Source organism: Bubalus kerabau, chromosome 19 (assembly GCF_029407905.1).
Source record: "Bubalus kerabau isolate K-KA32 ecotype Philippines breed swamp buffalo chromosome 19, PCC_UOA_SB_1v2, whole genome shotgun sequence".
Lineage (NCBI taxonomy): Eukaryota > Metazoa > Chordata > Mammalia > Artiodactyla > Bovidae > Bubalus > Bubalus kerabau.
In genome coordinates, this window is record NC_073642.1 from 17623985 (window position 1) to 17758836 (window position 134852).

The 134852-nt window shown below is 43.2% G+C and overlaps 1 protein-coding gene and 1 long non-coding RNA gene across 2 annotated transcripts; both read left to right on the forward strand.

Moving 5' to 3' along the window:
* The first annotated feature begins 30129 nt into the window (after positions 1-30129).
* On the forward strand, positions 30130-118662 carry LOC129634366 (cytosolic carboxypeptidase 4-like). The gene is made up of 6 exons (XM_055556537.1): positions 30130-30483; positions 102652-102715; positions 105105-105251; positions 110099-110230; positions 115551-115644; positions 118584-118662. The coding sequence occupies exons 1-6, from the start codon at positions 30433-30435 to the stop codon at positions 118648-118650; spliced, it is 555 nt and encodes a 184-aa protein (XP_055412512.1). The 5' UTR covers positions 30130-30432; the 3' UTR covers positions 118651-118662.
* LOC129634367 (uncharacterized) lies at positions 53432-60590 on the forward strand. The gene is made up of 3 exons (XR_008705590.1): positions 53432-53527; positions 57796-57931; positions 60520-60590. It is a non-coding gene; the product is annotated as an uncharacterized LOC129634367 (long non-coding RNA).
* Positions 118663-134852: the final 16190 nt, after the last annotated feature.

The following is a 134852-nucleotide window of genomic DNA, read 5'->3' on the forward strand; positions in this document are numbered from 1 at the left end:
ATACACCCATTATATCAATCAATACACTGCCAAGGACACAGTAGGTAAGGAGTATGGAGACTTAGCAGCAAACATTGGCCCAACAAGTGAAAAACCCTTCACCAATACAATTTCTAATCAATCTTTTAACTACTCAAAGGAATCTGTGTTTAGGCAGTTTAGAACATCTCCTGCCTCTCACAATTGGGAGGCTCTGAACAATCACATGTGGCCGGAAAAACCCATTCAGGCAGGCCAGAGGATTTTCAAAGGAGTTTGTAGGTTGAAACACTGTCACATCCAAGAATTATTAACTGGAGCTGTAAGCTAACTCTCTTTCCAGAGAGAGGTAGTGGGAGACAGCCCCCCATAAAGTCAGAGGTGTAGGTGAAAGCACAAAGCAGAAAGTAGGCAGACTCTGGTTTTGGGGGTAGATGCTCGAGAATTTCCAGGGGGACTCCTGAGGCTCGATCCCGCCTTTGCGTATGCCGAGCCTCCTTCCTCATGACCTTTGTCATGGGCGGAGTGCCTCACGCTGGCTCCCGGAAGTGATAGAATTCCAGTTGAGCTATTACAGATCCTCACTCAATATGCAATATGCCGGCTCCCAGCACTATGGAGTGTGGGGGCTGGAGAAAGTAATTATGTTGGCCACAGCTTGACCTCCATCCGCTCATGGTGAGGAGTGAGCAGAGGCACGTGGACCAACTGAGGCTGGGACAGGTGGCAGATGTGGCAGCGTCTCAGAGAGATGGAGGGAGGCATCAAGAACTGAGGAGAGGCTGAGAGGGGCAGGGAGCCCTGTGCACACTAGTTCCTTACATATGAACCTTCAAGTTGCAAACTTTCAGAGATGCGACTGTGCATTCGCGTGTCCAGTCAGGTAAGTTAGTTCACGTGTCTGGCGTACATTGTCATGTGTTTGCGTCCTCTTTAAGTGGCTGTGTTTTTGTGTAATTACTATACAGTACTGTATAGACTACAGTAGTGCGTGCTCAGTCTTGTCAGACTCTTTGAGGCCCTGTGGACTGTAGTCTGCCAGGCTCCTCTGTCCATGGGATTTCCCAGGCAAAAATACTGGAGTGGGTAGCCATTTCCTCCTCCAGGGGATATTTCTGACCCAGGGATTGCACCCCCTCCAGTACAATAGTAGTACAGTATCTTTATTTCAAGCCCAGGATGTCTGGAAGCAAGTGTAAAAGCAGTGGTATGTAGCTGGTTGTGTCGGTTGGGTACCTAGGCTAAATGTGTTGGACTTAGGAATAAATTGGACTTATGAAGCACTCTTGAAATGGAACTCGTTTGTATGTAGGGGACTTACTGTATAGAGTTCCTGCCCAGTGCAGGGGGCTGATGAGAATAAATCAGATCAATTGTGTGTGAAATAAACTTTCTTTGCTCATCTGGTTTTTGTGTGTACCATGCTAACATGTAGAAGCAGAGTCCATGCATGCAAAACTGGTTGTCACCTTTCAAGGGAACAATGCCTCCTGCCTGTGTTGGGGAGCCAGTGCTTTTGGCCTCACTGATGGAGGGAATGGTTTTTCCATTAACATCAACCTACATATTCTTCAAGGCTTATCCCGTGGAACCCCAGTCTCTGTGTTGAAATTTTGCCAGGTCCCATTTAGACTGCCCTGAGGGGGACACTCCCCACTTTCAATGGTCAAACATTCTTGAAAGAAGCCCTCTGAAGCTGAGATAGCTTAGAAGGAGTTGCTGATAGGCAGGAATGCAGCCTGAGACTACATTTCCCAGAACTGCTTGCAGCCAGGTCTAGCCACATCAGAACCAATGGTGAGGGGCTGGCATGATATGTTTGGAAGCTCTCCGCTCTCTTTTTTCACCTGAAGACTGGCTGCAGAGGACTCTGATGCCTTACTGGTTGGTAGAACTTGTGTTTCTAAATTACCCATCAAGGCATGGGTCCATCAGGAATTATTGCCCAGGTGGCTCAGTGGTAAGGAATCCACCTGTTAATGCAGGAGACTCGAGTTCAATCCCTGTTCCAGGAAGATCCCCTGGAGAAGGAAATGGCAACCTACTCTAGTATTCTTGCCGGGGAAATTCCATGGACAGAGAAACCTGGTGGGCTACTGTCCATAGGGTTGCAAAAAAATTGGACATGACTAAGTAACTGAGCAGCAATAATTTAAGGTAAATGACTCAGTGAGTTTGAGGATAACTATGAACCCTTGAAACCACTGCGATGTCAAACCTATAAACATATCCATCACCTCACAAAGATTCTCCCACCCCTATTAACATTTTTTTGGTGTGTGTGGTAAGAACACTTAAAATTAGATCTACCTTTTTAGTTAATTTTGAGTATACAACATAGTATTGCCGGCTACAGGTACTACACTATGTAGTAGATCTACAGAACTGAATTATCTTGTATTAATGAGATTTTGTACCCTTTAGCCATCACCTCCCCATTTCCCCCTCTCCCTAGTCCCTGGAAACCACCATTCCACTCTCTGCTTCTATGAATTTGACTATTTTAGACTCCGCGCATTCCGTGTGAGATTATACAGTAACTTTCTGTGTCTGGCCACTTAGCATAATATCCTTAAGTTTCATCCATGTTGTTGTAAATGGTAGGATTTCCTTCTTTTTAAAGACTGAATAATGTTCTACTATATATTCATCTATCTCCATCCATCCTATCTATCCATCCATTCTTCTATCTTATCTATCTATCTTTATACCTATCTGTTTATCAATCCTATCTATCTTTCTCTCCATTCATCTATCTAAGTATCTGCCTCACGTTTCTTAGATTATCTATGGAGGGACACTCAGGTTGCTTCCTTGTTTTGGCTGTTGTAAACAGTGCCGCTGTGAACATAGGATTTAGGAGTGCAGGTATCTCTTCGAGATCCTGATTTTTAATTCTTTTGGATCAATACCCAGAAGAAGGATTGCTGGATCATATGATATTTCTACTTTTAATTTTTCTAGAAACCTCCATATTGTTTTCTATAATGATTATACCAATTCACATTCTGGAGAAAATTTTTAAGATTATTACTTTTGTTATTATTTTCGGAGGCATTCAACTTAGTTTCCATAGAAATAAAATCTTTTTGCACTCACATTTCATTGGTTAAATCCTATTTAATAAAATGACACAGTTACAATCACTGGCAAAGCAGTCTTGTGAACAAATGTGCCTGACATTTGGTGACCACAGCAGTGAGTAGGCATGCCATCTGCGTGATTCAGTGGGACAGTAGGCTCAGGATGGGCATTTAGCAGAGGAAATGGAGAACATCACTTAATCCAAAAAATGATTTTAAGACCTTCCACCCTCCATGGTGGCTAGCCCGTGGACACCTGTTTCTGTACAGTGAAGTATCCTGCCATGTGCAAGGCATGATGAATGGATCTCAGGCAGAATTCCAGCCCCTGCTCCTTCCCTCAGTCAAAAATCTTTATGTAGAATACAACCTGAACATCCTTATGTGATGACGCAGTCTATTTTATCTGTGAAATTTAGATACGGCACTGAGATCCAGACAAGTTTCTGAGTATCTGAAATTACCAAGAGGAGAAGCTGGGATTTCTACCTAAGCCATCAAAACCTAATCCAGTGTAGACTGAATCACCTGGGCCAGATGTTTGGACAGCACATCACATCTTGTTTTGGCCATAAGATAAGAGCTCCTTCAATCTTGTCCCAGCATGTAATATACATGGTCAAGCCATGTGCATGGCTCCTCTGCCCACATGGTTTTATCACCTCGTAGGACCTCAACCCCTGTATTGTTGTGCTCACCCCCACCTGTCCATAAAAACCCTTTCCTTCTCACATCTTCTATTACTACAGTAGTTCTCAACTCTAGATACATGTTTGGGTTGACATTTTTAAAATTCCCATGTCTGCATCCCATGCCCAACCAACTCAACCAGAATTTCCATGGATGGGGCCCAGGCATTATGCAGGTGACTGAAGTGTGCAACCCAGTTTGAAGACTACTGAATTAGAAGGGTCTGAATTGCACAATCCATTTCCTGATTATGTTCTTTGTGAGTAGGTCATTCCATCTGTGTATTCCTTACCATGTCAACAAGACAACTTAGATATGGGAGCCAGGAGTTTACTTTTCTTGCACACGAGGGCTTCCTAATTTCTATTTGTGTGTGGTCCTTAATTGGAATTGTGGAGAGGACCTGTTTCCTGGAGGAGCTCCATTGTATACTTTCAATGGATAGACATATTGGTGCAGGCAAGAGATGGCACAGGTGAATCAGGCAAGGGAAGCAGAGCTCTCTGTCACCAAAGTATATGAATGTGCAGTTTTGTAATATGGTGGTAGAAGTCTGTGAATAGACAGCTCATTTAGAGATCAATGGCCAGACATTTTGCATCATTCCTAGTGGCTCAGTGGGTAAAGAACCTGCTTGCCAATGCAGAAGATGCAAGAGACACCAGTTCGATCCCTGGGTCGGGAAGGAAATGGCAACCCACTCCAGTATTCTTGCCTGGGAAATCCCATGGACAGAGGAGCCTAGAGGGCTACAGTCTGTGGAGTGGCAGTGAGTTAGATACTGCTGAGTGGGCATGCACACACACACACACACCCCTTTTTGACTACAATGGCAACTTGAGATCTACAGAGTAAGGTTCAGATTTCTTAATCTGGTCATTATGATCTGGCTCCAACCTACCTACTGTTCCAGCCTTGCTTCTCCAAAGTATCACCCTACGCCTTGTGCTGTGCTTAGTTGCTCAGTCATGTCCAACTCTTTGCGACTCCACGGACTGTAGCCTGCCAGGCTCCTCTGTCCATGGGAACTCTCCAAGAAAGAATACTGGAGTGGGTTGCCTTGCTCTCCTCCAGGGGACCTTCCCAACCCAGGGATTGAACCCAGGTCTCCCACATGACAGGCAGATTCTTTACCATCTGAGCCACTATGGAGGTTCTTGTTATAATTGCATGATGCTTCTCTTTCTGCAACTCTTTCCCTCTACACTTTCTTGAACTCCCTCATTTATTTCAGGATTCTCTGTTAATCTCCTCTGCTGGATTCCTTGCCAAGCTCTTTATGCCTTGCTCCTATGCTAGGCAGTCTTCCCATTTCCTCCCTGCCCACTCTCTACCCAAAGATTTGGCACCAGTATGAGTTTGTTCCCATCACTGGATTGAGATACCTTCTCTTGGGAGGATCCTGGGGAAGAGAGAGAGAGCTTGAGATCCCCTTGTAGTTAGAAGGAGTTCCATAGGTGAGGAGAAGTTTGTAGAAGAGTACCTAGTAAAGGAAAGAGTACAAGTCCCCTACATATGAATCTTCAAGTTGCAAACTTTCAGAGGTGTGAACGTGCGTTTGCCTGTCCAATCAGAGGTTAGTTCATGTGTCTAGTGTACATTACCATGTGCATGGCTCCTCTACAAGTGAGTGTGCTTCTGTGTACTTTATAATACTGTGTAGAGTACAGTAGTACAGCAGCTTTATTTCAAGCCCAGGATGTCTGGAAGCAAAGCGTAAAAGCAGCAGTGACGTAGCTGGTGCTGCTAAGAGGCACCAAGTGATAATGGTGGGAACAAAAGGAAAATAATTGAGAGAGTGGAGCAAGATGAAAAGATGGTAGAGGTCACTCATTCTTATAATGTGAATCGTTCAACCATTGGCACAAAAGAACAGTGACAAGATCATGGGACATGTGAAGTCCATTGTACCAATGATGTTGACAATAATATCAAAGAAGCGTGGACAGATGATGGAGGAGATGGAGAAATTCTCAGTGTGTGGATGCAGCATCAGCATCAGGGTCAAGTCCCTCTCAGCTTAATTCTGATGCAAGAGAAAGCTAAAAGCCTTTACAAAGACTTGAAGAAGAAACACGGTAAAGAATCAGAGGGTTCATCTTTTAATGCCAGCCCTTTGGTATTCCCTGGTGGTTCAGATGGTAAAGAATCTGCCTGCAATGCAGGAGACCTGGGTTCAATCCCTGAGTTGGGAAGATCCCCTGGAGAAGGGATAGGGTACCCACTCCAGTATTCTGGCCTGGAGAATTTCATGGACAGAGGAGCTTGGTGGGCTACACAGTCCATGGGGTTGCAAAGAGTCAGACATGACCGAGCAGCTTTCACTTTCACTTATGGCTGGTTTCATTGGTTCAAGCCTAGAGACAACATGCACAACATAAAAGTAAGTGGAGCCACTGTGGGTGCAGATATGGTAACTGCCTGGGAGTTTCCTGAAATGCTTCTAGAAATTACTGATGAAGGAATGTATTTACCCAAGCAGGTTTTTAATGTGGATGAGATAGAACTATACTAAAAGAGAATTCCAGACCAAAGTTCCACCAGTAAGGAGGAAAAATTGATGCTAGGCTATATAGCTGACTCTGTTGTTTGATGGCAATGATTCTGATGAGAGGAAGCTGGAGCTTCTCTTAGTTTGTCATTCACAGAGCCCAAGACCCCTTAAAAACATAGCCAAGGGCTCTCTTCCTGTTGTGTGGAAGAGTAACCCCAAGCCTGGGTTACATGGGTGATCTTCTAGGACTGGTTTTTCCACCACTTTATCCTAGAGGTAGAGAAATATTGCTTGGAGAAGGATGTCCCATTCAACATTCTTCTATTGCTCGACAATGCTCCGGGATACCCCCCATTCATGGACGACTTTCACCTCAACATCAAAGTACTACCATAGCTAGAGTCTAGCCCCTGCTCTCCACAGGGGAAAGGAAACCCCTAACAGCAACGAAGGAAACCCCTAACAGCAGCGAAGACCCAGCACAGCCAAAAATACATACATAAATAAATAAAGTACTGGATCTGCCACTGAATACTACATCATGCATCCAGGCTATGGACCAGGGAGTTAGATCAGCTTTCAAGAAGTGTTGATGTCACACTTTTTGTCAGGCAGTAAAGGTGCCTGTACAAATCAGGAAATCAGGAACAACCCTGTGACAGTTTTGGAAGGACTATAACATCTTCAAGGCCATAAAAAGCTTTGACTTTGCTTGATATGAGGGGACCACCATCCCCATGAAAGGGGTTTGGAAGAAACTTTGCTGGCGATTTGAGAAGATGGATGAGTCCAAAGAGGTCTTTAGCAACTTAGTGACCCTCCTTGAGAAGCTGGAGTTAGATCTGCAAGAGGATGGTTTCACTGAACCCCTTGCTATGCAACGTGGAAGAGCTGACTAATGAAAACCTGATGGAATTGGAGGCCCAGAGAAAGGATGAAGAGACGAGAGGAAGAAGTAACTGAAGAACTGAAGAGATTCACAACACAGGAAACAGCAACGGGATTTTCTGTATTTGAGGAGGCACTTAGTTTTTGAGGCTCAGGACCTGAACATTGAATGCTACATGAAGATTGCAGCAGCCATCCAGAATGCAATCCGACTGTACTACATCATCTCTGATGAGAAAGAGAGAGCTACTACCCAGACATCTCTGGATCATTTTCTTCAAGAGGGTAGATAGAACTAAATCCAGCAAGGAACCAGAACCTGTGCCATCAACGTCAGGTGTGAGTGAGATTGCAGATTGTCCTCCTCCTATCACTGACGACCCTTCAGCTCTACCCTCTCCCACCTCCTTGCTCTCCTCCATCAGTAACTCTTGCCTGTTCTCTCGATGCCAACCCCTGTATGCCAGCTGTTGTACTGACTTCTGTACTTTTCAAGGTACCATACTGTAAGATTACAAGTGTTTTCTTTATTTTTCATTTATTTTTTATGTATTATTTATGTGAAAAGTATTATAAACCTATTACAGTACAGTCCTATATAGCTGATTGTGTTAGTTGGGTACCTAGGCTAACTTTGTTGGACTTACGAACATGCTCTTGGAACAGAACTCGTTCATATGTAAGAGACTTGCTATAACCAGGACAAAGATGAAGAGGAGAAAAAGGCAAATCCATTCAAGAGAAGGACATGAGCCAGGCTACCCACTCTTGGTCAAGCCCAGGGGCTTGGGGGCTGGGATGGCAAACCCTGTCTGGCTGTTAAAGTACTGTTGTTAACTCAGCAAATATCTTAGCTTCTCAGAGTGTCCATTTTCCTATCCTGAAGATGCTGACAGCCAAATAGCCCACTTCATGGGATGATGGAGGGATGCTTATGGGCAATAAAGCTGCTGGGGTGTGGAAACATCACCTCAGAGTCAGCGGATGGGTAATTTCACAGGGAAGACAGTGAAAGTCCTGTTACTGGCACCCTTTAATCCTCCCATCTGGAGGGCAGGTTTTGACGGGCTTTCTAGACTCTCTCCCAAGGGTTCCTGCTCCTCTTGAAACGGGCTTCCTTTGAGGGATGTCACGAGCAGCTGGGAGTCCGTGGAGTTGGCTGCCTCCTTTGTGTGGTTTTAGAGTGTATTTTTTTAATGTTATATGATTGCCTGTTTATTTCCATTTTTAAAAAATTATCTATTTTTTAATTGAAGGATAATTGCTTTACAGAACTTGCCTGCCAATGCAGAGGACATAAGAGACATGGGTTCCATCACTGGGAGATCCCTTGGAGGAGGGCAATGGCAACCCACTCCAGTATTTTTGTCTGGAGAATGCCATGGACAGAGGAGTCTTGTGGGCTATAGTCCACGGGGTTGCAAAGAGTCAGACACCACTGAAACAATACACGTGCATGCAACCTCAGCTGTCCTGGGAAGACAAAGTGTGCTACCCTTGTTTGCCAAATATTTTATTCTGATTCTTAATGACTTGATTTAATAAGATAATATCTCACATAGTTATGGCTCTTCCAGATGTCAGAAGCGCTGGAATAGGAGTTAGAAGAGACGGATTCTTAGTCTACAGTGGACCAGCTGAGTGACTTGTGGCAAATGACTTACTCTTTCTGGGCTTCAGACAGTTCAGACTAAATTATCTCTAAGGTCCATTTTGATCCTAATATTTTATGAATCTAAGAAGACAATATTGTTAAGAGAAAAAGAGTACACATTTCGCAGTCAGATGGGCTGGATACAGAGTTACAGCTTGAGCCTTATTAGATGTGTGCCCTTTGGAAAGTTATTTAACCATTCTGAGCCTCAGTGTTTTTGTATGTAAAACATGAGAGAAATCCAAGAAAGTGCTTAGAATAATGCCATTTTTTTTGTTGTTTAGTCACTAAGTCATGTCCAACACTTTTGTGACCCCATAGACCTCACCCCACCAGGCTCCTCTGTCCATGGGATTTCCCAGGCAAGAATACTGGAGTGGGTTGCCATTTCCTTCTCCAGGGCACCTTCCCAAACCAGGGATCAAACCCAGGTCTCCTGCTTGGCAGGTGGATTCTTTACCACTGAGCCTGGGAAGCCCAATGCCAGGTAGATATGTATATTTAATAAATGTTGGTTCCTTTCTTTCCTTTCTCCTTTATCTCTTGCAACCTAAAGAAGCCAGTGCATCTTCAGATAAGTCTTCCTGTCTCTCTTCCCACTTCCATCCTTTCTCCTTTTCTTCTACATCCACTTCCTGAGCATCTCTGTTGTTCCAGGTCCTGAGTTAGGCACTGGAGATAGACCGATGAGTGTGATCTGTTCTGGGATGCTAAGCATGGTACGGAACAGTGTTGGAGATTGTGATAAATTATACAATGCAGAGAAGCCACACTTCTGAAGCTGCAGAGGGGAAGCAAAGATCTCTTTTGCCTCTGGGAATGCTTTGCGTAGGAGTTGAATCTTTGGCTGGTTTCTGATGGAAATGTGTGAAGGCAGAAGAAACAGAGTGTGGACATGTGTGCATGTGCAAGTGGAGGTGGGGGCATTTGTTTTTTATTTTGTTTAGTTATTTATCGGCTGTGCTGGGCCTTAGTTGCTGCACACTCTTTGCTGTGGCATGAAGGATCCTTCAGTTGCAGCATGTGGGTTCTAGTTCCCTGAATAGGGATTGAACCCAGGCCCCCTGCATTGGGAGCTCAGAGTCTTAGCCACTGGACCACTGGGGGAAGTCTTGGAGATGGGGGGCATTTGTGATGGGGCTTTGGGCAAGGGATTAGAGGAATGAGAACAGGCAGGTCTGTTCTGCCAAAGGCTTTGGTGAGACCAGGCTGAGGTTAAGACATGACCTCCTCCTTTTTGATTTTGTTTTTTTAAACAAATATCTTTATATAAGGAAAATATACAGTAAAATGGGCTTCCTAGGTGGTGCTAGTGGTAAAAAACCCACGTTAAGAACCTGCCTGCTGATGCAGGAGATAGTTAAGAGACACGGGTTCAATTCCTGGGTTGGGAAACTCCCCTGGAGAAGGAAATGGCTGCCCACTCCAGTATTCTTGCCTAGAGAATCCCATGGACAGAGGAGCTTGGCAGGCTACAGTCCATAGGGTCACAAAGAGTCGGACAGGACTGAAGTGACTTAGCATGCACTCATGCAGTAAAACAGGGCTGGAAGGTGGTGGGAGTGGATGATAAGGAAAAACTTAATCAACCACAAAAGCTGCCCAAATGTGACTTCCTGCTGTGGAGGAGAGTGACTTGTCCCTTACCTCACCTGTCTTTCCTGATTCAAAGAAACCTGTTCCTAGCAGGGCTGGGCCCAGGGAACCCCATTTTCCAATGAAAACTTGGGAAAGTTTGGGTTTCCAGTGGGAATTTGGGAAAGGTTGTATAGACCTCAGGCTTTTAAGATATAGAAGTATAGAGAAAGGAGGGATGTTACAGCCCTTTATTCCAGCGTCCCAGCCCCATCCCTCAGTGTTTGTTGGTGCCAAAGAGATTAATGAACCCCATGGAACTTGGGTAGCAGTACGGTAAGCAGTGAGGCTGTGCTGATGAGGAAGTGTGAGCAGCATCATAACTTCCTGAAGAAACTGACCAGGAGGTATAGTACAATGGGAGAGATACTGAGGAATTTTGGGGGAGAGGTAAATTGGAGCCCGTCGTCCATCTCTTCCTCATCGCTGAGCCTTTCTTTGGCCAGGGGTCTCTTTCACCGTATGCAAGAAGGCATACAGAGCCTGCCAGCTTCTGAAGCCTGTCCAGCTCGGGGCGTGTCACTTGCTTGTTCTTGATGCTCAGTTCATGTCATGTTCATGTTTCCCAGGGAGGGCAATGAAGCTGCATGCTCATAGATTAATGTCTCAGCATAGCTGGTCATAATACTATAAAACAAGGCACAATATCTAATCTATATATAATACATAATACTAGACAGTGTATTAAAAAGCAGAGATGTCACTTTGTCAACACGGGTCAAAGCTGTGGTTTTTCCAGTAGTCATGTACAGACATGAGAGTTGGATCATAAAGAAGGCTGAGCACTGAAGAATTGATGCTTTTGAACTGTGGTGTTGGAGAAGACTCTTGAGAGTCCCTTGGACTTCAAGAAGATCCAACCAGTCCATCCTAAAGGAAATAAACCCTGAATATTCATTGAAAGGACTGATGTTGAAGTTGAAGCTCCAATACTTTGGTTACCTGATGCGAAAAGCTGACTCATTGGAAAAGACCCTGATGCTGGGAAAGATTGAAGTAAAAGGAGAAGGGGGTGACAGAGGATGAGATGGTTGGATGGCATCACTGACTCAATGGACATGAGTTTGAGCAGACTCCGGGAGACAGCGAAGGACAGGGAAGCCTGGCGTGCTGCAGTCCATGGGAGTTAGACACGACTTAGCAACTGAACTATACAACAATAGCTAGTCCAGGTGGGGCTATGTGGGACCCCGGGAATCCCAAATCGCAGCATGTTGTCAGTAGCAGCATATCTGGTTTGGAAAATGCTGGTCATTCCTAGCAGGGTAATTTAGGGGAATCTATTGTCTTGGCATCTCAACTTTGCCTCTGCCTAGCCCTGGCCATCCTGCCTAGCCTTGAGCACTTGGAGAGGTGAACTGATGGTGTGTGTCCCCAGTGGAGGTCAAGAGGCATCACAGCAGACTTGTAACCCTACCCAGGACTGGGGTGACAGAACCTGAGCCCCCAGCTGAGCCAGCCCTTTCCCTTTTGTGTGACATCCGAGCTCCTGGCTCGCTGCTAAATAGTAGTAACCTAAGGACCTGGGAGGATGCACCTGGTCCAAGAGTTTACTTTCTTCTGACAATCTCCCCTGTCTTGGGGCTGGGTGCTGGGAGCTATTCTTTTCTCCTGATTTAATTAACTATTTTCCTCAATGATTTACACTGGGGCAATCCCTGCTTTGGGGGGGGGGGATGTAGCATTAAGTGGGAGGGTTAATGGATTTTGTTTTTTGTTGCTACGAATATGCTTTGTTATCTATTTGCATATCAGAGTTGATGAAAGCAAGCAAGAATCATTGCCTTGAAGCAACCCCCCATTCTGCTCATCTAAGTGTTTGTCATTTTAAACCTGGACAGTAGTTTTATTTCATATGTAGGAAACATTTCTCCTCTTCCTCCTCTTTCTTCTTTATGATAAGAGGAGATTCTCCTCCAGGATGGAAAGTATTTGCTTCATCTGCACTGAGAGGTCGTGGCTTTTATGTTCCTAAGCAGAAGGTCCCTGGGAGGGGAAGGGAGGGGAGGGTAAGACCCAGGAACCCATTGCCTGGAGCTGGAAGCCACACAGACTCAAAGGTCTCCATCTCTCAGTGGGGATTTACACTCTGAAAGGGACAGCCCATCTCTCCCAGGGCGGCGGTTCTTATTTTCCTCTGAAAACTCAAGCTGCAGAAATTGATAGTTTCTCACAGCTTTCCTGACAGGTACAATTGTCGCCAGAAATGGAATAAAGAGACAATGCAAAATAGCTCCTCTAAGCTGCATTTAATTGGCTCTTACAGTCATTTCCCTGAGATGGATTAATCACACCAAGACACCATGTGCCTGCACAACTCATAAACCCTGTTTTTCTCTATCATTTTCCAGGGTGAGGAGGTGTTCTGTGACACTCTTGGTCCTTATGTCAAGACCTGTTATTAGATTTTATAGGGGCCAGTCAATGGAAACGCCCATTCAGGTTCTGGCACTCCAAGTCCAGGGGACAGGTGTGGCTTAATCCCAGAGGAGGCTTTCTTGCCATCTTGAAGATCACATCAGATTCCTTCTGCTTGTGGAAAATGACAGACTCCAAAACCACCATTCTGCCAGTCCTGGCAGGGGGTTATGGGTCTTTTGCAAGCTCTAGCCCTGGGATCTGCAGAGCTTACCATTAAAATACGCTCTTATCCTTTTTTGTTTTTTAAATAATTTATTTATTTTTGGCTGTGTTGAGTCTTTGTTGCTGCGGGGCTTTTCTCTAGTTGCAGTGCATAGGATTCTCATTGTGGTGGCTTCTCTTGCTGCGGAGCACAGGCTCTAGGCACCTGGGTTCAGTAGTTCTGGCCTGTGGGTTCAGTAGGTGCAGCTTCCAGACTCTCGAGTACAGGCTCAGTAGTTGTGGCACAGAGGCTTAGTTGCTCTATGATAGGTGGGATTTTCCTGGACCAGGGATAGAATCCATGTCTCTAGCGTTGGCAGGCGGATTCTTTACCATTGCGCCAATCAGGGAAGCCTGTGATTTCTTATTCATCTGGGCATCTATGTGTATTCATATAGGCATCTATAGAGTATTGATGCTGCCATTTTTGTGTCTAGAGAGCATCCCAAGTGTCACTGGGCAGTCCCCTTCCCCAGAGTTAGTGAACTTAGTGAAATACACTGGACGAGGCAGGTCTTTGCAGTTTTGTTTTAAAGCTCTGTTACTTGGGGACAGAAAACAGTGGAAGCTCAGCTTAAATCAGTGAAGAATTTAAGGCTGAAATCAAATAAAAACTTGCACAAGTTAATCTCAAACACTTAATGGTATGCAAATTTGAGCTCCTATTCATGTAAATCACTGGTAATGAGAATTGGTTTCAAGCAGCCAGATCAATTTTTCTCTTCTTGCTTCCTCGCGTGTCTCATTGTAAGTGATGTGCAGGCGTGCAATTTCCCTGGAATTCCTGTGTGGTGGGAGAAGACTGCTGGAGGGGTGGGGCTGAAGGACAGATGGGAGACCAGCTGGGCTGGAGGGTCTGTTCAGGACTGTGGCTTCCTCTCCGAGGCTTCAGTTTAATCCTCAGGCTGCCAGCATAATGGTGACGACTGCGGGGGCTGCAGTCAGGCTTGTGGTCGCGTGTCAGAGCTTTGGCTTCTTGCTGGAGCCTGCTGGAGACCGCCCACGGTTCCTTGTCATACAGGCTTCTCCGGCTTGGCCATTTATGTCATCAAGGCCAGCAAGGAGAGACTCTACAGCTAGTCTGCCAGCAAGGTGGAGTCATACAATGTAACATGATTGTGGGAGCACACTCTTACCACCTCTGTCATGTTCAGGGTCCCTCCCACACTCAAGGGAAAGGGATTTGTTACACAGAGGTGTGACGTTCAGGAGGTGGGGATCATGGAGTGGGATGTGGCACCCTAGAGTCTGTCCATTCATTTCCTTATGAATTCTACTTCAAGTATCCTAAAATGGTGTTGCTCATGTCCGACTCTTTGCAATCCCATGGACTACAGCACACCAGGCTTCCCTATGCATCACCAACTCCTGGAGCTTGCTCAGACTCATGTCCATTGAGTTGGTGATGCCATCTAACCATCTCACCCTCTGCCATCTCCTGCCATCCCCTCTCCCACCTTCAATCTTTCCCAGCATCAGGGTCTTTTCCAATGAGTCACTCTTCACATCAGGTGGCCAAAGTATTGGAGTTTCAGCTTCAGCATCAGTCCTTCCAATGAATATTCAGACTGATCTCCTTTAGGATGGACTGGTTTGATCTCCTTGCAGTCCAAGGGACTCTCAAGAGTCTTATTCAACACCACAGTTCAAAAGCATCAGTTCTTTGGCTCTCAGCTTTCTTTATGATCCCAACTTTGACATCCATACATGACTACTGGAAAAACCATAGCTTTGACTATACAGACTTTGTTGGCAAAGTAACGTCTTTGCTTTTTAATACACTGTCTAGGTTTTAGATATTTAATGATTCTCTAAATTGAGCTTGAAACAGAAAGGAAGGACACAACCTTTAAAAGAATGACATGGCCATAGGACATGATGAAAACTGGTTAGAACCAATTAGGTCCAAGGTGGCAGAAGATTTGACTTCTAGTAAATCTTGAGCCTCATTATATACTCATTTTAATACATTAGCGTAAGCTAAATGTCACACCCACCAGCGTCATGGCAGTTCCAAGGTCAACCATAAAAGGGTAAGAAGTGGGTGGTGGCCCAGTTTCTGGAAATCTTCACTCTTTCCCCCAAATAATTGGAGTAATCCTCCCACTTATTAGCCTATGAAATTACCCAGTCCATAAAAGCTATATTTTGAAACACTTTGCTCTTTCATGGCTGACATTATGTCTGGAATATGTTTCTCTCTAAATAAATCTACTTCTTACATATCACTTTTTCTCCAAATTCTTTTGTGATAAAGCAAGAACCTCAAATTCACTGGCAGCAAGCCTATGTCTTCTGTGGCTATAAGCTGATAGAAGATAGAAGACTTAATTTCAGATGCTCCTCTGAGGTTACTCATGACTAGTTACCATAGTCATTATGGCTAACATCAGATCATTACTTATTAGTATGAGAAAAGAAATATAGTCAAGAAAAGTTTCTGCTGAAAGAGGGATGGGATAAAAATAATAAGGGGGATAAGGGACTTTGTCATTTCCATGGCTTTTGCTCCCTTCTTACAGATAGTCAGTCTGTGATAATGGTGTTTCGGCTCTGAACTTCTGCAAGTACAGATGGCTCAGTGAAAGCCTTGGATAATGACTCAAAAGGAAAATCTAGAATCTCTGCTATGTTCACAAAGTGATGGATATCCCAAGATAATTATATCAGAAGTTGTTAATCAATTGTTAACTGATAAAGAGAGCTTTTCATTGTAATGAGCTTCAGTTCAGTTCAGTTCAGTCACTCAGTCGTGTCCAACTTTTTGTGACCCCGTGGAATGCAGCGCTCTAGGCCTCCCTGTTCATCACTAACTCCCGGAGTTTACTCAAACTCATGTCCATTGAGTTGGTGATGCCATCCAACCATCTCTTCCTCTGTCATCCCCTCCTCCTCCCAACTTTAATCTTTCCCAGCATCAGGGTCTTTTCAAATGAGTCAGCTCTTCACATCAGGTGGTCAAAGTATTGGAGTTTCAGCTTCAGCATCAGTCCTTCCAATGAACACTCAGGACTGATCTCCTTTAGGATGGACTGGTTGGATCTCCTTGCAGTCCAAGGGACTCTCAAAAGTCTTCTCCAACAGTTCAAAAGCATCAATTCTTCAGCACTCAGCTTTCTTTGTAGTCCAACTCTCACATCCATACATGACTGCTGGAAAAACCATAGCCTTGTCTAGACGGGCCTTTGTTGGCAAAGTAATGTCTCTGCTTTTTAAGATACTGTCTGGGTTGGTCATAACTTTCCTTCCAAGGAGTAAGCGTCTTTTAATTTCATGAGCTTATAGGATACTATCCTGTAAAGATGAGGGAGGGAATTTGGGAAGGCGTCCTGAATCACAAAAGACTTATTTCATCTTCTAGTTAGTTACCTGGCTTATAACTGTGCCTTAGTAAACTGCAAGTACGCCTGATGAAGCATTGCATCATGCCTTATCGGTCATTCACAGTCTAATGCGAACAAGGAAAAAGAAAAATGAATCTGCCATATCCTTCACTTCACATGGAGCAGGAGAAAGCTCACATTTCCATGGAAGGAGAAGAAATGTAAACATGAAAATGAACTTCACTCCTATCTTGCTTACAAATTTTCACTGGGATCCCACCCCACACTATGAAAAGCAAAGCTATTTTATCTGGTCTGAGTTACTCATAGCTTCACTATGAGGGCTCTATCAGTTGTACGACTCTCTTACACAGGTATTCCTTTCACATGTTCTTCTACCTAGAATTCCCCTTTGCTTTCTTTCACTTGGAAGCCCTCAGAGGTCCAGTGATAGGGCTGTATTCCTTGGGAAATTTTCCCAACTTCTTCAAGCAGGAGACTTGGAGCTTTCATTAAGCAGCGGCTTGGTCAAATCACACTGGAAAAGGTTATATGAAGGTTAATCTCTGCTGCTACCCAAAGAGCTCTTTGAAGGCAGGAATTGAAACATCTATAAGATACTTTTTCACCTTAATCTCTTTGATGCCATCCCAGGACCTGATGATAACAATCAATACCTATGAAGCTTTATTATATGCCAGACACTGACCAGCAAATTTTAAATGCATTACTCTTTTAGTGCTCACAACCCTTTGTGTTACTATTACTGTTTTAATGATGGGAAACTGAGGTAGAGAAAATGTATATAACTCATTAAAAGTCATGTAACTAGATTTGGCAGAACCTATATGTAAATCAAAACTGATTCCAGAGATTTTGGTTTTAGCTTTTATGTGATGGTACACTCCTCACTGTAGAAATCTGATGAATACATGTTTGTGGAGTAAATGACTGAATGAATGTGTCACAAGCTGGAATGTGGCCTCCTCTGCAAGGCCCCTCCCAGCGAAGCCATGCCCCTGCCCAGTTTGGCATTTGATTCTTCTAGTCCTGGCTTGCAGTCTCTTTAGCCTTCACTGAAGCAAAAGGAAGCATCTGGACTGGTGGCATCGATGGCTGATATCTCTATTTTTTCCCCCACCCCACTCTGGGCAGCCTGACCTTAGGAGCCCTTGGTTCCAGCTTGCTTGTGACCTGATACTTCAGCCTGAGACCCAGAGGCCATAAGCCTCTGGACTGGCCCCGATGCAAGAGGCTGATGAACATTCCACACCTGTCAGCACTCCAGGTCTGGCCACTGATGGGACTAGACTGGGCACAAGGGTAGAGATTATATTGGCCCTCCCTGAAGAACTTTGTCAGGTGTACATGGCAACAACACCTCAGGTGGATGCTGGACCTCAGCTTCATAGAACCAAGGATATGGTGTCCTTTGAGCTGCCACTTACTGACAGGGCTGGAATACTGGCATGTAGCTAGTCCAAAGGTGGATTCTGTCCTTCACAGGAGGCCACTGGAACCAAACAGTTTCTTGCCAGCTACTATGTGCCTGGCATTGTGTTGGGTGTTATGAACATAGAAAGCTTCCTTGGCCACTGAAAGACTTCAAGCCTAACAGCACAGCTGACCATAGAAACTTATTACTATAACATCTGCCTGCAATGCGGGAGACCTGGGTTCGATCCCTGGGAAGATCCCCTGGAGAAGGGAAAGGCTACCCACTCCAGTATTCTGGCCTGGAGAATTCCATGAACTGTATAGTCCATGGGGTCGCAAAGAGTTGGACACAACTGAGCGACTTTCACTTTCACTTCATTATCATCAATGCTATGTTATGTATGCATGTACTTTGGAGATACAGAACCTGGAGCATTTACTTAACAGGAAGAGTGATATTAGGGTAAGCTGCCAAAGGAAGGGATAGTATAGGGTGAAATTAAGTAAAACTCTTGCACGGCAGCTAGTACACAGTAGTGTAAGCACTGTACTTAACAAATCTATCCTTGAGATGCTCAAGGATATCAAATATCATTATCAGCAGCAATAGCAGTAGCATCCTTAGATATAGAAAATAGATGAGTAATCTTTAGGCACAGAAATCAGGAAAGGGCTAGCAAAACTTTAAGAGGAGAAAATGTTATTCCCAAGGATAAATTTTTAAAATGTATTGAAAAGGCAGCATATTTTCAGGTTGAAAACTGGGAAGACACCGAGTCTCAGCTTGGGCGATGTAGTTTCAATTGGCCATGACTATCTGTGTGCATTGGGCAAATCATTTTCCCTGTAGGTTCCTTTTTATAATTTGTAAATGCATAAAAATGGATTGTGTTATCCAAGAGTCCTTCTAATAGCAGAGTCTACAATCTCTACAATATCTCAAGGACAATGTCTTGCAATCAATAAAGTATTACTAGACACTTACAGAAACTGAAAGATGTATTGCATAGCCAAGAGAAAGAGCGGTTAATAGAAAGTAACTCTGAGTTATTGGAATGAGTGGACTAGGACTTTAGAACATCTATTTTAACATGTTCAAGAAATTAAAGAAAAACGTGGTCACAATGAACAAACAGATGGGTAGTAACAGAGAAATGAAAAGTGTAAAAAAGAACTTGATGAATCCTTTACAGTGTAAAACTAAACTACTTGAAATTTTAAAATGATGACAAGTAAGTGAACTTGGAAAATTAATAGAAAATTAATAGAAACCATTTAATCCAAAGGACAGAGGCTTGACAAAATGAAAACAGCCCCAGGAACCACTTGTACCAAGTCAGGTTATCTAGCATATATTTAACTGGAGTTGAAGAAAGGGAATAGAAAGGAGAAGGAAACAATATTTTTGAAAAAGGAATGCTTAAAGTGTCCAAGTTTGGCAGAAAGCAAAAACTACAAATTCAAGGAAGTCAAAGAAATCAAACAGAATATGTATAAAAGAAGCCACATTTAGGTATTACATATTAAATCTGCCAAAAGTCAAAGAGAAAGAATTGTTGAAAACAGACAAAGAGATATGGCACAGCACATACTGGGAACACTGATACGCGTATGATGACTAACGTCTTTCAAAAGAGTGAGGACAAGAAGGTAACCAAATGACACCTTGAAGGTGCTGAAAAGAAAAAGTCAGTCCAGTATTGCAGACTTCTATATTCTTCAAAAACGATAGCAAATAAACGCATTTTCTAGAAAATAAAAGTGGAGAGTATTTGTTGCCAGTAGATGATAACTTCAGAAATGCTGAAGAAAAATTGCCAAGCTGAAGGAAAATGATTCCTGAAAGAAAATCGTATCTACAAGAAGGAATAACAAGCACAGGGAATAGTAAGTCTGTGAATAACTATGAAAGACTGTATTTTTTCTTTTCATAATTTCTTTAATAGACATATGACTGTCTTAAGCAAAACAAATAGTGTGTAGGGTTTATAACAAATATAGAGTTACTATTTATGACAACAATATCAAAAGGATAGGAAGTAAAGGCAAGTGAGATATTCTGTTACATAGTTATCATATATTACATGAAGAGGTACTATACAAACTCCAGCCAGACTGTGGGCAGTGGTTAAGGATGCATAAAGTAGTCCTTTGAACGAGCACTAGAATATAATGCATAGAGGCAGAGCTGAAAAGTCAGTCATAGAATTAAATGAAATACTAAAAAATATTTGATTAACCCAAAAGAAGGCAAAAAGGAAGAGAGGTGGATGAAACAAAAAGAGATGGCAAAGAGAAAAACAATGGCATTATGATAAAACCAGCTATATAAAAATTATACTAAATGTAAGTAAATGGAACACTCAGTTAAAAGGCAGGGATTGTCAGAATGAATAAAATGTCAAAACCCCACTATATATTTTTTTGTACAAGAAATGATGTGTATAAAATACAGATATGCTGTGGTCAGTCGCTTCAGTTGTGTCTGACTCTTTGCGACCTATGGACTGTAGCCTGCCAGGCTCCGCTGTCCATGGGATTCTCCAGGCAAAAATACTGGAATGGGTTGCTGTGCCCTCCTCCAGGGGATATTCCCAACCCAGAAATCAAACCCATATCTAGGGCATGCTCCTGTGTTGCAGGCAGGTTCTTAATCTACTGAGCCACCTAGGAAGCCCTCTCTTATTCCTACTTAACCTTTATTATTTAAGGATGATAATACATTGCAATAAATTCTCATTAGTAATATGCTAAGTAGCAGTGGGACGAGCCAATGGAGATAGATTGAAAATAAAGGATGAAAAAAGCTATATCAAGTAAACTATAGCATAAAAAAACTGGAGTAATTTTATTAGTATCAAACAAAATAGACTTTAAGACAAACAGTATTTTCAAAGACAGAGACATTTCATTATGATAAAAGGGTCCATTTATCATAGACCTAGCAATTTAAATGTGTCTGTTCAGTTCAGTTCAGTTCCGTCGCTCAGTCGTGTCCGACTCTTTGCGACCCCATGAATCGCAGCACGCCAGGCCTCCCTGTCCATCACCAACTCCCGGAGTTCACTCAGACTCACGTCCATCGAGTCAGTGATGCCATCCAGCCATCTCATCCTCTGTCGTCCCCTTTTCCTCCTGCCCCCAATCCCTCCTAGCATCAGAGTCTTTTCCAATGAGTCAACTCTTCGCATGAGGTGGCCAAAGTACTGGAGTTTCAGCTTGAGCATCATTCCTTCCAAAGAAATCCCAGGGCTGATCTCCTTCAGAATGAACTGGTTGGATCTCCTTGCAGTCCAAGGGACTCTCAAGAGTCTTCTCCAACACCACAGTTCAAAAGCATCAATTCTTCAGCACTCAGCTTTCTTGACAGTCCAACTCTCACATCCATACATGACTATGGAAAAACCATAGCCTTGACTAGACGGACCTTTGTTGGTTGCCTACTAATAGAACATAAAACTCCATGAAGCCAAAATTTATAGAACTAAAGACAGGGCGGAACTTCATTGGGCAGAAATATGGATGTCAAGTCACTTCCTCTACCTCAGTTCAGTTCAGTTCAGTCGTTCAGTCGTGTCCAACTCTTTGCGACCCCATGAATCGCAGCACACCAGGCCTCGCTGTCCATCACCAACTCCCAGAGTTCACCCAGACTCAAGTCCATCTAGTTGGTGATGCCATCCAGCCATCTCATCCTCTGTTGTCCCTTTCTCCTCCTGCCCCCCTTCCTCTACCTAGTCCCTTCTTATTTAGCAGAAGTCCAGGGCATCGGTACTTAATAATTTCCACCATTCATCACCTTACATTAGGCACTTACGCATATTTTTGCTCATTTAATCCTTCCACCAATTACTTGAGGTAGGAGTTCTTGAATCTTTAACAAAGGCAATCATAATAGTATCGGTAACATCTGCATGTGCAGAGGGCTTATGGATGACAGACGCTGTACTAAGAACATCATGCTGTTCAGTGAATCCTCCCAGCAACTGATGAGCTGGGCATTATCATTGCCCCATTTAACAGATGAGAAAACTGAGGTGCAGCGAGTTTAGGTCTCTTCCCTATAGTCACAGAGCAAATAGGCAAGGGAGCAAAAGTTTGATCTCAGGGGTTCCATGTTTAGATTGGAGAGAGGCTTTTCAGAGGGCTGGTCCCAGGCTGAGTGATGGAGGAAGTCTGTTTTCAGGCCTGCCCTTCTACTGGAGGTACATGCCTTTGTGTGCTTCTCAGTCACTATGTCTTTCTAGACTCCTGCAGGTGGCACTCACACCCTCATTGCAGGCTATGCCCTCCTGTTCCCTTCACTTGCCTCTATCTTTAGGAAAGAATCCACATTTGTCATTTATGAATGTATTGGGTTGGCTGAAAGCTTCTTGAGAATTTCCCTTCCAGGGGCTTCTGCACTTGCAGCCTCTCTTCTCACTGGAGGGCAGGACCATGAGGGCTGACAGATCCAGGATTAAATCCCTGCTCAACACCCTCATGTAGTTTAACCTTAATTTTCTGAATTGGAAGTGGGAATAATGTCTGACTCAGAGGGCTAGGACAAGGGTTCCATTAAATCAGGTACACACAATACCAGCTCTTGGGCCCAGATTTCTTTTCCTCTACTCCTCTGCTCCTACCCACTCCCCTTAGGAATTCATGCATCAGGAGAAGGTGGGGGAAATCTTCTGAGAAGCAGTAGGGACAGCCAGTCAACTATGATGTACTGTCAAGGCAGACTTTTTTTTTCTTTCTGTAGTTGTTATATTTTATTTTTCAAGTAACACTGATTAAAAATATTTATACACCAACTTTTAAGTCCACAGTTTAGTAATGTTATTTGTAGCATATTCAAAAGCAGAGACATTATTTTGCCAACAAAGGTCTGTCTGGTCAAGGCTATGGTTTTTCCATAGTCATGTATGGATGTGAGAATTGGACTGTGAAGAAAGCTGAGCGCTGAAGAATTGATGCTTTTGAACTGTGGTGTTGGAGAAGACTCTTGAGAATCCCTTGGACTGCAAGGAGATCCAACCAGTCCATTCTAAAGGAGATCAGTCCTGGGTGTTCTTTGAAAGGAATGATGCTAAAGCTGAAACTCCAGTACTTTGGCCACCTCATGCGAAGAGTTGACTCATTGGAAAAGACTCTGATGCTGGGAGGGATTGGGGGCAGGAGGAGAAGGGACAAGGATGAGATGGCTGGATGGCATCACTGACTCGATGGACGTGAGTCTGAGTGAACTCCGGGAGTTGGTGATGGACAGGGAGGCCTGGCGTGCTGCGATTCATGGGGTCGCAAAGAGTTGGACACGACTGAGAGACTGAACTGAACTGAACTGACTGAAAAGAATGCAGCCTTGTTCTGACTGGCAGAAGGTTGTGGACAATGTGTGTCTGTGTGTGCAGGCACTGGTGTCCTGGAACACACTGGTGTTCTGGAAATGGGGCAGGAAAGTAAAAATGAAGAAAACCAGAGCATGAAATGGAAAGTTTTACGATAGTAGCATTATATGCAAATCATGATAGACAGGCTGGTCACGTGTGTGGGCTTGGGTAAATCTTTTTATTAATCAGCTTATTATGTGTCCAAGGAAGGAGGGTGTTACCTAGTATTTAAGAGAGATTTAGTCCCACTATAAGATGAGAGAAAAGATAATCTGAGCTGAGTATTAGACCGGAAGTGTGGAGCAGTGTGATCCTTCCATAATTTTAGCTATTAACCTCCCTCTAGATTTTTGCTGTGTCTGAGAGTCACATACACTATTATTCCCTTAATGTTTTTCTTAACATTGACTCACTTTTTAAAAACCTTTATTTTATTGATATAGGTGATTTACAATGTTGTGTTAATTTCTTCTGTACAGCCATGAATCAGTGGTTCACACACACACACACACATATATTCTTTTTCATATTCTTTTCCATTATGGTTTATCCTAGGATATTGAATATAACTTCTGTTCTATACAGTAGGACTTTATTGTTTATCCATTCCATATATACTAGTTTGCATCTGCTAATCCCAAATGCCCAATCCATTCCTCCCCCAGCCCCCTTCTCCTGGGCAAACACAAGTCTCTTCTCTATGACTGTGAGTCAGTTTCTGTTTCATAGATAATTTGTGTCATATTTTAGATTCCACATGTAAGTAATATCATACGGTATTTGTCTTACTTCAGACTTACTCTGTCTGGCTTACTTCACTTAGTATGATAATCTCTAAGCCCATCCGTATTGCTGCACATGGCTTTATTTTGCTCTTTTCTAATGGCTGAATAGCATTCCATTGTCTGTATGCACCACGTCTTCTTTATCCATCCATCTGTTGATGGACATCTAGGTTGTTTCCATGCCTGCCTATTGTAAATAGCGCTGCTATGAACATCAGATGCATATAGCTTTTTGAATTAATGGTTTGCCCAGGAGTGGGATTGCTGGGTCATATGGTAGTTCTGGGGCTTCCCTGGTGGCTCAGTTGGTAAAGAATCTGCCTGCAATGTGGGAGACCCAGGATGGTAGTTCTATTTTCCGTTTTTTGAGGAACCTCCACACTGTTCTTCTTTTGAAGAAGGAACGAATGAATACCTGAGAAAACAGTTTTATTGTGCTAATTAGGTATTTTTTTCTCATACAGGCTGAGATACAACCTATCCATCAAAACATAAACTGTTTATCTGAGTTCCACCCAGATTGTCACATGGCCACCTGGGAGAGTGGGCCACATTCCACAGGGAAGATTCAAAGGGGGAGTTTGTTCCAGCTCTGACATCTCCTGGCTGTGTGACTTGGAGCCAGGGAGTCCCTCTCTTTCTCCCTACCCCAGCAAGTCACTGAACATAAAGCCTGTTAAGGTCACACAGTCCTGGAGTTTCCTCTGGAACCTTCTGACCAAATGGTTTTCTGGTCCCTGCTGGGCAGGGAAATAACCCCTTGTGGTGGTCTGAACCCTCTCGGGAAAGTTCTGCATCTGCCCTACATTGGGCTCCTGGGAGCTCCACCCTTTACTTCTGTTTCTTGCCTTCCTCTGCACATCCTTTCCAGCCTGGGTGGCAGTTGTCGTGCATCTAGAGGCCAAGTGGTGTTGAGCAGGACCAGGGTCTCCTCTGTTGCGGTTAGGAGTCATCCGTTGGTGATGTCCATAACAGTAATACCCAGCTCTCACTGATGGGCACGTCCTCTGTGCCAGGGGCCTTGCTGAGCTCCTGCACAGGTGGGACCTCAGTGTAGCCTCACTGCATTCCTGGTTACAGGTACAACTTTCACGCCCCTCACAGATGATGCATTTGACTGAAAAGACACTTTGGGAATCTGGGGCCAGGCTGACACTCATGTGGCTCTCCCCTCTGGCTAACCTGCCAAACCTTTCCATGGTCAACACTGTTTTGCCACATCTCTTACCTTACTCTTGCAGAGTTGGTGTGGAGGATCCAGGAGCAGGAGAGTCCATCTGGCTCTGTTATATTTCATCCTGTGGGATCCGGTCCACCACTCAAGGCTGCTGAAATCTATTTGGATCCCAACTATGTCAGCTGACATATTTCTGTCTTTCTCAATCGGGTGTCATCAGAAAATTTGGTAAGCTTGTAGTCTTTATTTTCATCCCAAGTCATTGATAAAAATGTTGAATAGGAAGGGCCAGGGGAATTCTCAGAATGCCGTTAGGAAATTCCCTCTGAATCAGCAATTTATTAATTTATCGCTCTTTGAATACTGGCAGTATACTAGCTATTGGATCCTCCTATTTATACAGACCTATGCTTATTTCTCTGGCTTATTCACGAAGTATCATGAGATTCTTGGGGCTGAGATTATGGGATAAGAGGGCAGGTGTGCAGTAAAGGGTTAACCTTGTCCAAATAAAGTTCTGACTCTTGCTCGGCTCCAGAGAGGTGATTTCTAAGTCCTTTGAATATGCTGTCTAAGAGTGTCTGTTTACCTGGGGACCTCGGGCCATGCTAGATGTGTGTGCTTAGTTGCTCAGTTGTGTCTGACTCTTTGTGACCCCATGGACTATATAGCCTGGCAGGCTCCTCTGTCCATGGGGATTCTCCAGGCAAGAATATTGGAGTGGGTTGCCATGCCCTCCTCCAGAACTATGCTAACAATATCATTTAGGTGGGGACCTTGGATCATGGTGTGATCTTGACCTCTGGAGGGGATGGAGACTAAAGTCTGTTGTGTCTACATGACCAAACCCTGGACAACCAGCCTCAGGTGAACTTCCCTGGTTGGCAACGCTCTGCACGGGTTGTAACCCACTGTTGCTGAGAAAAGTAAGCATTGGCCACACAATGGCCCGAGTGGGCATGCCTGGTGTCTCTGGGACCCTGCTCTGTGTGCCTCTTCGTTTCGCTGATTTTGATCTGTATCCTTCTGCTATAATAAATCATAACTGTCACAGGGCTTTCCAGGTGGCACTCGTGGTAAAGAATCCTCCTGCCAATGCAGGAGATGCAAGAGGCTTGGGTTTGATCCCTGGGTCAGGAAGATCCCCTGGAGTAGGAAATGGTAACCCTTTCTGGTATTCTTGCCTGGGAAATCCCATGGACAGAGGAGCCTGGTGGACTCACAGTCCATGAGTTGCAAAGAGTGGGACAGGACTGAGCACATGAGCATAACAATGTTGCTGAGTTCTGTGAATCCTTCTTGTGAATTACAGGACCAGGAGGTGGGGTTGGACACCTCTAGAAACTACAACAGAAATTTCTGGAGCACATTAAATGTATCTTTCTTTGAAGCCAGTGGACTGAGTTCTATCCAGGTTTCTCTAAATGCCTTCTTCAAGAGGTACAAAGTCACTTTCTCTTCTGCGCAAAGTAGCATCCTTGCTAACCTTCCCCAGGGTATGACTGCCCTGTGTGGGTAAGGAGCACTCATTTCAATCTTCTCTGGATGCCGTTTTGCCCAGGAGGACTTCAAGCTTGGGTATCTCCTCCTGCCTTTTAGGAAAGTCTCTGCTGAAACTCAAATACTAATGGGGGCATGCACACTAAGCTACTGTCACCCATTTAAACTCCAGCCGAAATTAATCAGCCCACTCGTGGAACTAGAGTCTCATTTGGACAGAATCCAGGAGAGGGATTCAAACGGGGTCAATTTTATGTCAGTGCTAACATAAGGGCCCATGAGCACAAAAATACCTTTAGTTCAGGTCCTCAGAGTTGTTTGTGTGAATTCTCAGGACAAAGTGGCTTTTTCTCTTTTATTTAAAAAATTTTTATTGGAGTCTAGTTGATTTACAATGTTGTGTCAGTTTCAGGTGGACGGCAAAGTGAATCACTCCTACACATATACCCACTCTTCTTTTTTTTTTTTAAGATTTTTTTTTGCCCCATTTAGGCTATTACAGAGCATTGACTAGAGTTCCGTGTGCTACACAGCAGGTTCTTATGGGTTATCTATTTTACATATAGTAGTGTGTATATGTCAATCCCAGTCTCCCAATCTCTTACTCATTCACTCATTTTTGGTTGCACTGTGTCGTTGATGCTGTGCATGGGCTTTCTCCAGTTGCAGTGAGCGGGGGCTATTCTTCACTTGCAGAGTGCGGGCTTCTCATTGTGGTGGCTCTCTTGTTGCCGAGCACAGGCTCTAGGCACGAGGGGTGCACAGGCTTAGTGGACCCCGAGACAAATGGGGTCTTCCTAGACCATGGGTCAGACCTATGTCCCCTACATTGACAGGTGGATCCTTTACCACAGGACTACCAGGGGAGTTTGGCTTTTTTCTTTAAACTATTTTTGAGATATATGTTGGTAGGGAGGACTTATTTTTCCTCCTGCCCTTTGCTTTATCCTACAACCAAGGGGCATGAATATCTGCCTTTAAGGTAATGACATGGGACAGTGCAGTCCTTCCTGCATCCCTGGACCTTTAAGGGATCATAGAATGTGTGCCTTGAAAAGCTCCACTCCTTATAGAAGATGTAAATCCTTTTTGTTGTTTAGTTACTAAGTCATGTCTGACTCTTTGTGACCCTGTGGACTATAACTCGCCAGGTTACTCTGTCCACGGAATTCTCCTGGCAAGAATATTGGAGTCGGTTGCCATTCCTTCTCCAGGGGATCTTCTCAGCCTAGGGATCAAACCCACATCTCCTGCTTGGCAGGCAAGATTCTTTATCACTGAGCCACCTGGGAAGCAGGGGGCCTTTATTTCTTCTCTCCTGTCATCAGAGGTGGGGGAAGTGGAGGGCTCAACTGCCCCTCTACCTCCACACTTTATTAATGTGAGATGTTATAGTCCAGTCCCTACATGGAAGGTCTTTATATTTAAAGCCATTAAGAATGGCTTCTTGGGCTCCAAAATCACTTTGGATGATGACTGCAGCCATGAGATTAAAAGACACTTGCTCCTTGGAAGAAAAGCTATGACAAACCTAAACAGTGAATTAAAAAGCAGAGACGTCATTTTACAAATGAAGGTGTGTATAGTCAAGGCTATGGTTTTTCCATTAGTCATGGACAGATGTGAGAGTTGGACCATAAAGAAGGCTGAGCACTGAAGAATTGATGCTTTCAAACTGTGGTGTTAGAGGAGACTCTTGAGAGTCCCTTGGACTGCAAGGAAATCAAACCAGTCAATCCTAAAAGAAATCAGTCCTGAATATTCTTTGGAAGGATTGATGCTGAAGCTAAAGCTCCAATACTTTGGCCACCTGATGCGAAGAGCTGACTCATTGGAAAAGATCCTGTTGCTAGGAACGATTGAGGGCAGGAGGAGAAGGTGATGACAGAGAATGATATGGTTGGATGGCATCACTGACTCAATGGACATGAGTTTGAGCAAACTCTGGGAGACAGTGAAGGACAGGGAAGCCTGGTGCTTCAGTCCATGGGATTGCAAAGAATTGGATACAACTGAGCGACTGAACAGCAACAAGAGTGGAAGTTTCTGGAGGGCAGAAACCACATGAGTTTCATCCTTGAATATGAGGGTGTGGCCTGGCCTAACATGGAGAGGGAGTAACTGACATGCTGTCTCCTAACTTGGGAATGTTTCAGCCAAGTAGGATCAGGAAATGCAGAGTCCCTTTCCTCGGTCACCACAACCGGCTTGGGCAGCTGCCAGCTGGCTGCTCTGATGCTCATGAGAGCTCCCCGAGCTCTGCACAGGGCTGTTGGCTGCGAGCCCAGGCCTTCCTGCCTAGCTGGGCTCTTGGTCGGTCATGAAGTTCAATGAGCTCACTCTCCAATTTCACACGTGCATGTTGTGCTTGGAGCTTGCTGGAGATTGGAGACAAAAGCTGTCAGGCATCAAACCCACGGGCTCTCTGTGGCCATGTTGTCAGTGGGGTCAGAAATGGGGCTTCCTGAACGTTTACTTCTCTAGTACTGTTGTCAATCAGCTGTGGATCCCCTGGGGATCTTGTGAAAATGCAGCTTCTGATTCAGGAGCTCTGGGGTGGGGTCTAACAAGCCACCGAGTGATGACCTGACCACACTCTGAGAAGCCAATATCTAAGGAACTATAAGACACGTGGGTGTTGACATGGTGGGGCAGGGTTTAGGTGGCCAACTAGCCACTAAAACTCTTGTGACACATTCTGAGCAGAAGACATAGAAGGAAGTGATGGATCCTGCGTTGGTCTGGAGGAAACCAGCCACCAGGGCATCTACTCTACCTGAGGCAGGGGACAGGGCTCCCAGCCCGCATTGTATGACTTTGATCAATGCATTTGCAGCGGCAAGAGGCAGGATGGTGTAATGGCTTCTGCTCATGGTTTGGTGCCAGTTCACCTCGGCAGGTTGGGCATACACTCCTAAGCTCTGTTCCTGTGGCCCAGAGCTTTCTCTGTGCCTGAGTTTTCTCTTTTGTAAAAGGGAGATGCAATCACAGTATCGCCTGGTGCTAGTGCTAAAGAATCTAACTGCCAGTGCAGGAGACATGGTTTTGATCCTTGGGTTGGGAATATCCCCCGGAGTAGGAAATGACAACCTGCTCAAGTATGCTTGCCTGGAAACTTCTATGGACAGAAGAGCCTGGAGGCCTACAGTCCATGGGGTTGCAAAGAGTCGGACACAACTGAGCATGCACTGTCTCCGTCTGTAGGGTCGCTGTGAAAGCTGCAGATTATATAAGGGACTCGGTTGATAAAAAACGACCCGGAGTAGTTCTTTTCCTTCTCAGCCAGAGCTCTAGTCCCTCAGCCTGGGACCTCAGGGGGCCCCGGGCTTCTGTGCCCTGCAAGGCCACGGTTGTGCAAGCGCTCTCGGGTCTCTTGTTACCCAGCAGCCGGCAACAGACCAAAATAAAGTTGAGGGGGGGACTGGCGGGGAGGGCCGAGCAAGCCTCTGTAGGGAGTCTGACCAGGTCAGCTGGGAATGCCTGTCAGCCGTCCAGGGTGGCTCCTGCGTGGGCCTGGAGGTGGGTGAGTGACTCATGCCGGGGGCCCTCTCTACCCCCATGCCCAAGTGCTCCTCCCTTCCCGGCCTGGGGCTCACCTAATCCCCGCAGTGGGTGTCGGGGGGCACCCGCACCTGGGCCGAGGGCTAGGGTTGCAGCGTGCTCACTTCACACTCGGCAGCGTGCAGCTGAGGCCCTCTCCGCGGGCAGCGAGGTCAGCTTGGCAGACATTGCCTCTCCAGCCTTGATCTGGATCTGGCCGCAGGCAGCCGATTCCCCCAGACCCGACGAGGTGATGGCTGAACAAGAAGCCAGTGGGCTGCAGGTCCTACTGCACACGCTCCAGGTAGGCAAGAGGCCGAAGGCCGCCCGAGCTAGCCAGCCGGATCTTTGCTGCTCCGGGCCTGCCTGGGAGCCCGGGCTCTCCCCGCAGTCTGCTCTGGCCCCAGTGGCCTGGTTTGCTAACCAGCAGTAACACCCGAGTCAGCAGCAGCTCTCACCTTGAGGCTGACCTAAATGATGCTCTGGTGTTTAAATATTAAACCTGACTGTGTTGATGAGTGTGCTGCTTAAATTATTGAAGCTGGTGGGATTAGAGGCTCAGGCTAAAAGATCCAGGTTTGCTCGAGATGAGCAAGATGGAAAAAAAGGCTGTTTGGCAAATGCACGCCTGTTTAACTTCTGCCTGAGCAGGACAGGAGACCCCGGGGTGGAGGCGTGTGTATAGAAGTAGGAGGAAGGGGGGGCATCAGGGAAGACCAGTCCTCTGGGCTTCTGTTGAATGGCCATTACCAGGTTCCCAGCGAGTGGTCCTTGTCAGAATCACCTAGGATGCCTGCTCACAGTGCATCTTCTCAGTGGGATCTGCTGGAAGGAATCACTGTCACCAGGGGCGGGGGCCTGGGAATCTGCCTTGCCTTCTGTGGGATTCTATTCATTCCTGATTTTGAGGTTTCTTGTCCCAGGGCCTGAGTTTGCTAACTTATCTGCAGACTAGAAACTCCCAGAGGGTGTTAAAAAAATGCGGATACCCACCCACCCAAATTCAGATTTAATTGATCTGGGGAGTAACCTGAGCGTTGGATCTTTGAAACCCTCCCCTCCCAGGTGGTCTCAAAGTGCAACTAAAGTCAGTGAATCACTGCTCTGTAGACTTGGGTAGATGCTTGCACTGAACCGGATGCAGGGAACGGCAGACCTCAAAGGTGCCCAGGAGATCTTCTATTCCAGGATTCTAAACCTGAAGTTCATGGACAGGCGGCACAAGAGAATGGGCTTCAGGGACTCCATGACCCCCACCCACGGATTTAGAATGTAAATGTTTTGCACTTACATTCATTCTTTCCAGGTTTGAAAAGTTTCATTTTCCTTGGATTCTTGAGAAAAGCTATATTCCTAAACATATATTTAGAGTTTGAGCAAACTCTGGGAGATAGTGAAGGCCAGGGAAGCCTGGTGTGCTGCAGTTCTTGGGGCTCTCAAAGAGTTGGACTTACATGACTTAGTGACTGAACAAAATATCCCCAGAAATTTGAAGAACTGGGAAATCCAACCTTCCAGTGCACAGTTAAGGCAACTGAGTTTCAGAAGTGAAATAGCTTCCCAAGGTCATGTAACCACTTAATAGGGGAACTGGGACTAGCACCAGAGAACTTCAGTATCCCGTGGACCAAGTGTCTTTGACTCATTCTATCCGGTGCATCAAAGGCAAGAATTCATCTGGGTTAGGAGTGTTGGCGGTGGGAGTGGGCCTGAAAATAAATATGCAGTTGGCCTGGAAGTCACTGCAGTATAAACTCAATCTCCTGTCTTTCTACTGTGGGGATTTTTGATTGATATTTAGAATGATTGTTCCGATTCTCAATCATCAAAGAAAGACTGAATTAAATTCATTATACTCTATGTGTGCTAAGTCACTTTAGTCGTGTCTGACCCTTCATGACCCTATGGACTATAGCCTGCCAGGCTCCTCTGTCCAACTAGATCATTAGGATTTCTCCAGGCAACAATACTGGAGTGGGTTGCCATGCTCTCCTCCAAGGGTTCTTCCCTATCCAGGGATCCAACCTGCATCCCTTGCATTGCAGGTGGATTCTTTACCACTGAGCCACTGGGGAAGCCCTCAGTATGCACTGCTTCTGCTGCTGCTGCTAAGTTGCTTCAGTCGTGTCCAACTCTGTGCGACCGCAGAGGCGGCAGCTCACCAGGCTCCCCGGTCCCTGGGATTCTCCAGGCAAGAACACTGGAGTGGGGTGCCATTTCCTTCTCCAATGCATGAAAGTGAAAAGTGAAAGTGAAGTCGCTCAGTCGTGTCCGACTCTTTAGGGACCCCATGGACTGCAGCCTACCACGCTCCTCTGCCCATGGGTTTTTCCAGGCAAGAGTATTGGAGTGGGGTGCTATTTATTCCCAATGAACCAAAACACTAAAATAACTGGAACACGTTTGCCCTGTGCACTCTAGTTGATCTCAGAATCCAGTGGTGAAATTGACTTGGGTTCCCTGCTGAGCCCTGAGTCAGCCCTCTCTCCAGGTGTCTGCCAGAGTCTGGTTTCAGTCTTGAGGGTAGAAGTTAGAACTCTGGCATATTAAAAAAAAAAAGGAGAGTGAGAACCCAGAACAGATATTCCATGGAATAATGTTTCCTGGTGAGTTTCCTGCCCCTCCTCATTCCCATCCCCATGGACTAGACCCTGAACAGTTTCTGAAAAGGGCTTAGCTGGTGTGCCTTTGATGGAGGGTCTCAGAGGTCTTAGGGATTCAAGCCAGTCCTCCTTGTGCACAAAGGTGAGAGACTGAAGGGTTTGTACCGCTTCTCAAATCTCTGCAGAAAACAGCGGTTATGTCTGAGTAGAATGTGAGATCAGAATATGAGTTCTCCATATCTTTCAGAAGCACTCAGAACATGGCCAAGGGAAGGAGAAAGAGAGACCAGATGACCAGGAAGACAAAACACAGGGGTGACCATGTCCCCACGATATGATGGGGACTTCCGCCTCCTCGGGCGACTATGACAAAATCAACTAGATCATTAGGAAATATTGGTTTTCCAGGGACTGCCTTGGTAGTTCAGTGGCTAAGACTCCATGCTCCCAATGCAGGGGACCCAGGTTTGATCCCTCGTCAGGGAACTAGATCCTGCATGTTGCAGTGAAGACCTAGCACAGCCAAATAAATACATATAAAAGAAATATCAGTGTTTTACCTATTCCCTTTCCCTTTACAATTGGGAAAGGGCTAAGTGCTTTTTTTCCTACCCCAGTTTCAGCAGATTTATCTCTGCCCTGAAAGGATGAGAATCAGATTTCTACCCAGACATTTTCCAAGCCCCTGACTTTTACTGTATGAGTTGAGACAGAAAATCATGAGATTGACTCTCGAGGGCCTGGGTGAAGGGGAGGCGGCACAGAACACTGGTGTGAGAGACAGGAACAACTGGCTTCTGCCCCATTCCTGGCACTTACCAGCTGTATACCCTTAGGCAAGCCCCTCAACCTCTCTGAGCCTTCATTTCTAGATCTGTAAAAGTAGGGGCAGGGAGCAATAAAAATACTTTCCTCAGCCCTTTGTGCCAGGATTAAGAGAAGCCATTTGAAAAGTGCTTATAAACTATAATCGACAGTTCAAGTGACTCTGGTTTTTATGATTTCCCCAGCTGAGGACTCAGTGGAGAGGCTGGGAACATTTGCCTAGGCTTTTCATCATCCCATCCCTGTTTCCTGGATGGGCTCCAGAACCCTTGAAAAAAAGGGAGGTGTCTCGTCCATCCTGCTCTCGTTTCTCCATGTGGTTTGAACTAAAGGGGAAGATGGGGAGCTGCCAGGGTAACAGGATGTGGGCGCCAGGCCAGCCCCGAAGCCGGGAGCCCTCAGCCGGCGATGTCCCACAGGATGCCATCTCTGACACACTTTGAGCTGTGATATGGGCATATTTTTTGCTTTTTGCATTTGCACTTTATTATTTGATGTTATAGCTGTTCGGACTGAATCCCAGGTCTGCATCTTGGCCAAAAGGTGAATAGTGAAGCTCCTTTGCTTGACTTGGGCTCTGGAACTTTATCTATTATGGATTGTGAATGAGGTTGCTGCATGTGTGGTTTCCAGTCCTGAGTGAGCATCAGGCTCAGATAATAGAAAGCCTGGAGGAGGTGGCACTGCACTTTTCCCTTGGACTTCTTCCTTCAAGGTTTATTTCTGAGACAACAGGTGATTTCAGCCTCTGGGCTGCAAAGAGGGGATGGGTGGAAAAATGATGACTGATATGTTTCATTCATAGCACTTGGGGGTTTTGTTTCCAAAACATATGCTTAAAAATTTCTAGAATACTCCACAAAGGATGTAGAAATATCCATCTATCGTACATCCATAGGACCTGGTATGGCGGAAACTGAGCTTTCCCCTTGGACATCAACAGAAGGGTTTGGAAAAATGCTTGGAAAGGACCAAAATCCTTGGTCCTTGGAAAAGGACCAAGTTTCCTTTTAGATAGCAAGCATTGTGTCTTCCCTGAATATCCAGTCAGGAGGAGTCTCTTCTCCCAAATTCCTTACCATGGCATTCATTACATACAAACTTGCTCTACAAGTATTTTTATCTTCCCATTATTCCTCTAGAACTTTGTATTTTCATTGAAAAATGGGTCAACTTTCAGCAGAAGAAATTGGTGCAGTTAAGAGGGTAATGAGGGTCCCCAGGAATCTTTCTCATGGCATCAAAATGTGGAGAGTATTCAGTATTTGCTATGACACTGAATTTGATTGAAACAGAAAATCTGAGAAGGGGAAGAGAGGAGATTGACATGGGAGTTTGCTCAAATGCTTGAGAGTCTTGAGTGGCAAGCTTCAGATCTAATCATGCCCTTGGCAATGGCTGCTTATCCATAAAGGTAGGTGATGGGGACTCTAGGACATTCAGCCAAGGTGACAGTGGTACAACTCTTTGGATGGGGACATTAGCCACGACTGTATCTCTGCTTTTTACTGCCAAGTAATGTGATGTGTAGGTTTCCCTGGTGTCTCAACAGGTAAAGAGCCTGCCTCCCAATAGGAGATGCAAGAGACTCAGGTTTGATTTCTGGGTCTAGAAGATCTCCTGGAGGAGGGCATGGCAACCCACTCCAGTATTCTTGCCTGGAGAATCCCATGGACATAGGAGTCTGGCAGGCTACAGTCCACGGAATTGTGAAGAGTTGGATACGACTAGGTGTGCAGGCATGCGTGCACGCATGCCCTGTGATGTGTTACGCACAACCTCCCCATGACTGACCTGACTTTTATTCTGGTCCTCTTCTTATCCATCCCCTCCCTTTAGCCCTTTCTTGTCACTTAACTCAAACTTGCATTTCACCCCATCCTGAGCCACTGTGCATCTCTAATCCCCCTCCAGGGGGAAGGTCAGAGATGGATTATGGCTCAGGGATTGGTGAAGTTGCACTGTTTAAACTTTTTTTTTTTTTAATTTAAAAGGAACAAAAATTATTTTAGAGGCAGCATTCAATGTCCTTGTGTCAAAACAGTTCTAATAACACGGCATTAAAAGGACCAGTGCATGCTAAGTCACTCAGTCGTGTCCAACTCTTTGCATCCCATGGACAGAGGAGCCTGGTAGGCTGCAGTCCATGGGATTCTCCAGGCAAGAACACTGGAGTGGGTTGCCATGGCCTCCTCCAGGGGATCTTCCCAACCCAGGGATCGAATGTGCATCTCTTACATCTCCTTCATTGGCAGGCAGGTTTGTTACCACTATCAAGTTGAGTCCAAAAGTCCCATCCTCACTTTTGGTAATTGAGAGCTCCCCTCCGCACTCCCACTGAACCCAGACTCTGGATCCAACTTCCTCCCTGAGCATCTACCTCCCCAAGGCAGCAGGCGAGGGACAGAAGGCCTGCATGGCTTTGAGGTGTAATTGAAAATTTGCCCTTGCTGGTGACATATTGAAGCTAATGGCCAACAGAGAGACCCACATTTACTCCACAACTGGCAACTTTTACTGGCAACATCACTCCACAATTTACTCAGTTACGAAAATTGGAACCCCTCTTATGAAAGTCAAACACAGTCTGGGTTTGAGTTCTGAGAGCTCGGAAAGCATGCAACCAGGGAAGAGAAGTTGGTCTGGGTGACTGATCACTGTACCATACCTGTAAGTGTGGGGGAAGGCAGCTATGAATCAAACAGACAAGGTGCTTCTTCATATTAAGGAAATAGGCACTTGGAAATATATCCTCTTTGGTGTGAGCTCCATATCCTTTTGCCAGACCTGAAATGAAGGAAGTTGAAGGTTTGTGGGATCTGTGCTTTTTCACCAAGAGAATACTGGATGGTTCCCTCAAAGCAAAGGGTCTGCAAATCAGGTTCTTGAGAGAGAAAAAGATGTGTAGGATGAAGGAGAAATTGATAGCAGAGATGCCGGGAATACAAGAATGAGGAGAGCAAAGGGTGTGAAAGAAGACAGAGCACTCTGGGTCCTCTGCACCTTGCCCTGACTTGCTTCATTCATATTTGTTAGTTGAAAATGGCTTGAGATGCTTTGCACTGTAGTTCTTGTTCAGTTGCCAAGTTGTGTGTGACTCTTTGCGACCCCATGGACTACAGCACACCAGGCTTCCCTACCAGGCTTCCCTGTCCTTCACTATCTTCCAGAGCTTGCTCAGACTCATGTTAAGTCAGTGATGCCATCCAACCATCTCATCCTGTCACCCCCTTCTCCTTCTGCCTTCAATCTTTCCCAGCATCAAGGTCTTTTGATATGAGTCGGTCCTTCGCATCAGGTGACAAAGTATTGGAGCCTCAGCATCAGTCCTTTCAATGAATATCCATGGTTGATTTCATTTAGGATTGATAGGTTTGATCTCCCGGCTATCCAGTGCTTTTGAATTGTGGTGCTGGAGAAGACTCTTGCATGGAGAGACTTTGTCAAATTCACGTTCTTATGTGTCTAATTTCCTCTACTTGGTCCCTTGAATTATAATAGTTAAAATAATAGTGAACATTTATTAAACAGTTTCTACATGTAAGAAGCTGTACAAAGTCCTTCACAGGCATCGTCTCATTTAATCCTTACAACAACCCTGTGAGTTGGGTGGTATTAGTGTCTGCATTGTAGAGCTCTCAAAGGGAAGGTTGGAGATGTTAATACATTTCTCATAGTCACACAGTGAATGAGTGGCGGAGCTGGAATGTGAGCAGAGGGAATCTGACACGAGTGGATGTGCTCTTGCCAGGTGCATTAGCTCTCTGAGGAGAAACAGGGCCATTGCGAAGATTCAGAACACATTTTCCCAGGTGGTAGGTGTCTGTGGAGGAGAAAGGAGACCCCCCCTCCTTTGGGCACATAAGGCGAAGACAGCAGCTGTGCCCACAGTCCTGGCAGGACTGGCCCAGAGGGCGGAGAACAGGTGCCTAGAGTGGGTGTCTGCAAACTTTGAAGGGTCTAATGGCAAAGTTTTTAGCTTCTCAGGCCACACGATCTTTGTCACAATTGTTCAGCCCTGCCACTGTAGTTGTAGATGGCATGGGAAAGAAGGGGCTCTCTTGCAGTAAGATTTGTGTACAAAAACCAGGGAATGGGCTGGCCTTGGCTGTTGTGATAGATGGTGGACCCCTGGCTGGAGGTCCTTTGGGCCCAACCAGGGAGTAGGTCAGGGTGGGAGAGGGGACTGAAGGTGAGAGGTGGAGCATCAGGGGCCTGTTGGACTGGCTGCTGCCAAGTGGGCACTTCCTTTATGTGTGTGGACGTCCTCCTCAACTTCCAGGCTGCTCTCCTTGCAAAGACAGCACAGAAAATGATGCTCTGAGTTCCTCTGGGGGCCAGTCTTACAGAACCTGAAATGCACACTTTAGTATGTCATTTCCTGCTGCTGCCGCCTGCAGTTTTCTAAGTACCAGTGGAGACATTAGTCTATTAATCCTCCAAGGAGGGCTTTCAGGGCATTTTAGCAGCACTTAACATAAATGCTGCTGGTTTGATCCCTGGGTCAGGAACATCCCTGGAGGAGGGCATGGCAGCCCACTCCAGTATTCTTGCCTGGAGAATCGTTGGACAGAAGAGCCTGGCGGGCTACAGTCCATGGAGTCACACAGAGCTGGACATGACCAAAGCTGACTTAGCACATTGCACCAGTGTAATAGGCGATTGTCTTGCAGATATTGTTTGCATTCAACAGCACTTCCAGCACAAGACATGTTCAGTTAAGCACTTCTTAGACTGGTTTCTACAGAACACCAGTGTTCCCTGGGATGCCAGTGAGTGTTCCACTCACAAAAGTTCTTGTTGACAGACAGATTGGAGATGTCGGGGTAAATAAACTTATTAGAATTGCTTACTGAAAGATAATCAATCTTTTGAAAGTGTTTCAAACACTTATGTCCTCCAGCTCTCAGTATAAATGCCTTTTACTTGGAGAGGAATACTCTGACACCCCAATGTTCCTGACAGCCCAATAAACTGGGCTCTGAGTCCCATCTCCCTAGTTTGACTTTGCATAGAACTTGCCACTTCCTGATGCTTATCTGTGTCTTCTTTCCTTTCTTCCACCAGGGCAGAGATGTCATCTGTCTTGTTCACCTTTATCCCTACTACCTAAAGCACTCTCTAGGACACAGTAGGCACTCAATAAATATTTATTGATTGAATAATAAGGTGAATGTGCGTGGTAAATTATCAAGTTGGGGATATAATATATAGCATTTCTAAATCATCTTCAGGTCAGTTCAGTTGCTCAGTCGTGTCCGACTCTTTGCAACCCCATGAACCGCAGCATGCCAGGCCTCCCTGTCCATCACCAGCTCCTGGAGTCCACCTAAACCCATGTGCATCGAGTTGGTCATGCCATACAACTATCTCATCCTCTGTCGTCCCCTTCTCCTCCTGCCCTCAATCTTTCCCAGCATCAGGGTCTTTTCAAATGAGTCAGCTCTTGGCATCAGGTAGCCAAAGTATTGGAGTTTCAGCTTCAACATCAGTCCTTCCATTGAACACCCAGGACTGATCTCCTTTAAAATGGACTGGTTGGATCTCTTTGCAGTCCAAGGGACTCTCAAGAGTCTTCTCCAACACCACAGTTCAAAAATCATCTTAGAGATGGGATTTTTAAAAACTTTTATTTTGTATTGGAGTATAGCCAATTAACAGTATTGTGAGTTTCAGGTGGACAGCAAAGGGACGCCACTGTATACATATGTATCCATTGTATACATATGTATCCATTCTCCCCCAAACTCCCCTGCCATTTTCAGGCTGTCACATAACATTGAGCAGAGTTCCATGTGCTATGCAATAGGTCCTTGCTGGTTATCCATTTTAAACATAGCAATGTGTACCTATTGACCCCAAACTCCCTAATTTTCCCTTCCCCCAGAGATGCAATAATTTTTTATAGCAAATGCCCACCAGTATTCCATCCCACAGAACATTAGATGTTTCTTTCTTTTTTTCTTTCTGGCTGAACCACCTGGCATGTGAAATCTTAGTTCCCTGACCACGGGTCAAACCTGAATCTTCCTGCAATGAGGGAGACCCAGGTTTGATCCCTGGGTCAGGAAGATCCCCTGGAGAAGGGAACGGCAACCCACTCCAGTATTCTCACCTGGAGAATTCCATGGACAGAGGAGCCATGAGGTCTCACAGAGTCAGACATGACTGAACAACTAACATTTTCACTTTTCTTTCACTTTCCCTGTGGTGAAAGCCCAGTCTTAGCCACTGGGCCACCAGGGAAGTCCCTCACAAGACATTAAGAATCCATGGAACACATTTGGGAAACAATGGTTGTAGACCCAGGCCATGTTATATCACTGCTTTGAGGTCTTTGAGGGTTGAATTTCTCCAGATCTGGAAACTGACTTCTGGCATGTTGAAACATTTCTAATCCAAGTTGATATTAAGTTAGTTCTGTTGGAGACCTAGGGTCATTCCTCTGCTTGGTGAATTCTACTAGCTGATGACCATCCAACCTGTCTGTAGGCCTTGAGTGGACATGACTTCTAATCCTTACTTGATTGGGAAGGAGACTATAAGTGACAGATGTGGAGGTTTAGAAAAAAGTTTCTTCCTAGAAGCTCGTGAGAGCCATTCTGCTTCTGATCAGGAGGCCAAATGGCGATAAATATGGCATTAGGTTTCAGATGAAAGGCGGGGTCAGGTTTCAGAGTCAGAGTATCTGATGAAACTTTCCCTAGGGCACTTGGAGAGACAGCAGCTTCTTCAATAAATGGTCAGTAATGAATTCTCCCTCTACCTTTAAAAAAACCCAAACCCAATGTGTGTTAACATCTCCATCTTTGGATCCCACCAATCAGTACAACCCAATGCCCTACATGTCTGGCCCATAAGCACCCTTATCCCACCCCTCTTAAAACTCAAATTAATCCCCAAACCCCACGACAATGCAGATATTTTTTACATATCACAATAGGTAGATTAAGAAGAGGCTATAAGAAAATCCTGTTTTCTCCTTTACCTTCATTATTAAATCATAAAATATATATTACATGTCCTAAAGGAAAAGAAATTCCCCAAATGATAGCTAAGATTTTAGATGAAGGAAGAGGCTAAAATGATATTTGAAAAGGTGTTATTTGAAAATGGACATTAAAATTCAAGAAGTGTTTTTGCCATGAGCTGCTCACACTGTTGAACACTTACTATGTGCCAGTCTAAGCATTTGACATGTGTTATCTCATGTAGTCATTACAGTGATCCTATGTGGTAGGTCCGACTATTATCTCCGTTTACAGATGAAGAACTCAAGGCGCTCAAGATCACACAGGCTTTAAGCAGAGGGTCAGGATGTGAACCCAGGCACAGTCTGACTTTAGTTTGCTTACTGCTCATTGCTATTATGCATCAGGCTACAGAGTTTCTTTTCCTCTTACCTGCCCTTTTCACCACTAATGTTTTTTTCCTGATGAAAGAAAGTAATAAAAGCTCATGATTATAAAATTCTAATTAAAATACAGATATAAATTTTAGGGAGTAAAAATCAGCCCCTCAAATCCTCTCTCTAAGACAGCCACACAAGGGTCTGCTGTGTATGTTTTTTGTGTTTACATACATACAGTGATATGTGTATTTGTGTAACTATGTCTATGTGTGTGGATCATTTTAGCACACTCTTATTCAATTTGCTTTTCCTACATATCAGTATAACTGTACATCTTTCAAGTCAGCATGTATGACCCAACTCAATCTTTGTGATAGTTGCATAGAACTTTAGTATATGGATGTACTATGGCTTAAACAGAAGTACATTTTCTTCTAGTGTTTCAGTTAAATTTGACTTGCTATCTGTTTTGTTTTTATTTTTGATGTTGTGTTACAGTTTAATCATCAACTTTATCAACATTTTCAAACTTTCATGAATTTTTTGGGCCATGAAACCTTTTCCCCAGGATCTGTTATACTTAGAGATGGTTGAATTTAACGCCATACCATTCTCTTTCTTGTAGGTCTTGTCACTTTCACAGGTCTTCTCTGCCATACCACACTTCACCAGGATGTGGCAACAGTAAACACGTTTATATCCTTGAAATTTCTTTTACTGGAAGATGCCAGTTCTGTAACATCTGATAGAGCTCTGCTTGATAATATTTGAAAATTTTACATTTGCCATAAATGTTTATTTAAGATAAACAGGTGTAGGTTCCTTGGCTGGACTTCAGGTGGTCAGAGTTGATTTTGGACCCATCCACTGTCTTTCTGTTTGCCTAGAATCCCTGGGCCAGCATCCTCTGTTTTGTTTCAGACTTAAGTGCTAGGAGATGTGCCCAGAAAATATCATCTGTTTCCTTGGTATTTTATGACTCTCTTGTTAATGGTTCATTCATGTATTAAATGCTTCCCTTGTGCCAGAGGCTGTGCTAGGTAGTGGGTGGCAAGGTTCAAGAATCTTATTAGTCAGACACTTTCCTACTGAAATTCTTCCAAATGTTAATGACTAATGTCAGGAAGAAAGAGATCCGGAATACTGCAGTCACACCTGCCCTCCTTTCCTCCACGGACCATTTTATTCCGTGGTGACTGGCTGAGAACACAGTATTATCATTACTCCAAGTCTCTGGGGGAAGATCTGAAGGTTCAGCAGCTGTAACATGTTTAGCTACGCCTATGTACTAACGTTAATTCATATGTGGTCAGTTTTTAAAAAACTGCAGGGTCATAATTCTAATCCTTTTCATTCCTTCTTTTCTCTTCCAGTGAATAGAGTGTCACAGATGCTCCCCCTTTGTTTTAGCTACTCCCTGCAGAATCTAGGACCTTAGTTCCCTGGCCAGGGGTTGAACCCGTGCTCCCTGCAGTGGAGTCTCAATCACTGGACCACCAGGGGGGTTCCACAGTTTCCTTTTTGGTGCCATGAAAGCTAAAGGACACTTTCCCCAGCTAAATGCACACACCAATTTTTGTGAACAATTTCAGTGTAATAAGCTACACCATAACATTTCACTGCCTCAGGGTATTTACTTGGTTTTTTGTTTTTTTTTTTTTTTTGCATGGAATGGAGCTTTTTAAGGCTGGAATAGTAGAAGTCAGTTCTTGTCACATAAAGCAAACCCCACATATCTGTCCAGTTGTAACTTATCTTTTATGCCTCTAACCTGGGCACAATAAATTCTTTTTCTGTGAAATAATAAATTACCGTACTTTGCAAGCCACATATTATATCTGTTTACTGTGTGAAATTATGTGTGCATTGATTTGGGGGCAGGGAAAAGACTCTAATGTATGTTTTCTAGACTTTGAATCAGATTAACTTTTGCCTACCAAGTTTCTATACAGAAGAGAAGAATGTACTCTTTGTTTTCCCTCTTTGGACTTGACTGAATTTATTTTATTTTATTTATTTTTAATTGGAGGATAATTGCTTTGCAATGTTGTGTTAGCTTCTGCTGTACAGCAACATGAACCAGCTGTAAGTATACATATATCCCCTTCCCTCTTGAATCTTCCTCCTCCCCCAACCCCATCCCACCCCTCTAGGTTGTCATGGAGCACTGGGCTGGGCTGAATTCCCTGTGTTATATATCAGCTTACCACTAGATATCTGTTTTACATATGGAGAAGGAAATGGCAACCCACTCCGGTGTTCTTGCCTGGAGAATCCCAGGGACAGAGGCGCCTGGTGGGCTGCCGTCTATGGGGTCGCACAGAGTCGGACACGACTAAAGTGACTTAGCAGCAATGTATATGTTTCAATGTTACTCTTTCAATTCATCCCACCCTCTCCTTCCCCTGCTGTGTTTATAAGTCTATTCTCTATGTCTGTGTCTTTCTTTATTCCTGCCCTACAAAAAGGTTCATTAGTACCATTTTCTAGAGTCCATATATACGTGCTAATACATGATATTTGTGTTTATCTTTCTGATTTACTTCACTTTGTGTAACAGTCTCTAGGTTCATCCACCTCAGTTCAAACTGATTCAAATTCATTCCTTTTTGTGGCTGAGTAATATTCCATTGTATATATGTACCACGACTTCTTTATCTATTCATCTGTTGATGGATGTCTAGGTTGCTTCCATGTTCTGGCTATTCTAAATAGCACTGCAATGATCATTGGGGTACGTGTGCTTCTTGGTTTTCTCAGGTATATGCCCAGTAGTGGGATATACAGTAAAGAATCAGGTGGTAAAGAATCTGCCTGCAATGCGGGAGACCTGAGTTCAATCCCTGGGTCAGGAAAATCCCCTGGAGAAGGAAATGGCTACCCACTCCAGGATTCTTGCCTGGGGAATTCCATAGACAGAAGAGCCTGGTGGGCTACAGTCCATGGGGTCACAAAGGGTCAGACATGACTGAGTGACTAAAAACAGCAACAACAAAATGGTAGTTTTTTTCCTAGTTTTCAAAGGAATCTCCACACTGTTCTCCATAGTGGCTGTATCAATTTAGATTCCCACACATTTTTTCCACATCCTCTTCAGCATTTATTGCTGGTCGACTTTTTGATGATGGCTATTCTGATTGGTGTGAAATGATACCTCATTGTGTTTTGATTTGCATTTCGCTAATAATGAGTGATGTTGAGCATCTTCATGTGTTTACTGGCCATCTTTCTTCTTTGGAGAAATGTCTGTTTAGGTCTTCTGCCCATTTTTTGATTGGATTGTTTGTTTTTCTTATACTGAGCTGCATGAGCTAATAAATTATTTTTATCCAGATTCCAACTTTGTCTTGAACATCTTTCATATTTGCTCTATACTTGTGAAAATTATAAGTACTTTTGATGGATCAACTGTAGTGTTACTTTTCAAAGAAAGCCTCTTTTGATAAATTGTATAGATGATACTTCTCTTTCTCTTCTGAAGTAGTATCTAAGAATTTGTACCTCTCTCTTAAATCATCCATGCTTTGCTTTGTCATAAGTTGTTCTTTATTTTTCAGTAGACCTTTACTGGGTATGGAGAATCCCAAAATAAATATGACATGGTCCTTGTCCTCCCAGAACTCACTGTATCAAGAGGAACTAGACAGACATCTGAGATTCTCCTGAAAATTACAGACCCTTTCTTTAGATAATCATACATATACAATTTAACTAAGCATTTAGATCTTAGATTTGACCACAGTTTGAATACGAATCTATGCCATGTGATTGCTTGGTTTGACATATCAGCAAATAATTACAAAGTACTATTATAAATGAAGATATAGCAACATGCCCAGGGAATTCCCTTGCAGTCCAGTTGTCAGGACTCTGCTCTCACTGCCAAGGGGCTGGATTGAATACCAGGTCAGGGAACACAACACAGAACATTGCATCCAAAAAACAAACAAACAATACCAAGCCAAAAAAATCACAAACAAAAACAACATATGAGTGTGTTATTCTTGGAAGAAAAGAAATTTCAATCTCCAGTCTTCTACGACCTTCTCTTCCTGACTAACAGATTGATTCGATAATTCAGACCAACCCTTGAGTTGGAGACAGTTAAAAAGACATATAAAGTATAAATAATTTTTTAATAAAAAGCATCCATGTTCTAACGAAATAATGAACATTTAATGATCTGGAGTCAGAAGAGGTGGGAAATCCAGAGAGATGAGCGAAACTCTGGCACATCTGCCCTCGAGGCATTTACTATTTTGAAGGCATGGCTTGAAAAATTAAGCTGTATGTTCTGTAGTCTTGCATGTCTAGGAGAACAGGAGTTGGAATATAGGGCTTACCAAGAATAGGCATTCTGGTAAACTACTCTCTGCTTTTGGGCTGAGACGTGAAGGGATGCTCACTAGAAATAAAGGCGAGTCATACATAAACTCACCTTCACACTGAGCCATTCCTCAACTCACCTGGGTGGTCCAGAAAATCCTAAGACTTGAACAGGCAGTCTCAGATTCCTGGAGCTTCCAGGTGCCTGGGAGTAGCAAATTAAAATCCCCATCAGTGGAAGAAAATATCATACTGGGCTTTACATTAATTCTACAAATAATTTGGAAACCAGAGACAAGGGAAGATAAATCAATGTGAGTAACCACCAGCAGAAACAGGGAATTGTATTCAAGATTCTGTGGTAGTCCATAATGGAAAAAAAATTTAAAAAGAATGTTTATGTGTGTATAACTGAGTTGCTTTGCTGTAGAGCAGAGATTGGTACAGCATTGTAAATCAACTGTACTTCAATTAAAAAAATTTTTAAAAAGGAATACAGGGTTTCTATTGCACTCCAGAAACTAGAATTATCAGACACAGAATGTGGGAAAGCTTTGGTCATTATGTTCAAAGATATTGAAGTCAAGTTTGAAAAATTGGCCATGAACTATCATCTATATAATGTTATACAGCAGATTTAAAAAGGAACAAAATAGAAACTCTTGAACTGAAAAAATAAATAACCCAAACTAAGAACTTGATAGATTTAACTGTAGATTACACTTGGCTGAAGAAAGAATTGAAGACCAGGTCATACGAAGCTATCTAGACTGAAGCATAAAAGGCAAAAAGATTAAATATGCTATGCTGAAGGGCAGGTAAGAGATAGAGAAAGTTTAGCATGTATTAAAATTGGAGTTCTGGAAGGACAGAAGAGAATGAGACAGCAACAGTTTTTCAAGAAACTATGATAGAGTCCCAACCCTTTAATATATTGCTCATTCCTTGATAATAGGAGTATCTTTCTCAAGTCTGTATTCCTGTAAGTACTTAGCACGACTTTATTAAATGTTTGTTGAGTTTGTTAGGTGAGGAAATGTCCCTATTATTTTCTATTCCATTTTATATTTTTGAAATTATATCAAAAGTTCTCTTAAAATAGTATACTCTTTAAAACAATTCTATAAAATTACTGTCTGTTGTGGATATGCATTCAAATATTGAAATTCCTGTATTTCCAGTTGTCACTTTAACATTTAGAACTAAATTTATGATTGACATGACAGTTGAAGAGTAAACTCTCATTTGCAAACTGATGATTCATTTTTGACCCCCCCAAATCCTCTTAGACTCAGGTTGTGCTGTGCTTAGTCACCCAGTCAATGTCTGACTCTTTGTGACCCCATGGACTGTAGCCCGCTAGGCTCCTTGGTCCATGGGGACATCCAGGCAAGAATACTGGAGTGGGTTGTCATGCCCTCCTTCAGGGGATCTTCCCAACCCAGGGATCGAACCCAGGTCTCCCACATTGGCTGCACTGCAGGCAGATTCTTTACTGTCTGAGCTACCAGGGAAGCCTCAAACTCATATATGATGATCATACTATGATTATACTCCTATGATTATACTCCATTTCCCTTCTTGCTTTTTAAGTTTGACAGCAGCCTTTGGAAATGAGTTGTAAAACTGTAATCTGGTCACACTAATTAGTATATTACATTCACTTGTTGTTATTCAGTAGCTAAATCATACCAGATTATTTGCGACCCCATGGACTACAGCACACCAGGCTCCCTCCTTCACTGTCTCCTGGAATTTGCTCAAACTCACATCCATTGAGTCAGTGATGCCATCCAACCATCTCATCCTCTGTTGTCTCCTTCATCTCCTGCCTTCTATCTTTTCCAGCATCAGGGTCTTTTCCAATGAGTTGGCCCTTGGCATCAGGTGGCCAAAGTATTGGAGTTTCAGCTTCGGCATCAGTCCTTCCAGTGAATATTCAGGGTTGACTTCCTTTAGGATTGACTGGTTTGATCTCCTTGCAGTCCAAGGGACTCTCAGGAGTCTTCTCCAGCACCACAGTTGAAAAGCATCAATTTTTCGGTGCTCAGTCCTCTTTATGGTCCAACTCTCACATCTGTACATGACCACTGGAAAAACCATAGTATTCTCTTTAATGATATGGTATTCTGATAAGAAACTTCATTTATTCCCTTTAAAATAGAGAAGAAAGATGATGTTTTATAGGTTCTCTGGGAAACAGATTTTGAGACACAAATTTGCATTCAGGAAGTGTACCAGGGAGGGCCTCAGCTCCACACATGGAAGGAAGGAAGGAAGGAAGGAAGGAAGGAAGGAAGGAAGGAAGGAAGGAAGGAAGTCTGGGCAGGGGGAGGGGATGAAATGCAAGGTGGTCTCAACAAAGACTCCAGCTGATCCCAGCAGGGGTCCCAGAACTCAGATGGCCCTTTACGGTTGTCTCCTCCCGTGAGCAGGGGGCTGGCCCTTTATACCTCCCGCCCCACACCACTGACCAGTCATCGGTAATAGGCTGCTTCTAAACAGGGGGCATGACCTTAGAGATCTCTTCACTCAACAGTAATTCCCAAAGTGGGACCCAGGTGAGAGCTGTCAGTCACTGTTGTCATTATTGGTGATTTCCTTTGGTTGGGTGGATGAGTGTCTCAGTCCTGAAGGGGAGACCCAAGAGGCATACGTGTAGCATCCGCTACAGGTGGTAACTGATAACACTTGGTATCAGAAGACTTAGGTTCAAATCCTGGCTTTGGAATTTGGAGCTATGCGGTCTTGGGCAAGCCATATAACTAACCCTCTGGGTCACAGTTTCCTCTTCTTTTCTTTTCTAAAGGAGTAGGAATGAGATCATATTTTCCTCACAAAACAGTAGTTTGAATGCTACTTTCATGAGTTTTGTTTCATATTTTTTTTAATTTTATTTTATTCTTAAACCTGAAACACTGAATCAACGATAATATTGTTTACTTGGCATGTTTATTCATTTTAACTTAAATGTTACTTAAGGTGACACTTTATATATGACCATAAATATAGCAGTAGTGAAGTGAAGTGAAAGTCGCTCAGTCGTGTCCAACTCTTTTTGACCCCATGGACTATACAGTCCATGGAATTCTCCAGGCCAGAATACTGGAGTGGGTAGCCTTTCCCTTCTCCAGGGGATCTTCCCAACCCAGGGATTGAACCGGAGTCTCCTGCCTTGCAGGCAGATTCTTTGCTAGCTGAGCCACAAGGGAAGCCCAAGAATACTGGAGTGGGCAGCCTATCCCTTCTGCAGCAGATCTTCCTGACCCAGGAACTGAACTGGGGTCTCCTGTATTGAAGGCGGATTCTTTACCAACTGAGCTATCAGGGAAGCTATCATACTCAGTAAAAATAGAAAGTAGCCACAAAAATAAATATATTGAAATTTTTTCTTTAAAATTTTTTTAAATTGGAGGATAATTGCACTTTACAATTTTGGGTGGTTTCTTCTGTACAACAACGTGAATCAACTATAAGTATATGTATTTTGCCTCTCTCTTGAGCCTCCCTCCCACTCCCCATCTCCATGGCACCCCTCTAGGTCATCACAGAACATCAGGCTGTGTACAAACTCCCTGTTATATAGCTCTTCCTGCTATATATTTTATACATGCAAGATGTGTAACTACCGTATGTAAAAATATATTTAATATAAACAATGAGGTGCTGTTAAAATCCAGCTGGACTCTTGCTGTAGAGCCTCTGAGCTGAGGCCTTCTCTCTGCTTTCTAACATGTAAGTGTTAGTTGCTCAGTTGTGTCAGACTCTTTGTGGCCCCACGGACGGTAGCCTGCCAGGCTTCTCTGTCCATGGAATTCTTCAGGCAAGAATACTGAAGTGGGTCACCATTCACTGCTTCAGGGGACCTTGTTGACCCAGGGATCAAACCTGGGTCTCCTGCATTGAAGGCAGATTCTTTATCAACAGAGACAACAGGGAAGCCCCTGCCTTCTAAAAATATTAGCAACTATTGGAGAAGAATTGGAAATATACTAATAACTAAGACTTTAACAGACATTTCTCCAAAGAAGAATAAGCATTTTACTGGAAATAAACATTTTTCTCTGAGTGATTCAGTGAAATTCAATGCTCTGTCTCTTGTGATGCCTAAATCCAGGTCATATACTCTCAGCAGATTTGTGACCTTCCAAGAAAATACTGAATTAGGTAGCCTTTAGGGTGAAATTGTATTATTCTATGATTCTCTTCTTGTGGGAAAGGAATATTAAAAGAGAAGATATTTATGAGTTATACTTTTCTTAAGGTCATACATCTATTAGATTGAGTACCAAGTGGAAGCTTGAGGAATTAAATTTATTGGCTAGGGTTCCTAAAATTATGAGCACACCATATCTGAAATGTAGCCATGATGATCAGCAATCAGAATGCAATGCTTCAGCTCTCCTGATACCCCTGGAAGAAAGAGCCTCTTGTAGATGGTAGACACTCCTTTCTTGAGTAGCTTAGCACAGCTCTGTGTGCTAAGTTGCTTCAGTCATGTCAGACTCTGCGATGCTATGGACCATAGCCCATCAGGCTCTTCTGTCCATGGTATTTCCCAGGCAAGAATACTGAGTGGGTTACCATGCCCTCCTACAGGGGATCCTCCTGATCCAGGGATCGAACCTGCCTCTCCTGTGGCTCCTGCACTGCAGGAGGATTCCTTACCACCTGAGCCACCAGGGAGTGGGGAGCTACCCTACACCTAGTTCCTCTCCTCAGGAGAGGCTGATCTGAAGTATCACAGCACATGGTCCTCTTATCTGGAGATCACCATTTTCTTATTCAGTTGCTGTTTCCCTGCTGACAAGTTAGCCAGTTTATCCCTGGACATTGACACATTAATAGGAGGGGCTAGAAAATTCTACCTGTGATATCTTCCAGATATCAGGCCCTATACTGGGTTGCCCAAACCTACTGGCCTGCTTTCAGGGTTCTGTCATCTCTGCACATGCTGATCAGCATCAGGAGTAGAGATGGGAGCTTTCTCTGCATTTCAGCTGTATTCTAAGCTTACGTAGGGTTACTACTTATGATTCTTTATTCAGCTATGGTGATAGATAGTTCATCCTAATCTTGGCATCTATTCACCCCCAGATGTCAGGATTTGGCATCTCTTATTGACTTCACCTTTGCAAAGAGCCAACTCACTGGAAAAGACCCTGATGCTGGGAAAAATTGAAGGCAAAGGGAGAAGGGGATGGCAGAGGATAGGATGGTTGGATGGCATCATCCACTCAATGGGCATGATTTTGAGATAGAGAAGGACAGGGAAGCCTAGCATGCTGCAGTCCATGGGGTCACAGAGTCAAATACAACTTAGCGATTGAACACAACACACTTTGAATTCAACTATACTGGCCAACAAGAGGATGGCTAGAATTCTATGTCTGTACCTATTTCCTCCATAAACAAGTGAGGAAAATTATCTGAAGGCATTCGCCTTAGTGGGACCACCTCCTTCACTCAATTAGTTTTACATTCTGAATATGTTCCCAAAGAATTGAGACTATCAGGCCTTTTTTGCTTGTATCATAAAACAAGTGTATATCCATATATAGATAATGATGATGATGACATTTATGATCTTAATATCAGAGGAGGAAGAAGACAAGTTGAAAGAGGAGGAGGTGCAAGAAGAGGAGGGAAGAAGAGGGGAGAGACCCTATAGCTTTCCACAGCCTTTCAGCTTTTGAATACAAATGCTTCATGTGAGGAATTTATCCCTTACGTTTTATAGCTCAAGTGCGATTGAACAAACTAGTAAATCTTATTCTCTTCTGGACCAACCCCATCTTTTCTCTGTTTATGGCTCTTTCTATCTCTTCTTGGTAGAGAGTCAGTCCTCAGACCCCATTCAAGGAGGTCTGTTGAAGTGAGTTAGTTGTATGTATACAGTTTTATTTGGTGTGACTATGAGTCACACGGAGTGACTGAAGTTAACGCTAGTATTTACAGAGTGCCTGCCAACTCAGCCCTCTGTCTCTTCAGTTCTCATCTGGGAATCCCTTTGTTCTTTGCTTCTAAATGTCTTGCTCCCCTTGCTGTTATTTAATTCTGGAAACGGCATAGGAACCAAATTTAAATGATAATAATGTACAAATAAATATGTCTTTGACCTGATGTATGGATAACTTCCCTGGGACATGGTTGTGTTTGTCTCTTGCTGAAATCTGCAGAGAGAATGGGATAGTTCACTCTGCAGTGAATTTGGTGCTTATGTTACACGTACTTGGCCTTTGTGAGATTTGGTTCAGAGAGATGTTTTCAGGAAAGCTAATTTCCCATTATTCAGGACAAAAACGTGCTTGGATGCATTCCAAGCCACCCATGGTTAGAGCAGTTTTCATGCATGGCATGTTAGGGGTGCATGGAGATGAAACACTGATTCGATGCAGATGACCTCTGGACCTGCCTTGAGCCCTGATCAGCGCTAGGAAACCTCCATTTGATCTGGGGTAATAACTATCTTTTTGGTTGACTCCAGTGATTGTCCACTAGGAATAATTTTGCCCCACAGGGGACATTTGACAGTGTCTGGAGACAACTTTGATTGTCACAATCGTGGAAGATTTTACTGGTTAAACATCCTATACTGCTTTGTGTCCTAATGCTGTTAAATGTCCTACAGCACACAGGATCCGGCCCCCATCCAAAGAGGCGCCCAGTCTAAAAATGTCAACAATGCCAAGATTATAGCCTTGCTCTATCCAATCAACCCTTAATTCGTTTTACTAATTGAGGCTGAAAGTGAAGATGGCTCAATACCAGATAGCACGGTGTAATTTGGTCCAAATAATACTTTCTCTGAGAAGGGTAGTGATGCTCTCCTTGTTAATTCTTGGATTTGCTCATGGACGAATCCGGCTAGTGAATCTCAGGACAGGCATTTTCTCTCCAGACCCACCTCCTCCTCACTCCCACTGGCAGTGTGCTTCTGAGCCCTGAGAACCGATGGGCAGTGATCAGTGCAACTTGCTTTGATGTCTTCCTGAGGCTGGAGGAGCTGTTGAACTCTGTGAGTGACGCATGCCTGGAGGCAAAGTGTATTATAATTCACAAATGGGAGAAGAAGACCAATTAGAGTTGATTAAAAATAGAACACACTGTGGGAAACATTTTGGGTCCAAAATCATTCAGGAAGCAAAGGTATGTTTGCCAAGATCTGGCTGTGCCAAAAATGAAGATGGCCAGGCTGCCCTATGATTTATGTGTGTGCATGTTAAGTAACTTCATTCGTGTTCAACTGTTTGCAACCCTGTGGACTGTAGTCCACCAGGCCCCTCTTCCATGGGATATTCCAGGTAGAAATACTGGAGTGGGTTGCCATGCCTTCCTCCAGGGAATCTTCCCGACCCAGGGATCGAACTCACGTCTTGTAGGTCTCCTGCATTGGCAAGTAGGCTCTTTACCACTAGTGCTGCCTGGGAAGCCCCCTATGGTTTACAGTTTATTATAAAATAAGCTTTTGATGATTTCGTGCAACTATAGGCTAATATAAGTGTTCTGAGCTTGTTGAAGACAGGCTAGGCTAAGCTATGATGTTTGGTAGGTTAGGTGTATTTAATGCATTTTGCACTTCTGATGTTTTCAACTTAGAATTCCAGGATGTAACTGCATTTAAGTTGAGAATGATCTGTAGATGTCTGATGAATATTCATCCATCTTCCCCCACTGCTTCCTGTGGATAGGAGCTCACAGGAGAAGATAAAATAGAAAGGTTTTACAAAGAACTGTGGTCCTCTGTGATTTTTATCCTGTTCTTACTTTTTCTGCATGATGCTTAGATTGTAGAGCTTAATTTTGATCTGCCAGTGAGGCCAGATGTTGGGTTTAACTCCAGAGAGAGTTGCATTTCTATTCTAGTCCTACTACTCATAAGCTGTGTGCTCCTAGGCAAGTTATCTAGCTTCCTTAAACCTCGGTTCTCCCTTCAATGTGATGCAGAAAATGCTATGTATCTGTTGTGAAAATGAAAGGTGATATCGTCTGTGAACCTACTAGCACAATTTCGGCACACATGACAAGTGGCCCCTGACTTACAGGGGTTCGATTTATGACTTTTCCATGTTACGATGGCGTGAAAGCAATATGCATTTAGTAGAAACCCCACTTTGAATCTGGATCTTTTCCTGCCTAGGGATATGTGATATGATACTCTCTCTTGATGCTGGACAGCACGCATGAACCTCAGCTCCTAGTCTCCTTGTCAGCCACATCATCGTTGAGGCGGTAAACACCAGGTATACTGACAACCATTCTGAGCCCAGATACCCATGCTGTTTACACTTTCAATAAAATATTCGATAAATTAGATGAGCTGTTAAATACTTTATTACAAAATAAGCTTTCTATGATTTTGCCCAAGTGTAGGCTAATGCAAGTGTTCTGAGCATGTTGAAGGGAGGTGAGGCTAAGCTATGGAGTTTGGCGCGAACTTCAGGAGACAGTGAAGGACAGAGGAGCCTGGCCCGCTGCAGTCCATGGGGTCTCCAAGAGTCGGACATGACTTAGCTACTGAAGAACAGCAATAAATATGATAATCAGGAGAGGACCCAGATTTTGTGGGGCTTGAAGCGTATATAACTCTGGGGTTCCTCATTAAAAAAAGAGCTGTTGTTTTTTGTTTAGTCACTAAATTGTGTCTGACTCTTTTGCAACCTGATGGGCTGTCCATGGGATTGCCCAGGCAAGAATATTGGAGTGGGTTACCATTTCCTTCTCCAGGGGATCTTACAGACCTAGGAATTGACGCTGTGGCTCCTGCCGTGTCTCCTGCATTGTGGGCATGTTGTTTACCACTGAGCCACAGGAAGAGTACAAAATTACAAATACAAAATTAAACACGAATGGAAATATTTATTTAGAATAAGAAACCTTTACAAAGTAATGACTTTTTAAAAAGCTGACAAATAACGCAGGCCTCACGAAATCCAGAAAAATAATGTATTTTTTAATTGACTTCCTGGCATTTCTTTATAATCCTTTTTATCATAACTTTTTGGGGCTGACTGTTCTTTGCCATATTCACAGGACATTTTACTATATCCTCTTCCATAGAGAATAAGGACAGTTCAACCTCTTCCTGGCATGGCTGATCAACATTTATTTTTCCCTGTTGATCTTCCAAGAACATTTTCTTTCAGTGTCCTAACTTTGTTTTGGGGTCATGTCAGGTAAATTTTTAGAAGTATTGTCAAATTGGGGAAAGCTTCCATTGAGTTTGTTTTAACAGAGCTGTAAGTTCTGAAAGGACATGTTCTAGACCAAATTCTGGCTTTGCCCACTCCGTGTCTTGTTGCTCCTCCATCCCCGACATCCAGGGCTGGATGCTGTAGGCAACATCTCCATAATGATGAGGCCTTCATGTCATGATGGTGGGGAATCTGCATATGTGGGAACATTTCTGGAAGCCCTTGTTGTGCCAAGATGACTAACAGCAACTTAAGTATGCGTGTGTGAGTGCTAAGTCGCTTCAGCCATGTCTGACTCTTTGTGACCCCATGGACTGCAGCCCCCCAGGCTCCTCTGTCCATTGGATCCTCCAGGCAAGAATACTGGACTGGGTTGCCATTTCCTCCTCCAGGGGATCTTCCCGACCCAGGGATCGAACCCACATCTCCTGCAGTTCCCATATTGGAGGCAGACTCTTTACTACTGAAGGGAAGCCCAACTTAAAGTATACACAAGAGTTACTGTAAATCATAGGGATAAATCCAGCTAAACCCAGGTTACCTAGGTTCTCAGCTCAATTCCAGCATCACTCAATATGTGGGCAAAGTACTCGTATTAGTAGGAGGTTGAAGAAGAAATAAATAGGGGTCTTAATTGTAGTCAAAATATCTTCCGTCTGCAAATTATACAAAAACACATGACAATGTAAACATGTAGCTAGGACTCCTCCCAGGTCTTGAAAGAATTCCATGGAAGAGAGGGACTCTGAAGCTTAAACTTCATGGTTAATCTACCACTGATAATAATAAATAACTCAGAAAAGGGAATGAGTGGACTTGGGAACTAGCTCTGCAAACTTGGGTAAAGTCATTTCATTTTTTATGAACCTTTTTTTCCTACTTTTAAAGTGAAGATGGTGATGTTGTAAGGTCTCAGATACCCATAGCAGTGGGCAACTCTGAGAACTGTTTTGGAGCAAGCCTAGAGGGGCCAGGGAGGATTGTGAAAGAGCAAGAAGAAATAGTCACCACATTAAGCCTGTCCCTTCCTGCCTCTCTCCTGCAGCAAAGGTTTGCTTAGCAAAGGAATCCTGAGTTTCCCCAGCACAGCAGAGCTATGAAAACTCTGTGCCACTGAGCATTGCTATAATTACGGGCTGTGACAGACCTATCTTTTATTTCCCTGGGAGTGAGATGTAAGGAATGAACTGAGCTGTCAGAATGACTTACCCAGACATCCCTCCTTTGAAAGTCATCAGGGCAGGAGGAGAATTGTCTTGGAGGCAGCAGGGCTCAGGCCAGTTCCCTGGGTGGTCCTGAGAAATTCTGGTTTCTGACAGTGCCTAGGAGTCAGATCAGACTGTGAGTTTGGGAGGGTTCCAGTGCTTTCTCGCATCACCTTTTGACCTTTAATCCCTCTCGTTTGATGCATGGACTGGGAGTGAGAGAAAAGAGGGTGATGACTAGTCTTGCCTGGACAATATACACTTTGAATGTACTTTTGGTATTAAAACTCATTTTTTAAAAAAACTTAAATTCATTCTGATCTTAGCCAGCTTGAACATACATAAAATTCTTTTTCCAACATTCCTTTTCCACAAGCCTACAACCTTTTGATATATGTTTAGTTTTTGTCCTGTATGTTTTCTCATTCTGGAACAGCCAGTCCCTTTACACGCTTTTGTTGAACACTTTTTTCTTTTCACCCTTACTTTTCTAAGTGGTTTTACTTATGTACATTGATGAAACTTCTTAACCCTTAGAATTCTTTATTCTTAGTGAAAACTAAGAAGTAAGCAATCACAGACTGTCTGTTACATTAGCATTCTTGGTTCAGTTCAGTTCAGTCACTCAGTTGTGTCTGACTCTTTGTGACCCCATGAATCGCAGCACGCCAGGCCTCCCTGTCCATCACCAACTCCTGGAGTTCACTCAGATTCACGTCCATCGAGTTGGTGATGCCATCCAGCCATCGCATCCTCTGTCATCCCCTTCTCCTCCTGCCCCCAATCCCTCCCAGCATCAGGGTCTTTTCCAATGAGTCAACTCTTCGCATGAGGTGGCCAAAGTACTGGAGTTTCAGCTTTAGCATCATTCCTTCCAAAGAACACCCAGGACTGATCTCCTTTAGAATGGACTGGTTGGATCTCCTTGCAGTCCAAGGGACTATCAGGAGTCTTCTCAACACCACAGTTCAAAAGCATCAATTCTTCGGCACTCAGCTTTCTTCACAGTTCAACTCTCACATCCATACATGACCACTGGAAAAACCATAGCCTTGACTACATGGACCTTTGTTGGCAAGGTAATGTCTCTGCTTTTCAATGTGCTATCTAGGTTGGTCATAACTTTTCTTCCAAGGATGCACTGGCAAATGTATAAACATGTTTCATAATTTCTAGAAGTATATTCTTCCTCACAGTGAAAATTTCAATATGGCACAATATGTGTTTACATAAAGACCCATTTTTGTTACTCTGTAAAAGGAAGCCAGAAGTGGATAAACCTATGGTCAATAATTAATGTTTCAGAATTTCAGCTTGTTTGGAAATGAACTAGAAATTCAATGAACATTCAATATTTAACTTATATCAGTATAACTTTCAAGTTATTTTTAAGTAGACATACCATAAAACATAATTACTGTTAAAAAGTTAACTTATAAACTTTTATCCATTATCTATTTACTTGTTTTTAACAATTATATTTATATTATTATATAAAAATTTCATGAGACATGAAAGAGCTAAACATCATTTTTTTTTGCTGACAAAGTTATCTTTTTTACTGACAAATTCTGTAACACAAAAAACGTGAGCTTGTTTGATTTTAGTAAAGCTAGGTAGAATAAAACTTTTATATTTAATACTGATAATTCTACAGATATACCTGTTTTAATTAAACCAACAAGCTTAAACTAGCTTTTACTTACCAAAGGCTTCCCAGTGGTTCAGTGGTAAAGAATTCACCTGTCAATGCAGGAGCTGCAGGAGATGTGGGTTCAATCCCTGGGTCAGGAAGATCCCCAGGAGGTGTAAATGGCAATCCACTCCAGTATTCTTGCCTGAAAAATTCCATGGACAGAGGAGCCTGGACGGCTACTGTCCTTGGGGTCGCAAAGAGTTGGGCACAACCGAGCAACTGAACACACGTGCACAATCCTAGACCAAGTGAACTTGAGAAACATTTGGGTTAGTTTCTGTGTTTCTGAGAATGCACTTTTTAAATTAATAATGCTTGTTTGTCTTTGAAAGTGTGAAAATGTTATTTGCTCAGTTGTGTTTGATTCTTTGTTTTTAAGCAAATTAAAACAAATTTTTAATTTGTTTATCTTTAAGCATATTACATAGAGCTCTTTATGAGTTAATTTTGGTGATACATTCTGGAGGCAGAAACAAAACAACAGACCTGTGACATACATACTTGGACCTCTGGGCAGTTGCAAATGGAAGTCTTACATCTTTCCTGAGACAGGTATGATAATGCAAAACTCACTGGTGTACAGTTGGACCCAAACTATTTTTCTGGCAGATGGAATAAGTTAAGGTTACCTACTCAGATGGCTACAGCTTTTTACTAATATTTGTGAAAGAGACTTTTAAATTCTTCATAGGCCTAATTTTCAAAATAGGCTTTCCTTTTTTCCCCTCCGTCTGATAAGAATTACCTTAGTTCCCGGAGAAGACCAGGTAGATACTTGCATTTCAAAAGGCACAGAGAAAGAAGACAAGTTTTACCAAGAAGGATTTTTATTCCCTAACTTCAGATTTTTTACAGTATGTGCAAGCCTTTTGAAAGAAATAGGGGAGGTTTGGGAATTAGTAGAAGGATCGGTGGGCTTTCAATTTTTCTAAGGGCACATTTCTGTTCTTGTAAAACTCCTTCTGTAAGTTGTTTTGAATTCCTCAAATAATTGAGCTGCAATTCTTGAATAATATCAGAAGCTGATCCACCCATACAACTATACTTTCTTCTATTTGCATTTTATATCAGGGAGAAGATCTTTGACTGAGATGAAATAAAAAATTTTTATGTTCTAGGTTTAGAATTGTGTATCTTTGGAATGTTTTCCCCTAATCCTTCCACAAAGCCTGCAGAATATTTTTCTTTCCCTTTGGGTACATTGTTTCATTTTGGCTTAGGGAAGGAAGCCTAAAGAAATATTCCTGTCTGACTCTGAGTATCAGCTTTCAATCTGGTAAACACTCCTCCATAGAACTACTTAAAACAGTTTCTTCCAAATATCTTATCAGATTTTGAGCAGAACAAACAGTGAGTAATTTTGACAATATTGAGCAACACTGTGAATGCAAGAGGCATCCCCAAAGGGGGCTCCAAGGATACTATCATCCCAAGATCCAGAGCCATGCCACAGTATAACCAAAAGAAAGAAAGACAACTCCCCTGACAATTGACAACAGCTATTATAACAGGGCCCCAGTTAGCTGCAAATGGGGTACAACCCACATTTTTGTTTGGCCATATTTTGGGCGATCCCAACCTGACAGTTTCCAAGTCAAGTTCTCAGGACACAAAATGAGAAAAATGAGGGTGTCCGGTGGTTAAGAATCTGGTGTCCAGTGATTAAGAATCTGCTTGCCAATGCAGAGGACATGGGTTCAATCCTTGGTCCAGGAACTAAGATCCCATATGCCGTAGAGCAACTAAGTGTGTTTGCCCCAACTGCTGAGCCCGTGCACCTAGAGCCTGTGCTCTGCAACAAGAGAAGCCACTTCAATGAGAAGCCTGTGCACCACAAGGAAGAGTGCCTCCACCCACTGCAACTAGAGAAAGCCCAGCACAGAAACAAAGACACAAAAATACATAAATAAAGTGAGACAAACAAGAAAGCAATAAACTGTCCCCAGAAGAGAAAGAATCAACCATCCATGGATACCCAAAAGCAAATTCACAAGCCACAACTGAAAGACCTAGTTCTTTCCTGTGTCCTTTAGTCTGCCAATCTGAATTTGGAAAGGAAGAGACAACGCAAAATGTTACCTTCCTCTTTTGACCAGGCATCACAGATGGAGATCTGACTTTTTTTTAAGGATTCTTACCTTCTGTTGGCTTCTGGTAGTTTTCCCAAGATGCCATCTATGGGTTTTGAAGCTAGTGAGTTGTCCCAGCAGATGTCATCCTGGTCATCAGACACTCTAGAGGGAGAGAAACAATTTCCCCTCTATACTTTATGGTGAGTGACTGGCTGAGAACACTTTTTCTCTAGGCTATACCTCCTATGTGGATAAGCTTGTCTAAGTTACATTTTCCACTGTGGCCACCGTAACTCAAGATTATCTTTGGAAGGGTAAACTGCTTGCTTAGCCTCAAAACAAAATTTTATCTACTTGAGACATCACACTCAGCCCAGCCCAGCTTAAGCCAAATCTGGCTTAGCTCACACTCAGTCTGACCTGGTCCATTTGGCTTTAAGGTCAGACCCAGCCCAACTCTGGCCAGTTTCTGAATCCAGTGAAAAGAAGTGCTCAGATAATGTCTGAAGGCTTATAACACAAAAGCTGTGGGGCTAGAATCTGAGGGGGGCTTACCCATCACTTCCAGAGGCAGAGAGAAACCAGCAGTCCTAAGAGGCTCAGCAGGTACTGACCCCTGCTTCTTTGTTGCTCTTGGAAGCTGTTGGGCATCGCCTTTGATTCCCACTTCTGACACCAAAACTGTCAAAAGATAACTTGAGGTGGGTTAAAAATGAGTTTATTTGAACAAAAATTGATTCCCATTGGTCAGTATCCAATCCAGCAGATAGAAAGGAGCTTCTGAGGAGCTGTATAAAATGAAAGATTTGAGTAGGCAGAAGGAAGCAAGAACAAGGAAGCCATTCTAGGCAAAAAAGCTGGTTGGTTATTGCAAAGTTACTTTCCTTTAGGGGATGGCAGGGGTCTATCAGGCAGATGACCCCACTCATGCTGATCAGAGCATTCCTTACTGACCAGCTTAAGACTCCATTTTTGTGAGAGCTGAAACTATAATTGAATCTTGGTTTGGTGACATGAGGCTTAGCAAAAGCAACTCCATTTTGGGCCTGTTGTCTTGTTTTTAACAAGTTACATTTTGAAGACTTGGAGACGTTTCCTAGGAGATCAAGAAACTGTTGAAGGGCAGAAGGCATGCATTGAATTGTCATAGGCAAATAAACACTGTCCATGGATGAAAAAGTTGAGAACAATGTACAGGTGTGTATATCTTTCCAGATTTTTTCTGTGCATTTATCCACATATATATATGTGTGTGTTTAAACAAAAACCAGACATGCTACAAAAGTATTTTGCGCATTTATTAATATAACATGAATATTTTTTTGCATTAATACAAGTGTCCTACAACAACATCGTTATCAATGATGGAATATTATTCCATTGTATTATGGTAATTCATTTAATGTTAGACATTCAGAGTGTTTTTATTTTTTCATGATTAGCAACAGTGATGAAATGATGAAGATCCTTGCACATAGATGTTTGTCTCCATTCCTTAGAAATAATTGTAGTAGAATTGTTGGGTCAAAGGGTCTGTACTTTTTAAAGGCTTTTGATTAAGTATTTCTAAATTGCCCATCCAGGAAGGTTGGAGCAATTTAAGTCTCTTCATTACTTTAGAAGAATGCCCATTTCCCTCTCACCCTCACTAGGGCTAGATTTTTATCATGCTTTTAAATCTTTGCCCATTTGAGAGCAGAAAGATGGTAATTTGTTTTAATTTACATTTATTTGATTACTAATGTGATTGAGCAGTTTTTTTTTAATAAGCTTATTAGCCATTTGCATTTCTGCTTTTGTAAATTGCCAGTTTATTCCTTTCAGGCAAGAGAATCTTTTCCTTTAGGAAATTCTCCCCAAGATACTGCTGCTGCTAAGCAGCATCAGTCATGTCCGACTCTGTGTGACCCCATAGACGGCAGCCCACCAGGCTCCTCCGTCCCTGGGATTCTCCCGGCAAGAACAGTGGAGTGGATTGCCATTTCCTTCTCCAGTGCATGAAAGTGAAAAGTGAAAGTGAAGTTGCTCAGTCGCGTCCGACTCTTCGTGACCCATGGACTGCAGCCTTCCAGGCTCCTCCGTCCATGAGATTTCCCAGGCAAGAGTACTGAAGTGGGTTGCCATTGCCTTCTCCGCCCTAAGATACTAGGATCAATTATATTAAAAAAATCATCTTTTGTTCTTATACTTCAAAAACATGCCTCCTGTTGGAAAAAGGAAGAGACAGTCTAAAGAAGGAAATGGTGTCCCTGTTAGCAAGTGATGAGTCCAGCCATGGGGGTCAGGGGCAGAATTTAGGCTTGTTGCTTCAACTCCTAGCCCTTGCCTCAGAGTTACCTTTTCCATTAGTTGAATTCTATTCATGGCTATATTGCGTCTTTTTTAGGGGGTAACCAAAGGCTTTCTGGTAGTCTAGATCAGTAGTCCCCAAGCTTTTCAGCACCAGGGACGGGTTTCATGGAGGACAATTTTTTCCGTGGACCAGTGGCAGGAGGATGGTTTCAGGATGATTCAAGCTCATCACATTTATTGTGAACTTTATTTCCATTATTATTACACAACCTCCACCTCAGATCATCCGGCATTAACTGCTAGAGGTTGGGTACCCCTGGTCTAGATATTTGAGTATCTGTATCAAATAGATATATAATATGATGTATTATATAGTATAGTTTATATTAGGTAGTTTATGTTATGGGGCTTCCCCCTTGACTCAGCAGTAAAGAATCTGCCTGCAATGCAGGAGATATGGGTTCGATCCCTGAGTCAAGAAGATCCCCTGGAAGAAGGCAAGGCAACCCATTCCAGTATTCTTGCCAGACAGAGGAGCCTGGCAGGCTACAGTCCGTGGACTCACAAAGAGTCGGGCATGACTGAAGTGACTGAATTTATATTATGTTGTTATGTTTTATTATTAAATTGATGATAGATGAGGGATTACCCTGCCCTATGCTAGGCTATAAGCTCCTAAAAGACAAGGGCAGTTTCTTCTTCATCTTTCTGACACAGTGGCTTGTCCATAAAAGCTGCTCTCTCTTGTGGGATGACTATGGATAATGCCACATCCCAATAATGCTATTTTAATTCTAGCAGATTTTGAGTTTTCTGGTCCTACAACTTGGTATGTAGTCTTAGAAAAATGAACTGAGTTTATAGAACTTCTTATTCTCCATATCCCAAAGGAGGACTGGTAATTTTGTTTATAAGGTTCTCTGTGTTATATTGGTTCTTTGAAAATGCTGAGAATTATTACAGTGGTAAAAAAACAGTTAAGAGAATTCTACACGTAAGTCATTAACTACACTTGAAATAAGATATGTGAGTTACCACTGACATTTCATGGACTATATTTGCTAATAACTGAGCCTTGACAAATTGAAATTATTTACAAACTTGGCTGAAATGGGAATCCAATACTGCTTCTAGTCTTGTTGAACAATCCAATTAAGGGACTCTATTAGAACATGTGTGCCATTTTTCCATTTGAAATGTTATGATGATGTTATATTTGAAGTCAGAAACTGGTTTTTGGACAGTGGTTTGGTCTCTTTGAACTTAAGCTTGGTAGGGTCAGGGGAGGTGAGAGGTGGGGAGTGGGGGGAGCAGGTTCACACTTAGTCTTGGCCATTTGCCTTTCTTCTGGTTCAGAAGAGCTCAGAGGCACCATTTTCAGTTGAACCTGGGGGGAGTGGCCCCAATCCTCGACAAGCCAATTGGCTTGCGTGTGCTTGGTCTGCAGAAGACACTCCTTACTGATGATCCAGTGGGATTCCTGGAGCCCAGCTTTTGTGATAAGTGATAGAACTTAGTTCCTTATGGATCAAATATTTTTTTTTAAATTTAAGTCTAGTTGATTTACAGTGTTGTGTTAATTTCAAGTGTACAGCAAAATGATTCATTTATGCACACACATATATTATATACATATTCTGATTCTTTTACCTTGTAGGTTATTACAAAATATTGAGTATAGTTCCTATGTCATACAGTAGGTCCTTGCTGGCTACCTCTTTTATATGTAGTATATCTGTTAATCCCAAGATCCTAATTTATCCCCCGATACCCCTTTGGTAACCATGTTTGTTTTCTATATCTGTCAATTTGTTTCTGTTTTGCATATAATTTCATTTGTATTACTTTTTTAGATTTCATAGCCCAAATGTTGACTTGACCTCAGTGTGGCATAGATATCTTTCTTCCACGATGAGAGTTCCTTTATATGAGCTTGACCTTTGAAACAAAGAGAAGATTGGAAGGTTCCAGGAAGGGGCTGTTCTTTTCACTGATGCATCTGAATCTTATTGAAGCTGTGGATTTTGCTGGTTTAGGGATTGCACATACTGAGACATGGCCAGTAAGATACTGTGTCCTAGCTGAGTTTGCTGTAAATGGCAGCTTGTGTCTAGCCCACTTCAGATGAGTTAGGTCTGCCAGTTTATTCTGTTAGCAGTCCATACCAATGCTGGGATCCTTCAAGAAGTCCTTTCTCAGTGAATTCATGTGAAATATAGAAAGAGTGGTCAGAGCTTTCCATGAATTTGTCTTTTTTGCTGTTCAGTTCAGTTCAGTCGCTCAGTCGAGTCTGACTCTTTGCGACCCCATGGACCACAGCACGCCAGGCCTCCCTGTCCATCACCAACTCCTGGAGTCCACCCAAACCCATGTCCATTGTGTCGGTGATGCCATCCAACCATCTCATCCTCTATCATCCCCTTCTCCTCCTGCCCTCAATCTTTCCCAGCATCAGGTCTTTTCAAATGAGTCAGCTCTCCACATCAGGTGGCCAAAGTATTGGAGCTTCAGCTTCAACATCAGTCCCTCCAATGAACACCCAAGACTGATCTCCTTTAGGATGGACTTGTTGGATCTCCTTGCAGTCCAAGGGACTCTCAAGAGTCTTCTCCAACACCACAGTTCAAAAGCATCAATTCTTTGGCGCTCAGCCTTCTTCACAGTCCAACTCTCACATCCATACATGACTACTGGAAAAACCATAGCCTTGACTAGACACACCTTTGTTGACAAAGTAATATCTCTGCTTTTTAATATGCTATCTAGGTTGGTCATAACTTTCCTTCCAAGGAGTAAGTGTCTTTTAATTTCATGGCTGCAATCACCATCTGCTGTGATTTTGGATCCCAGAAAAATAAAGTCAGCGACTGTTTCCACTGTTTCCCCATCTATTTGCCATGAAGCGATGGGACCAGATGCCATGATCTTCGTTTTCTGAATGTTGAGCTTTAAGCCAACTTTTTCACTTTCCTCTTTCACTTTCATCAAGAGGCTTTTTGGTTCCTCTTCACTTTCTGCCATAAGGGTGGTGTCATCTACATTTCTGAGGTTATTGATATTTCTCCTGGCAATCTTGATTCCAGCTTGTGCTTCTTCCAGCCCAGCGTTTCTCATGATGTACTCTGTATATAAGTTACATAAGCAGAGTGACAGTATACAGCCTTGATGTACTCCTTTTCCTATTTGGAACCAGTCTCTTGTTCCATGGCCAGTTCTAACTGTTGCTTCCTGACCTGCATACAAATTTCTCGAGAGATAGGTCAGGTGGTCTGGTATTCCCATCTGTTTCAGAATTTTCCACAGTTTATTGTGATCCACACAGTCAAAGGCTTTGGCATAGTTAATAAAGTAGAAATAGATGTTTTTTTCTGGAACTCTCTTGCTTTTTCGGTGATCCAGCAGATGTTGGCCATTTGATCTCTGGTTCCTCTGCCTTTTCTAAAACCAGCTTGAACATTTGGAAGTTCACGGTTCGCATATTGCTGAAGCCTGGCTTGGAGAATTTTGAGCATTACTTTACTAGTGTGTGAGATGAGTGCAATTGTGTGGTAGTTTGAGCATTCTTTGGCATTACCTTTCTTTGGGATTGGAATGAAAACTGACCTTTTCCAGTCCTGTGGCCACTGCTGAGTTTTCCGAATTTGCTGATACATTGAGTGCAGCACTTTCACAGCATCATTCTTTAGGATTTGAAATAGCTCAACTGAAATTCCATCACCTCCACTAGCTTTTGTGCTGAGCTCCATGATAATCTCCAATGTTGTTACCAAGATGAACTTACATCCCAACAGGCCAGTAAACTGGGAGATGAGTTGTTGGAGCAAGGACTTTAATTTGAAAGCTAGCAGACTGGGAAGCTGTCAGGTGAGTGTCTCAAAAAACCATCTTCCCAGGGATTTTTCCTTGTGGCCCAGTGGTTAAGACTCCATGCTGCCCATGCAGGGGGTGTGGATTTGGTACCTGACTGGGGAGCCCATGTGCTGTGTGGTGTGGCTCCCACCACCTGCAAAAAAAAAAAAAAAAAAAAAAAAATCATCGTCCCTCAGTCTGAATTCAGGCTCCTTTTATGCAAAGGAAGGGGGAGGGGCCCACTGCAACCAATCGCTGAGCGGGACCCATACTGGTCATTCGCTAACAGGCGTGCACCTGCCCCGCCCCTATTACAACGTGAATTACAAATTGCGCCACTTTCCACTCACTGTTCACCATTGGGTGATGGGTAAACTCCTGGGTGGCTTGGGGAATGAGAAAGAACTGAGTTATTAGTTTTGACTTCTAAAAAAATAGCTACTGCTCTCCCAAAATGACACAGTGAGGCTACTTTTGCTTTCCTGAAAAGGCCTTTCATGAAGGATGCTTAAGCCATTCTCTATGTGGTTACTGCTAATCTCGTGATCCAGGTGAGCCCTGTGAGGTCACAGCAGGGGACAGGGACTGTGAAGATGAACAGTGGCATCCACTCTGCCCTCGTCTAGACCTGCCTGTTAAACACACCACCACTAGGTTGTGCTAGAGTATAAACATAACACTGACGTGCATGTCCTGGTAAATCTTTTCTTCCTTGGCTATTTCTTCCGTTAAAAAAAAATTCTTCATGGCTCAGGAAATATATCAGAAACATCATTGTGATCCTCTGCCCTTTAGATGGGGAAACAGTGGAAACAGTGTCAGACTTTATTTTTTTGGGCTCCAAAATCACTGCAGATGGTGACTGCAGCCATGAAATTAAAAGACGCTTACTCCTTGGAAGGAAAGTTATGACCAATCTAGATAGCATATTAAAAAGCAGAGACATTACTTTGCCAACAAAGGTCCATCTAGTCAAGGCTATGGTTTTTCCAGTAGTCATGTATGGATGTGAGAGTTGGACTGTGAAGAAGGCTGAGCGCCAAAGAATTGATGCTTTTGAACTGTGGTGTTGGGGAAGACTCTTGAGAGTCCCTTGGACTGCAAGGAGATCCAACCAGTCCATTCTAAAGGAAATCAGTCCTGGGTGTTCATTGGAAGGACAGATGCTAAAACTGAAACTCCAATACTTTGGCCACCTCATGTGAAGAGTTGACTCATTGGAAAAGACTCTGATGCTGGGAGGGATTGGGGGCAGGAGAAGAAGGGGACAACAGAGGATGAGATGGTTGGATGGCATCACTGACTTGATGGACATGAGTTTGAGTGAACTCCGGGAGTTGGTGATGGACAGGGAGGTCTGGCGTGCTGCAGTTCATGGTGTTGCAAAGAGTCGGACACAGCTGAGTGACTGAACTGAACTGAACTGAACTTGGATATCTTATGGTGGTGGTGGTTTAGTCGATAAGTTGTGTCTGACTCTTGTGACCCCATGGACTGTGGCCCTCCAGGCTCTTCTGTCCGTGGGATTTCCGAGGCAAGAATACTGGAGTGGGTTGCTGTTTCCTCCTGCAAGAGGTCTTCCTGATTCAAGGATCAAACCCAGGTCTCCTGCATTGTAGGCGGATTCTCTACCGCTGAGCCAGAATCTCTTATAGGCATCTCAATTACCATGTCTGAAACTAGGCTCTTAAATTTCTACCTAATTCCCATATATTTTCCCAGTTAATGGAATCTACATCTACCAGTTGTTTAGGCTTGTTATCTAGTACTTTCCACTGATTGTTTAATTTCTCTGATCCAATTAGTCAATAAATTCTGCAGGCTCTCCATTTAAAACACACTCCAGACCTACCCAATCCTATCCTCTCTACTTCAATTTGAGTCCATTCACAACCATCTCTTACTTGGATGGATCTTAAAATCCATTCTCCATATGGTAACCAGTCTGGCATTTAAATAAGATCATGTTTTCTTGCCTAAAATCCTCTTGGAAGATGGGAAGTAACTAATTGGGAACAATAATAGAATTTATGATGCCACTAAAACAAGCAGGGAATCTAGATTTTATTTCGCATCATTGTGCTGGTTTATTTGCCTTTATTCTCTCATCTTATCTCTGTTTTGTGGGTATTATTCTAGTTTATTTCAGCCAAAACAAAGAAAAATAAAACAAGCAAAGCAACGAAAAAGAAAAGTGAGGCTCAGAAAGACAAAAATAACCTGCTTAACATCGCACAACTGCTAAGTTAAAGCTGGATTTGAATCTTAGTTCTCTCCAGTGCTGAAGTCCAGGGATTACCTGTTTGTTTTTTCTAGTCACTTTGTTGGTAACTAGTCATCTTTCTTCCTCTGGCCTCAAGAATGCTTTCTGAGAAGTTTCTCTATTTCTTGGGCCATTTGCTTGATGATTTATCAACTGTTATCATTACAGTCTTATTGAAGACTTGGTTACTGTATTAAGATTAGGCTATGGATAATAAAACAAAAAATCTTGGTTTTATTCTATTACACATTAAAGAAGTCTGAAAGAAAGCAGCCCTGAACTGTTATGGGGTTCCATTCTCATCATGGCCATGACTTTTTTTCTGCCCTACTATTGCAAAGCATGATTACCTTCCTTAAGATCACCCTATGATCCAAAACTGTGGCTGGGAAGTCCTACTAATATTTGCTCTATTACTAAGGAGGAAGAGTAGAAGTCAGCCATCTCTGCTGTGGTGACTGACTGCTTTCTTTTATTTTCAATATTTGGGAATTTGTCCAAATGTATAAAAAATAAAGTGTGGAATAAAGTTGATTTGGCATCAGATTCACCTGGCTATAATTTTCAGCTTTCCCTGGGACTAACTTTGCTAATTGGGCAAGCTGTGCAACTTCTCTAAGTGAGGCGCTTTACACAATCGTCTCATTTAAGTCTTACTAAAGCCCCCACTCGGAGAAGGCAATGGCACCCCACTCCAGTACTCTTGCCTGGAAAATCCCATGGATGGAGGAGCCTGGCGGGCCACCGTCCATGGGATCGCTAAGAGTCGGACACGACTGAGCGACTTCACTTTCACTTTTCACTTTCATGCATTGGAGAAGGAAATGGCAACCCACTCCAGTGTTCTTGCCTGGAGGATCCCAGGGATGGGGGAGCCTGGTGGGCTGCCATCTATGGGGTCACACAGAGTCGGACACGACTGAAGCGACTTAGCAGCAGCAGCAGCAGCAAAGCCCCCACTCCCTCTGTTTTACAGATGAGAACACCAAGACTCAGAATGTGTTAGTACACTTCCAATGATGATCAATAGGCAATGATTAACACTTCACATGGCACACAAGGTATCCAAAACACTATTTACCTTGTTTTAACCTCAAGCTTTCCTCTTGACTATCAAATAGGACCCTTCATCGTTTTCAATTTATCAAGGTTTTCACAGAAAAAAAATAAACAAACCACCTCAAGTTTAATGCGATCAGAGATGATAGGAGAACGTCATTGTTGTTGTTCAGTGGCTCAGTTGTGTCTGACTCCTTGCGACCCCATGGACTGTGGCACGCCAGGCTTCCCTGTCCTGCCACAATCTCCCAGACTTTGCTCATACTCACATCCATTGAGCCGACGATGCCATCCAACCATCCTTGCCACTGTTGCCCCTTCTCCTCCTGCCCTCAGTCTTTCCCAGCATCAGGGGCTTTCATAGGGCTTTTAAAGAATGTATTTGTTTCTTTGACTGCCTTAGGTCTTAGCTGCAGCATGCAGGATCTTCTGTTTGAGTGCACGGACTCTCTCCTTGTGGCATATGGCTCAGTAGCCGCAGTGTGTGGACCTAGTGGTGCCAGGGCACATTGGATCTCACTTCCCTGGTGGCTCAGACGGTAAAGCGTCTGTCTACAATGCGGGAGACCCGGGTTTGATCCCTGGGTTGGGAAGATCCCCTGGAGAAGGAAATGGCAATCCATTCCAGTACTATTGCCTGGAAAATCTCATGGGCAGAGGAGCCTGGTAGGCTACAGTCCATAGGGTCGCAGAGTCGGACACGACTCAGCAACTTCACTTCACTTCACTTCACTTCTCTGACTGGGGATCAAACCTGTGTCTCCTGCTTTGCAAGGATGATTCTTAACCCCTGGACCACAAGGGAAGTCCGTGTCATAGAGCTCTATAAAAATTCGTATGTCTGAAGTCCAACTCGAGGGACTTCTGATTCAGTAGGTCTGGATGGACTTGAGATATCTGTTGTTTAAAAAGTTGATGTGTATCCAGGGTGAGCTTCTGACACAAGAAGAAGAGCTTTCTGGAAATGTGCTGCTGGCCTTAATTTGGTCTCTTTTTAGATAGAAAAGTCTTTGCCTGTTCCAATGTTTGTGCCGTCATATTAAACAGCCATCTCTAAATTTCTTATCACATTGACATTGTTACCACCCTCCTAAGGAGTGTCAATGTAATCTTTCTTCTCATATTTACCTGCAGGAATTCCTTTAGAAGCGGGCTCTCACCTTGTTCTGGGTGGGCTCAGTTCTATATCTAGGGGTGCTGCTTAGGCTATATAAGAGTTGCTCTTAATTGAGGTGTTGGGGACCCCCTGTTCATCTTGCCCCTCCCTCTTGGCTTCTTTATGGGGTGAAGGCTGGCAGGGGAGAATGAGAAGAAAGTCTAAACACTCCAAATTGGAAGGTTGGATTTCAGAGAACAAAAATAATATTCAAGGCATCTTTCCCCTCTGTTTATGCTGACAAAAGGCTGTCTTTGTAAGAACTCTGCGGCATCACGCGTACTGTTGGCCCTCTGCAAATCAGCACCAGTGACAATATTATAATTACGTTTCAAAAACAAAGGCAGCAAGAAACTGCATTTTAAGTATCCTTTATTTGGTTGCTCTGGGGGTGTCTGTGTAAATTCAGTGCTGGAGAGCAGGTGCAGAGATTAAAAATACACTCAGGGGAATATCCTAGCCATCCGATGTGGTTCAGACTCTGTGCTTCCCACGCAGGGGACATGTGTTCAATCCCCGGTCTGGGAACTCAGATCCTACCTGCTGTGCAGTGCAGCCAAGAAAATATTAAAAAAATGTATTTGCTAAAAAAAAATATCTAGAACCCAGTACCTTGCTTTCTGTCATATCCATCTTGAATATTAATGCTTTCCTGGAGGCCTAGACATTAAGGAGGGGTGATGAGGTGGGACACGAGAATTCCTCTTCTTTTGGGTTCTATAATAGCACAATAAACCAAGGATGAGGAAGACTAAAGCTTTTGGGGGAGGGGTGGAGCTAGAAAGCAAATTTGTACTAATAACCAATGACCAATTTCTTATGTACTCAGAGCGTTAAGCAGCTGTTTAGAAAGGGTCTCCTAGGGTAGGCATAATCATGTGTTTGTGCTCAGTCACTCAGTTGTGTCCAGCTCTTTTCAACTGCATGGACTAGAGCCTACCAGGGTCCTCTGTCCATGGAACTTCCCAGGCAGGAATACTGGAGTGGGTTGCCATTTCCTCCTCCAGGGGATCTTCCCGAAGGCATAATCATAGCAACCCCCATTTTAGCATCCACTATTTGCAGGCAGGCTTCCGGGTAGTTCATTGCCATGGTTTCTCATTCCCACACGAAGATGCTGCGAGAATACCGTGTCATACTCTGGGAGTCTCTGAGAGGGCACGCAGAGGGGAGGGGTGCACAGCCAGTAAGTGGCAAAACCAAGATCCAGCCCTGTAGGCTCTGAAGTCTTTGCTAGTTGCTCCAGGTGGCATCTCACCTCTGACTTGATGAGGGTTCATTTCTTAAAATTGGAGTATGATTGCTGTATAAAGATGTGTTAGTTTCTGTTTTACAATGAAGTGAATCAGCCATGCGTGCATGCTAAGTTGCTTCGGTCGTGTCCAACTCTTTGCGTCCCTGTGGGCCATAGTCCACCAGGTTCCTCTATCCATGGGATTCTCCAGGCAAGAATACTGGAGTGGGTTGCTGTGCCCTCCTCCAGGGGATCTTCCTGACCCAGGGATTGAACCCGCATCTCTTATGTCTCCTGTATTGGCAGGTGAGTGCTTTACCACTAGTGCCAATTGGGAAGCTGGAAACAGCCTTGTGTATACATACATCCTCTCCCTCCTGGACCTCCTTCCCACCCCAGGCTCCCATCTCACCCTACCCCCACATCCCTCCCCTCTAGGTCATCATAGAGCACTGAGCTGAGCTCCCTGTGCCATACAGCATCTTCCCACTAGCTATCTGTTTAACATGTGGCAGAGTCCGCCTGTCAATGCAGGAGATGTGGGTTCAATCCCTGGCTCGGGAAGATCCCCTGGAGGAGGAAATGGAAACCCACACCAGTATTCTTGCCTGGAGAATCCCATGGACAGAGGAGCCTGGAGGGCTACAGTCCATGGGGTCGCAGAAGAGTCAGACAGGACTTAGAGGCCACACAGCAACAACAACGCTTCAGTTCACTCTTCCTTCCTGTGATCAATGGGTTTCTCCTGGCTCTGTCTGCTGACTCTCCTCACATGCTGCCAGTAGTTCTGGAGTTTAACATGACAAAGTCATGACACCAGAGAGAGATACCAGGTTTGACAGCCCAGAAAAACAGATTGACTGGTCCTGCTGAGCCAGTGGGAAGGTTAAGTGGTATAAATATGGCTGAATCCACAGTGGCCAGTGGTTAGGAACCCACAGAACATTGGAATAGGGTGGAGGAGGTCTATGAGGACTCTGGTATGTGTCAGTATGTATTTTTGTGTGCACAGCGTGTGGGTGTCCATATGTAGAAACTGGGCAGACAAAAGTGCATCTGGACAGATTGCAGGTGTCTTCTGATTGTGTGTGCATCCTGGAAGGGGCATAAGTTTGCCATGTGACCACTTTTTTGGAAGGATTTTTTTTTTTTTTTTTTTGATGTGACCATTTTACAAGTCTTTATTGAATTAATTACACTATTGCTTCTGTTTCACGTTTCGGTTTTTTTGGCCACAAGGCATGTGGGCTCTTAGTTCCCCAACCAGTGATGGAACACACACCCCTGCATTGGAAGGCGAAGTTTTAACCATTGTGGGGGAAGCCCCTCACAATACCACTTTTAATCCTGTCATCAAGGCTGGCTCCACACAAGAGATAAGAGAGTAAGGGTTTCGGTGATGGTGGAAGGAAAGCCATGGAAGAGAAGAGTTTGTTCATAACCTGTTCTCAGCATCAATTCTGAGCATACGCTAACTATTAAAAAACCAAAGCCTACTTTTGCAGATCATCTTTTACCTTCCCTTATGTATTGTTGGAACTCTAGTACAAGTTCCAATGTCCTTTTGCCCTTCATATGATAATGAACATTCATATGATAAATGTCCATTCATATGATAAATGAACTCCATTTTGATCTCAGCAAGACAGCAGTGAGCAGTGGTGTGAAGTGAGATCCCAATTCCCTGCCCAGGAATTGAACCTAAGTAGCCTGGATGAAGAGAAGGCAATGGCACCCCACTCCAGTACTCTTGCCTGGAAAATCCCATGGACGGAGGAGCCTGGTGGGCTGCAGTCCATGGGGTTGCTAGGAGTTGGACATGACTGAGTGACTTCACTTTCACTTTTCACTTTCATGCATTGGAGAAGGAAATGGCAACCCACTCCAGTGTTCTTGCCTGGAGAATCCCATGGACGGGGGAGCCTGGTGGGCTGCCATCTTTGGGGTCGCAGAGTCTGACTGTGTGACGACTGAAGCGACTTAGCAGCAGCAGCAGCCTGGATGAGGACCAGGAATCCTAGCCAGCAGACCAGCAAGGGCTAGAGGCTAGAAGCTATTTTCCCCTGGATCATTGTCCCCAATGAAAATGCATTTCTCACGGAGGCAGAAACTGTAAATACAGGTACAAGGTTTGTTATTAGGGGCAGAGCCCAACAACAAGTGGGAGAGCACACAGAGAAAGGGTTTCATTAGCGCAGATAGAAGCAAGGCAGAAACTCACACCCAGAGTAAAAGGCTGTGGGCGGCCCCCTAGTGAGGAGGAGCACAGTGAAGAGGGGGTTGAGTTATTCGTATAGATCAGTACTTCTGGTTCTTTGCCTTCCTTCAGGCCAATTGCCTGCTTTCTTTTTCCACACCTGATCTACCCTGGGACCCTCCCCTGGGTGTGCAGACTCCCCTCGGCCAACATGGGTCTGGAAGTGAAGGCTTCTGGGAGGAGCAAGACTCATTATGGCCTGGTGTTATCCCTTGACTTTTGACCCACAAGAAGCCTTTCTGTGCCTGTGTAGTGTCTCCTCTGTCCCAAAAGAGGAGGGAATGGAGATCAGATCCCTGAATCCTTTACTCAAACAGGGTTTTACCCCTCTTTGTCCCTGCCGTGACTGTTATCTTGACTACTGCCGTGACTATTACTTTAAGGTGTTCACAAGAGACAAACACTGGCTGTTTATCCTGTTTGTGTTCTTACTTCCATTTCGGAGGGCAAACAGGAGGCTGATTGTAAATGTCTTAACTGGAGTCCACTTATCTCTTGTCTCAGAAAATGCTAATATTTGTAAGTATCCAGCCCGAAGCCCATTTCTTTGTGGCCCGTGAAATACAAACAGGAGGCCAGCTGTAAATGTCTAACTTGGAGCCCATCTATCTTCTACATCAATTGGCTTCAAGGCAAAGTTCTATCATCATCTCCCTAAATTCTTCTCTGTAACAGCCTCTGTTACTCTAAAGCTAAGCTAAGTGATGTTTCCATACTGCTTAGTGGCCTAAGTATTATGGGCTTAAGTCTTCAGAAAGCAGCAGGAAAGAGCCAATTTTTACCCCAAGTTGGATCTGTTTCTTTGACTTTAATCTTTGCTTTCAGTTGTTCTTTGTTATTATAGTATACACAAAAGAAAAAAAAAATACATTGGTGTGGAATATTTTGAAAACAAATTTAATCATTCCTTTTAAATAGAGATTAGGGAGACATATAAATTTGTCAATCACAAAGAAATACCCCAGGTCTAAGGATTTGTTGTTGTTTTTCAGTCACTAATTTGTGTCTGACTCTTTGTGACCCCTTGGACTATATATAGCCTGTCAGGCTCCTCTGTCTGTGGGATTTCTCAGGGAAGAATACTGGAGTGGGTTGTCATTTCCTTCTCCAGAGGATCTGCCCAACCCAGGGATCAAACCTGCTTCTCCCTGCATTGACAGGTGGATTTTTTTTAACCACTGAGTCACCAGGAAAGCCTGAGCCTAAGGATGACCTTCTTTAAAATTAGAATTTCAAACAGTGGTGTAAGCTGCTTTGGGAGATGCTGGATTCCTTGTCTTTGGATGTATTAAAAAAAAAAAAAAGATGAGGAAATTTCTCATTTGTGTGTTGTATGGGTTATTTCGGGCTTCCCACATGGTACTAATGGTAAAGAGGCTGCCTGCCAATGCAGGAGACTTTAGAGATGCAGATGTTCCCTGGGTTGGAAAGATCGCTGGAGGAGGGCATGGCAACCTACTCCAGCATTCTTACCAGGAGAATCCCCATGGACAGAGCAGCCTGGTGGGCTATTGTCCATAGGGTTGTGAAGAGTCAGACTTGACTGAAGAGACTTAGCATAGCACAGAACATGGGTTATTTCATGCATTTGACAATAGTCAGATTAGAGAACTTCTAAAGTCCGAGATTCTAATCTGTTAGTAGAATTCTCATGGATTTCAAGGGGAACCCATGTTTCTAAAAGTGTCTGCTATGTTGAGAGCCAGAATGCACTTTTCTGCATCCCTGTTTCAGCCAGCCTAGACCTCAAAGGCAGCCTTTCAGAGGTTAATCTTTGACTACATTGTTAGGCTTACTTACACTTTTCAGGTTGACAGATGAGTTTTCGTTCCACAATGTATCCAGCGATGCCTAATGTAGTCACTGCACAATTAGCATTAAATTAGTTATAGGATGAAATGAAACAAATTTGGCTTTTTGAAAAGGGGGATTTTCCTACAAGGTCCAACTTGAGAGAAAGAAAGCCAGAGAATATTTCAACTCAAAAAGCAATTTACTTTGAAAAGGAAGTAGGAAAATTGCAGCCCATCATACCTAATTACTGCACACATTTGTACTTGAATGCGAGCTGTCTCTCCAAGGAATGGTCTCCGAGTTCCTTACACTTCTCTCAGCAGCCAGAATCCACTGCTGATGGAAAAACAGTCATTGGAGCAACACGATCTTGTCCATTTCCTGACATGGTCGAAGGAGGTGCTGACAGGGTGCTGTAGAAAGTCTTGATCTAAGTGAAGTAATGGGCCTGCGATGATGAAAAATAGGATGGGACAGAATGTAGATATTCTCATGAACGCTGAATGCATTGAATGGATTTCTCCCTCAAGGTCAAGGGTTCAAAGAATTTTTGTAGATACTACCCCTTTCAGGAGATGGAGCTTAATTTCACCCTCTCAGCTTGTGTAGGTTAGACATAGTGACTTGCTTTTCCAAAAGGTAGTTAGAAAGGGAACCATAGTAACTTCCGATTGGGGAAAACTGACAAATGTCAGTTTATCCAAGTGTTGAATCATGTTATCATACACCTCTGATAAATGATGGGAAGGGAAGTTCCCCTCTGAAGACTTATAAACTTGGCTAATGAAGGGGAGAGAAGGAGGCAACAGAGGATGATCTAGTTGGATGGCATCACAGACTCAGTGGACATGAGTTTAAGCAAACTCCGGGAGAGAGTAAAGGACAGAGGAGCCTGGTGTCCTGCAGTTCATGGAGTCCCAAAGAGTCAGACACAACTTAGCAACTGAAAAACAACCAAAGATCAGGGACCATTCTAGCGGGCACCCTTTCAGTACTTCTCAAAACTGTCAAGGTCATGGGGAAAAGGAAAGGTTGAGAAACTGTCACAGACCAAAAGAGACTGGAGAAATGACAACTAAATGCAATGTGATAACCTAGTTGGGGATTTGGCACAGAATGAAGACATTAGTATAAAAATTGGCCAAATCCAAGAAGATCTAGAGGCTAGTTAATAATGTACCAATGTCAGTGTCTTAGTTTTGACAAATGTACCACACTATTATAAGATGTCAGCAATGGGGAAAGATGGTGACAGGTATCTCTGCAACTTTTCTGCCAATCAAAATTATTCTAGGGGGACTTCCCTGGCAGTCTAATGGTTAAGACTGTATTCCAATGCTAGGGGCGCAGGTTCAATCCCTGGTCAGGGAACTAAGATCCCACATGCCCTGTGTTATGGCCAAAATATAAAAAGAAAAAACCCCAAACAAAAAATTATTCTAAATTTAAAAGGTTTATGAAACATTTTCAAGGATTTTATTCTCTGTGAAGATTTCTCTTCCATTTCATTAGTGGACTTCGTCCATGCCTTTGATACTGACTCATCAGATTGTTTTCAGGAAATCAATGTATTCCTTACAAAGGATGTCTGCATTTCTAATCCCGTGGCTCAAACACCAGACTTCTGAAATGAATTTCTTATGACTAAAAGATTAGACTGATCATTCAGCATCTAATGCTTGACAATTGACCATGGAAACTCTGAAAATCACTCAGAAGAAGGTCATTAATGCTTAATCTAATTATATATAAACTTAAAACAGTCTGTAATGACAAGACACAGTTATAACTACCCTTGGTAAATGGGCATAAAACTGGTTGATGTTCAAATGATGGACTTTATTTTATAGAGAATAAAAGAGACTTTGAAACTAATTTGATCAAACATTCCGCCAAAGTACAACAATCCCTTTATATAAATTGATTGATTGAAGGCTCCTTGATTTTGCATATCCAGTTAATTCATGTCTTCCTGATGGGAGAGAAAAAATACTTTAATTTTTAATCATGGCAAATCTGGTGCTTTATTTACACAATTGGATGACTTCCTTCAAGAAGATTAAGGCCAAAACTTGAGACAGAGTTAGAAATAATTCATAAGGTTTTAAGAAGAGATTTCTACCTTGAAATCGAGATAGTCATGGCTAACCAAAATAAATGTTGCTTCTATTTAGAAAGAACTTCTTACCTCCTCAGCATACATCTCTACCATTTTCTTTTTTAGAAGATTTATTGATTTATTTGTATTTGGCTGTGCTGGGTCTTTGTTGCTGCATGCAGGCTTTCTCTAGTTGCAGAATGGGGGCTACTCTCTAGTTGTGGTGCACGGGCTTCTCATTGTGGTGGCTTCTCCTGTTGTGGAGCACGGGCTCTAGGGTGCACGGGCTTCCGTGGCTGTGGTTTGTGGTCTCAGTAGCTGGGGCTCAAGGGCTCTAGAGCACAGGCTCAGTAGGTATGGCACATGGGCTTAATTACTCCAGGGCATGTGGGCTTTTCCTGGACCAGGGATCGAACTCATGTTCCTTGCATTGGCAGGTGGATTCTTAACCGCTGGACCACCAGAGAAGCCCCCATTTTATTTTCATAATGAAGATTTTCACAATTACATCCTCTCCCCTTCTCACACACTTTTCCCAGAACTCCTATTAGTCATACTCATATATTGAATTCAGTATGGACATGGATAAAATGTCAGTATTTTTGTGTCTAGCTACTGCTTATGTAGGAAGTCACGACTCTCTGTGACTGTACTTCTTGGTGACTTTCAAGCAGTAATTTTCCTTTCATTTCTCTTCAACCTATAGCTTCATTTAATAATGTGTTAAAGAGAAATTCCTACTGGTGGGAAATGAACCTTCTCTGGAAGGCAGGGAGATGCCACTGCATCCCTGTGAAACTGTGTACCAGCCATGTCTCTCAGATTCCTTGAAAAGATGCAATCAAAAGCAACTTCCATCATCGTGATATTTGGTAATTTCAACATAAAGCTGAGTTCCAGAAAGGCAAATTGAAACAAATGTGTCCTCCTTAAGAGGGAGCATTTAGCTAAGAGCTTGCTGAGTATCTCCTTAGTTCTTGGAATTCAGCCCTGGCAGTTACAAGAGTTGCCTGATGTCCTCTTTGTGGTTTATGTGATTCTACACAGCTGCAGACACTTTTCTGGACTATTAAAATTGTGACTTAACTGACTACTTGCCAAATATCCAGGGCCTGTTTGCTGAATCTTTTGATAGACCATTTTTCTCCCACTGGCCTTCTACAGTCTCTGACCCTTGAAGCCTTGAAGGTGGAACCATAGCCTCTACCCTTTGTAGCTCTTTTTAAAATTATCTTTCCCATTTATTTAATCTCTCAACTCTCATCAGTTTTTATAACCCAGCCTGCTAACATCGTTTTTCCAGAATCTTCTGGTGTCTTGGACATGAATATGAAAAAAAAAAAAAGATGTCAGTTTGTATCAATATCCTCATCTCACCTTACCTCTGACCTGCTCCCTTGACTTCATGAAATATAAGTGAGGTTCATGAGGTCTGAGTGCTTGAAGAATCCCTTGTGAAATTATGAACAACCGAGAGGAATGTACTTCAAGAAGTCACCGTGTCCCCATTAGAGTTCTCGGGTGACATCAGTGGATCTTAATAACTTCAGTGTGTGATTTCACATTTCCAAAGAGGTCTCCAAGATATTCCACAAATAGATGGGAGAGTCTGTGTGAATTTAATCATGTGTTATAAAGAAATTTCTATTGGTAGGGAATGAACCTTCTCTGGGAGAATGGTTTGCAACATACTCTCACTGATACATGTTACCTAATGATTACATTTTGAACCTCTTCATTCACCAAAGAGATCAACAAGATCTGTGATAGAGATACAGATGAAAAATACATTATTAACTAAGTGATCTTTAAAGTGAAAGTGAAGGTCACTTAGTTGTGTCCGACTCTTTGTGACCCCATGGACTGGAATTCTCCAGGCCAGAATGCTGGAGTGGGTAGCCTTCCCTTCTCCAGGGGATCTTCCCAACCCAGGGATCGAGCCCAGGTCTCCCACAGTGCAGGTGAATTCTTTACCAGGTGAGCCACAAAGGAAGCCCAAGAATACTGGAATGGGTAGCCTATCCCTTCTCCAGCAGATCTTCCTGACCCAGGAAGTGAACCAGAGTCTCCTTCATTGCGGGTGGATTCTTTACCAACTGAGCTATGAGGGAAGCCTAAGTAGTCTTTGGGTGTCCTGAAAATGAAGCTATAGAATATTTGGAAAGATAAATAACATTACTAATTTATTTCAAAACTGCTTTTTGTTAAGCAGTTGCACTGGGGTGAGGGGGGTACTCCCCAGGTCGCTTGGTGGTAGAGAATCCACCCGCCAATAGAGCAGACCCAGCTTTGACCCCTGGGTTGGGACGATCACCTGGGGAAGGAAATGTCAACCTAGTCCAGTATTCTTGCCTGGAAAATTCCATGGACCAGGGAGCCTGGCAGGCTATCGTCCATGGAGTTGTGAGGAGTCAGACACTACTGAGCACGCACGCATTTGTGGCTATAATTAATATAACAAATCTTGAAACAAACTCCATTGCAGCTGCCCACATAGCACTGAGATTCCTGGATATATTTGGTTGGAAGCATTTTGCTTTGAAGATGAGAATGACTAGGATGGAAACCACAGTTGAGGTTCCTCAGAGGTGTTTGGCCTGGGGCAGCTGGTCCAACAAGCTCATGACGTGGCTTGAAATCCTTCTGAGAAGTGCCTCCTGTGATGAAGAGGGTATGCTATTTAGATAGGATGAGTAATTGCTTTTCATAGAAACTTAAAGCTGAGTATTGACAGGCATTTTCTGAGATGCTCACCAGCACTCTGGCCTCCAAATAAGGAAACAACGACTGGAATTATTATTATTTTTTTTAATATTTATTTGTTTATTTGGGTGCATTGAGTCTTAGTTGTGTCATGCAGGATCTTTCCTTGCTACTCAGGGACTCTTTAGTTATGATACATGGGCTTAGTTGCCCCTCGGCATGTGGGGTCTTAATTCCCTGACCAGGGATCGAACACAAGTTCTGTGCCTTGCAAGGCAGAGTCTTAATTACTAGACCACCAGTGAAATCCCTACTGGAATTCTTAATGTTCAGCCTTTGGTATTTTTGCTTTTAGCTGTTGATGACTATTTTCTATGCTGCAACTCACCCAGAAGTGTAAGGACTTTGTGATTTCAACTTTGGTCATAGATTGTATGATATACTGACTCCTTGTTGTTACTGTTTCTATTTTTTCTTATAATGTGCCTATCATTGAGTTTGAACTTTTGGTTCTTCGCGAAAGGTGTACTGGAAACCAGAGTCAACCTTTCATGAGTGGGGTGGGTCCTCACACAGGAAATAAGAATTGGCAAATTGCCTTTGATGCAGGATGGTATATCCAGTGTCTCCTGATCGTGCTTATTTTGATCTGTAGTTAGCAAGTTTAGACAGAATGGAGGGAAAGATGGCGTCCTCTAGCCGGAGGCCAGCCAAGGGCATGATGGAAGATCCTACCTGTTGGGAAACTGTAGAGGAAGTTGAGGAGGCTGCACTCTGTCAGAGCCCAGCTAGCCATCTACCAGATCTACTTCCTCTTCCTTTAATACAGCTGCTGGAGTTGTGTGCACAGCTCATGTCCTGATTCTGGAATATGCTATCCTAGCAGCTTGGGAGGGAGGTGAATACCCATGAGCAGGAAAATTAATCTTAGAGTTACAGTTGCCCCTCTCCACGTGATGGTCCCCAACCCATCCTTACAAGCTGAACTTACAGATTTGGGCCTTATTTTTAGGAGGCAGGGCGTTTTTATATAGTATATGCTAACTCATCCATCGGAGAGGGCAATGGCACCCCACTCCAGTACTCTTGCCTGGAAAATCCCATGAATGAAGGAGCCTGGAAGGCTGCAGTCCATGGGGTCGCTGAGGGTCGGACACAACTGAGCGACTTCATTTTCACTTTTCACTTTCATGCATTGGAGAAGGAAATGGCAACCCACTCCAGTGTTCTTGCCTGGAGAATCCCAGGGACGGGGGAGCCTGGTGGGCTGCCGTCTGTGGGGTCACACACAGTCAGACACGAGTGAAGCGACTTAGCAACTCATCCATATGTCTTTTTCTTATTTCTTTAAGCCAAAGAGTTCATCTACTAGAGATGAGGAAGCAATTTATACTTACACAGCAGAATGAAAGGAGTTGGGACATATAACTATTAAGTCTACTAATTTTACTCTTACCAAACTTTAGTTAAGCAAACTTTTCATAGACTGAGGGAGTTATGAGAGCTGAGACCTTATTGGCTTGTTTACAACGGCCTCCCTGGCATGTTTACAACCCAATACATGTCTTCCGATTATGTTAATTTGCTGCTTTGAGCCAATCACGGGCAAATCAGGAAAAATATTGGAAATAAAACAAAGAAGAAATCTTACTCTTTACCTAGTAGAATGCACTGGGTGTTCTCTTTCAGTATAACAGAATCAACCATTTTACACCGAGGATAATTATTAATCATTCAAAAATAGATGTAATGTCCCATGCAAGAGCAAAGCCATGCCTTTATTTTAATTCTTGGTTGATTGTCTTAGTTTCCAGCAGGTGAGTAGCGGGTGGCATCCACTATAGAATGAAATCTGCTAAATTCAACTAGTTTGCAATTTAATCAAGTGTGTGTACGTGTGTGTTTATGAATCTGATTGATCTTACCTCTGATCCAGAACTCTAGTGCTGGCAGTGAATGCAAGAAGAAAGCAGACAATTGTCTGGGAGAAGTAATTTGTGGGGTGACCAAAAGGATCCAGGACCCTATGTATCTCTGTGACTTGGCTTTTCACTGATCCTTGAAACAAGAAAAGCTTTATTTCTTTGGTTTTTGTTATTCTCGTTAGATATACTGGCAGGGATATTGTGTTACACAGGAATTAGTCACTAATTCATTAGTAGAGTGGTTCTTGACCAGTGCCAGTTTTGAATTTGGCAGTGTTGCTCAGTTTTCACAACTAGGGTGAGGGGGAGTTGGGTGGGGTATGCATTGGCATCCAATGGGTACAAACCAGGGATGCTGCTGAACACCTGATGATGCACTTTAAAGAAAGTTTACAATTGGGCCCTGTACCATCCCACATCCTCTGTAGCTCCTCTTGAACAACTTTTGTCCATAATGATTAAAGTATTAATATTTTTATTATTATTAAAATTGAATATTTAAATTAAAAATTTTTTTTTCTTTTCTCAATTAGTCAACTTTCAGTTATTAAAGTTGAGTAAGTAACATCACCATTCCTTGCTGTGGCACAGGTTATAAACTTAAATGGAGTTTACCTGCACCACCGAATGTTTCAACTTTAAAAAATAAAAGGAGAGTACAGGTGACTGTTTAGTTCTAGAAAATTTGAGCAACGTGTTCATAACAATGGCTGTGGTTGCCAGAAAGTGTGTCATTTATGCTTCTCTGGCTGCAGCGAGCGGGGGCTACTCTTCATTGCAGGGTGAGGGCTTCTCTCTGCTGTGACTTCCCTTGTTGAGGAGCACGGGCTCTAGGGCACGGGGGCTCAGTAGTTGTGGCACAGGGTCTCAGTTGCTTCTGCAAGCCGTGTGTTACTCCGGGATTCGTGACCTCCGGAGGAGAGGATTTCCATCTGGGGTCAGAGACGAGGCTTGACTACTTGGAGCTTTTTGTGCAGCAAAGTTTTATTAAAGTATAATAGAGATAGGGAAAGCTTTTGACATAGACATCAGAAGGGGACAGAAAGAAGGCCCCTTTGCTAGTTTTTAGCAAGGCATTTTATGTCTGTTAGTGAGCTGCTAATCAGATAAGAGAGACACCTCAAGGCTGAGGGAGTTTCACCAGGCCCCTCTCCCACAATATGCATTTCTGAGATAGGATGGGATGAGGTGTGTCATCCCTGGCCGTAAACAATCGACACAAATACTGGTTTGTTGATCCATTATTAGCCCAACGTTTGAGAAAAGGAAAAAAAAAAGGTTAGTCATTATAGGCAGTTGTTACAGGCAGAACCAGTTTCATCTACAGTGAAGGGAAGGAAAAAAAAAATGTTTGCCACTTGCAGTTTATTTCCTCCTGCCACTTGGGGACCTCTGGCCTTCCTACCTGTTACCTTCTCACTTCTCGGCATGTGGAATTTTCCCAGACCAGGGACTGAACCTGTGTCTCCTGCATTGGCAGGCAGATTCTTTACCACTCAGCCACCAGAGAACGCTCATTTGCCTTTGGATACTGTTAATGTGTCATGCATGCAAATGGGACGGTGGAAATGTGACTAAAGTGGGGGCTGTAACTGCCATGTTGGCAGAGTTGCCTTCTACCCTACCAGCTCAAAAGTTCAATCTGTTTTCATTTAGAGTATATATATTAAAAATTTGTCTGTTAAACAGCCTGACTCGGATTTAGCCTCTTCAGATACTCTTGTGCTGTACAACACTGGTTCTCTCTGTAAATGCTATGTATTTTGAGGATACACAAACAATTATGCTGTGTACAGGATAATGTTTCCTACCAATCAGATGTCCATTTGTTACTGTGTTTGTTAAAAACCCTTTATCTCTTGTTGTTATGAACCCCACTTAAAACTGAAAAAAAAAAAAAAAAAGAGGGCTTCCCTGGTGGCTCAGTGTTAAAGAATCTACCTGCCAATGCAGGGCACATGGGTTTGATTCCTGGTCCAGGAAGATCCCACATGCCAAGAGATGGCTAAACCCATGCACCATAGCTATTGAACCTGTGCACCCTAGAGCCCGTGCTGTGCAGCAAGAGAAACCACCGCATTAAGAAGCCTGCACACCGCAGCTAGAGAGGAGTCCCCACCTGCTGCAACTAGAGAAAGCCCACGTACAGCAACAAAGACCCAGAGCAGCCATAGATAAATACATAAATCTAAACAAACAAACAAAAAATCCTACAGCATAAGTCGGCACTCCATCTTCAGAACCTCAACAAATAATTATCTGGCCCCAAGTATCAATAGTATCGAGTTTGAGAAACCAGACCTTAGTGTAAGCTAATTCATTGGCAAATCCTTTAGAGAAGATAGTTGGCAGAGTGGAAGGTTTTGAGAGAGAATGGGCAGGGTGGCCAGAGAGGCATTAGAAGAAAAGTGTGAAAATGGGAGATAAGTGTTGGGATTCATCATCACCCAGATGTCGGCATCTGTGAACTGAAAGGGAAAGAATCTCTCCCTGGGAAAAATGCCAAATATAAGAGCTGTTTTTTTAAAATGGCAGAGTGCTGTCTTAAGTTCACAAAGGTGAGGAGAGGTCGTGGGAGGGAGGGCACACACAGAGTGGCAAGAGCAGGGATCCTGAACCTGAAGTTAACACTGGCCTCTTTCTGGATTACTCTGGATCTTGAGGGATGTCTTTGAGAGAGCATCATGCACTGCTTGAGGTCTCCAAGGGCATATCTGTCCTCTGAGACCCTGGAGCGTGTTTCCAGAAAATGAACAGATGCCATCTCTCGCTCTCTCATCTCTTATTTTCAGTCTGATCCATGTTTAAGCAGCCACTCTTGTCCCACAGAGCCCAAACTAGAAAGTTAACCTGTTTGTTAGCCTGAAGATCTTGTCTTTGGCCCAGTCTGACATCATCGAATGCCACAGGGTCATAATGTTGGGAGGGACCTGAGAAGCCATCTCTTCTTGTTCTCTTAGTTGAAGAATGAGGAAAGCAAGTAAAGGCTAGAGAAGGTAAATGGTGTCTCTAAAGTTGTAAAGGAAGAGTTGGGTGAGAAGTAGGTCCACTGTCTCCTCATCTGACATTTTCTGTGCTGTCATGTGGTCTCTCACAGAAACCAATGAAAGAAGCTCCTAAAATCTTTGTGATATTTCAGAGTTTAAAAGGTCTAGGTCCTTCTCATTTTCTTTTACTGTCATGCGTTCCAAATTCTGGTTTTTAGAAATCAAACTTTCAACCCATTTTTTAATAGATCTACTTTTGAGATGGGTTTATATTTCAGTTACTATTACTGCATAACGAATGATCCCAATATCAGTGGCTTAAAGCAAACATTTCATTTTTCTCACAGTTTGGAAGGGACTCGGCAGGGTAGTTCTTGGTTGGTGTCTGTTGTGTGTTGTATTGGAAGCCGTCTGGGGATGCAGTTATCGGAAGGTTCAGCTGATCTGGATAGCCAAGATTTCTTGCTGCTATGGGTCACAGCTGATGCTGAGTGATCCCTATGGAGCTGTTCAAATTGGGGCTGTCTATCACAGCTTCCCTGGTGGCTCAGTTGTAAAGAATCCATCTGCCAATGCAAGAGACACAGGGTTTTGATCCCTGGATTGGGAAGATTCCCCTGGGGAAGAAAATGACAACCAACTCCTTTATTCTTGCCTGGGAAATCCCATGGACAGAGGAAACTGATGGGCTATAGTCCATGGGATTGCAAAGGGTCAGACACAATTTGGTGATTAAATAACAACAACAACAATGGGAGGTGAATGTGGTGTAGGCATCCTTACATCATGGCTGCTTTAGGGGATTCAGTACTTGCACATGGCGGGTCAGGGCTCCAGATGCCAAGATCCCAGTGACCTAAGCAGAGTTTCATCACTTTTTATGGCTTAGCCTTGGAAGTTAAGCAGTGTCACTTCTGCTACAGTCCTTATTGGTACCAATAAGAACTGCTACCTTATTGGTAATAAGGGGGTCACTTGACCAAGATTCAAGAATATGGGCCTTAGATTCTACCTTAGTCTTTCTCTCTCTTTAGTTACTAAGTCATGTCCAACTCTTGCGACCCCCATTGACTGTAACCCACCAGGCTCCTCTGTCCACGGGATTCTCCAGGCAAGGATGCTGGAGTGGGTTGCCATTTCCTTCTCCAGGGGATCTTCCTGACCTAGGAAATGAACCTGGGTCTCCTGCACTGCGGGCAGATTCTTTACCAACTGAGCTATGAGGGAAGCCCACCTCTTGGTCGTAGGTATGATAAAGCATTTACAGGCATGTTTTAAAATTATCAGTTTGTTCTCTAGAATCAGAGAGTTTCCACTAAAGAAACATTAGTTACTTTGAAAGTGATTTTTTTTTTCAAATTTAGTAGCTTTCAAAACTCAACTCAGAAAATAGGAAGAAAGGTTACTCTTGCTATCAAGGAAATTATTCCTTTGGCTGCAGTCTCCTCACTAGTACAGTAGGAATAAAAATATCAAAATTGCAAGATGATTTCAGGCAATTCCCTGGTGGTCCAGTGGTTAGGACTCAGAGGTAGCAAGCACTGCAGAACTGCAGGGGCCATGGGTTTGGTCTGTGGTCAGGGAACTAAGATCCGGCATGCAAGTTGCAAGACGGTTTTCAGGATTAAGGAGTAAGTGATATCTGAAGCAAAGTGGGCACTCTGTGGTAACATTTGTAGTACTGTGGGCTATGTGCGTGTGTGCACCTTTGTGTCTGACTCTTTGCAACCCCATGGACTGTAATTGCCAGGCTCCTCTGTCCATGGAATTTTCCAGGCAAAAGTACTGGAGTAGGTTCCATATCCTACTTCAGGGGATCTTCCTGACCCAGGGGTCGAACCTGAGTATCCTGCATCTCCTGCACTGGCAGGTGGATTCTTTCCCCTTGCGCCACCTGGGAAGCCCCATTATGGGCTATGTGGGATGTCAGTTCATAACCTGATGCCTACTTCTTAACTCTCAAAGTACAGAATACCTCTGAAAAGCAGAGTGGGTTGGGGAAGGTCTAAGACTAGGTTAGAGAGTAGCCAAGTGGTGGAGCAAGACCACAAAATGATGGGGTCACTGAAATGGGGGACATGAGGACACCAGAGTCAAACTTTTGTTGCTTCATGACTGTGCTTTAGACCAGCTGGCTAAGAACTAGCTGGGTGGAACAACCCAGAAAAGGGCTTCTTCTTTGTGGTTTTGGAAACTGCTTGGTTCTGTGGCCTTTCAGTGGCAGAATGGAGCCTCCCTGCCCCAGTGCTTTTAGTCTTCCCTGTGTGCTTGGGAGGTTGATGGATTCAGAGAGGATCAAGGTAGTGGGTGGCAGCTGCTGATTGAACAGGAAGGCAGCACTCGCATCCTCCACTTTGATACTGAACACTGGGTAACAGGCACCTGGACCTGTTATTTATTAGCTCTGTTTAGAATCCATTCAGAAAAGCTGAAAACAATTTGGCACTTCTTTTCAGCAATCCTTAATTCAACTTGCAAGTTTTGTGCTCTTGTTTGTCAACTGCTCTGGAGCGACTTCACAGCCTTCCTAGAAATGGAAACAAGTCTGCTTTCCAGTGATTGTCATTTAAAAGAAATCAGAGAACATCTCAAGGGTGTGATGCTGTTGATTGCTGTTGTAATGATTATGACTCAGAGTCTTTACTGTTTACCAAGCGGCAATAAATGTGCTGGACATAGGCAAAGCATAGGATTATAAACCGTCTCTTTTCAGAGGACACAACCTCACCATTTTCACTTGTTTTGGTTATTTTTCTCTCCTCCTTAAGAGTATCCTGCTAAATTGAAAACATCGTGATCTGGGTGTAAAATTGATCCAGGAAGATGCATTTCTAAAGATCTTCAGATCTGTTTTTAGACGACTCACCTTTTGTTAGGCATGCTCATGGCAATGTTTATTCCCCAACAGCCAATCGAACATCTATTGTGACTTAGGCAGAGAGCTAAGTGTTTTGCATCCATTATGTTATTTCTAACCCAATTGTATCCTTGAGCTGGGTTCAGTGATTAGTCCAATAATGTAGGAAAGAGAGTAAGTTGTACAAAGGTTTTGGTGACCAAGGTCTATTTGAATTAGAGGTACATTCTTCAAACACCCCTGTCCCTTTCTCTACCCTAACTTCACTGGCCTTCTTTATCTCCCTTATCTTTGCATGTTTCTACCAGCTATATAACTGTACACTACTCTCATTTGCCTGATTTCATCCTAAGCATTCTGTCCTCCAGTTTTCTCCTAGTTAATGCTAGCTTATTCTTTTACTCTCAGCTGAAGTGCTACTTGTTTTTTTAAAAAGAAAAGGAAAATTTTATTTATTTTTTTTTATTGGAGCATAGTTGCTTTACAATGTTGAGCTGGTTTCTGCTATACAGCAAAGTGACTCAGCTATGCCTATCCATATATTCCCTCTGTTTTGATTTGCTTCCCATTTAGGTCACCACAGAGCAATGAGCAGGATTCCCTGTTCTATACAGTGGGTTCTCATTGCATGTGCATGCTAAGTCCCTTCAGTTGTGTCCAACTTTTTGCAACCCTATGGACTACAGCCTGCCAAGCTCCTCTGTCCATGGGATTCTCCAGGCAAGAATATTGGAATGGGTTGCTGTGCCCTCCTCCAGGGGATCTTCCCGACAGAAGGATCGAACCCATATCTCTTATGTCTACCTGCAACAGCAGGTAAAGTGGTTCCTTACCACTAGCACCACCTGGGAAGCCCTCTTTAGTTATCTATTTTATACATAGTATCAATAGTGTATATATGTCAATCCCAATCTCCCAATTCATCCCACCACCCTCATTCTCCCTTTAGTATCCATACATCTGTGTTTCTATTTCCACTTTGCAAATAAGTGTGTTATTTCTTAAGGAAATCCTTTACTGATTCACATCAAATAACCTTATTTTATGGTCACATGACAAAATACACTTGGGTACTTATCCTCAGTTGCAGTTCTACATTTCTTTGGGTGATATTTAGCTATCTGCCTTTCTAACTGGCTTGAAAGTTTGATGAGGGCAGGGACTGTGTATATTTATGCTATCAGTGTTATTCCTGGCACCTAACACAGTACCTGGTACAAAGTAAGTACCTGACAATATTTGCCAAATAAAAAATAGACCACCTTCTAACTTTACCAGAGGCTGAACCGTGTATGCCCCTTTACTTAGAAGGGAGAGCATTGGTATTCTTTGTTGTTGGTCAGTTGCTTAGTCATGTCCGACTCTTTGCAACCCCATGGATTGCAGCATGCCAGACTTCCCTGTCTATCATTTCCTGGAGCTTGCTCAAAATTATGTCCATTGAGCTGGTGATCTCATCTAACCATCTCATTCTCTGTCATCCCCTTCTCCTCCTGCCTTCAATCTTTCCCAGCATCACGGTCTTTTCCAATGAGTCAGTTCTTCAAATCGGGTGGCCAAAGTATTGGGGCTTCAGCTTCAGCATCAGTCCTTCCAATGAATATTCAGGACTGATTTCCTTTAGGATTGACTGGTTAGATCTCCTTGCAGTCCAAAAGACTCTCAAGAGTCTTCTCCAGCACCGCTGTTCAAAAGCTTCAATTCTTTGGTGCTTAGCCTTCTTTTTGGTCCAACTCTTACATTCATACATGACTACTGGAAAAGCCATAGCTTTGTTGGGAAAGTAATGTCTCTTCTTTTTAATATGCTGTCTAGGTTGGTCATAGCTTTTCTTCCAAGGAGCAAGCATCTTTTAATTTCATGGCTGCAGTTACCATCTGCAGTAATTTTGAAGCCTGAGAAAATAAAGTCTGTCACTGTTTCCATTGTTTCCCCTTCTATTTGCCATGAAATGATGGGACTAGATGCCATAATCTTCATTTTTTGAATGTTGAGTTTCAAGCCAGCTTTTTCACTCTCCTCTTTCATTTTCATCAAGAGGCCCTTTAGTTCCTCTTCACTGTATTCTTAACAATTAATTATGTAAGACCCAATATATGACTAGGGCATTTGTCAAATTCTGGAGCCCAAGAATTATGAGGAAAGATACTAGTGGGATTGTTCATTCTTTTATTGGTAGTGAAGTATTTTTAAATTAAAAAAAAAAACTAATTTTAAATGGAGTACTGTTGCTTTACAATGGTGTGTTAGTTCCTGCTGCTGCTGCTAAGTCGCGTCAGTCGTGTCTGACTCTGTGCGACCCCATAGACGGCAGCCCAACAGGCTCCTCTGTCCCTGGGATTCTCCAGGCAAGAACACTGGAGTGGGTTGCCATTTCCTTCTCCATTGCGTGAAAGTGAAAAGTGAAAGTGAAGTCGCTCAGTCGTGTCTGACTCTTAGCGACCCCATGGACTGTAGCCTACCAGCCTCCTCTGTCCATGGGATTCTCCAGGCAAGAGTACTGGAGTGGGGTGCCACTGCCTTCTCCGGTGTTAGTTCCTACTGTACAGCAAAGTGAATCAGCTATATGTATACATGTATGTATATATATACGTATATATATACTTATATTTACATAAGTCCCTCCCTTTTGGACTTCCTTCCCATTCAGGTCACCACAATACGTTAAACAGTTTCCTGTGCTACACAATAGATTCCCATTAGTTATCTATTAGATATCTATTAGATATCTATTAGATAACTATCTATATAGTTATCTATACATAATGTCAATAGTGTATATGTGTCAGTCCCAATCTCCCCATTCTTTCCATCCCCTCCTTTCTCCCTTGGTATCCATACATTTGTTCTCTACACCTGTGTCTATGATTCTACTTTGCAAATAAGATCATATACACAGTTTTTCTGGATTCCACATATATGAATTTAATATAGTATATTTGTTTTTCTCTTTTGGACTTATTGCACTCTGTATGACTTGTTCATTCTAAAGAGTCCTCCTAACAGAAAACATTACATACCATTTCACTTTATTCTATTTTGTAATGATGTTTATTTTTTAATATTATAAAACCACATCACCCAGCTTCTGTAATTATGGCAAGCTTCTTGTTTTTTTTTTGCTATTTCCAGCCCAACATCTATCATATTGAGAAAACTCTCATTTCTTTACATCTGTGTCTCCTTTGTTGCCCTGCATGTAGGATCATTGGTTCCATCTTTCTAGATTCCATACATATGTGTTAGTATATGATATTTGTCTTTCTCTTTGTGATTTAATTCACTCCATATAATAGGTTCTAGGTTCATCCACCTCATTAGAACTAAGGAGAGGGTGGGATGATTTGAAAGAATAGCACTGAAGCTACATATATACATTATTATATGTAAAATAAATAACCAGTGGGAGTTTGATGTATGAAGCAGGGCACCCAAAGCCAGTGCTGTGTGACAGCCTGGAGGGATGGGGTGGGGAGGGAGGGGTGTGGGTGGGGGGCTCAGGATGGAGGGAACACGTGTATGCCTATGGTCAATTCATGTTGATTTATGGCAAAAACCATCACAATTTGTAATTATCCTCCAATTTAAATACATAAATAAATAAAAACTATTTCATAACCATCTGGTGGCTCAGACAGTAAAGAATCTACCTGCAATGCCAGAGACCCGTGTTCAGTCCCTGGGGCTACAGTCCATGGGGTCACAAAGAGTCGGACATGATCGAGCAACTAACTCTTTCACACTTTCGTAGATATTTCAGTCCATACTCATTTAAAACAACTCTCCCTCTTTTGAACTTGTCTCAGCCCTGAAAGGAAGTTTTTCCTTCTGCCCCAACTAAACTTCTAACTATGCAACTTCTTTCTGTTTCTTCTTGTGTGAAGACAGAGAGCTATTGGTCACTGTTTCTGGTATAATAATCATTTTCAGTCATTGAAGTTTGTGATCAGTACCCTCTTTTATCACTCATTACCAGCTCCAAATTTAATAATATATTTTCTTTAGCCAATGGACCATTTCTAGTGAGTGTTCAAACTGTGTGACCGAAGAACAAATTTATTTTTGGCAATATGGTTTTCTTGGGCTATGAGCTGTGTCCTATGCTCTTGGCTCATGAATTTGGAAGAGGTTCTGTCTTATTCTTTAGAGATCAAGAATTAAGATTTCATGGGCTTATTCTTTCCATCTGTGGGAACAGAGTAGCAGAGTGCAAGCACTCTATTTCTGTGATATCAGGGGTGTTACAGAAAATGGGATTGGGATGGCCTTTTTTCCCCTCTGTTCAGTAAAGTTGGGTGTAGACTTGAGAAAATTTCAGAAAGAGGCACAGGATATTTCTTTTCCCTCCACATTGTCTGGGGTGATATTGATGTTCTGTATTTATTAACACAGTTCTTGGCACATGATGCTATATCATGTCAGTCGTGTCCAACTCTTGGTGATCCCATGGACTGTAGCCCGCCAGGCTTCTCTGTCCATGGGCTTCTCCAGGCAAGAATACTAGAGTGGGTTGCCATGCCCTCCTCCGGGGGATCCTAGGGTGTGTGTATGAGTCTTGCATTGGCAGGTGGGTTCTTAACCACTAGCACCATAATAGGCATCCTGGATGTTATCACTGACTTGATGGACGTGAGTCTGAGTGAACTCTGGGAGTTGGTGATGGACAGGGAGGCCTGGCGTGCTGTGATTCATGGGGTTGCAAAGAGTCGGACACGACTGAGCGACTGAACTGAACTGATAGTAGGCAGCCTATAATTGTTTGTTCGGTTGCTGGATTCATAGAAAAGTTGATCTGTATAGCTTGTCATAAATTTGTGTAAGGATGTTCTCACTGGAATATGCTTTGAGGTAAATCCTGTCACCAAAGAGAATAGGATAGCAAGGCTCTGGCAGATTTCATATTAAGTTTCCATTTCTTTCCATTCCATTATATCCCATTCCATTCCATTTTATCCCATCCATCCCATCCCTTCCCAAGCCATTCCATTCTATTCCTTTCCACCCTATCTCTTCCCATTTTATAACATTCAGAATGTTTACTGAATACCTACTTTATGTAAGATGCCACACTAGAACCTGGGGACCCCAATGGGGAATGAGATAAAATACTTGTTCTGGAGGAGCTCAAAGTCTAAGGAGAGGGTAGGAGATTAAAAATGCTGCAAATTTTTTCTACTCCTCCAGTTGAGAGATAGAGATTAATTCCATCCACTCAAATCTGGGCTATCATCAGTAACCTGACCAGCCAATAGGATGCAGCAGAGGTGATGGTTAAACTGAGGCTAAGCCAAAGAGGCCTTGCAACGTCTACTCAGTTCTCTTGGGATGCTTGATCCGCCGTGTAAGAAGTCCAAGTTGCTTAAGACTAACATGTTGGAAAGGCCACATGAAGGCATTCTGGTTCACAGTCCACGATGAGCCCAGTCCTTCAGCCTGCCAAACAGAAGCCATCTGTGCCAAGGTATCAGACACACAAATGAAGCCATCATAGACCCTCCAGACCAGCCATTCATCTGCCAGCTGAATGCCACCCAATGACGGTAGTTAACACCCTGGGAAGTAGAAGACTCTCCCAGTTAAGCCCTGCCCAAATTCCCTGTCCACAAAATCAAGAGAGAAAATGTAAAGGCTATTGCTTTAATCCAATAGGCGTCAGGGTGGTTTGTTACCCCTGCAATAGACAACCAAAACACAGAGGCAAGAAAATGACCAGGATTTAGTTAGAATTCTAATAAAAGGAGGGGCAAGGTGGATTGTGAGAAATCAAATATTTAGAGCAAACAATTCTGTTCTTGGACGGGCTGGGCCACTGCACCATCCCACTTTAGAGGGCATTGATTATGTGGTAGTCCTTGCGAATGGCATGCCTGGCAGTTGTATGGTGCCCAACGTATGCAGACATGTGGCAGTTTTGGGTAATGAGTGCCAGGAAGGTAGGTAATGCGGAAAAACTGTAGAAAGGGAATTTGAGCTTGGAATTGAAATACACGTAGGTTTCATGGGCTAAATACAAGTAGGTCTCATGGGTTAAGTACAAGTAGGTTTCATGGGCTAAATACAAGTAGGTTTCATGCTCTTCACAAGGAGAAATAATACTCCATCAGTAGAAGCAACGTGAGCAAAACTTTGAAGGCATAGGAGCCTATGATGGGCTTGGAGCACAGTGACTGGTCCTTTGAGGCCAATATACATGGTACTGGGGTTGGGGGAGCGGATGGAGAGGAACTCCTGAAGCTGAGTGATGTGAAGGGTCTTATATCTTCATGGACAGTCAGGAGGAGGAAGGCAACAGGCAGATAAAGATTTCAAAGCAAGTGAGCAACAAATTCAGAACAGTATTTGAGAAAATTGTAGTTCAAAACCCCACAGACTGAGAAAGACACTGTTTGTTCTTTCAGCTGCCTGCCTCTACAAGAAAGCTTGGCAAATCCGTTTTTTTTTTTTTTAAATAGGAAAGTCTTAAACAACAGGGAATTACTCAATGATTCATTTAAAAGGATCATTAAAGGAAAATGGAGGCACGTCGCATCCTGCCTTCTTTAATTGCTCATTTATTATTACTGTGGGTGAGATAATGGTTTTGTGTTATTCTTCTAAATAGTGTAAAATATTTATTGGTAAATATAGCAGTGCTTATATTAATGCCAGTGGAGATTTTGTGGCATGTTTTTTCCCTCCGCTGATAGCCATAATTTTTACTTAAAGAAAAACAATATTGTGCTGATTCATTCTAGCTCAGAGCTGAGCGAGAACATTACGAACTAAGCATCTGTACGACCGCACTGTCTCTTAGTACCGGTGGAATGGCAGGATTCTCCCGGGCTGGCCGTGGTCTGTGAAATCAATTTCTTTCCTGTTTATTAACTCATGATTTGGAAGAGGACAAGCAGAGGTGTAAAAATGTTCTTTTCTCCCTCTTCGTGACAAACTACCTGATTGAAAATAGCTTTTATGAGTGAGGATGCTTACAATTTCATGTGCCTGAAAGTCTACGAAGGACAGGGAGACCTGGTGTGCTGCAGTCCTGGGCTTGCAGATCGGACACGGCCGAGCAACCGAACAACAGTGAAAGTCTACAGGTCGGTGGTTTTATAGAGTTGGTTCACAGCTTAACAATGTCACCAGTGACCCAGGGTTGTGTCCTCAGACAACGGTGCCCCAAATAGGAAATAGAGTGTTTGTCTTGTTGCTTTGTTTTTGCTTTTCATGGTTTCTCTTTTTAAATCTTGGAGGAAAATCTTTTCTGGAATCTCTCAGTCAACTTCGATTTGAGTTTCCTCACCCAGATCTGCGCTCATGGTGGTGTGGTGGTTTAGTCCCTAAATCATGTCTGACTCTTTTTGACCCCATGGACTATAGCCCACGAGACTCCTCTGTCCAAGGGATTTCCCAGGCAAGAATACTGGAGTGGGTTGCTGTTTCCTGCTGCATGGGATCCTCCCCACCCAGGGATCGAACCCAAGTCCCTTGTATTGCAGAAATTCTCATGCAGTTGCAGGCAGGTTCTTTGCCGCTGAGCCACCAGGGGAAGCCCCTATCTGGGATCATACTCACATCGCAACCAACCATAGGAAAAGGAGAAAGACAGGAGGTGAACTGTGGCCCATTCCCCAGGGAGGGGACAAGTAGAGTATGTATCTTTCATCAGCAGGCTGCTGCCCCAGGCTTGAAACAAATGGGATTTTCTGGGAAGCAATTATAGAAGAACGACTGGAGTGTGTGCAGCCAACTGTGTTGGCCACAGGTCAAACCAATTTAAGGGCGGTGATTTAGTAGATTCTGTACGCCCAGATCTATCTCCCTGCTGGAAGGTATAGCAGAAGCCTAGGAGAGAGTGCTTGTTCTCAGGGAGCATTAGTGGGCATTGAACTAAAAGCGGGCAATCTCTTAGCTGGATAAATGGATCCAATAAAATATACCGATTATCTATTATACCTCAGGACACAGGAATGCAGAAATGAGTGAGACCTAGTTCTTGTCCACAGACTCACAATTCCTTTCACCATCTGCTTCATCCTGGAAGCAGCTTCATCCCCCAAGGTTGCCACACTCGGTCATGCTTCCCTCTGAGTAAGTAGGGCTGTGACACAGGTGGAACCTTCCCCTTGATACGGCGCAGGGCCCTGTGGGGCTCCCAGGCACAAGGCCTTACTGTGTCTCCCATTTCTTTGATTACAGGAAACAGCTTTCATTTATCCTCCATGACCTTCCCTGAGTTCCAAGGGACAGATTCAAGCAGTTGTTAATGAGGGAAGGGAGGGGATGCGAGACCAGGGAGAAACAAGCAGTCAAGAGTCACCGTGGGGCAAGGCCCTGTTACCCCATCAAGGGATACACACAACAGTATCTTTGAGCTGTTTGCAGATACCGAAGAGCTTCCCAAGTGGCACTCGTGATAAAGAACCTGCCTGCCATTGCAAGAGATGTAAGAGATGCGGGTTCTATCCCTGAGTCAGCAAGATCCCCTGGAGGAGGAGATGACAACCCACTCCAGTATTCTTGCCTGGAGAATCCATGGACGGAGGAGCCTATGGACAGTGGGCTACAGGCCATAGGGTCACAGAGAGTCAAACAACTGAGTGACTTAGCACGCATGCAGATACTGAAACCCCCTCCAGGTCGGAGAAGTTAATGATTGGTGATGACAGGTGGCCCACAAGCATGTAGACCCCAGACTGGTTGGACCCGAAGGCTGCTGATGCTGACTCCTGCTTACCTCACTGTCAGCCCATCAGAAGAATGCCCATGAGCTGATCACAGCCTCCTTGAACAACGGTTATAAAAGTCCTCACTATCTTCCCAAAGTTGGGAACACATGGTTTTGAGGGCATTAGCTCGCTGTGTCCCCCTTTGCCTGGCAAAGCAGTAAATCTATCCTTTTCTACTTCACTCAAAACTTGTCTCTGAGATGTGATTCAGCACCCATGTGCAGAGAAGCTGGGCTTTCAGCATCACTCCTGCCCCACTTCTGCCCGATTTCCCAGATGTATCGCTCATAGACCTGGCTGGGTTACACACCCCGTTCCTGAATTCTTCTAGCATCCACGTTTACCTTTGTCACAGTCCTTAACCATCCTCGGTCCTAACTGTTTGCCAGCTGTTCGTCTCAGCCAGGCCTGGAGCCCTGTGAAGGCTGAATGTGTTCCCATCTGTTTGTATCCCAGCCCAGTGGCTGGAACATGCATGATTTCCAGGGAGCATTTGTGGGACGAATGCATGAATAATTGAATGAAAGGAAATTAAACATGGATCTTTTTATCCCTCTTCAATCAGTTTCCACTTTATTAGTTTTCCTCTCTCCCTTTTCTCTTTGCTCCTTTCTCATCACCCCTGTTTCCTCTCTTATTTTCCTTTTTGCTCATTATTCACAGTTAACTGATGAATCCTGCATTTATACCAAGTTACGCAATATTGCCCAGCCTTGCTTTTATGGCTTATCCCCCTCCCTCTTTTCAGAAAGAAGAGCAGTTATGGGGGTTTCTGCGGGTGGATCCAGACACATCATTCATTGCAGAGAAGGGACATTTTTTTTTTTTTTTTTTTTTTTTACCATCAGCCATCTTTGGGTCCATTTTCAAAGGGCTGGATATTTTGTGATTTATAGTAAGAAATAGATATTTGGTCTTCCTCCTGTTTCTGGCACAGAGCTCCCCAAACCCTTGGAATATCCTCAGTGATGAGAGCAATAAACTTGTCTTTTGTTAAGTTAATGGGTTGACTTTTGGACCACATCTATGAATGGAAAGCTGACTGTCAGGAGAACTGACCATGTGGTTGGAGGGTTGGGACTTTCAGTCTGACTTCCTGGCTCCCCAGGACACCCCAAATCCCCTTTACCTCCAGGGAAGGTAGAAGAGCCAGAAGTTGAATCTATAGACTATGTAAGGATAGGGGAACTACCTTGGCAGTCCAGGAGTTAAGACTCCACATTTCAAGGCAAGGGCATGGGTTCAGAACACTAAGATCCCACATACTGTTAGTGTGCCTCTCCCCCCAAAATTAAAAAAAGAAAGAAAACAGGAAACTTGAGAGATGATGTTTAGAGAGCTTCCAGGTTGGTGAACAGGTGGAGGAGCTGGGAGAGTGATGCTTCCGGAGAAGGCGTGTGAGCTCTGTGCCAGTTCCCCAGACCTTGCCCTGGGCATCTCTTACATCTGGCTGTTTCTGAGTTATACTGTTTTACAATAAACTAGCAATCCAGAAAGTGAAATGTTTCTCTGAGTTTGGGGAGAGGATTTAACAAATTAATCACACCCAAGGAGGAGGTCGGTTATGGGAATCTTTAATTTATAGCCAGTGAACTGGAAGGACAGATTAACAACCTAGATTTGTGATTGACACCCTGAATTAGAGGAGCTCACTGGAACCCCTGATTTATAACAAATATGTTGGCCAGAAGGAAGGGTCACAACCTGGACTTGCCACTGGAGTCTGAAGTGGGGGTGGGCGATCTTGTAGGACTGACCCCTCAACCTCTGGGATCTGATGTTATCTCTGGGTAGATAGTGTCAGAATGGAGATGAACTGTAGGACAACCTGATGGTGTCCAGAGTATTGTTTGTGGATGTGGTGGAACCTCTCCTACAATGGAATTGGTACCAGAACCTAAGACCAGCAAATTCCCTGGGATGATATATCAGTGGCTTCCCTGATCCTTGGTTCTTGTTCCCAGATTTTGGGAGACCAAAGGGTGGGAGAGGACAGGGAACACTGACACGGAGCACAGCTGTGCATGACATTTGTTGGAGGGGACTCAAAGAATGATGCCTTCTGTTAGCGTCCAGGGCAGCTGTGATAGGAGGCATCAGAAAAGTGATGCTGAGGCTGCCTTCTTGAGGCTCAACTCCCTGTGGAGAAGCTCCCAGAGCAAATCCAAGTCTTTTCCGTGGTAAGTGCATAAACCTCAAATGCCTAGGGAACCCCAGGTGTCTTATCACACCTGGAAAATGAGTTAAAGTTTTGGCATCTTGTCCATAATGGACCTTTTTTTTTTTTTTTTTTTGCCTTGTTTGGTGTGTAAAAGAATACCTTTACATTAGTATCTTATCAGTGTTCAGTGGTGACCTAAATGGGAAGGAAATCCAAAAAAGAGAGGATATATGTATATGGAGAAGTCAATGGCACCCCACTCCAGTACTCTTGCCTGGAAAATCTCATGGACCGAGGAGCCTGGTGGGCTGCAGTCCATGGGGTCGCTAAGAGTTGGACACGACTGAGCGACTTCACTTTCACTTTTCACTTTCATGCATTGGAGAAGGAAATGGCAACTCACTCCAGTATTCTTACCTGGAGAATCCCAGGGACAGAGGAGCCTGGTGGGCAGCCGTCTATGGGATCGCACAGAGTCAGACACGACTGAAGCGACTTAACAGCATGGCTAATTCACTGCTGTACAGCAGAAACTAACACAACATTGTAAAGCAACTATACTCCAATAAATTTAAAAAATATCTTAATTGTTGTTATTTAGCCACTAAGTCATGTCCGACTCTTTACGACCCCATGGACTATAGCCCGGTAGGCTTCTCTTTCCATGGGATTTCTCAGGTAAGAATACTGGAGTGGGTTGCTATGCCCTCCTCCAGGGGATCTTCCCAACCCAGGGATCGATCCAGTGTCTCCTGCATTGGCAGGTGGATTCTTTACCACTGAGCCACCAGGGAAGCCCATCATGTGTGAGTATTTCCTCCCATTCTGTTGACGTTTCTTTGTTGACTGTTTCCCTGGTTGTGCAAAAGCTCTTCAGTTTAATGTAGTCTCACTTGTTTATTTTAATCTCATTGCACGTGCTTTTGGTGTCTTACCAAAGAAAACGTTGCCAATACTAATGTCAGAGATTTTTTTTTTTCTCCTGTGATTTCTTCGGGAGTTTCATGATTTCAAGTCCTGGATTTAAGTCTTTGACCTATTTCGAGTTAATTTTTGTGAGTGGTGTAAGATAAGACTCCTGGCTTTATATTCAAAAGATTTGAAAGCAGTATCTGGAAGAGACATCTGCACACCCGTGTCCACTGTAGCATTTTTCATAACAGCCAAGATATGGAAGCAACCTAAGTGTCCCTCAACAGATGAATGGATAAAGAAGATGTATATACATACAGTGGAATATTATTCAGCCACGAGAAAAAGAATATCCTGCCATTTGCAGCAACACAGATGGACCTTGAAGGCATTAGGTGCAGTGAGATAAGTCAGAGAAAGATGAATACCGTGTGATACCACTGATATATGGAATCTAAAAAAGCTGAACTTGCAGCAACAGAGAGTGTAATAGAATGATGCTTACCAGGGGTCGAAGAGTGGGGGCTTTGGAGAGGTGCTATTTATGGGTGCAAACTTGCAACTTATAGGTAAAGAAGTTCTTGAGAGCTAGAAAATTAACATATTACCATGCAATGACACTGGCCCGATTGTTGGGAGCCTGGCCTGGGTTGTACTCCGGCGTTGGCATTGTGGATCACCACAGAGGTCCTGATTAAGCCCTCCCTCCCTCTGAGTCTCGGTGTTCTCTCCCGTGTAACAAGGGGAGCATGTCAAGGATTGCAAATATCCCGTAGAGCTATATCATGAGATTTGTTGTTACCCTAGGTGTCTCTTAAGAAAACAACACTTCATCCTTCTGAGTCAGCGAAGTCTTTCCATCTGAACATGTTAGTGGATTTCTGTTTCTGCTCTCTGCTCTGGGTTGAACAATAATCTAAGCCTCCTGAAATTAGCGAAGGCTTTGCTACCTTGGCCCACAAAGCCCCTTTTCATTTCCCCTTTCTGCCTGAACTATCTGTGTTTTCTTTTGCCCATTTTGCTGATGTTGCCAGTTTCTGAAGGCTAAATATGGAGATAGAGCCCCTGAGATGCTTCACTCAGTGAGTCCTTTTCAGTTATTATTTAAGGAGCAACCATGCAATGATTTCTTTTTTTAAAAATATTTATTTATTTGGCTGTGGGTCTTACTTGTGGCAGGTGGTCCTCTCTCTACTTGTGCATGGGCTTAGTTGCCCTGAGGCATGTAGGATCTTAGTTTCCAGACCAGGAATCTAATTCAAGTCCCTGGCATTGGAGGGTGAATTCTTAACCACCAGACCACCAGGGGAGTCTCCCTTCAGCCGTTCATTATTGTAGAAAGTCCTTCTCGGCAGAAGGAAGCTGCCATTCCCATGCATACCCTTGACCATGCCACCTCCCTTCTTTTGCCTTCTTTCCTTTTAAAATTTTTATTTTCTATTAGAGTATAGTTGATGTATGGGCTTCCCAGGTGGTGCTAGTGGTAAAGAACCCAACTGCCAATGTAGGAGATTTAAGAGATGTGGGTTTGATCCCTGGGCAGGGAAGATCCCCTAGAGGAGGGAATGGCAACCCGCTCCAGTATTCTTGCCTGGAGAATCCCATGGACAGAGGAACCTAGTGGGTTACAGTCCATAGAGTTGCATAGAGTCAGACATGGCTGAAGCTATTTAGCATGCATAGTTGATTTATAATGTTGTGTTAGTTTCAGGTATACGGCAAAGTGATTCAGTTACATATACACGTGCATCTATTCTTTTTCAAATTATTTTACCATTTAGGTTTATTAGAGAATATTGGGTAGAGTTCCCTGTGCTATACAGTAGGTCCTTGTTGATTACCTGTTTTATATATAGTGGTATGTACATGTCCGGAGAAGGTAATGGCACCCCACTCCAGTACTCTTGCCTGGAAAATCCCATGGGCGGAGGAGCCTGGTGGGCTGCAGTCCATGGGGTCGCTAAGAGTCGGACACGGCTGAGCGACTTCACTTTCACTTTTCACTTTCATGCATTGGAGAAGGAAATGGCAACCCACTCCAGTGTTCTTGCCTGGAGAATCCCAGGGATGGCGGAGCTTGGTGGGCTGCCGTCTATGGGGTCACACAGAGTCGGACACGACTGAGGCGACTTGGCAGCAGCAGCAGCAGCAGCATGTACATGTCAATCCCAAACTCCCAATTTATCTTCCCCCCACCCACTTTCCCCCTTTGGTAGCCATGAGTTTGTCTTCTATATCTGTGACTCTGTTTCTGTTTTGTCAATAAGTTTATTTGTGTCATTTTAAAAGATTCTACATGTAAGTGATATCATATGGTATTTGTCTTTCTCTGATATATTTCACTCAGTATGACAATCTCTAGGTCCATCCATGTTGCTACAAATGTCATTATTTCTTTATTTTTAATGATTGAGTGATATTCCATTGTATATATGTATCACATCTTCTTTGGTCTTCCCCTGTGGCTGAGTGGTAAAGAATCTGTTTGCAACGTAGGCAACTTGGGAGATGCAGGTTTGACCCCTGGGTCGGGAAAATCCCTTGGAGGAGGGCATAGCAACCCATTCCTGTATTCTTGCCTGGAGAACCCCATGGACAGAGAAGCCTGGCAGACTAAAGTCCATAGGGTCACAAAGAGTCAGACACGACCGAAGCTGCTGAGCACCCAGGCATGCACCACATCTTATTTAGCGATTCATGTGTCAATGGACATTTAGGTTGCTTCTGTGTCTTGTCTTTTATAAATAGTGCTGCAATGAACATTGGGATGCATTTATTGTTTCAAATTAGGGTTTTCATCTTTTCTGGATATATGCCCAGGAGTGGGATTTCTGGGTTTTATGGTAGTTCTACTTTTAGTTTTTTAAGAAACCTCCATACGGTTCTCCATAGTTGGCTGTACCCTCACCTTTCTTCTTAAAGGTGGCTATCTGCTTTCATTGCAGAGCTCCTCAGACCGGGAGTCCATCCTGGCCATCCTCCGGCTCCTCGGAGATCTGCTTTCCGTCGGTGAGTAGGTCATGACCTCACTCCTCCTGTGGCGGACTTGGGGCGTGCAGATGCCATGTCTCCCAGGAAACTGTGTGGCCTGGGGTTTGCTCCAAGTTTGCTGTGCGAGACAAAATCACCATAAGATGGATGTACTTTGGGCTTTTCAATCATGTCACCCACCCTACAGTGGCCCAAATTTAGGAGGCATTTAGACTCTGGGTGGCTATTCTGTGACATCTCATCTCTGGGGCCAAGGACCTCCAGCCCTCAGTGGTTTGACCTCTCGCCTCCCCCTCTTCCCTCATCATGGCCCATTTAGAGAGCCAGGTGTCGGCAGCTCTCTCACGTAAGTCAAGTGGAGACAGGAAGACAAGGCAGGAGCTAGACTTAGCAGTGTGGTCAGCCATTACATTTGGAGGGATAAGTGGACAGAAGTCACTACAGTGGCATCAACTGAGTCAACTGGGTCCCCCCTCTATCAGCTCTTTTCCACCTGAAGTTCTTGGAAAACACAGCTTCTTGAACACTTAGCTTTCTCTTCTATGAAGCCAGCCACATTGCATTAGAAAGACATATTCGTACCAAAATAGAAATGCCAGAGTGAATGTCTCTCCAAAGCCCCAGACGCTCAGGTTACAGTTTCAGAAGGAAGGGTCCACTCATACCGAGGTTTACCCTCAGGCTGTGCTGCACTCCAGTGACAGGGTGACATCTCTTCTTCTGCATCAGGTACTCTCTGGAGGTGAAGCCCATTTGTTCTCTGGGATAGTTCTGACTTCGGTTTGTCCAGTGGTGTCTGGAACTCTTAGAATGAAACCACAGAGTTCTCTTTCTGAAATAGGTACTGATTATTGCCCCTTTAGTAGAGGATGAAAAATTAGAGAGTCTTCTTTGATTATAATCTCCCACCCTGTTGACCACCTTGGTTCAAGAGCGTAGAGAATCACGTGAGTGCCCTTCCAAGTTGAAACATAACTACTGCCTTTGGGCTTATCCTGGGGTAATATGGGGGAGGTCCCTCTTTAAAACTACTCTAAGGTAGAAAGACCAGCATATTTTACCTTAGTCCAGACCTTCTTTAAACTCCCTAGATATATGATTAGGTGTTTGTTTCTCAAAGGATTACTCTGCTTGTTTCCATATGTCCCTCACATCAGTTACTGAAGGCCAGCACAAAATAATCATTAACACCACTCATGAAATTATTCTAGATAAGCTATCAAACTAAACCTTCTTATATTAAGAGATGATTTAAACCTAATAGCTGAGGGATACTGATATTCTCACTTTAATCAAGTATATGATTATCAGTTCAGTTCAGTTGCTCAGATGTGTCCGACTCTTTGCGACCCCATGAACTGCAGCATGCCAGGCCTCCCTGTCCATCACCAACTCCCGGAGTCCACCCAAGCCCATGTCCATTGTGTCGGCGATGCCATCCAACCATCTCATGCCCTGTTGTCCCCTTCTCCTCCTGCCCTCAATCTTTCCCAGCATCAGGGTCTTTTCAAATGAGTCAGCTCTCCGCATCAGGTGGCCTAAGTATTGGAGTTTCAGCTTCAACATCAGTCCCTCCAATGAACACCCAGGACTGATCTCCTTTAGGATGGACTGGTTGGATCTCCTTGCAGTCCAAGGGACTTTCAAGAGTCTTTTCCAACACCACAGTTCAAAAGCATCAATTCTTTGGTGCTCAGCTTTCTTTATAGTCCAACTCTCACATCCATACATGACTACTGGAAAAACCATAGCCTTGATTAGATGGATCTTTGTTGGCAAAGTAATGTCTCTGCTTTTTAATATGCTGTCTAGGTTGGTCATAACTTTATACATCGGCCTACATGCATATTTCTTTACATGTGATATGGGGCTTCCCAGGTGGCTCAGTGGTAAACAATCTGTCTGCAAATACAGGAGACGCAAGAGACGTGAATTTGATTCCTGGGTCGGGAAGATGCTCTGGAGAAGGAAATGGCAACCCACTCCAGTATTCTTGCATGGAGAATTCCCACAGGCAGAGGAGCCTCGCGGGCTCTTCCATGAGGTCACAAAGAGTTGGGACACAACTTAGTGACTAAACAACATCAACAAATACGTGCAACACAAGTACCCACATACACTGAGACTTCATAGAGTCTTAGGAAAGTCGAGTTTAGGCTCCATTTATTATACCTGCTGCAAGTTCTCAAATATTTCATTATTTCTCCATTTCTCACCCGTCACCCCTACCCCTGGCCCCTTACCTAATAGCACAACTTTACACAAGATGCTTCGTGAACTCCACACTTACTGTTTCTGAGATGAGATGAATCAACGCTTGCTCAGTCTAGCTGTGAGATCTGCTTCCTGCTCCAAGGACAGGAAGGTAGTTATGTGAGACTCAGGGCCCCTCTGCTCGCCCCCTCAGGCACAGACCGGAGGATCTGCTACATGATCAGCAAGGGTGGGAGTGAAGCCCTTCTGCGGACCCTGGTGGACACGGCCAGGACGGCCTCTCCGGACTACGTCATCCTCCTGCCGCTCTTCCGGCTGCTGGCCAAAGTTGGCCTCCGAGGTACCCACGCCCCCAGACCCAAGGATGGCTGGAAGGGTATCTGGGGATGTTATCATGGGAATGATCTGGGGAGCTTTTATGGGAGAACAGAGAGGAAGCAGTTCTAGATGCCTCGGCGATGATGGCAGGACCTGCCCCGCAGGCGAGCACATCCCAGGTACCTGGGGGCTCAGGACCGGACCCAGAGCAGGAGTGGACTACCTGGGGCATGAGACATGTGGAGGACGGAGGGGAGATATTCCAAGGAGGTTTTCAATCACTTTATTTTTAAACTTTCTTTATTTATTTTTGGCTGCACTGGGTCTTTGTGCTGTGCAGGTTTTCTTTCTCTAGTTGCAGCAAGAGGGGGCTATTCTGCAGTTACAGTACATGGGCTTCTCATTGCGGTGGCTTTTCTTGTTGCAGAGCGTGGGCTCTAGGTACTTGGGCTCAGTAGTTGTGGTGCATGGGCTTAGTTGCTCCATGGTATGTGGAATCTTCCTAGAGCAGGGATCAAACCCATGTCTCTCACATTGGCAGGTGGATTCTTAACCACTGGACCACCAAAGAAGCCCTCCCTAAATCCTCATTGTGTTTAGGGCATACTCAAATATGTACGACCTTACTTAAGTAATTAAGTCTGCAGAGACTGTTTCCAAATAATGTAACATTCTGAGGTTCCAGGCAGACATGACTTTTGGGGAGCCAGTTTTTTTTTTCATTAAATTTTTTAAAAATCATTTGTTAAGTTTATTAAGGACTTCCCTGGTGCCTCAGAGAGTAAAGAATCTGCCTGCAATCCAGGATATTGGTGTTCAATCCCTGGGTTGAGAAGATCCCCTGAAGAAGGAAATGGCAACCTGTTCCAGTATTCTTGCCTAGAGAATTCCATAGACAGAGGAACCTGGTGGGCTACAGTCCATGGGGTAGTTGGACATGACTAAGCCATCTCTTAAAACAATTTTTTATTAGAATATAGTTGCTTTACAATGTTGTGTTAGTTTCTGCTCTGTGGCAAAGTGAATTAGCTATATGTATACATATATCGCCTCTTTTTTGGCTTACCTTCTCATTTAGGTCACCACAGAGCATTGAGTAGAGTTCCCTATGCTGTACAGTAGGTTCTCATTTTAATCTATTTTATACCTAGCATCGATAGCATATATACATTAATCCCAATCTCCCAATTCATCCCACCCCTCCTTTCCTGGAAGGACAGTTTTCAACTCACTAGTGATATAGTGTATAGTGTTAGTCGCTCAGTAGTGCCCAACTCTTTGTGACCCCATGGACTGCAGCCCACCAGGGTCCTCTGTCTATGGGATTTTCCAGGCAAGGATACTAAAGTGGTTTTCCATTTCTTCCTCCAGGGGATCTTCCCAACCCAGGGACTGAACCTGGGTCTCCTGTACTGCAGACAGATTCTTTACCAACTGAGCTACTAGAGAGACCTAAATAAGTCATGTAGAAGTGGTGCTTCCCTGGTTGAAGAGAAGATGGGGGTTTAGAAGTCTTTCCACTTACGCTCCACATCCGTTTCTCTTTTCACATGGAAGACCCTGAAACACCTCCCTAAAATCCTAGGACCCTTTGGAGCACAGTTGAAAAAGCCTGGGTACCCAGGCTGCATGTAAATGTTACAAATTAGTCATAACAGTTAAGCTCTAATTGTGTGCAGTCTTAGACCACAGGGCTTCCCTGGTGGCTCAGATGGTAAAGAATATGCCTGCAATGCAGGAGACGGCTTCCATCTGTGGGTCGGGAAGATCCCCTGGAGAAGGGAATGGCTACCCACTCCAGTATTCTCGCCTAGAGAATTCCATGGACGGAGGAGCCTGGCGGGCTACAGTCTGTGGGGTCACAAAGAGTCAGACACGACTGAGCAACTAACACTAACCCTTTACGAAGACCACAATCAAGAAGCGCAGTTCCTCTGCATGTTGTGAAGGCAACAGCCGCTGAGGGCACAGGGCTCTGGGGGTACTCCTTCCTTTCAACGCTTCGAACTCTGCTTTGAGTCCCTTCAACATTTCGCAAACAATGACTGAGACCCAGGCATCAGCCAGCACCTGCAGGGTTACGTTCCAGACAAAACACATAGAAATCACCCACTGATCACTCAGCAGATACTGACTGCGCATCTCGCAGGGCTGTGCACTGTTCTAGGCCCATGGGAATGCCACTGTCACCAAGACAGATAAGGGGGTCTGCTCTTGTGGGAATTACATTCAAGTGGGCAAGGGCAGGAAGTACATAACTAGCTAGATAATAGCAGATGGTGATAATTAACTAGGTAGTAACTGGAAAGAAAAGAAAGGGTGATGTTCTTCTAAGATGGTGTAGACAGAGAGAGATGACATTTGAGCCTAATCTTGAAGGATGAGAAGAAGTCAATGAAACCAAGAGTGGGCTAAGTGAACTCCAGGAAGACAGAAGAAACATGATATACACCCTAAATAGCAGAGGCTGGGGACTCAGACGGGTTTTAGGCTTGAAAGTGAACGTGTTAGTCGTTAGTTGGGTCTGGCTCTTGTCACCCTGTGGGCTGTAGCCCACCAGGTTCCTCTGTTCATGGAATCCTCCAGGAAAGAATACTGGAGTGAGTTGCCACTCTCTTCTCCTGGGAATCTTTCCGATCCAGGGATTGAACCCTCTCCTGCATTTGAAGTGGATTCTTTACCATCTAAGCCACCAGGGAAGCCCTGGCTTGATGGTTATTAGCAGTGTGACCTTGGGCAAGTTGCCATTGGGCTCTCATCGACAAAATGGGTCTCAGTATATAATTCCTGGGTCACTCGCTGTAAGGATTAAACAAGGTTATATGTCACCTGCTTAGCATGTAGGGTCAGAGGCTTGACAAATAAGAGTCATGTAGGTTTTATAGGAGAAAGAAATGAACCAGGGAAGTGATTTTCAAGGTATAGACCCCAATATTACCATTGCCATAGTTACATCACCACACCTTCAGCCACCAAAGACTGTAATCCTAGATGTTAGCATTCAAGCTGTCAGGGGCTGAGCTGAACAGAACAGCAATAAGATTGGCTGCTCATGAATGGATATCTTTCTTTTCTGATAAAGGGAATGGGTCATATGAGTTCAGTCAGTCTCTTTGCTGGTGTCCTTTGGTCCAGAGATAAATATTGGTAATTGAGGTTTAGGTTGTTACCTGTTTTACTCATTTCTACCTGTGATGAATCTGATAGTGACTGTGTTCTTGCTAACATAAACATGACTTGGGCATTGCACTTTGGAAAGGACAGAGATAAATGTGACAGGTGGCATAGTCATTTGTTATCCTGTGAAAACCAAGCGCATAGAATAAAAAGTACTTTCTATTTATTTCTTATGCTTATTCACTATTATTAGAATAATAATGACTCATCCACAAGTCTGAATATCAGGTTTATTTTGATCAATATTTTCAAGAAATCTGGGAAGAAAATTTTATTTTCTGAAATTATGTTTTCACCTTTTATTTTTTTCTTTCTTTTTTTTAATTTTATTTTATTTTTAAACTTTACATAATTGTATTAGTTTTGCCAAATATCAAAATGAATCCGCCACAGGTACACATGAGTTCCCCATCCTGAACCCTCCTCCCTCCTCCCTCCCCATTCCATCCCTCTGGGTCGTCCCAGTGCACCAGCCCCAAGCATCCAGTATCCTGCATCGAACCTGGACTGGTAACTCGTTTCATACATGATATTTTACATGTTTCAATGCCATTCTCCCAAATCTTCCCACCCTCTCCCTCTCCCACAGAGTCCATAAGACTGTTCTATACATCAGTGTCTCTTTTGCTGTCTCGTACACAGGGTTATTGTTACCATCTTTCTAAATTCCATATATATGCGTTAGTATATTGTATCGGTGTTTTTCTTTCTGGCTTACTTCACTCTGTATAATAGGCTCCAGTTTCATCCACCTTTTATTTTAAAGTCCTCTATCATATAGAATGATGACCTCTTATATACCTATCACTCAGATCAAACCATTGTTAACATTTTATCATATTTCCTTAATCTATTTATGTTTGTTTGAAATATTCTAAGGAAAATTAGAGATAGCATTTTACTCCTACATACTTCTGAGTGAATTTTTTGAAGAGAGACATTTTCTTATATAATCATAATACCATAATCACAAATCTAGCAAATTAACAAGACATGCATATTTATATTCATTCTAGTTTCTCTAAAATGTTCTCAGTGTGCCTTTTGCAGACATGCTCAGGGAAGGATCCAATCAAGGTCCACACACTACATTTGAATTTATGTAACTTGTTGTTTAGTTGCTAAGTTGTGTCTGACTCTTTGCAACTCACTGGACTGTAGCCTGACAGGCTCCTTTGTCTATGGGGATTCTCCAGGCAATAATACTGGAGTGGGTTGCCATTTCCTTCTCCAGGGAATCTTCCCAACCTGGGGCTCAAACCCACATCTCCTGCAATGCAGGCAGATTCTTCACCACTGAGCCACCAGGGAAGCCCAAGTTATGTCGCTTAAGTATCCTTGATTCTAAAACTGTTTTAGAGAAATAAATTTATACCCAACTAACATCTAGCTCATGTTTGAGAACAACCAGAAGCATTCTTACATACAGGGGATAAGAGTCATACAACCCACAGGCTTCATGTAAATAATACTTGAAGCATGATGGACTGTATGAGTACCCTTGATGGACTCTTTGGAGCCATCTGGTTCTAATGGAGACATATTTATTAGCATTTTCTACTAGATCTACAAAGTCTCATTGCCATGACAATCCTCTTCCCTCCACCATCTTTGCTGTCCTCTCCCCCACGTAGTATACAACTGTCAGAATTAATGTGCAACACAACTAAGATGGATTGATATGTTTCACAGATAAAAAGTTTGGACAGAAGGCACTGGAATTGGAAGCACTTGATGTGACATTGATTCTGGCCAGGAAAAACCTGTGCCACAGCCAGAACCTCCTCCACTGTCTCTGGGCTCTGCGTGTGTTCGCCTCTAGTGGTAAGCAACTCAACTGTGGCTCTCTGGAGGGCTTCCAGATCTGGACTGGAGCACCTGGAAACCATTTGGGAGCATGGTCGGAAGGAGGGCTTGGGTGGAGGACAGATGTAATCCCAATAAGATAAACCATGAGGAGCCTCACATTCTAGAGACTGTAGAGGTGAGAAGTTATTTCTTTGTCTCCTCCTCAGCTGTGGAAAACTGTTTTTTTCCTTTTATTTATTTTTAATTGAAGGATAATTGCTTTACAGTATTGTGTTGGTTTCTGCCAAACATCAGCGTGAATCAGTCATAGGTATACAATATGTCCCCTCCCTCTTGAACCTCCCTCCCACCTCCCTCCCCATCCCACCCCTCGAGGCTGTTTCAGAGCCCTGGTTTGAGTTCCCTGAGACATACAGCAAATTCCCATTGGCTATCTATTTTACATATGACGATGTTTGTTTCTATGTTACTCTCTCCGTACATACCACCCTCTCCTCCCCCCGTACCCGCCACCCCGTGTCCATAAATGTGTTCTCTATGTCAATGTCCATGGAGAACTCTTGAATCAGTTCTTGAAATGAGAGGGCCATAATGTTTTCCCTTGGGAGCTACTTGTTTTAGCACTCTACATCTCTCTGTCAGTACTACAAGGTGAAAAAAGCCTATTCCAGGGGAAAGCAGACTTTATTGAGTCCTTATATCCAAGGCACAGTGCAATGTGTTACAGCTGTCAAGAGCAGCCCTCACATCACAAATCTCTCCGCTGGGTCCCTGAAGTCACGCATGCATCATGACATCCTTTACCCAAGTTTATCTCCCAGTGTGTCTTAAAATGGTCCTTCAGGTAATTTGATATATCATAGTAGAAGTGTTGATGTTATTTGCCATCTCCTAATTTGGATTATCTCTGAGTACTGTTAACAATCCTGTATGTAGACTTAGCGTTTGATAGCTAAGAAGAAGAAAAGGAAGCTTAGGAGAGTGAAGAAATTGCTTGAGTTCATACAGATAAGTCATGAGGGCTGAGTTTCTAACTGCAAAAGTCATGTTTATTCTACTCTCCACACAGAGACAGTTCTTATTAATAGATTATATTCTGTACCACCTATTTCAATATAATGAACATAGATTTTATTTCTCTTTTCTAAGCTCCTTTCCTGCAGAAAGAAAGTGGCAATTATTTAGATATAATACTCTCTAGAGGAAAGAGCATGAGCTTAGAGCCAAGAAGACCTGAGCTTGACTCTGATTTCAGTTCTTAAGAATCATATGACATGGGCACTTAACTTGTTTAACCTCAGTTTCTTCCTTTGTAAAGTCAGAGTTGTAATAAGACCTCATAGACTTGGTGGATGGGTGAGTAAGATCATGTTCGCAGGTAAGGTCATCACATAACAGTTGCTAAGTAAGTGTTTTGCTTCTCTGCTTTCCTCTTTTCCCTCAGTCCTGTGAGATAATAGGAAGCACGCCCATACAGGGAATTAATAGGTGACCTTTTCTGTAACTAGCCTCAGAACTACCAAAATAGTAGGGACATATTTTATTGGTTAATTTCATGAATAAGCGTGGTGTGTGCATGTGTGTACTTGTGTGCGCTCAGTCACTCAGTTATGTCCGACTCTTTGGACTGTGACCCACCAGGCTCCTCTGTCCATGGAATTCTCCAGGCAAGAATACCAGAGTGCATTGCTATTTCCTACTCCAGAAGATCTTCCTGATCCAGGGATTGAACCCTCATCTTACCACTGAAACACCTTGGAAGTGAATAAGCATGGAGGGCCCATCAAAAGACAATATTTCTAGGTAAAAATGAGATAGATGCTTGACTCCATGTTCACAGACAGAATCTCCATTCACACTCATATATATTGACCAGATAATCAGACAATATTTCAGAGAGGTTAAAAGAATATGTCCAAATCAATTTCTAAAAAAAGGAAATTCTATGTGAGAGGCCGTGGCTTTGCATAAAGGACAACTCTTGAGTTGGCAGAAGGTATGCCATTCCCATTTTGAGCTTGCCAGAAGCATGAGATTTGAGATATCTTATTTCAGTTTTGTAGCAGGGGTTCCCGACCTCTGGGATCTAACGCCTGATGATCTGAGGTGGAGCTGATGTAATAATAATAGAAATAAAGGGCACAATAAATGTAATGCACTTGAATCATCCCCAAACCATCCCCCACTCCAGTCTGTAGAAAAATTATCTCCCACAAAATTGGTACCTGGTGCTGAAAAGTTTGGGGACCACTGTTGTAAAGAATAGTTAAACTGAATAGCCTACTCTCATTATATACATTGATTATAGAGATCTTGAAGAATTCCTTCAGCAGGGAGCTCTGAAAAATGCAGAGATTTGCCTATGAATATGAAGAAGTTGCCATTTGTCTCCTATTCCAAGGCAACATTTATTGTACAAACTATTTCATAAGATATTTAAAAAATATATGATCAGTCTCTACACATTAACTTTACTGATGAGAGGCAAGCAGAGTTCATGAAGCCCATGGATTGCTGTCTCTTGGGTGAATTGTTAGCCACTATCAAATGTTCCAGCAAGTTTTCTAAACAGTTCCTATCTGCAAAAGAAGTTGGCTGGAACCAGAATGGCTCTCTGACAGCCAGCAAACCCTTCACCAGCTTTCACTTGGCCAATGGGGATGTTTACAGACCTGCCAGAGGTCTAACCTTGGGCAGTCATCCAGCATGGAAGAAATTAGTGAGGATTTTTTATTGTTATTCTCTCTCAATTCCAAGTTGAAAGCCTTCCATGCTAGAATTCACACTCTTAAAACTATTTCTTCCCTAACGTACTTAATACTAGAGTTTTGCTGAATTATTTGCCAGGAGTTTACTCCAGCATGTTTTCCCAACTTAGAAGTAAAGACTGGGTAGCCATGGGAGCGGAAGATTGATGGACAGAACTTGGATGCCAAATTCTTGAATTTTGATCCAGGCAGACTGCCTGTACTAGCCTCAGGAGGAATGGATGCATAGGGGATGTTCCAGGAATACACACTTCTCGTGGTAACTAAGACATCAGCCTCAGTCTCTCTCTGGTGGACTGAACTGGGATGAACTATATTAGAGACTCCAGTTTTCCATTTTTTATCCTTTACTGAGGCTTGGAGCAAGCCAGGATAAGCTTCCCTTGATTCTCTCTCTTTGCTTCTCCATGACCCCCTTGCTACCATTCATATTTCCTGGAACAAAGCTGGCCCAAAGCACAAGGCATTCCTAGGTCTCTGTTTTAGTATGTTACTGAAAATGGGGTCCAGCTGCTTGCCACTCAAAAGTCATTAAAGAGACCAGGTTGGGGGAAAGGAAAGTTTGCTTTATTTTGGATGCTGGCAACCAGATGGGGAGGGTAGATGCCAGTCCAACGATCGACTCCGTGCCCTCCTCCACACCTCCAACCCCAACAATCAGGGGTCAAGAGTTTTTATAGGCTGAGGGAGGGGACTACATGCAGAAACAGCATGGTCGGCTCTAACAGCCACCTTGAAACTGGTTATCAGTGGCCCCACCAGGGTCATCTTGATGGTTTTAAGTACAGTTACTCTTTAGTTCCAGGTTCAGTTTGTTTCCATTTCTTTGAGGCCAACTCTGGGAATTATGGCAGCTTATGTCATGGCTACAGTCTGCTCATCATGTACTTAACTTCTTCCACCTGGTGGGAATTTCAGTATCTACAAGACAGCTTACAGGATATGACTCAGTATATTATCACTAGCTCTTATGAAGGAACAAAAAGTCTTTGACTTTGCTTATTGACTGAACGATTTATATTTGGTTTCCTTTGATAGCTTTACTTTGCTTCTACATTTTCTCACTTTTCTGATTAAATTTTTTATTTGGTTAAAGTTTTTCCATAGACAGAATCTTGCTCTGTTTCACTACAATAGTGCAGCAAAGGAAAAAAAAAAAAAAGTCACAGCTTGGAAGATAACCTTCTTTCCTTCTCCTAATTGAACATTTTGCCTCCAGCCAAACTGATTCCATTTTGTATCCTGTGGATTCCTCTTATTTTTTGATGTGACCAGAGCTCTTCCTAAAGTGAGCCGAGTGGAGTGGGGTGCTGGGGATATTGTGGAGAAGCTGGAGCATCATTGGAGATGAGAGTGGCATCCAGAGGTTTTGTATCCAAAATACTTACCTGAAGCTTCCAGGTTAACCAGATACCCCTTTGAGTCTCTTTCTGTTATTCAGATCTCTCACTATGTTTCTCTAACCATCCATGTGGACAAAAAGGCAAAGATTTCTGGTAATTACCTCTGAGCAAGACCAACTAATGGATAGAAGCATAGTCAAGCCATAGCCTCAGTGTTGGGAGATCCAAATGCAAAAGTAGGAGAACTTGGATTTGGCATGGAAGAGAAAGGGTGTTATCTTTTTTATTAAGTTGTTCCTTAAAGTTTTAAATAAGTGAATCCAAGTTGTACTCACTCTTAACCCATCCACTTGTGACTTTTCTTCATTGTAAATTCTCCAAATAGTAAAATGTATCCAAGAAAGTGTTTCTTAAGATGCTGGCTGTGTGTGTGTGTGCACACGCATGTGTGAATGTCATTTTGTCTGTGTGTGCATGCATATATGTATGCATGCATGTATGTATCATCTGGGAAGTTGGTAGTGGGTGAAACAGCTTGATCTGAAGTTGCCAGAAAGCCAAAGTTCTACTTAAAGAGAAATCTTCTGCTCAGCAATTACCTTGACTATTCTAATTAAAAATACAATGGATTCCACATATATGCATTAATACACAATATTTGCTTTTTCTCATTTTGACTTACTTCAGTCTGGATACCAAGGAGGAAAAGGGGGTGGGATGGATTGGGAGATTTGGATGGGCATATATACACTACTATGTATAAGACAGATAACTAGTGAAAAGTGACAGTACGGCACAGGGAACTCTACTCAGTACTCTGGGATAACCTAGATGGGAAGGAAATCCAAGGAAGAGGGGATATATGTATACATGTGGCTGATTCACTTTGCTGTACGGTAGAAACCAACACAACATTGTAAAGTGACTATACCGCCCGCCACCCGAATACAATGGTGTAGGGCAATGGGCCACCGGAAAATGAAAAACGTAATTTCATGGCTTGGTCCCCCTTTGAGAAAAAGATAGGATGGGAAGATAATGAGTGCTTTTCAGGTATCTTTAACTTCCAAGCCAGGGATGAAAGACCATAGACTTTCTCTACTTCTAAGTTGCCTTTGGCAGGAAAGGTAATGGACCTCATCTTTCTTTTAGGCTCAGTCTGTGATGCTGAAAATAATGCTTGTTCAGATGGGTCAATAACTAGTGTGCTTTTGTTTTTCTCAGTCACTACAGGAGCCATGTTGGGAATTAATGGAGCAATGGAACTGCTTCTCAAGGTCATCACCCCTTACACCCAGCAGCGCACCCAAGTAATCAGGTACTGAGCACTTTTTAGTACTTTTTCCCCCTTTGAGTAGATACAGAGATGGGGATGGTCCCAAAGATATTCTCATGGTGATTGGTTGACATAGCTACGATGTCCGCCTTAGATATGGTACAGTGACCTTATCCTGTGTCAACTCCCATCCACCCATGCACCACTTCCTCTGAATGTTACAACAAATCTGAATAGATATGATATAATGGGTATAGCACCATCCTCATTCTCAGATGAGGAAACTTAAACGTGGAGAGAGTCCCTAAGATCACAATGCCAGGAAAAGGCAGAGTTGGGATTTGAATTCAGCCTGATCTGTCTGACTCAAAAGTCTTTTTTTTTTTTTTACCTGAAGCCTTCAGGTATCTCTTTTAATCACAGCAACTCTACCATAATGAGTACAGCCCTTTAAAGACAGTCCAGAAAGGACCTGGAAATGAGATGTTCTCAGGGTCTCTGAAGAGATGGCCAGTTAAATCTCTGATATGAAATTCTGGTTGCGTGCTAGCTTTGAGATGTGCTTTTATGATTGGAAAGTGAAACTCTGCCTCTTCTCCCTGGTCCTGCCTGCTGGAGTGGAGTGAATCACAAACTTAAAAAAAGGGAGATGGTCAGACACGCCGGCTTTAGAGATATTCAGAACCATTAAGATCCATCATTTATGGAAGTGACTCAGCAAAGACCTTGAAAGAATATTAGAAAAAATTCAGCCAATTTCCAAGATATATGGGGTCATTTGGCAAAGGAGCATTTCCATGCCCAGCCATGATATTTTCTGCATCCCAGCATCAATCTTCAGCTCATCTTCCACCTGATTATTTTTCTCTTGGGTCACCAGACTAATGCCATTATCATCCATTCTCACCTGCACCTCTCTTCACCAGCAATTTCTAGAGTGAAAAGCATGATATCTCAGTCAAAAAAAATTACTCATCAAATATATTGAGAAGTACTGGGTTAAACAAAGTTAGGTACATTTCCTTACTCTAAGACTTCTCAGAGCTTTTGTAAAGCCAACACATAATTCAGAATATTCAAGATGGGTATGTAGTGTATTAATTGTTCTTTAGTTGCTCAGTCATGTGACCCCATGGATTGTAGCCCACTAGGCTCCTCTGTCCATGGGATTTCCCAGGCAAGAATACTGGAGTGGGGTGCCATTTCCTTCAGGGGATCTTCCCAAACCAGGGATCAAACCTGAGTCTCCTGTGTTGACAGGCAGGTTCTTTACCACTGAGTCACCAGGGAAGCTTCCAGGTAGTATATACCCTTTTCCAAAACTGATTTGGCTAGGGATCCATTTTTGTTTGGAGACCACCTCTCTTTTGGGAGTCTGTGTTGCATGTACCTCATTTGAAAAATCTCTGAAGTGCAAATGTATTGCAAAATGAAATTCAACTAAATTCTATCAAAGGATCCTCGTTTAGTTAAGTATGAAACTTCCGAGTCACAAGCTCAGTGACAAAAAATTAACTTTCTTGATTTCTCTGTAATTATTGAATAGATTTTATTTCCCTCTTAAACTTCATTATTCAATTTAAATATGTTTGATTTGGATATTTTGGTTTTTATCATGGTTTGTAGGCCTTTGCTGCTGACATAAGCAGTCTTAATGTGGCTTTTGGTCAATAATCCATGAGCTGTATCTTTTTGCCCTATTCACCAGAACTCTTCTATTTTCCCCCCTTCCTTTTAAAGATTGCTTTATTTTTTTTCTCTTGATGTGGACCATTTTTAAAGTCTTTATTTAAATTATTGCTATATTGCTTCTATTTTGTTTTGATTTTTTGGCTGGGTGACATGTGGGATCTTGGCTCCCCGACCAGGGATTGAACTTCCACCCCTGCACTTGGAGGTGAAGGTTTAACCACTGGACAACCAGGGAAGGCCCCTCCAGGACTCTTCTAAACTGCTGTTGTCTCCATGCATCTCTTTGACAGCTCAAAGATATTTGGTACTTATCCTATATCATGTGAAAATCTAGCAGCATCTCTTGGGCCCACCCACATAGCAGTATCCCTCAGTGCTCACTTGGGTACCATGTTGTTTAGAGAGCTTCTCTAGGTGAGTCCTCCCTGGCTTCTCTTGGCCCTAGGCCCCTCCTTTATGGGATCCGGATAGTTTTATATCAAACTGGGGGGTGGGGAGTAAACGACAAAGCAGCGAAGCCCCCTTCTCAGAGATTGATGCTAGTCGCCCTCTCTATTGCTCTTTTTCTCCTGCAAAAGGAGTAGAATTCAAGCACAGATCCAATCAGGGTGTATAGAAAAATGGGAAAGTGACCCCAGGGATTAACAGTGGTGGATGTTTCCAATGACACAGACTTTTCAGGGACCTTGGCATATTCCTGCATTTCTGGTCTGTTCTGTAAAAGACAAAACGATTCCCCTTCTTGATCCAAACGCCAAATTAAAACCAAACCTCCATAGAGGAGAGGCTTTTCCACCAGCCATTTCAATAGAGCTGCCATTGCCATGGCGTTTATTATGTGCTCTGCCCTGTGCTAAGCTCTTAGCATGCATTATCTCACTTGATCCTTTCCTCTTAGAGGCAGGTGCTATTACTATCCCCAATTTTAACAGGGGGAAAAAATAAAAAGGAAGCTGAAATAAATGAAGTAACATGCTGGGATTTAAGTGAAAGAGCTGGAATTTAAACCCTGTCTGATACATGAGCCTTTGCTCTTAAACCACCATCGTCGTACCTTACACAGCCTGTTTCCAGCATTTGATTTCTAAAACAACCATAGGTAAGACAATCATAAGCATTTAAAGTCTGTTTAAATTTCAGTGACCCTCTAAACTCATGGACCAATTTGCTTAATGATAGGGGAGCCTTTCTCTTCGGTTGAGTGACTATTTCCTCTCAAAGGCTAAAGGTCTGTTCTTCTGCGTTTGAATTCTTTCTCAACGCTTCCTCATTTTCTGCCTTGCCTCCAGCCTCCAGCAGCACAATAAGAAGAAAGGTGCTAAAATCAGAAGACCTGCCTTACAGCCTTCCTTCTAGCTGATTCCTTGGCAAGTCCTTTATCCTTTCTTAACTCTCACATTTCTCAAAGTGTGAATATCAAGTCCTACCTCCTAGGTTTGCTGTGGGCATTAAGAAAGAAGGTGCCAAAAATCTCAGAAGCTTTGCTGGGCTTTAATGTTGTTCCTCGTTAGGAATATAAATGCTATTGGATACTTGGCCGCCTGCTTCAGATTAGTCAGCAAAGCTAGAGGCAAACGCACAGTCGGGAGGTTTCTGCCATCACTCACCTTCTCCCATGAACTGCCTGTCCCAAAAAGTAACTAAGGCATCTCCCAGTGGGTTCGACTCTAGTCCACTGGGATGCCAGAACCTGGGGCTTTGAAAGGGTCTTCCAGGGATGCAGTAACATGTCAGGGAGTCCGAATAGCTCTACTGAGGGTCATCTTGCAAGTGCTGGCAAGCTCTGGGAGAGTTATTCTCAGATGCCTCAGCGAGAACAGATGCTCAGCGTTGTTTCTGTGACTCCTCCTTGCCCTGGAGATTAAACCTGCCCTATTTCTCCAGTGCAAACCTAAAATTAGTTATGCAGCTGTCCTCCAATAAAACCCTGTCTCCAGATAGTACTCAGGGTGAGATTTACGACAGAGGCACCAACTGCACACCTTTTGAGAGAAGGGGCATGCCGAGCAATGTCACTCACCCTCTGTGGCTTCTTGCCAACCCTCACTCTCAGGGGAGGTGGCTGCTCCAGGCCTCCCTCACTTCCCAAATAGCCTCCATGCTGGCAGAGTCTGAGGGCCATAGATTTGTGTCAGCTTGAACCTGTTTCCTCCTGACCATCGCTTTACTCTGAGCCATTTTTAATCAGACTTAGATGGCTCCACTAGCCTTCCAGTTGGCCTTCCCTAACTTCAAGGCAATTAAGAATGTGTCCTGGGAGATTTGTCTGGTGGTCCAGTGGTTAAGACTGCACGCTTCCAATGCAGGGGATGTGGCTTTGATCCTTGTTTAGGGAACTAAGATTGCACATGCCATGCAGTGTAGCCAATACGTGTGTGTGTGTGTGTGTGTGTGTGTGTTTAGTTGCTAAAGCATGCCCGACTCTTTGTGACCCCATGGACTGTAGCCTCCCAGAGTTCTCTGTACTTGGGATTCTCCAGGCAAGAATACTGGAGTGGGTTGCCCTTTTCTTCTCCAAGGGATCTTCCTGATCCAAGGATTGAACCTGCATCTCCTGCATTGGAGGCGGATTCTTTAATGCTGAGCCACCTGAGAAGCCCATATGTATGTGTGCGTATGTGTTAAGAAATATATATATATATATTAAAAACCCCCAATATGTCCTGATCTCCATCTCCTTCCTTACCTTGCAGTCCTCCTCTCATCTCTCTAGTCAGCTGCCCCTGCACGTGGGATTCCCTGTTCTGCTCCAGACCTTTTTCTCAGGTGCTTCCTTCTCTGGAAGGGCATCGCCATCTTATTGGATGGGAGAAACTCCCCCCACTTTTCAGGCACCTCACAGGAAGGAATTTTCCCTCCTCCAGCTCTTTGTTCACATTTTCCTTAAACGCATATCAGATTTGACTCCCATGTTGGCTTTCCCGGTGGCTCAGTGGTAAAGAATCCACCTGCAGTGCAGGAGAGGCAGGAGAGGTGGGTTCAATCCCTGAGTGGGGAAGTTCCCCTGGAGAAGGAAATGACAACCCACTCCAGTATTCTTGCCTGGGAAATCCCAGGGACAGAGGAGCTTGGCAGGCTACAGTCCGTAGGGGTGCAAAGAGTCCATAGGGGTGCAAAGAGTTGGACGTGACTGAAATGACTGAGCACGCACCACACATGTTGGTTTGTGTGTCTTCCCTCTCCTCGAAATTCTCAACCTTCTGAAGGTAGAAGTCAAATTATATTTATTTTGCTGTTCTCCATTGGCCCAACCCAAGTGCCCAGACCATGGTATACTCTTAATTCAAAAGAACTTCATTAAAAAAAAATATATATATATATATATATTTGAATAACCTATATGATGATTAATAAAAGCTAACATTTATTGAGTGGGTGCTATTTCATGTGTGTGTGTTCGGTTGTGTCTGACTCTTTGTGACCGTCTGTGACAGGCCCCTCTTTCTGTGGAATTTTCATGCAAGAATACTGGAGCAGGTTGCCATTTCCTCCTTCAAGGGATCTTCCTGACCCAAGGATCAAACCTGCATCTCTTGCATTGGCAGGTGGATTCTTTATAACTGGGGCACCTGGGAAAGCCCGGGTGCTATTATAGGTACTTCCTATTTATTATCTTATTCCGTGTTACCAAGAACTTCACATGTGAGGTTCTATCATGTCTAAACATGTCTGGGAAATGATGTGGTAGATCTCTCTGAAGTCTCTTGCGTGAAAGACTGAGGTGCCTGGAGAGAGAGGAATCGTGCTAAGAGAATGAAGGCAGCAACCGTCAGCTTGAGAGAGAAGAGAGTCTCACTGGAGGGAAGGCACACATGGCATCTTTTATCTCTTCCTCAGATTTGTCTAGAGGATTGCCTGAGGTTGGCAGAAGAGAAAGATCCGAGTGTGAGGGGATGTGACAGGCAGCATTCACATTCAGGCTTCGCTTCCTATTTGAGACAGAGCTAGGCTTCCAGTATTTGGTTTGATAATCCATTCAGCTGGAATTTATGGGGCTTTAGAATTTATGGGGGAGCTTTTTATAGAATGGTGGCGGGGGGAAGGAATGACACAAGGCCCGGGTGAGCTCGCTCTCACTAGCTGGTTCCCCTGTGAACAAGTTTGTTTATCTGCACCAAAGCTCTCCTTGAGCTTTCCAAATTTGCTAAGTAGGAAAATTTATTGAGGCAAAGATGGACTGCTGGTCTAGCTCATCTTGTGACCTTAGACGAGCCTGTGTTTGTTCCATGTCTCAACTCGTCCTGTACTTTGGTGCCCTCATTTCCAGGGTGGACCTATGGTTCTGTAAAAAGAATGGCAATTTCTGCTGTTAGCATCAGTTTATTTTTCAGGACTTTAAACTCTGTTGACCTCTCTTGCCTTAAAAACATCAGTGTATGGGACTTCCCTGGCAGTCCAGTGGTTAAGACTTTGCCTTGCCATGCAAGGATTGCAGGTGTGATCCCTGGTCGAGGAATTAAGATCCTACATGCCTTGTGGCCAGAAGCTTTCCCAAGAAGTCAGGAGGTCAGGAGATGTGTTGTTCAGGACCCTGCTGGTCTAACCCTCACCGAGGACATTTTCAATATTCCCATCCCATCCATGTCCTCTCAGGCTTTCAGCAGGATTCTCAGGCTATAATTTATGCTCTTCAGGCTCAGGAATTCCTGGGGGCCTAGCATTCTATGGGGCCACGGTGTTCAGAGACCATGTGCTTCAACTGGGTGCCAACACTTTGACAAGAGGAGAAGATGAATGTGTCGGGTCTTTAGCAAGCCTCATAAGCAAATTCTTCAGCTTAGCCTCTTGTTGTCTGTGCTTAGAATAGTTTTAGGTGATCTTCTCCCTTCAAAGGCCTGATCTCACAGCATCTCTGACATTTGAGCTTTGCCTGAGTGCAGGATTACTAGACATTGCTTCACAGGCAGTTCTTTACAATGATTTCATCTTCAGTTTACGAGCTCTAAAAAATGTCCCTGTCCTCCTTTCCCTCCTTGCAAAACTCCCTATATTTTTCCTTTTTTGCAGACCCAGACCTTCTGGAATTTCTCCAAGTATCCTACCATTCTACTTTTCAGAGTAGCTGACAGATGAGTGGAGACTCAACCAAAGCTCATGGGTTCCCTGAGATCATGAGTGATTTGGTGACTCAGCTACTTTGTCACTGAGACAGAGAAGCAAATTTTTCTGTTTTTCAAAATAGCTACTGAATTTCTCCCTGGGTGTTCTTTCCCCCCTTACTCTCTTATGAATGGCTTTGTGGCTTTTGCTGTTCTCGGTTTAATATAATTAAGACTCTGTGGTCTCCAGGGTTTGGGCTCACATGGCCGGTTTCAAAAAATGTGTGCTCCAGATCACTTGGACTCAAATACCCTGGAACAGGAACAAAAAAATTCCATCCCAGCCCTACAAGTGCTTCTTTTGGGAATGGGCCACGCAGGCTCAACTTACTGACAGAGTGATTAGTGCCTTTGCCACCTGACTCCAAGCCTGTAGTTGATCATGGAATGGATAGTTTCCTACATGTATTAGAACCTTGGTGACTAGGTTTGTTGGTTGAAATCCCTGTCATCTTTTTGGGAAGCCAGTGATCTCTCCCTGATTAGGGCTAGTTGTAGACATTCAAGTCATAGGATCTAAAGTTGGAAGTTCCGTGAGGACCTGCTGGTCCAGTTCCTTTGTTTTAAGATGAGGCAGTTAAAACCCAAAGAGGTCAAACTCAGCCTTCCATCCTGATGTCAAAACTCTGTCTCTCTTAGATCCTCTACTATGTAATACAAATCAAACCTGCCCCAAGCTAGGACTTTTGATATTTATTTGAGAACATTGTAAGTGTCTATCTTGATTCTAGGCAGAAGGGTTTGAAAATAGCAGAAGGTGAACCCTGCCTTCAAATTATGGCGACCATAAGAGCACAGTGTGGGAGGAACTTCCTGACCCCAGTGCTGGGCTTGTGAAATGGACAGATTTCCTGTTTTGTGGAAATGTCCTCATCATGTCTTTATCCTTAGAGCTGAGCCAGAAAGCCTTTCTCTTGTGGACCTGGATCCTTAGGAGGCTCAGGACTTTGGAGAGCCTGCCTAGAAATGTGTCAAGTCTTCCTCTGGGCCTGAGATGGGCTTGGGTTGGCTGTGCATCCACAGGGCTCCTGGTCTGTTTCTTGCTCCTAGACATCCTGATACTTGAGTGAGGTGAATTGGATACCTTGAGGAGGAGGAGCTCTAAAATACGTGCATATGGGGTTGCCCAGGGACCCCATAGCCAGTCCTTGATTCAAGGAAGATGATCTGGCAAGCAGGTCTCTCCTGTGGTGTGGTATTTTGTCCTCAGCATGACATGAGATGGGGCAGATGGAATATTGGTAACATGCTGATTTTGGGTACGTCCAGCTGTTTGTATAGACAGAGGCTCCAAAGCAAAACAGAATAAAACTTGCTGGGCCTGTGTACCTGGGACGGTCCTACATGCCCCCTTGGCTCTGTGAGGGTTCTCTACGACACTCCATTCCCATCTTTATGTGCTGAAACCTGTTCTGCCCATACCTCTTCATGGATTTGGGCTTCCCAGGTGGCACTAATGGTAAAGAACCCACTAGCCAATGCAGGAGACATAAGAGATGTGGGTTCCATCCCTGAGAAGATCCCCTGGAGGAGGAAAAGGCAACCCACCCCTGTATTCTTGCCTGGAGAATCCCATGGACAGAGGAGCCTGGCGGGCTACCATCCATGGGGGCACAAAGAGTCAGACAGGACTGAATGATGAAGCACCTGTGCTTCATGGATTTGCTCCCATTTCCCCTCTGGAGTTTGGAGGCAGGCTCTTAGGAATTTTCACTTTCAATAGATTATTAATCTTCTAGCCCAGGCTGAATGAGCAAGAAACTTTTGCAAAGAAATTTGTTTCTTCCTGTAAATCATGCCTTCCTCGCAATACTATAACTGCTTTCAAATATTTGGGTGAGGGGTTTCGAAGAGCTGATGGGAGGTTCAGAAAGACCTGTATCAGGAGAGACTCTTCTGACCTTTGCCTTTTGCTTTGAGGGAAGAGTTGCTTTTATTTTAAGTATTATTTATTGACTTGACCATGCCAGGTCTTAGTGGTGGCGTATGAGGTCTTTAGTTGTGACATGTGGGATCTAGTTTCCTGACTGGGGATCGAACCTGGGTCCCCTGCATTAGAAGCACAGAGTCTTAGTCACTGGACCACCAGGGCAGTCCTGAAGGAAGAGATGCTTCTAATAGGCCATTACCAAATTCTTCAGGGGTTGATTCCACACTCAGGTGAATTATGAAGCATATGGGTGAAGGGAGCACATTCTGCTTTCCCTATGGGGCTGTGAGTGGGTGCTGGGTCTGGGGTATGTTTATTAAGCAGAGGCAGGCCAACTCAGTTAGCTAGAAAGCAAAGGTCAAAAGAAATCTATTAAGCAGATGTATAGCCTTCTATAGCTAGCTTCTTTAAAGAATTTACACAGAGATTGCAGGATGGGAACAGATTGGAAATGTTCTAAGTTCAGTTATAGTGCTATTTTAATATTAGGTCACATGTGATCATTAATTATATTTAAAAGAGCCAATGAGAAGAATGGCTAGAAAACAATCGTTTGCCATTTCAAATAAGTTAATTATTAAAAAATTAGGTTTTAATTTCAAGTGGTAGATAGTAGGTATTCAATAAATATCATCTGAATAAATGAACACTGTTGTTTGCGATGCTCTCTTTTAACCATTTATTCCTTCAGTAAGTGTCTTCGACATTTATTATCTGTGGAGATGTGTGGACTTTGAGATGAAAATCTACAGCTCTTGTGCTTTAGGGCGCTTATAGATACATGCACAATATGATAATATAATGGGAGGATGTTCAAAGAAGGAGGATCTAGTCTACCCAGGAACTGTCAAGGAAGAATTCACTAAAAAAGGCAGCTTTTGATTTGAAATAGGAAAGGATTTTCAAAGTCGTTAATGTTATAAAAGAAGAACCCTCCAGGCAGAGGCAGAGACAAGTGCAAAAACAACAACAAAAAAGAAAAAACAAGAAAAGATGGTGGGTTCATATATGACTGGGGTATATTGCAAGTGAATGGGGCCAGGGAGCCTACCTCGGTTGTTTTGGAACACTCCAATATCTTAATAGCAATACAAAAATGGAAATACATAATTCACGAAGAGGAAATAGAGAAACCAATAATCCCATGAAAATATTCAGCTTGCCAATAATCACAGACACACAATTTATATCAGGATACCAATTTAATAAATTAGAGTGGCAAATATTTAGAAAAGTAATATTGTTGGTGAGGATTCAAAAGATGAACTCTCATATATGCTGTTAGGAGTCTAGATTGATACAATCTTCCTGTAGACAATGGGATGATGTACATCAGGTTTTTTTTTTTTTTTTGGTCACATTCCCATTCCTTAAACTAATTTTTCCACTTCTTGAAATTTGTCCAGAATATCATTGAGAAAGGTGGATGAGTATTTGTGTACAAAAATATCAATCATGATATTATTTATAATTGGAAATACTATAAACAAAAAATGTGATAACATGGGTGAAAGTTATATCACTCAGTCGTGTCCAACTCTTTGCATGGGATGCATAGTAAAATGGATATATTTATACATCATAATATCATGTAGCAACACTCAACAAACACATTAGGAATGCTGTTTGTCAGTAGTATGAGCTTAAGATAAAATATTGACCACAAAAAGTAATGTCAAAATTAAAAATGATCTCAACTAGGTATAAGAACATGCAGACAATTTCTGTTCCCAAGATGGAAGAACTGGAATCAGATTAATCTTCCCATCTGAAAAAAACTACAGATAAAATATATTTAAAAATTATTTTAAAAGATTTAATTGACATCAGGTAATGAAGAACAGTGATCCATGGGAGTTGTTCAGTCACTCAGTCGTGTCTGACTCTTTGTGACCCCATGGACTGTAGCCTGCCAGACTCCTCAGCCCATGGGATTCTCCAGGCAAGAATACTGGAGTGGGTTGCCATTCCCTTCTTCAGGGGATCTTCCCAACCCAGGGATCAAACCCGCATCTCCTGCGTGGCAGGCAGATTCTTTACTGTTTGAGCCACCAGGACTAAATGTTAACTTTAAAAGTGTTTTCTGTAATTATTAGGCATTACTTTTGTAATGACGAAAATTAAAGCTAAATGAAAATAGTTACAGTAATGTTTAGTTTGCAAAATATTTTATTGGATTGTCTGGCTATGGATGCATGCATTAAAACTAACAAAACCATTATTGATCATTAGATTGTTCATTTACTCATTCATTCAAAAAGGACTTGAAGAGTTTTGATTAATGAGGAGGATTTAGCCCATTAGCATTGGGAACGGGGAATGGAGGGAGCAAAAGCAGCGTGTGTTTTTGTAGGTGGAGAGAAAAGCACAAGAGAACGCATAGAAGCAAGAAACAGACTAGTTTGGGTGGAGTGAAGAATTAGTTGGATATTAACGTAGGTGAAGTTTGAGATGGGTGATCCTGGGAAAGAAAGATATGAACCAGGGCAGGATATCTTTATATCTTGGCTTCTCTCATTCTTCTCTCCTTCCCCTTCTCCTTCCTTTTCTTACCTTAGTTTGTTTGTATGAGGGTTTTTTTTTTTTTTTTTTCCATTTTAGAGAAATTCTTTATGTTTGCATTAAACTTGACTAGTTCAGTTTTCTGCTATAGTCTGTCTGCTGTTCACTGCTTCTGATAAAGTTTTGCATTCATAACCATGTATTTAATATACATAACTCAGTTTGTCTTTTTTTTTTTTTTTTTGTAATTCAGTCTTACAGAGATACTTTGTCTCTCAGTATTTGTTTGTAGTCAGTAACAGTTGAGTGGGGACTAAGGTGGAATTTGGTATAGGTCTCTACTCAAATATTTCAGAGCAGGATCTTCAGAGTCAGATTAAAGAGAAAGAAAGGAAGGAAGGGAGGGAAGGAGGGAGAGGAAGGAAGAAAGAGAGAAAGAAATCCGAGTGTTAATAGTTACTGTTTTCCCAATTTAGAGATCTGGCAGCCTAACGAAGGAATGTAGTGGGACAGAGCCACCGGTCTTGCTCTTTTATTTCAGTATCACCGAGATAATGCTCTGCAGCATGGTTAACTCTCCAGTGTGTGTGATCAAAAGCGAACCTTGGCGGCTTCTCACGTGCAGGGATCTAGGAGGAAGGTGACCACGCCTTCCCAAAGATTCCCACACTGCTATCACCTCAAATTCTTACTTCTCTGGGGTGGGGTCTTTCTCTAAGTGTTTACCAGAGTCTCTGTCCATTTTCTTCTTTCACAGTTAGGAGAGTTTTTCTAAATATTATACTTTGGGAGCATCTCATTCCTGTTTCTCAGAACTGCTATGATTTTTGCCACCTAAATATTTCTACAATATTTTTTAAAAGGATGAAACAATTTTAGACTCTCTGACGGCAGTGCTTTTAATTTTCATAGAATCTTGAAATATTTTATGCAGAAGGGAAAGTAGAGGGTACTCATTTCAGTACCTCCGGCTTGATAAATAGAGACTGAGTTCAAAGTAGGTGATTTTCCTGTAGTTTACACAGGTCGTGGGTAGAAGAAGTAAGGTAAGATCCCAGTTCTTTTGATAGGAATATCCAAGCATAGTTTTACCCTACCTTGCTGTAACACGATGACCTTTTCCCTCAATATATAAAAGTCATTAGAATATTAAATGACTTTAAAAATAAACACAGGTGGTGTACCATTTGACTACAGCCTGGGGACTCTAAAAAGGAAAGAGGGAACCTCACATCTCTGTTGCCTATGACTGAAATAATTTGTCTCTGAAAATGGCCCACACTAATTATAGTGATCATCATCCACACGATAAAGTCCTGTGTTATATAGCATATTGTGGCCTGTGTTATATAACATGTTTTGGCCCTTGTTATATAGCAGTTTGGGGTCAAATGGACCCCCACAAAATGCTTTTCAGATTTAGTACCAAGGTCTGCCAGTTATAGGATGCTCTTATGAAATTAAATAGCGCACTAGCAGAGTTATTTTTTAAACAGTTATTTTTGTCTGTGCTGGGTCTTCGTTGCTGGGCAGGCTTTAGCTGCTGCGAGCGGGGGCTACTCTCTGTTGCGGTGTGTGGGCTTCTCACTGGGCTGGCCTCTCTCGTTGTGGAGCAGGGGCTGTAGGGCGCTGGGGCTTCAGTAGTTGTGGCACGTGGGCACAGTACTTGTGGCTCCCGGGTTCTAGAGCACAGGCTCAGTAATTGTGGTGCACAGGCTTAGTTGCTCTGTGGCATGTGGGGTATTCCTGGATCAAGGATTGAACCCATGTCTCTTGCATTGGCAGGAGGATTTTTTTTTAACCACTGAGCCACCAGGGAAGTCTGATCCCTGCAAAATTATGATTATAAGGGGTAAGAAGGAAAGTGGGAAATGATCAGGCCATAGCAGTGGAAGGGAGTTTTTCTGAAACAATATCAAGAATCAATGAGGCAGAGAGGGCCCTCCACCCCAACAATGTTTATAGCAGCACTATTTACAATAGCCAGGACTTGGAGCGCAGCCTAAATGGCCATCCACAGAGGGATGGATAAAGAAGATGTGGTACATACATACAATGGGCTATTACTCCGTCATACGAAGGAATGAAACTGTGCCATTTGCAGAGACATAGGAGGCTCTAAAATGGTTATACAGAATGAAGTGAGTCAGAAAGAGAAAAACAAGCATCATATATTAATATATATATGTAGAATCTAGAAAATGGTATGGATGAACCTATTTGCAAAACAGAAATAGAGACACGGGCATAGAGAACAAATGTTTAGATACCAAGGAGGGAAAGGGGAGATGGGATGAATTGGGAGATTGGGATTGACATATATATACTACTGTGTATAAAACAGATAACAATTAAAAAAAAAAGTCATTAAGGGGGAGAAACAGGAAAGGCAGTTCCAGACGTCAGCAACCCACCAACCCTGAGCACATATGTAGACCACTGCCCTCCCTTGTTAGTCATGGGTATTACATTTCCAAATGACCTCATATACAAGCTGGCATGTTAAGATTGTTAGCAGTATAAAGTGTTGCAATGAAATGACTTTATATTTATAGACATGTTATTTCCAAGTCTCTCAAAGAAAATAGTTTTTTGAGAAATTCAATTTATTATTTTATTTTTTGTGCAGTTTGGAAAACCCAAATATTGCTTTCCTGAATTTTGTTCGTGATGGCAATAAATGTTCATCACAAGTTATTATTTTTTTTTTTCTGACCAGAGTTGACAGTGAAGGCTGAAATGAGTTCATCGAACAGTTAGTCACTGGATCAATACGAGTCTGTGTTTTGAAGCAGAAGTATAAGAGCATATTTTGGAAGCCAACTGTTGAATGGCTTTTGATTTTCATGAAATTTTGTATATATTCTGTTTTTGTATTTTTTGTTTCATAAAGGCAAGCCTCTTAAAAAGGAGTTATAAAGTAATTTTTGGTATCTTAGAAAAGAGTTTTGAAAATATGTTTTCTCTTCACTCAGGGTCAGCTTCTGTCCATGAAAATTACCCTTTGAGGAGTTCCCATAGGGTGGAATTTCATGGCTGGAACTGGTTTATGGCTGTTCAGGGCTTGGACAACTCAATTGACTCAGATCTTGGACAATTTGTTTAGTGAGAGGATGGTGCATTTGACACCTCTTAAGATGGATCTGAAAGTATTTATTCCAACACAAATATCAACTGCATATCATGACCACTAAAAGGGAAAAACAGATAAATTAATTGCAGTGTAAAGATTGCTGTTTTTGCTGTGGGTGTTCCAAGGCCTTCCAATCCACCACTTCAAGTGTAAGGCTAAATGTGAAGGCAAATGGCTGTGCAGACTTGTTGAAATGTTGGCTGTGGAGTAGAATTTTAATCTCAAGAGCCAGCCTGACGTGGAACCATGTGGCCTCCACAAAGTCCTCAGCAAAGTAAATGTCACAGAGCGTATCATTACTATAGGCTGTCAAGAATTTGAATCATTAGTATTAATAAAAATGAAACATTAATTGGGAACCTAATACATGTCAGATGTTTTCACAATATACAAAATCACTGTGAAGTTGGCATTTTGGCCTCCATTTTACAAAGAAGGAAACAGTCTGAGAGATGTTTAGCAACATATCCAAGGTTATACCAGATTGAACATTCAGGTCAGAGTCCGATTCAGTCTGACTTTAAATCCCAATCTGCTTTCATCATAGAATGCATGGAAGTGAAAGTCGCTCAGTGGTGTCCGACTCTTTGCGACCCCATGGACTATGCAGTCCATGGAATTCTCCGGGCCAGAATACTGGAGTGGGTAGCCATTCCCTTCTCCAGGGGATCTTCCTTTGGTCTCCAGGGGATCTTCTTTCGCTCTCCAGGGAATCGAACCCAGGTCTCGCTGTTTAAATTCTTTGAGTCCTATGTGCCTGCTACATTGCTCAGTCGTGTCTGACTCTTTATGACCTATGGACCATAGCCCACCAGTCTCCTCTGTCCATGGGATTTTCCAGGCAAGAATACTGGAGTGGATTGCCATCCTGCTCCAGGGGATCTTCCCAACTCAGGAATCAAACCCTCATCTCTTATGTCTCCTGCATTGGCAGGTGGGTTCTTTACCACTAGCGCCACCTGGGAAGTCCATAAGTCTATGCTTACTTCTATCTATAATCTGACGATGTCTGGGCTATCATCGATATTAATGCTATATTAATTAAAGCTAAAGCATTTATGTCTGCATCTACCTTTTTGCTTCTCAACAAAAATATCTAAACTGTGCCATAAACTCACACTTTCCTATGAAAACCAATACATACCCATATCTACAGATTAATTATTGCGGTCTTACAATGCATCTGTTATAAGAAAGGATATGGGGAAAGGAAACAGACGGAGTGTTTTACATTTTTAAAGTCTAATTTCTTATGAGATTTTTCTTTTTATAACTGGAAGATTCCAGCCCCCTTTCCAAGTGGATGCTTATATGAAACTTCAAAATACGATACAGATAATAGCTACCCTCTTCGCAGTGTTTGAAAACCTCGAATTCTGCCTTCTCTTTGCACCTTCAACTTCTTTTCCTCATCATGCTCCTGGGATGCCAGGACTTGAAAGAACGTATAGTATAAACTTGCCAAACTATTGAAATTAACAATATGTCAGCAGTCATGGATTAGTATTCAAGAGTTGACTTTCCTCTTTATAAGTGACTTTAAAGTCACTTAAACTTGCTTAAGCAAGTTTCTCAATTCAGTTGAGTCTCAATTTGCAGTCTTTAAGAATGGGTATCATAGGGCTTTGTCTCAGGAGGCTGTTTAGAGGTTTTTAAAAATTAGCTTTTATTGGAGTATATTTGCTTTACGATGTTGTGTTAGTTTCTACTGTGCAGCAAAATGAATTTGCATATGCATGTTGAGAGATTTAAATGGGATAATATACAAAAGGGCCCGGAACAATGGCTACAGCATAGCTTCAATGAAGAACAGTTCCCATCACTGCTCATTCCCAGTCCCTCAAAAGTCCTTCTTTGTAACTATCAAGATTATATGCAGGGCACATGTGACTAAGATGTTCACTGCTCAACAAATGCACTACCTCAAAGTGTATCCAATGCTGTCTTTTGTTTGCAGTACAGCTCTCCACACTGCATTTGGATTCACCATTTTCTCTAAGCATTTACACAAAGTGACTTCAGTGTAGACTGCTATATCTCCCATGACTTCCAGCCTTCTTTAGTGAACAATTGTTAATGGTGTTGCACTTATTCATTACTAATCTATTTTCTATCCCTATGGATTTACCTATTCAGGAGATTTCATATAAATGGTATCATATAATAAGTGACCTTTTGTGTATGTTTTTTTAAATTAGCATAACATTTTCAAGGCTCATCTGTGCTGTAGTATATATCAGTATTTCCATTCTATGGCTGAGTAATATTCCATTGTATGGATATACTACTTTTGTGTATTTATTCATCACATGATGAACAGTTGGGTTGTTTTTGCCTTTTGGCGATTGTGAATAATGCTTCTATAAGTGCATGTGTTTCTGTTTGAGTGACTGTTTTCCATTCTTTTGGATATATACCTAGAAGTGGAATCACTGGATTATAAGTAATTCCATGTTTAACTTTTTAAGGAACCACTAAACTCTTTTCTGTAGCAGCTGTACCCTTTTATATGCCCACCAACCATGCATTCAGATCAGATCAGTCACTCAGTCATGTCCAACTCTTTGCGACCCCATGAATCGCAGCACGCCAGGTCTCCCTGTCCATCACCAACTCCCGGAGTTCACTCAGACTCACGTCCATCAAGTCAGTGATGCCATCCAGCCATCTCATCCTCTGTCGTCCCCTTCTTCTCCTGCCCCCAATCCCTCCCAGCATCAGAGTCTTTTCCAATGAGTCAACTCTTCGCATGAGGTGGCCAAAGTACTGGAGTTTCAGCTTTAGCATCATTCCTTCCAAAGAAATCCCAGGGCTGATCTCCTTCAGAAAGGACTGGTTGGATCTCCTTGCAGTCCAAGGGACTCTCAAGAGTCTTCTCCAACACCACAGTTCAAAAGCATCAGTTCTTCGGCGCTCAGCCTTCTTCACAGTCCAACTCTCACATCCATACATGACCACTGGAAAAACCATAGCCTTGACTAGATGGACCTTTGTTGGCAAAGTAATGTCTCTGCTTTTGAATATGCTATCTAGGTCGGTCATAACTTTTCTTCCAAGGAGTAAGCATCTTTTAATTTCATGGCTGCAGTCATGCATTAGGGTTCAAATAGTTTCTCTTTATCCTTACCAACACATTATTTTTCACTTAAAAAGTTATTATTTTAGCCATCTTAGTCTGTGTGAAGTGGTATGTGTTTGTGTTTTTGAGTTACATTTTTCTAATGGCTAATGATATCAAGCATCTTTTTTATGTGCTTATCAGCCATTTATATATCTTTTTTGGAGAAAGGTCTATTCAAGTTTTTTTAAAACCTATTCTGTAACTGAGTTGTCTTTTTGTTGTTGATCTTGTCAGACTTTTAAAGTGTGTGCAGAGTATTCAGTGATGGACTCCACCCCACCTTTATTCCAATGTAAAATTAGTGCACTGTTTCCATGAAAAGGAGAAGTAGATATTGGGTAGAAAAAGCAACAAATCTCTGCCATATTAAGAAAAATACACAAGGCAATTTCTCTGAGGAACCCTAGCAGACTTCCCATAACCTTGCACAGTAATAACTCTGTAACCCAAATTCATCAGTTTTACTTAATATTTTTCTTTTTCTGGCTGTGAAGTCATTACATTGGCTGCTGGGGAGAAGTAGGTGATGTGGAAGAAATGAAATCCTGGAGTTGATTTCTGTTGGGTTCCACCTTCTGTCAGGGATAATTGAAAGCCCAACTATTCTTTCCATGTGATTAATATATGCCTTTAGTCAAGTGAAATGAACTCTGTCACCAGATTTCTAAGAAATTTCGTGAAAAAGGTGAACAACCATTCTAGTCTGTGACAGTCTCAAATTTTGCATGAAAATCTAAAAATCTTGTGTCCTGGGAAACCCCTTAGTGAGATAGGAAAGGTCTTGATTTCTGGTGATGGGTATGGAAAGTTGATGGAAAAGTACAAAATTCACATGCTGCTGCTACTGCTAAGTTGCTTTAGTCGTGTCCGACTCTGTGCGACCCCATAGACAGCAGCCCACCCAGGTGCCCCCGTCCCTGGGATTCTCCAGGCAAGAACACTGGAGTGGGTTGCCATTCTCCAATGCATGAAAGTGAAAAGTGAAAGTCACTCAGTCGTGTCCAACTCTTCATGACCCCGTGGACTGCAGCCTACCAGGCTCCTCCATCCATGGGATTTTCCAGGCAAGAGTACTGGAGTGGGGTGCCATACATGGTAACCCCCAAATTAGGGCCTGAAGGTAGTATTGTTTTCAATGACAGGTAGTTACGGCATGGGCGTCCCAGGTGGCATTAGTGGTAAACAGCCTTCCTGGCAAGTCAGGAGACATAAGAGACTTGGGTTGGATCCCTGGGTCAGGAAGATCCCTTGAAGGAGGGCAACCCACTCCTTCACTCAGGTTTGATTGCCTGGGAAATCTTGTGAGCTACAGTCTGTAGGGTCACAAGGAGTCAGACACAACTGAAGTGACTTAGCACACATGCACAGATATGGCATAGATGGATAAATGGGTAAATGGGTATCCTTGTAGTCACCATCGTTTTCTTTGACCACTGAAGTTGGCAGTGATGAGTTGTGGTTCATAATAAAGTACTATTGGACTATTTTGGGTGATGAGACTTGAGTGTGAATATAAGGACATTGTAATTGTGAATGTTAACAGTCTGTGTTTAATTTTAAACATTGTGAACACTGTGACCAGATTTTCTGAGAGTTTGGATAACAAAATGAGAATGATCACAATACTTTACCAGCTTCAGCATGACCTAGATATCACTGAAGAAGAAAGTTAAATGACCTTGCAATTTTTTGAAGTATAGTTGGTTTACAGCATTCTGTTAATTTCTGCTGTACAGCAAGGTGATTCAGTTATACATATATATACATTCTTTT

Coding starts and splice junctions, on each gene's coding strand:
- LOC129634366 (XM_055556537.1), top strand. CDS start 30,433: ATGGCTGAACAAGAAGCCAGTGGGCTGCAGGTCCTACTGCACACGCTC. Junction 102,716..105,104: donor CGGAGATCTGCTTTCCGTCG/GTGAGTAGGTCA, acceptor TCGCCCCCTCAG/GCACAGACCGGAGGATCTGC. Junction 110,231..115,550: donor GCGTGTGTTCGCCTCTAGTG/GTAAGCAACTCA, acceptor TGTTTTTCTCAG/TCACTACAGGAGCCATGTTG.